The sequence below is a fragment of the Leptodactylus fuscus genome, chromosome 4 (assembly GCF_031893055.1).
Source record: "Leptodactylus fuscus isolate aLepFus1 chromosome 4, aLepFus1.hap2, whole genome shotgun sequence".
NCBI classification, from domain to species: Eukaryota; Metazoa; Chordata; class Amphibia; order Anura; family Leptodactylidae; genus Leptodactylus; species Leptodactylus fuscus.
In genome coordinates, this window is record NC_134268.1 from 178,929,441 (window position 1) to 179,067,218 (window position 137,778).

The 137,778-nt window shown below is 42.1% G+C and overlaps 3 protein-coding genes across 4 annotated transcripts; all 3 read left to right on the plus strand.

The window, feature by feature from the left end:
* The first annotated feature begins 75,110 nt into the window (after positions 1-75,110).
* On the plus strand, positions 75,111-77,385 carry NPVF (neuropeptide VF precursor). The gene is made up of 3 exons (XM_075272000.1): positions 75,111-75,248; positions 76,021-76,448; positions 77,340-77,385. The coding sequence occupies exons 1-3, from the start codon at positions 75,111-75,113 to the stop codon at positions 77,383-77,385; spliced, it is 612 nt and encodes a 203-aa protein (XP_075128101.1).
* A 12,930-nt stretch (positions 77,386-90,315) lies between these two features.
* On the plus strand, positions 90,316-115,858 carry SPMIP4 (sperm microtubule inner protein 4). Its single transcript, XM_075269833.1, has 9 exons — positions 90,316-90,449; positions 97,298-97,477; positions 100,895-100,966; positions 104,977-105,006; positions 105,088-105,263; positions 106,612-106,700; positions 113,206-113,380; positions 114,301-114,392; positions 115,127-115,858. Exons 1-9 carry the CDS (start codon positions 90,316-90,318, stop codon positions 115,856-115,858), a joined length of 1,680 nt encoding a protein of 559 aa, XP_075125934.1.
* Positions 115,859-123,959: 8,101 nt separating this feature from the next.
* CYCS (cytochrome c, somatic) lies at positions 123,960-126,425 on the plus strand. Of its 2 annotated transcripts, none has more exons than XM_075271399.1 (3): positions 123,960-124,070; positions 124,511-124,688; positions 126,030-126,425. In XM_075271399.1, exons 2-3 carry the CDS (start codon positions 124,520-124,522, stop codon positions 126,176-126,178), a joined length of 318 nt encoding a protein of 105 aa, XP_075127500.1. In that variant the 5' UTR covers positions 123,960-124,070; positions 124,511-124,519; the 3' UTR covers positions 126,179-126,425. The 2 variants fall into 2 exon arrangements, with proteins under 2 accessions (XP_075127500.1, XP_075127501.1); XM_075271400.1 differs by having other exon boundaries at positions 123,978-124,053.
* Positions 126,426-137,778: the final 11,353 nt, after the last annotated feature.

Sequence of the window (137,778 nt, forward strand, 5' to 3'; positions counted from 1 at the left end):
ACTTCTAAATTGCATTGTCTTCTTGTGGACATTTGGGACCTTGTTCTATTAGGAGCCCACCGGAGGGTTCTTTGGACCAGTCCATCCCTTCTACACTATATACTGTATGTGCATGTCTGTATCTCATGTTCTCCTTCGGTGACAGATTGTTGGAAACATGGAACTGTTCCACAGACAACAACTGCAAAATACCAGTGACAACAATAATGATAAAAAAAAAAAAAAAACTGTCGAAAGTATAAAAAGTGCTAAATCTAATTTTAAAATTTTAGCATTTTGTAAAAATAATCCAAGTTCTTGAAACATAGCAGAAAACCCAGCTCCATGCACTCGGCTATTGTGGCGCCCTGAGCCTATGCAAATGACTTGCTGCATATAATTATTTGTGTCTATTTTCTTAAGATTTATATTGTCATGCACAGTGTTGAGGCTTTTGTGATTCATCCAGTTTAATAGGCCAACAAGCACTCTTCAGGGATATACAAGTGAGGGGCGTTGGAAGAAGAACATTCTGATTAATCAGTATACAGCACATAAATGAGACGCCTGTGAGACTTCAAAGCCCACGGATCATACAATAGCTCCAGATCTATGATTAATACTCTAGGTGGTCTATTAAAAGACATTGCTTCCTAACCTAGAAAATACTTTAACCCATTTAGGTCAAGGCAATGAGAAGAAAACACTTATCTGTACCAGTTTCCCAAATTAAAGTGGTTATTTGTTATTATTTTCTTGTATTTAGAATATATTTTATATATATTTTATAGCTGTTTTCTGTCTGACAACTTTTGTACTTAAAATTAGGGAACTACCAAGGGGACTGTATGTGGACTGTCATGTGGGTGTTCCTTTTTTTGCAATAGGTTAGTAAATAAACTACTACTCTTGCTGTACAGTCTGTAGCACTACGGTTATATGTAAAATACTAATATATATATATATATATATATATATATATATGTATGTCAGTGCTGCTCGGGGTCATGTTTGACGCAGACCTTTCCTTCACCCCTCATATTGAATCACTCGCACGTTACCTCCACCTCAAGAACATCTCCAGAATACGCCCTTTCCTTACCAGAGATACACTAAAGACACTTATTGTCTCTCTGATTCATTCTCGCCTTGACTACTGTAATTCCTTACTAATCGGTCTTCCCCTTACTAAACTCTCCCCTCTACAATCTATTCTGAATGCAGCGGCCAGGCTCATCTATCAGTCTAGACGCTACAGCGATGCCTCTGGTCTGTGCCAGTCACTACACTGGCTGCCTCTTCATTATAGAATAAAATATAAAGTTATTACTCTCATCCACAAGGCTCTCCATAATGCCGCACCTCCCTACATTTCCTCCCTCATCTCTGTCTACCGCCCAACCCGTGCTCTCCGTTCACTCAATGACCTAACACTTACATCCTCTATTATCAGAACCTCCCACGCTCATATACAAGACTTCTCCCGAGCTGCACCACTCCTCTGGAATGCTCTACCCTGGACAATCAGATTAACTCCCAATTTCTACAGTTTCAAACGCAAACTAAAGACAAATCTTTTCAGTCAGGCCTATCACAATTTCTAATGTAGACCCTTCCGTACTATAATTAGAATCCCCAAAATTTAACCCTCCTCTGTCCCTGCTCCCACATTACCCCATATGATATGATGCCATTTCAGGCTAACTTTATAGGTCCAAGCTCCATCCACATGTTAAAGGACATGACTGTCGACGGCTCATAAAGTTTTATGTTTGTGCAATGACAGTCACCTCTATTACAAAATTGTCTGACCTCTGTATAAGCAATGCCGCCCCTGCTACCACTTGTGTCACCCCCTCTACCTCATAGATTGTAAGCTCTTGTGAGCAGGGCCCTCAGTCCCAGTGTGTGAAAAGACTTTCTTTGTAATGTATCTTTCTGTCTGTATTTGAACCCTACAGATTTTACAACGCTGCGGAATATGTTGGAGCTATATAGATAAAATGTATTATTATTATATTATTATTAAATAGAGCTGTCATGCATTGATGTTAATGTGAACAGAGCCTTATTCTAATGTCAATAGTAGTAACCTATCAATGAGAAAAACTCATTTTTTATAACATTTGCAGCATTTCCCTAATATATAGTAGTTACCATAATTTCTCCTGTTAAAACGGTTATGCCCTAAAAATTATTCCTCCTCTATCCATATCTTTTATCCACCGATCATGAGAATGTGGGGAGTTCTACTCCCATTGAGAAAGTGGCCGCTGTAGACCCACACACCCCTGTTCCATTCATTTGAATCAAAGTGACAGAGATAGCCAAGTGCAATACTTCAACTATTTCCAATGTTCCCATAGAAATGAATGGAGCTGGGGGAAGGGGTATCCCCTGTAACCACACTCTCAATGGGAGCAAAACACCCCTGTGGGGGCCTCAGCAATCGGACATCCACTGATCAGCAATTTATCCTTTTTCCTACGGATAGAGAACAAATACTTTTTGTGGCATTACCCTTTTAATAGGAGGAGTTATTCAGGTATTGTAAGAGCGGAAACCTCTGAATCCACTTCTCTCCTGATAGAATTAATGACACTCAGGACCTTGCAAATGGTGCAAAGAAAGCAGTCATCGGGATCATGATTTCCCCAGAATTATCCTCCCTGCTACATAAACATTGGTCCTTTGGTTAAAGAGGACCTTTCATGGAATGGGGGACAGGCAGTTCCATATACTGCTGGAAAGCCGACAGTTCGCTGAATTCAGTGCACTGTCGGCTTTCCCAATCCGTGCCCCAGGTACAGAGCTTTCGGTCCCGGTACCGTAGCTCTTTACAGTCAATCAGAAGGGCGTTCCTGACAATCTGTCAGGTACGTCCTTCTCCACAGCAGCGCCTATCGCGCTGTAAAGTGTGAGCAGGGAGGAACGCCCCCTCCCCTCCTGATAATACTCGTCTGTGGACGAGCACTGTGAGCTCTCACAGTACAGCGCAATTATTAAGACAAGTGTTTCATACTTTGATCTACACTGATATAAGATGTGCCACAAGTATTAAGAAACACAAGAGTCTTCATTATTATGGTCCAAGTCTGTGTTCAAGAAACTGAAGCAGGAGTAGGTTTCAGTTTTCTGACTTAAGTAATGTTAAATATGTCTGGCCATGCAGACTGTGCTGCTCTCCACCCCGACCAGATGACTTTTTTACAAAGTGGCATAACCAATAGAAAAAGGATAAAAAGTTACAATTTTTGAACAAAAATAGTTTTTTTTCACATCAGTTTTTAGAGCCAAAGCCAGAAGTGGATTCAAAAGAAATGGAAAAAGGAAGGACTCAGGCTATAGGCACACAAAAAACAAAAATGGCCATGTTAAAAAGTAGAACATGTCCTATATTTGTCTGTTTTCACAGGTTCCTCAATAAACTGAAGTCTATGAGAGATCAGTGACAATGGGTCCCAGGCAAAGGTAAAGCAGCAGTGAAAGAAATGGACTGTTGCGTTAGGTTTTCATGAAAATTACTCTCGACAGTCATGTGACTATAGCCTTATACTATTAAAGGATTATCTTATCTTATCTTCCTGGTATATCCTTTTCTAGTTTGTCTTTTATCTATGCCAAGTAACGTTTTTCTTTATATTGACAGCATTGTATCCAGAATCACTGGGTAGCAATGGCAGACAGAAGATGATAGAAAGATAGATAGAAATATAGATAGATAGATAGATAGATAGATAGATAGATAGATAGATAGATAGATAGGAGATAGTGAGATAGCTAGATAGATAGATAGATAGGAGATAGATAGATAGATAGATAGATAGATAGATAGATAGATAGATAGATAGTTGATATATATGAGATAGATAGATGATAGATATGAGATAGTTAGATAGATAGATGACAGATAGATAGATAGATAGATAGATAGATAGATAGATAGATAGATAGATAGGACAGACAGACAGACAGACAGACAGACAGACAGACAGACAGACAGACAGATAGATAGATAGATAGATAGATAGATGATATATATGAGATAGATGATAGATAGATAGATAGATAGATAGATAGATAGATAGATAGATAGATAGATAGCTATGAATCAATCTGAATTATATTAAATTTACCCAGAAATGGGTCCTTGCAGTATATGTCATATTTTTAATACAGATCTTACAGTAAATCGACCCCCAGAACATAAATTGGGAAAAGTCACTTTCTGAATTTTACATATAAAACAACAATATTCCCCTATCTAGTTATTGTAGGGTTATCTATGAATCCTGTGCTATTACTGTCATTTTGGCATTAGCTGTCAGTGCCCTCTCACAAAGGTCTCGGTGTACAAGCCATTCCTCTCGCTCAGAAAGCCATGGATACAAATGAATGCTCTGTTTACAGCAGCTGGATTAAAAACCCCAGCAGAATTTGCATGCAACTAATGTTATCCTATTCTCAACAGTAAGTCTATGCTTTGCAGAACATGCCATATGTTTGTCAGTTTGCCAATGAATCAAGATGTTTTGCTGCCTTCAGAGTCTAAATAATTAATGGTAATGTCTAAAAGCTAACCCAAGGTTCAGGACTGAGAAACAAAATTGGATAGTTTCTTGTGATGCTCAACATCATCAGGATGATCCAACAATTTATGTCAAACATTGGACAATTTAATGAAATCCTGTAATGAAATACTTTTTTGTTTTTTTTAGTGTATACAAATACTAGCTTTATATTATGTACCTTCTCCATTGACATCCCTTTGTCCATAATTCTACGGCAGTCGGTGGATTATTTTTGTTCACTTTTTATATGTATATTGTCCTTTTTGTTATATATTGTGATTGATTGTACTCTGATGTATTTAATGGTAAATGTATTGTATGTTTAGCTCCTAGATTACTTGTTCTTATAATATAGTTTTATAAAAAGACTGATATAATTTTATATCTTGTTATTTGTTTTAGGATTGGACTATATTAAATATTAAACATCTATACAAAATTATATTATTATTGTAACATAGTTTTAATGTATAGTATATATAATATTGTATTACATTCGCTAGAGGTACATACCGTATTTTTCGGACTATAAGACGCACTTTTTTTCCCAAAAATTTGGGGGGAAAAGAAGGGTGCGTCTTATAGTCTGAATGTGGCGCCTGGCACCCGCCGTAATAGAGAGGCGGATGCCGGCAAGGGATAGACGCCGGGGCCTGAGACATCGCTGCGCTCCTCTGCCCTGCATGAAGCCAGCAGCGGGAGGAGTGATGATATTCCGCTCCTCCGTCCCCCCGCCGCTGGCTTCATGCAGGACAGTGGAGCGCAGCGATGTCTCAGGCCCGGCACCTGTGCCAGCGTCTATCCCTCCCCGGCATCCGCCTCTCTAGTACAGCGGATGCCGGGTCAGTATCGGTGGCCCCTTCTCCCCTGTACCTGTGAAGTTGCAGGCCGGCTCCTGCGCGGTGATATCGCAGGAGCCGACCTGTTCGGGTGAGAGCCGGGAGCCTAATGAGGCTCCCAGGCCTGTCACTGCTGTATTAGTATTGCGGCTGGTCTCTATGACCAGCCGTAATACTAATAGACAGAATGTCCCATAGACGGCAATACAGTTGTATTGCTGTCTATGGGACTTGCAATCAAGTGACCGCAGGTTCAAGCCCCCTGGGGGGAATACAATAGTAAAAAAAATATATATATATAAATATATAATATATTTAAAAATATAAATAAAAGTTCTAAATCACCTCCTGTCCCTAGAAAAAAAAAAAAAAAAAAAAAAAAAAAAAAATATATATATATATATATATATATATATATATATATATATATATACACTCACCGGCCACTTTATTAGGTACACCATGCTAGTAACGGGTTGGACCCCCTTTTGCCTTCAGAACTGCCTCAATTCTTCGTGGCATAGATTCAACAAGGTGCTGGAAGCATTCCTCAGAGATTTTGGTCCATATTGACATGATGGCATCACACAGTTGCAGTCGCAGATTTGTCGGCTGCACATCCATGATGCGAATCTCCCGTTCCACCACATCCCAAAGATGCTCTATTGGATTGAGATCTGGTGACTGTGGAGGCCATTGGAGTACAGTGAACTCATTGTCATGTTCAAGAAACCAGTCTGAGATGATTCCAGCTTTATGACATGGCGCATTATCCTGCTGAAAGTAGCCATCAGATGTTGGGTACATTGTGGTCATAAAGGGATGGACATGGTCAGCAACAATACTCAGGTAGGCTTTGGCGTTGCAACGATGATCAATTAGTACCAAGGGGCCCAAAGAGTGCCTAGAAAATATTCCCCACACCATGACACCACCAACACCAGCCTGAACCGTTGATACAAGGCAGGATGGATCCATGCTTTCATGTTGTTGACGCCAAATTCTGACCCTACCATCCGAATGTCGCAGCAGAAATCGAGACTCATCAGACCAGGCAACGTTTTTCCAATCTTCAATTGTCCAATTTCGATGAGCTTGTGCAAATTGTAGCCTCAGTTTCCTGTTCTTAGCTGAAAGGAGTGCCACCCGGTGTGGTCTTCTGCTGCTGTAGCCCATCTGCCTCAAAGTTCGACATACTGTGCGTTCAGAGATGCTCTTCTGGCTACCTTGGTTGTAACGGGTGGCTATTTGAGTCACTGTTGCCTTTCTATCAGCTCGAACCAGTCTGGCCATTCTCCTCTGACCTCTGGCATCAACAACGCATTTCCGCCCACAGAACTGCCGCTCACTGGATGTTTTTTCTTTTTCGGACCATTCTCTGTAAACCCTAGAGATGGTTGTGCGTGAAAATCCCAGTAGATCAGCAGTTTCTGAAATACTCAGACCAGCCCTTCTGGCACCAACAACCATGCCACGTTCAAAGGCACTCAAATCACCTTTCTTCCCCATACTGATGCTCGGTTTGAACTGCAGGAGATTGTCTTGACCATATCTACATGCCTAAATGCACTGAGTTGCCGCCATGTGATTGGCTGATTAGAAATTAAGTGTTAACGAGCAGTTGGACAGGTGTACCTAATAAAGTGGCCGGTGAGTGTATATCATAAACCACCGGGTTTTTTTTCAATACATGGTGATCTAAGCAATAGATATTCCCCAAAATGGTATAACTAAAGAGTACATCTGGCCCCGCAAAAAAAACACTCTATGCATCCCCGTACAGCTGCAGGGTCACCTGTCAATGTGGCCTTGCAGCTGTTGCGCCCTGGAATATGAGAGAGCCCCAAAAGTCTGCCTGCCACATAAAATATGCCACTATTCTAGATGGCACATGATAGTCATGGGCCCCATACAGTATGCTCAGTTCTCCAATGAACTACACCAAAATGGCACTCAGGCATGCGCAGTACCGCTCTGAACAGAATAGAACTGCACACGCCTGAGATTTCAACTGCAGGAGCGCGATCTGGACAGAAGAACATACAGGGAGGGGGAGGGCAGATGGAGCACAAGCAATGAAGGGCGTGAACACAGGTATGACATGGGGGGTGCTTGGAGGTCCTGGGGAATACCCAGGGTGCTCCATGAGATTCATTAGCATAATTGTTTATAGGGATTTATAATAAAACAGCGGAGTGTCTTACAAATATAAAGGCAGCAGTAGAATAACCTTCTTAAAGGCTATTCATAAATGTGTGTAGTTGAAAATGAGTATTTCCAATGAGACACTCCCTTTAAAAGTATAAGTATGGTTTACAACTCAATGTCTTGGATGAGTGGCATAACTAGGAATAGCGGGGGTGAACTTTTGACATGCCCCCCCCCCCCCCTGACTAACACTACAGACCTCGACCGACCGACCTCCGCCACATTCCTGCGCGCTCTAGTATGCCCCATAGTGGCCCCTACACACTCCATTATGCCCCATAGTGGCCCCTGCACACACCATTATGCCCCATAATGAACACCCATGAACAATTATTATACTCTGGGGTCTTTTCAGGCCCCAGAGTATAATAATTGGAGACCCTGAAAGTAACCACTTTTTAATGCGTATAGGTTTCTGTTTGGGGGGTCCCAAGCAGACTCCACGAACGGAAATCTGAACGCTGATGTGAACTGGGCCTAAACATCACATTATAAAATACAATTCTAGTATGTATAATGGTAGACATGTATAGAAGCAAATATAGATAGATAGATAGATAGATAGATAGATAGATAGATGATAGATAGATAGATAGATAGATAGATAGATAGATAGATAGATAGATAGATAGGAGATAGATAGATACACAGACATTGATATGCTGATATGCTGTATATACTTACATATATACACATCTACTCACACACATACATTCATATACAACATATACACACACCTATTTACACACATACAGGAATCACACAGTATATAAGACACATAATGTAAACACATATACACATCTATACATATTTTATCCAAAAATATACTTACATGTGGCTGTGCAGCTCTGTCTAGCAGTGAAGAGAGCACATACATTGCACAGGATGTCTCCCTTCACACTCCGATACTGAGGAGGGGGAGGGGCGGCACAGGGTTACTGCTGTGTGCGGAAGCTTTTACAGGAAGCACCTGCAGCCCTGCATCTACTGCCGATCTTCTACTTATGGTAGGGAAGGTATGAGGCCATTGAGGGTGTGGGGATATTAAGGAGCCTATTAAGGAAAAAAAATTCCACAGGGATAGCGACTGTCGCCGGGCCCCTAATGTCCTGGGCCCTGTGCCAGCTGCTACCACTGCTACCACGGTAGTTACGCCACTGCCTTGGATCACAAGCAGTATACAGAGCAACTGATAAGTATAATATGTCTGCAAGGGGGTATATACAGTATTTTATTTAAAAAATATCTAGACATCAATGTTAATGAAACATGTCTGCATTCTACTTATGCAGATACTGTATATTTGCACACTTTTACAGAAGAAGCACCTTGTTAACATTAGGGGTTGCAGAATTGGTACAGGATCTTAAAAGACTATGCGAAAAACAACATAATGTTCAGTCCTGATCAGCAACATCCAGCACCAAATTGGATGACAAATTGATCATTGCTCTGGGGTTGCATCACTTTTCTGTATCAACTGCTTAGCCTCTGTCTAAGGGGGCGTTCACACTACCGTCGGTGTCCGACAGCTAGTGTCTGCTGCTAATGTCCGTTCATCTTGTGCAGACATTAGCAGCGGACACTAGCTGTGTCCGTGACATTTTGCATTCATTTAAATGGACATCTTTTACAGTCCGTGTCTGTCCTTAACTGTCCGTTCCCAAAGATGTCCGACTTTTCAAGCGGACATCAAAAACCTACATGTAGGTTTTTGTGCAGTGAGGTGTCTGGAGTCTAAGTCCAGCTTTCAGCCCACTGAGCATGCTCAGACATTTTGGAGCCGCTTAGAGGCTAAGTCCCATTTTGGCCATACTGAGCATGATCGGTGATGTCATGCCACCGCCCCTGTTGGGCGGGGACTAGCCTTTAAATAGTGTGACCCGACGCCCGCCCGGTGCTCACACTTTGCCTAGTAATACTTTGAGACAGGAGGTTAGGGCCAGGTTCCACTCAATTGCAGGAGCTGAGTAGGGATCAAGTTAGAATTCCTTGGCTCTGCCGTTTGGAATCAGTAAGCCTATTCCTTGTCTAACTGCTGTGTAGCTCCTTGCAGGTTTAGGAGTTTGTTGTGTGACTGACCAGGAGTGAAGTTAACCCCTGGCAGTCTTGTTTTTGCAGCAGAGTGAAGCATATGCTAAGGCCTGGTTCTCCTGCTGTAATTAGCAGGCGCTTCTGGCCAAGCTTCATTTGACTTCACTCAACTGCTATACATAGGCACGCTCTCCCAGTGAAGTTAACTGGAGAGAATCTGTTGCAGCCTGTTCACATTTGTGCCGCACAACATCACTGCCAGTGTAGTTTAACTGGTGGTTCATATTCAGACATACGGCTGCCCATCTGGGCTTGTGGACCTCGCTGCAGTGCTCTGCAGCTTAGTGGTTTAGGTTGTGTTCATTATTATTTTATATATACACACAGAACCGTAACAGTAACACTGTTTTTTATGTTCCCTTACCTCTGAAAAGACCTCCAAGTATAATAATAGTGTTTGTGGGGCCCGCGGCGTCACTTACCAATCCTGACTTCTGCCAGGATTATTAAGTAAATAGGGCCCGTTACCGGCTGGAGTTACTCCAGCCGATAATGGCCTATTAAAAAACAAACGCAGTGGTAAAATGCTGTCGCCAGGCTCCTAATGTCCTGGGCCCTGTGCCACCTGCTACCGCTGCTACCCCGGTAGTTAAGCCCCTGCTCATAGAGGCCCCTCCACATAGTATAATAGTGGTCCCTCAATACAATATAATGTCCTATAGTGGCCTGTGGTCTTTTTCCCCTTTATGTAACCAGTATACTATATTTGCAAAAAACAGGTTCTCAATAGGAAATGGTTCTCCTTTTCACTTCTCTTAGAAACTAATCCCACAACTTTGTATTTACTCCCATTGTCCTAGAGATGTGTGAATGTGATATCTAGCCCTCTGATAATATATTGTATTTGAGGCCCCTATAAAGGGGGTAAGTCAGTGATGGACTGGGTTTCCTTAAGCCCAGCAGAGGAAATTATTCAGAGGGTTCATCTGTCATCTATACATCATTTCATCGTTCAATGGGACACACAGCACGTCATCAGCAAGGACTAAAGGGTATTTTTAATAAAACATCAAGAAATGGATCCTAGTGGCAAGTGACTAGCTCCAAAAACAGGTTCAAGTACGTTACCATATGCTGTATTTTTGTGGCCCATTTTAAAACATGACCCCTACGAAGGATCCAATGGTACTCTGGAGGGTCAATCCAACACTGGAGCAGGTTCACTACACCTCTTTGTACACATCATAGGAATTATTAGCATTGGATTGGAAAGATGTTTATTTCATTATCATTATGTTGGAAAAATAGGGACACTTAAAGGCGTTGTCCAGGATAAAAGTGACCTCTGATACCAATCAACGACCCATGGAAAGCACATGGGATGTCATTACCTGTGATGTCCATGTCCTTTGCTGAGGCCACTGATTGACCTAAGCGGTCACATGCATTGGGGATTTCGGAAGAAGACACCGCAGCAGCAGGACCGTGCTTGGAGATCCCAGAGGGTTTCTTAAGAACACAGAGATTTTCCGGTTTTGTGTTTTCATTTTTACACCCTGCTTTTCAAAAGCCATATGGCCAACAGAGTCTTCTGGGGGATTATTTTTTGCAGAGCAAGTTGTACTACATAGCGGGGAGCAGAATGAAAGATCAGAATGGGTGAAATTGGGGAAAAAAACGCAGTTGCACTATTTTCTTACAGGAGTCATTGTTACATTGTTTACTTACAGAAAAACACAATCTGTAGATCAGCTTGATAACAGCCATACCAAAGTATTGATTTACTTATAACTTTTTTTAAACAATAAAACTTTCAAAAATAAAAAAAATTTAGTGCGATGCACATAATTTATTTTTATTTTCATGGATGGAGCTGTGCAAGATGTCTTACTTGCAGGCCAAGTTGTCAACCCTGTTAGGACTGTGTGGCAGCCGCGGCTGAGGGGTCGGGTCACTGCCCATCTCTCTGCGGTAGCATCTTGCCACTTGTCACTCCCTCCTTGTTGCCGGCAGTCTGGCTTAGCAAGGGTTAAGCCCTTTTGCAGCCAGAGGGTGTGGTCAAGCTGTGACTGACACTCGTGTCAACCAGTGACCTCCGCCTTGGGCAGCTGGCCTGACTGAATTGGACCGCCTTTCCCCTTTTTAAGGAGGGAGGTTTCTCAGCCCGCTGCCCTAGTATCATTTCACAATTGCACTGTGTGTGCTCAGGTTTAGCTCGCTTAGTTAGAATTTGGTTAGGCAGAATTCTTAGTTTAAGTTAGGAATTTATTATTGTAACTTCAGTTGATAGCTACCTGTGGTGTGCCTCTGTTGGTCTTGAGTGTTGTTGAATGCACACTATCTATTTATTTGCAGTCTAGCACAGGAGTGCTGTCTAGACTGATGTCCTTTGAGCGGCTGCTCTGAGCTACACAGGCCTCTGTGAATTAACAGAAGCTAACCCGGTTGGTATAGTGGGCTGGCAGTGACGCTAACTGCCAGACCTTATTCACACCAGGGTGTTCCTGTGGTTCAGAGCCCAGTAGGGCTCCACAGGGTTTTAATAGTTTTTTTTTTAATAAACCCAGCTGACCTTAGTAAACCCCCTTTCCAAACCCCATAACTGTTTTATTTTTCTGCTCTCAGAGCCATATGAGGTCTTAATGTTTGCGGGATAAATTTTACTTCATGATGCCGCCATTTATTATTCTGTACAATGTACTGGGAAGTTGGACAAAAAATCAGAATGGGTGGATTTTAAGAAAGTGTTTTTGTGTGACTTTGTTATGGCGTTGTTTTTATGGTATTCGCTGTGCAGCCCAAATGACATGTCACCTGTATTCTAAATTTCAGTACAATTCCAAGGATACCAAATTTATGTTGTTCCGGATGCCAGGTGATCCCCAGCAAAATGACAGCACCCACACACCACCGGTAAAATAGCGCCACAGTTAGCTTTGACCAAGGCGCCAGAGGGGTAAATTCCCACGATCAGTACGAGCACCAGTTACAGGCATTAGTACCAGGTATCTGCTGTGTAAAACAGCAGACACCCGGCAGCTATGGCGGCTGCTCGGCTCCCAAGCAGCCGGCATCTGCCATACTATTATGGAAGATGTCAGGTAAGGGTTCATGTATGATGCTTCGTAAGCAGAGGTGTAAACTGTAGCTCATGGGCCTAATGTAAAATCTGTAATGGAGCTCTTACCTACCTTGTGCCATTTAGTATAGTGGAATATCCTATGTGGCAGGAGTACCGTTGGATCAGGATACAGGGCCCAGTAGCAACTGGTCATCTACACCCCCAGAGCTACTTCCCTGTTTGTAAGGGAAGCTACAAAAAAAAAAAAAAAAAAAAATTATTATTTAAGGGCAATCTAAAAAGTGAAATCTGGGCTTTGCTTGCTGGCTATGGACAAGTAAACAATTTTTTTCTTTTAGGCACTTTTAGAATTTTTTTACTGCTTTTGTATTTTACTTTGCGTTTTTGACTTCTCCAGTTTATATCACCTTCTTTAGCTTTCATATTACAAACCCATTAAATGATTTAATTATGGCTTTAGAAAGGACAATTTACTGTTGATATATTAAATTATATTTGTCAAGCGAGAACAGATTTAAAATGGACATGGGCTAGCTTGATAACCCAGCATGAGATTTGTGAAGTATACAGCATGGGGCTGAATCTCTTCCAACACAGCATTTTCACAGATGGCTCAGTAATAATGCTTCTCACAGTATTATACTCCTGAAATACAAGCTCAGCTGAAACACTCTATAGAACTTGATGATCAGCTAACTTGCTTTTCGATAAATTATTCCTTATGCGGTAGAATAAAGAAACAAGTTACCAGAGAACCCCTGGATTAAATAACTAGATGAGAGAGCTGAGAACCGGACAAGTTCTGCAGGTACCCAAAATGCATGAAGATGATGTTTACTAGCCGTCTCAATAGCTGAGATATTCTCCAAGTACTATAGTACTGAGCGTCAGGGATACCAGGCTGCCATAGGGCTTTCTGCATGTAGTTTTATCATGTGCATGACGGGTAATGTGCAGCAAAAAACATTATGTGCTTTTACTAGTGGTGGATACATTTCTTCTTAAGGCCCCGTTCCCACAGAGTAACGTGCCGCTCATTCTGACACGTAAACACGTGTCAGAGTGAGGTGCTTCAAAACAGATCCCATTGACTTCAATGGGTGCCATCTTACGCGCGCTACACATTGAAATCAATGGGTTATAAAGCCTCCAATTGATTTCAATGTGTAGCGCGCGCAATACGGAACCAATTGAAGTCAATGGGATCTGTTTTGAAGCGCCTCACTCTGACACGTGCTTTTGAGTCAGAATGAGCGGCGTGTTACTCCGTGGGAACGGGGCCTAAAGGTGAAGTGTCACTGTGAATGTAGTGTCATCTGCAGGCTCTATGTTATAAGGCTGAGTGCAATGATTGAAGGTTTGTGGGAAAAGATTTAGACTATAAATAGATGCATAATTTGTAATTTATTCATTTAAACTCATTGATAAAAAAAAAAACCTTAATACACTCATATAAAAATGACACTGGGACGACAAGAAATGTAAAAGTCCTTCCTACACTGCCCTAGGGTACTTTTGGGTAGTGTACCTGTTGGTGAGAGATCGTTGACTACTAGGCATGTCTCTACAATGCACTTGAAGACATACTAGCCAGTTGACAGACTTTAAGAGGGGGAACATCATTAGACTGAGCAAGGCAGGATGGTCTTTTAGGCTAAGGCCCCATGTAGCAGGCCACAGGAAAAAAAATTGCTGCATGTGGCGGCAACGCCTTGTGGTTTTTACCCGCAGCGCATTTCACAGAAAGTTTCCTCTACAGACTTTCTGCTTCAGTTATACCTATAGAGAAATCGCTGACATTTCCGTTAGTATAACTGACATGATGCGATTTTCTAACCCACAACGGTTTTAGAAATTGCAGCATCTCCGCTGCTTGTATTTTTCCACAATGTGTGGATGGGATTTGTCAAATAGGGCCCCAGCCATATACAAACCTCTTAACATTTAGTCTGTTTTGACCTATTGTTTAGAACGTTGCGTGAGGGCCCTTATATGTAGTGAAAAGACTTCAGATAATCCAGGCAGAACACCAGTAGAGAAGGTTGTTCAATCCACCAACCAGCAAGAGAAGCTTCCACCGATTCCTTCTCTACTATCTAAACAGGGGTGGCATCATCTCCATGAGCTTAGCACAAGGGAATTTGGTTTCACAGTTGCTGTGGGCACAGGAGGCCTGAGACTAGCCGCCGGAGTCGGAAGATAGTCAGTAGTGATTACGGCAACCATAGAATTCAGTGGCAAGATCAGCACTCCTCGGATCCCCCACAATAAGATGGCAGGGTTTGAGGAGCTACCATGGCAGCCAGGAGGATGAGCAACAGTCTCCTAACTGCTGCTCTCTATTAAACATAAGGAAACTATGTATTGCAGTACATTGCAACGGGGATCGGGGATCTCAGATTCAAGTCCCCCTGTGGGACAGGAAAAAAGGTTAAAAAACTTTAAAACAAAAAATAAACAAATGTTAAACCCGCTTATATTTAAAAAAAAATACATAATGTAAACAAAAAATAAACAGTAATAGGGGCCACACGGTGGCTCAGTGGTTAGCACTGCAGCCTTGCAGCGCTGGGGTCCTGGTGTACAAATCCCAAGGGCAAAAAAACATCTACAAGGAGTTTGCATGTTACCCCCGTGTTTGCATGGATTTCCATCCCATATTCCAAAGACATTCTGATAGGGAAAAAAAATTTACATTGTGAGCTCTATGTGGGGCTCCCAATCTACATCTAAAAAAAAATAAACAATAATGTTAGTTATCCCCATGTATGTATAAGTCCCCACTATCCCAAAATTGCATTATTTATCCCACACTTTGAACGCCATAAAAAAAATATATATTGCAATCCCCAAAATAACACATTTTGGTCACCTCTCTTTCCCCAAAAAATAGCATCAAAAAGTGATCAAAAAGTCATGCATACCAAATATTGGAACCAATAAAAAAACAAAAATTGCCCGAATCCCATCCTCTTTGCAGGTAATGTAAAATGCAATCTTTTCCGCAACGTGGCTCTTCGGCCTTAATGAGGTTTTCCCATAAGTGCAACTTACTCCTATCTTGGATAACTGCCTGGTCAGTGGGTATCTTCAGCTCTCTTATAGAGACAAACAGGACTTTTTTCCACTTGGATGTTTTTGTTTAGCATATATATTTCTTTGGGGCATCTGAGTGTGAAAACCTCACAAAACAGTTTCAGGCGTGAATACTGACTCTGCAGTTGTCCCGATGAGTCTATGTCCTGCTGTTTTATAATACAGAAATCAACTTGTCTAACATCGCTTAAAACTGATCCATTACATCAAACATAAAAAGTGTTCTAATATATAAGATCTTATTGTGGGAAACAAACAATGAAAGCATTTTATTTCATGGAAAACTTTTCCAAGGTGACATAACTTCTTAACAGTAAAGAACAAAAAAGTTGTAAAATACAATATACAGCCTTGTATAATATTCTATTCTTTCCTGTGTGTCTATAGAAGAAATCAGTATATTCCTAGCAAGGCTTTTAGGACCATATCAACCATAAAATTAGAAAGCAATGAGAGGGTGTGGATGATTTAATTAATATTGCTTTCCGTTTTCCCTCGGGTTCATGAATATGATTAAGCTGAAAATCTGCCTAAATCATCACCTTTCACAAACTCATTATTGATTTACTTGCAGTCTTAAAAGAAGTGCAGTGTAAAATTTTGCCTTGGAGGAGAACTGCCATTTAATCAATAAAGTTAACTTTAACCACCATCATAAACCAATCCACCTGTTTTACGATGGCACGTTGGACTCCCAGTAGGTCGAAACTATTGCCCTTGTGTTCGTTCTGTTTGGTACCTAATTATGTTTGACCTGCTACAGAAGCTTATCCTAATACTGTGGTATACGATATTGCCTGAAGACTAACATAGGTGGTAGAAGTATTATTATTAGCATTATGACTGTAATAAACTATACATTGCAACCTTGGCATCATTGTTCAAAACAAGTACATAAAGTGATCTATATGTAATGAAATACAGTTGCCTAAGTCCAATGAGGAGCCATACTTGTAAGTCTCAACTGATGGGCTTATCTAATTCACAGTAATAATTCTAGATTTCTGGTACAAAGACCTTAAAGTTAAACTTGGGATAGCTTTAGCTCTTACAATGCATAGATATGTCCACATGTCATAAGATGACCAGCTTTATGAAACAACATGATTTCACATTTCTCCAGATGTCTGTTTTTATTTTATATCATCTACATGTGGCCATCCAGCAGTTACATTGTGGACTGTACCCTGTTTTGTGGTTATGCTGTGTTGAGTTGGTTTCATGAGAAGTTGGAATCCTTGAGTTTAGAAGAATCTAGCAAAATCTTAGTGTCTGCTCAGCTCCTAATAGCTGTAGTATAAAAGATCTGATAAGACTAACCCCCTCTAAATTCTCATATGTAATAATGTAAAATGGATAATCTTTTCTGTAAAACGTTGAAGGCTTAAATGTTGCACTCTGCTCTGCAAGCATATGTTAACTAGTATTAAGCTTATATTTGTACTGTTACAATCACTGTTGTTGCAAGGTTCAGGGACTAAAAGAACGCCTTAAGGAGAGTGCCATTAAGGCTACCTTTGCAGGCGTATGGAGACTTACAAGCCATTTATGCTCCACTGGGGGATTCTGGGGAATATGCAAATCTGTTTTCCAGGATGTAATTACCCTCTTTTTGCTGCCTCTAGGACAGGCCCCTTAAACACCAGGCATGGCTTTTTCAGGCATCCTAATACCATGATGTGGGATTATAGCCAAACTAGTATATCTATTCCAAAAGGAACAGACTCCCAACTGTGGACAGCCTTGTGTTTAAGGTGGCTGTCCTATAGGCAGCAAAAAGAGGCATTGTTTTCCTAATTACATCCTGAAAAACTGATTTGCATGTTGTTAAAAGTTCATTCCAATGCTTCCCAACAGAAGGAGGTCCCCATTTCTACCAAGGACGGCCGATGGTTTGTCACACTGTGGTCCACAGACCTTGACTATGTACCATACACACTCCAAGTTCTAAGTTGTGGGCAGTTTGGTTGTGGGGAGTGCCATAGTGGCAATAAGAATCCATAGACGCAGAACCCTGACTGCCGCAATACAACAAGTAGCATGCAGACCAGGCAGGCTAAGGCAGTGAGTAGTCTCCCAGAGAACGGACATTAGCTCCTTTTTGCAATTGCAGCCTTAAGATTTCCATGTCTACCAAAAAAACTTTTCTTTGGTCTCCAAAGGTGAGGTATTTAAACCTTGCTGAAGTTTAGTCCTGTGCCTGTGATTGCCTTGTGCATGTGGACTCCTTACTGTGCTAGATGAGACTTGCTTAGTACTAATCTTATTCTGATTCCTGGCTTGTTCTCCTGATTGACCTCCATCTCCATCTTGGACTCCAACACTTTTGGCAAATCCTTACATTCCTGGTACAACCTTGGCTTGTTGATTACTCCCTTAGTCCTCCTGAAGGTAACTGATTTTGATCTTTATATCTGCAAGTCCACGTGGAATCTTATGCTTGTCTTGGCTTTCTGACCTGGGTTTCAAATGGTCAAGTCTGTCCTGCCTTACAGTGGGCTCTGGTGAAAACATTGGGGTACCTTAGGCTCCGCATTCCAAGATAGTCACTTAATAGTTAACAGTTTACTTGTAGAATTGAAACAATCTGTTCCTAGGGCATTTTAGGGAATATTTATACTGGGAGGTACAGGGCCGGCATCAGCGCACGGCATAGTCGGGCAAGTGCCGGGGCCCACAGAGCCTCTGGGGGCCCCCCGGCACTTGCTCGCCCCAGCACTTGCCTGTCCTGATTTCAGCTCATCGGCGTCCGACGGACGCCGATGAGCTGAATACATAGGTGATTAAAGCAGGAGCTGTGAGCTCAGCTCCTGCTTTAAAGCTGCGGCCCAGCTTGCATGTGTAGGCACGATGACGTCATCACATCGCGCCTACACACGCAAGCCGGGCCGCAGCTTTAAAGCAGGAGCTGAGCTCACAGCTCCTGCTTTAATCACCTATGTGAATGGTGTGAGGGGAGCGATGGAAGGTGAGTGTAAGTGTTTGTTTGGTATTAAATATTAAGGTGGAACATAATGAAGGGGGCCCATGAAACAGGGGGCAAATGAAGGGGAAGAGGGAACAGCATGACACTGGGGAAAATGAAGGGGGTGGGGAGAGAACGGCATAAAACTGGGGACAGAGATGGAGGGGGCCCAATGAAACTGGGGGGCAAATGAAGGGGAGGGGGGGAACGGCATGACACTGGGGAAGATAAAGGGGGTGGGGAGAGAACGGCATGAAACTGGGGACAGAGATGGAGGGGGCCCAAAGAAACTGGGGGAACGGCATGACACTGGGGCAGATGGGGAGGGCGGAACAGCATGACACTGGGGCAGAGACAGGGGACATGAAACTGGGCAGATGAAGGGGGAGAACGTGATGAAACTGGGGACAGAGATGGAGGGGGGACATGAAACTGGGGGCAGAGGAAGGGTGTATATGAAACTGTGGGAGAGATGGAGGGGGGCATATAATTTACGGGTGACTGTAGGAGGATTATACTGTGTAGGAGCACATGATAAATGAATGAGAATGGGCGGAGTCAACATAAGTGGGTGGAGACAAATTCGCCGCACATTTTGCCCCTCTTTCTACTCTTTAAAAATTTGGAGGTATGGCGTTGGTGACGCCACACTCCTGCGTAACGTCACTCACTTCATCTGCAACGCAGAGTGTCTTGACTCCCCCCGCCTCCTTTACAAGGGGGCCCACTGAGGCTCTGTCGCCCAAGGGCCCATAAAAATCTGGAGCCGGCCCTGGGGAGGTGCATCTGTTGCAACTCAGCTCCATAACAATGGGTCACTTTGGGACAACTTAGGAACATCTAGAATACTATAAGGTTTACCATGGGTCTCTGTGTGCGCAGACCAACAATAACAGCATATCTACTCCAAAGCACTTCAGGTTTTCTCGGCTTGCACTTCACAAGTCAGAAATTAGCTAGCATTTAATGAAACTGACCATAATGTACATTTATGGGGGAAGGGATTTAGACTGTAATTGTTAAGCTACAACAATATCTATAAAAAAAAAATGTCATCTGGATCATTCAACAATTTAGCGTCTACAAATTCCATCTTTGTTCCCTACGATACTCTATTCAAGTAAGCAACAAAGAAAGCAGCTAATTAATAGAAGAATTGCATTGCCAACCCTGTAAATCTTTGCAACCATTAGTCACCATGGAAAGCATGTTGCTCAGTTGCTGAACAATACACTTTCAGAATCTTAGGAGGTCACTGACACTTGATACAATCAAATGTCCACCTGAAGTGCTGGCATGAGTGCCTCAGTCAGTAACGCTGGTGCAGATCCTTGTAAGACGTATCCTAGAGACCGAAATCTCACAAACTAATCAGTGGCTTTACTATCATTAGCCATAGCCTTTGTACTACTTAAAAAAAAATAGATAGATAGATAGATAGATATTGTGGGGAAGGTAGCTGAGTAGCAGCAATGGTGTGGACCCATCCAGTTAGAGACAGGGACACAATGTCTGATGCAAACTGGTTTACTTGGAAAAACTGCAAAAATAAATAAACCTGCACTTACGGTACAGAATAAGCAAAGTAAAATACAGCCTAAACGTCAGGCAAAAATGTCAAACAAAACCCTGCTTTTTCAAGCCCTAACTCAGCGTAAAAAACTAACTAAACGTGTGGATTACTACCAACCACATGACCAAACAAAGATAGCACAGTATGGTCTCACCAGACTCTCAGTATTTCAGGACAGACCCAGGCGCCTCCTCTCCTTCCCAGGATCTGCCCTGAGGTGTTGGCTCTGCAGCCTTTTATGGTCCAGTAAGGAGCCCAGGACCCGCACTGGACCACACATATGTCAGAAACCTGGGGGAAATATACCGTGACTCCAGCACTCTGCCTGTCACCTCCAACAACCTATATATATTGTATATCTATAACACATTGCAGAAAAACATTTTGTCCACCAGAAAACTAGAAAACCAGAAAATAACTTAGCCATAGTCTATAATTTATTGTGATTTAAAAAAAAAAAATCTACCTTTTTTGGATTTAGTTAAGCTGTATAAATGTTCTACATTACACTGAAAAGACAGATGAGATGCAAAAACTAAAAAACCAAAATGACTACTCCATGGTTTTATTTTGAGACTACTGTACTGACCAGATACAAAGCCACAATCTTCCCACTATACAACAAAAAAATATGTCTGAGGAGACTAATTCATTTAAGGCTTCTTCACATATCGTTCATTGCCATGAATGGAGGGTCAGTCACACAATCACATTGGCGATACTTCGACAAAAAAATGCCAGGGAAATTTCAGTCCTCCATTTTCCTGATCGCTGGGGAAACCGGTGGTCAGACCCCAAGTGATGTGAAACATCCAGTATCCTAGATATTGTGGATACATATATCTAAATATACAACCCTATTCACTTTCCATATTAGTAGGTACAGTGTTCACACATAAAATGGAGGCATAGGAGATTTATCATGTCTTGTACAGCAGTTTTCTGGCATACAAGGAATGAAAATGTAACAAATTTTTGTGTATTTGGGTTTTTGCACAAAAATTTGTAACTTATTCACTTTTGTGAGTAACTTTTCTCTAAAATGGTGAAATGTATGGCGGGTCCACACTGCCTGATTTATGGTTATTTACACCAGTGTACTACAAGTTGGCATACATTTCTGAGAAGATGCACAGCCCAGTGGAGGGTGCACCTGATTTATGAGGAGATGCACCCTCTGCCAGTGCAGGGAATATGAAAATTGGCATTGAAACCGTCAGTCTTCATAAATTTGCCCTAAAGTTTGTTAACAAATAATCTATTATTTCAGTGGTATAATACTGGATTCAGTAGTGACTTTCTCACTCACCCCTAGCTCTCTCTCCCTAGACTACCTTCAGGCATATGTAGGGGTTTAACTGAAATCGTACAACTTATTCAGGGTTCTCTACCTGGTCTTACTATGGGGCCAAATCTGTAGCTAGATGCTATGAGTATTTAAAAAAAAATTGGATTATAAGAGGGCCAAATTTTAGGGGATTTGATGCACATAAATCCAGTAAAGTGGAGGCCAGCCATGCAGTTTTCTGGCAGTTTTTGTGGTAGGGAAAGAAAAACACTCCTCACCTTTCATGGGTTCCATCTATAACCCTCCAGTCTTCTGGCCCTTTTCTGGGGCTGTTTTATGGGCAAAAAAAAAAATTAAAAACTTTACAAAATAGCACATCTCACTTTTCTGGGCTCTGCCATGGCATCTTTCAATGTTATAGTCCTTTCTGGGGGCAACTCCCATATTAGTGATATCATTGTCACTGCTGAGGTCTGTGATTGGGTCTTAGAGGTGATGTGTTGGGTGATACATGTCATTCACAGTGGTCGGTGGTCATGTGCCGTACTATTGACTTCACTGATGAGATGGGAGTCCTGATTCCAGTGGTACGGCACAAACACTTAGCTACAAACAATGCCCAGAACTGATAGGTGAAGAAATATGTCCACCTATAGGACTACTGAAAATGTATTTACCTTTTATATTGTTCTTTTGGTTTCCCATAGTAAGGGCATCCTATGAAGAATAATTTATTTGTTCCTGCCACTCTGCACACATGCACAAGGTCATAACTAGCTCCTGCCTATGGCTGCCCTCACTCCTCCTTCAGCCCTGTAGGGAGCCCGTGCATCAGGAAGTCAATGATGCTATCCACATGGAACCTCCTGAACGCTAAAGTGGAGGCTGACATGGACAGGAGTGGGGACTGGTAAGTAATGTGGGATGGGTAAGTAAATAGGGGCCGTTATCTGCTGGTGTAAAAAAAAAAGAAAAAAGCAGCAGACAGCCAACCAGGCCCCCAAAGGTCGCAACCATGTAACAGCTGCTATGGCTGCTATGGTGGTAGTTACACCACAGCGCCTCCACAATCGCAACACAGGGTGTCAAAATCAGAAATAAAAAAAATCACACCATGTGGCAGTGCTACACCCTTAGGCTAAGGCGCACATTGTTTTTGTTGCAGATTTTGCAGCGGTTTTTTTTAGCCAAAGCCAGGAGTGGCTTGAGCAGAAGGGATAAGTATGAGAGTTTCCTAAATGCTTCCCCTTTTTTATCCATACTTGGCCTTGGCTCAAGAAAACGCAATGAATTCTGCAACAAAAAAGCTGCATTTCCGCAATGTGGGGCTCTAGCCTTAAAGACCTTTTATCGCCTCTACCAACTCTAGTTCTTATAATTGCTAAATAGATACAACTCCACGAATTTCAGCACAGTTGTATTTTTTCTCTAGCCCCCTCCATTCAGGAGCAATCAGTGCTGTTACTTTCAGTACCCAATATACTAATTAGAAGGACCCTGTCTGTTGGCTCCACTCCAGGACCACCCACCTCACAGTACAGCACCTGATTAATATATCAGATTCTACAACTAACAGCACTGGTTGCTCCGGAATGGTTGGGGCTAGAGAGAATCAGTGGAGCGGCGCCTATTATAGAATGCAAGGAGTTGGAGTTAGTAGAGGTGGTGAATGGTCTTTTTTAATGTATCATTTGCAACTCTCAAAGCAAATTTTGATCTTCACAGGTCCAGCAGAGTAGTCTTCATCTTGGAGATAATCATGAGAAGTGTCACGTGATCATCAAGAACAAGTCATTGCACTGCCGCATCCTATTGTATATACTCAAGGGTGGTTGTTCATGTAACCATTGTGGCTTTATAATGGCGTATAACTTTAAGTGCAGCCAGTGACTCTATATGATGTACGTATACCGTAACTCACTGCAGAGTTATATGTGGACCTCCCTATACCAGTAAACAACACCAAAATGTCTCACATAACAGGGCATCTAAAACAAACATTAGACTGCTTTATTCATTTATTCTGGGCTAGAGAGAAGCTTCGTGTTAAATTATTCATAAAAACAATGACAATGAAGAGACGAGTCCCACAGAGAGACCTGCTGGATACAAAAAGCTCTCCAGAATCCCATAAATAGTCATATAAATGCGTCCTCTGGTCGGCCATTAAAAAGACTGTTAGTATAAGTTCCCCACAATGGATCTCTCTGGTAAAGGCTGGATCGTGAAACGACACATTAAATAAGTCTGTGTTTTAGCAAATAAGTTTATGAGAACGTTAAAATAAAAAGGGCATTTTGGCTTTTTAAGTAATTACGTTCTTGTTACATCCCTTCCTCTTGTTTTACTGCCCAGTTTTTCTCCATTGATAAATCAGCCCATTGTGACTATAATGATGACCGCATTAAGTGAGCCCGCTCACCAGAAATGGGCTCCAAATATTCATCGCTGGACAATAAAAACCGTTAAAAGACGCGCTCATTAATCCGCAGTGACTCAAATGATTGGATTTTTATTATACGCAGGCCAGGCGCTCTATGCAGATGCTGCTAATGAGCAGGAGGATCTTCCAGCAGGGTCTGGCTCATTGCATTTCACTTGTCAGACAGTTGGTTTGGGGTTTTTAGAATTGCCTCTGGCTTTGTTACATGGTTCAGTGGTTGACGGGCATCTAAGGTCTTTAGTACCAGAGTAAATGTTTTCATTTAAATACCACTGAAGACATAAATGGCATAATGCTCCTGCTGCTGCGTCCGTCATATCTGGCACGTGAGGCTGACATTTTGTTGTAATATAGACATACCTGAATAGATATGCTGCCATTGGGATTTGCATAGCACTTAATTGGGAAAATTCTCAGATACAGCGTTTCAGGTTATTGCAGATTATATAATTGAAAAAAAGATATAACACAAAGATATAAATAATGTATGATTCCTCTATCACTGCTTTTCACAACAGGATCTGATAGACCATACTGAATGTCATCTAGCTCTTACTGACCCAAGACTGAAAAGATTTAAAGGGCCAGCTGCACAGTCTATGGCCCTTGCAGACGACCGTGGCCTGTGTATTAGGATAGCACACTGACCCATTCATTTCTATGGACCCGTACACATGACTGTGAATTAAACGGTCACGTGTGCAGGCCAAGAGTCTGGGCCTCAAAATATAGAACAGGTCCTATTTCTGTCCCTTGCTTCCGTGGCTCCTAACTGTATCATGGGAATGCCATAACAGTTAGAAGGATGTGAAACGAAGTCTGTCCATCCATTCAAAAGCCAAGAGGTGGACGTCCAGGCAAAATATCAGAGTCAACAAGTTGGATCATCACAAGGTCTATCAGTTCTGGCACAACAAACACAGAAGTGAAGGTGGCTCATATGCTTCATGATAGACATAGACACCCATGCAAGCGACATGCATTACATAAGTGTGGAATGGTGGCCCAAAAAAGATGAAGAAGCCTCAACTTGAACAGGGTAGACAGGTGAAAAATGGAAGGAGTGTGTAAAGTGTGGGGTTGGATATAAAAGGGGAGAACAGTATATATAGTGACAGGGGGATAAGGATGGAAACTGTGGACTGGAGGGTGGGGTAGGAACAAGGAGCAACAAGATAGGAGAATTTGAAGTAGCAATGCAAAAAGAAGAATATGACATATTGGGGACATGTGGGACATGGCTGGACTGTAAGTTTACAGGGATACAGTCTATTTGGGAAGGCCTGGATATATAAGAGCTGGGGAGGGGTTTGCCTAAAGACCGTACTGTGAAATGACATCTAGGAGGAAAATGAAGATGGCTTGTTATAAGTCGCCAAGTATTGTACAGGAAGCAGAACAGTTATATAATGAAACAAAGAAAACAAGTTTTTGGCAAAAATAAAGGACAATTACATTTCCCAACTAGTGCAGGACTAGTGCAGGACCCAAATGAGAAGGGGCACTTGTAGACCCTTACAGAATATCAAAAATGAAGATGGAGAGTTATTTGGGTAATAGTGAAGAGAACATAATACATTGTCAATTATCTTTAATTAAATGGTTAGTTAAAGAGGACCTTTCATGGGTTTGGGCACAGGAGGTGTTATATACCACTGGAAAGCCGACAGTGCGCTGAATTCAGTCGGCTGTCAGCTTTCACGATCTGTGCCCCAGGTGAAGAGCTATCGGTGCCGGTACCATAGATCTTCACAGTCAGAAGGGCGTTCCTGAAAGTCTGTCAGGAACGTCCTTATCCACAGCAGCGCCTATAGCGCTGTACTTTTGACAGTGAAGAGCTATGGTATCGGTACCGATCGCTCTTCACCTGGGGCGCAGATAGTGAAAGCCGACAGTGCGCTAAATTCAGCGCCCTGTCGGCTTTCCAGCGGTATATAAAACCGCTTGTGCCCCAAGTCATGAAAGGTCCTCTTTAATGAGGTATAAAAACACTAAACCACAGGAAAGCCAATTTTCATTGGCTAAGGAATGATCTTAGGTCCATACTATCCTTAACACTAAAAGTACACATGCTTATTGTTATTAATGGACATATAGGCTAAGGGCCAGAGGTTAACCTAAACAAGTTCTGGTTATTAATATGAGAAATAGATCTCCTGACAATCATTCTTATCAGTTCTTCCAAAATATTAATTTCTGTATCTGCTGAAAAGAGTGATCCATAAGTATTGGCCTATATTACAGTAATTTGACATACAGGGTAGCTATAATATAACCTCAGGTGTTTGGAGTCATGTGCAGGCTGACCCAATGGACGGAATTTCCTGAAAATTTGTATGTGTGCTAATCAAGGTATGGGGAAACGGACGGCATGAAAAAAAAACAAAAACAAACTAAAATCATCACCAACTGCTTCCTCGTGACAATGACACCCGCATGACATTTGCATTAATGTTTCTGGCCAGAGTGGAAGTGGATACCAATTGGCCATGGAATATCTTGTGGAGCGACGAAGCGCATTTTTACCTGAATGGAATGGTCAACACACAGAACTGTCGCATATGGGCCACCGAAAACCTGCGTGCGCTCGAGGGGTTTTTGCTGCATTCGCCCAAGGTGACCGTTTGGTGTGGGTTTACCTCATCGTTCATGATCGGACCGTTCTTTTTCGAAGATTTGGGCCCAACTGGGGTTTCCACCTGTTCCGTCACAGCAGCGAGGTACCGGACAATGCTGGAAACAGTGGTCATTCCCCAACTCCAACAGCGGCAGTGTCTGCAGACGATCACCTTCCTGCAGGATGGAGCCCCTCCTCACATTGCAAATCCTGTGAAGAACGCTCTTCGCGCACATTTTCCCGATGACAGGATTTAGAGCCACTCATTCCCTACAGCATGGCCACCGCACTCTCCGGATCTCACTCCTTGTGATTTGTGGTTGTGGGGACACTTGAAAGAGCGTGTTTATTGGAGGAATGTTGAAACCCTGCCTGACGGCAAAGACCGCATCACGTTGGAAGTGCGCAGCATCTCACCAGAGACGTTACACGCAAGCATCAAGCACGTTCTGCACAGGATGACCATGCTCACCATGCATGAAGTCGGCCACATTGAACAGTCATGCTAGTCAGTGGTCGCAATGGGACATCCCCAAGCATTGACAGACAGGTTTTGCGCCGCGCGCTCACTGTACAGTGCCACATTATTCTCTGGTGAGGAGTTTTCATATTAATTTTTTTTTTTCTTTCATGCCGTCCGTTTCTCCATGCCTTGATTAGCACGCATACAAATTTTCAGGCAATTCCGTCCATTGGGTCAGCCTGCACACGACTCCAAACACCTGAGGTTATATTATGGTCACCCTGTATGTCCTCAAATTTTATGCTCCTCCTCTGTTTTCTTACTAAGGGTTGGTTCACATCTGCGTTGGTATTCCGTTTGGGGGGAGTCCGCATGGGGACCCCCCGAACTGGATACCTAACAAAATGGCAAGGGTTGTGCAGTGAAAGCACACAGACCCCACCAGATCTCCGCACAGAACACGCGGACAGGAAAGTAGTTCACAATCTGCTTTCCTCTCCACATGATTCGTGCGGGCAGCGTGCAGTAAGCACACAAACTTTTATTTCATATGCAAAGCAGCCATTCAGTGCAGAGGATGGGGCCACACCTTCAGGAGTACCTATTTTTGTTATGCTTGCCTGTTCAACCGTGATAGTAATCTGCCCATTGTATTTGTTATTATACACAATATAGCTTAATATTTTGCATCCACACATGCACACACCTACTAAATAAATTTTTATAGGTTACTTAGTAATAAGAAGAAAGCACTGGGAATGAGATCTATAAAACCCATTTCCATATTATAGATACATCTATGTTCCATCAGTTCTCTCCAGTGGTGAATGTGGACCCACCCAATTTATATTAATGGATAAGTCAAATCATTGATTTTCCTCCTTCCTCCTTCACTTGATGTAATAGACAACAATAACAGGATATGGCACCTCTGATTGCTTTCCGAAGTTGCTCACTAAGCACATAAAGTGCTAATTACTCATTAAATATCTTCTAAAGAAAAACTTTTTACATGAAAGACTGTAGGAATATTCCTCAGGGACCCTCAAGACTCTATACTGATTAACCTTATAGCATCGTGTATATCGTAAGTCACAAATCATAGACTTTGGAAAATCCTACCTTACTGGCGGGCATTATTTGACTCATAAGATAGCATTGGCGCAAATGACTGGCCAAACACGCATAAGACTAGTATAGCTTGTCAGAGTAAAATGTAAGGATGCATTCACATCTGCGTCAGACTCTTTGTTCAAACAGTCCATCGAACAAGCCCTGCAAGCCCATTTCAGTAAAAAACAAAACACCCAACAGACCCCATTATATGGAGTCCATCATATAAGTCATATGACAGTGCCTGTTTTTCTGTCCTTTCGGCAAAGTAGTAAACCTAGGGTCATGTGCACAGTAAAGGCACTATAAAGGAATTAGAAACACAGTGATGTCACTACTAAGGGAAACAATGAGCTGTGATGTCATAATACACAGAGATGCCACAGTATAGTACGTGGAAAGTGCATGCAGTGATGTCACAGCACAAGGATACTGCAATACATAGTGATATCACAGGACAGGGATACTGTAATACACATAGTGATGTCACAGCACAGGGATATTGTAATAAATACAATGCTGTTGACTGGTACTTGTATAATAAGCAGGATCTTTAATGACAATTATTACTTTAATGCAGATTTTTTTATCTTGTGATTTTTATTTTATTTATTTTTTAATAAGGCTGTGTTCGCATATGTGTTTGAGGCTCAGTTAGGAGGCTGTGCTGCAGATTCTGCCAAAAATGCCAGACAAAATAACATACTGTACAATCTTGTCCAGTAAAATGATTGACACCATGATGGAAACCTGACAAATCCCATTATAATGAATAGGGCCAGTTGGGTATCATTGGTGGCTTTCATGCTGTCATGTGATGGACCTGGCACTCCTGTCATAAAGGGTTACATTTAGATAAAAAGATTATATAATGTAGGTGGGGGAGATCAGGGCAGGGTTAGTTTGGGAAGCGTAGCTGCATAAGCAGTAGATTAGGAGATGTGATAGGCCTGCCTTAGTGTCTGATTTTCCAATGTATCACATTCCAGAGAGGTGGTGCAACTTGGTAATGGCAGTGTTTTTATTGTTATTTTTGTGTCCAATGTTTACATTTTTAAAGTATATTTAAGTGTCACTGGAAAATCCCTTTAAGGCTAAGGCGCCACGGGATGTCCACAGCAAAAAAACACTGCGGGAAAAACCACGGTGGCAATGCATCACGGTTCTTCCCACAGGGCTTTAAACAGAAAATTTGCAGAGTTTTCCTCTGTGGACTTTCTGTTACAATTACACCTATGGGGAAACTGTCGGCGTTTCCGTATGTATAATTGAAATGCTGACATTTCCAAAACCGTTTTTATTGCAACGTGGGCATGGGATTCGCTAGAATCTGATCCACTTTGCCGTACTGTAAAATACTGTGATCTTTCTGTTTCCATCCCATGGGGCTTCAGCTTTAAGTATAAAAAGATAGGGTAACAACAAATATCAATCTATTTTCACAAAAACCTATGTAAAGAGCCAATTTTTCAGTTCAAAGATCTTGAGCAGCATCATAAGACGGCCCCAATGAATGTAGTATAGATGATGATAGATAAGGTTGAATAAAAGACATCTATATAAATAATCCTAAAGAATTGAATTTGCTTTATGTAAAGCTTCTTGGCATGTCCCATCCCTCTCATAGACTTCCATAGAGAGTGTCATACATAAAAGCAGGTATCAGGAATTCTTCCAGCATTGCATTATTAATTACTATTAATGACATGTAGAAATGCACATATTGTAATGGTAAGAATTACATCTCCTTCCCGCATTCATTCTACATTATCCCTCATGTGATTGTTTGGACATATTTATGGTAGATTGTTGCCAGTAAATGACTTGCCCACAGGTATATATTGTAATATGCAGTACGCTTCCACATCAACATTAATCTTAAGATTGTATCTATCATTCTGGAGCTGGGACATGTTTCCTTATTGTGAGATTCTCCTCCATGGCAGGCAGGAGTCATTACTGACCACAGTTTCCAGTTCCATGTTACATAACACTGGCAGCGGGGAGAATAGAAGCGTTTAATCGATAGTGGGAGAAGTCATAAACCTGCCGCAGAGATAGACATGAATGTTAGATTGTATCTGTTCTAGGCATTGCCCTGTACATGATATTATCAGCTAATGCCTATTCACACTTCTATAAAAAGCCTGGAAGCAATGACTTTCTGAATCTTACCGCCTGATGGACACGAGCACATTACAGCTCTGCACATATGTTATATACAGTGATACTGTTACCCCATAGGGGGATCTTCATGTGTTTGTACAGACCTCTAACTGTATATGCCCTGTTTGCCACTATATTAAAAAAAAATTGGCATGTAACAGATGGTGAACGACTAATGAATTCTCCAATAGAAGTCAACGAAGACTAAAAAGTACCAAAAGTACCGATCTTCTCCATTAAACTACTGGCATGTATCAGAACCATCTGGTACCGATAGGAGACACCAAATGAAAGCAGACGCAGGTTACATCAGGATGCATGCTCACTTGCTTGGGTGATCCAATCCTGGGAAAGCTGAGTATCCCCGGCGACACTGCTTAGCAAGAAATCCCTGAACTAATTTAATATCCTTTTATTAAAATTAAACTGCAATAGGTTTTGGCACAAAAAAAGTTTTTTTCTCACTGCTGAAATATGTGACTATTTAACATTAATAAAAGAAATAATTTAGTCCAGGGATTTCTTGCTTCCATGTCAGGCTAACGATATCCAGCTTTCCCAGAGTTGGATACTTCGTGCAAGTGGCCATACATCCTGATTAGGGTTGAGCGATCAGGATTGGAAAAGATCGGATCCCGATCGGCGATTGAGCAAACTTCACGATCACGATTGGGATCGGCTGGAAAATGATCGGAAATTAGATTTTGAAATCTCAAGATCGGCTCAATCCTAAAAGTGACTTTTCCCATAGAGAAGCATTGACTAGGGTTGAGCGATCAAGATCGGAAAAGATCGGATTTCGATCGAGCAAATCTCACGATCGGGATTGGCTGGAAAATGATCAAAAAACGGATTTTAAAATCAATCTTGAAATCTCAAGATAGGCTCAACCCTAATCCTGATATAACTTGGATCTGATGATACTGGCCCAGACATGGATCCTGGTAAGGAGTGATGCAGCCGCTCAGTACCTACTGTATGGTACAAGTCTTTACAACAGTCATGTATTCACACATACATTTATGCAACTGAAAGTCAATTTATTCATCTGAATGGGATGGTTTTGGTGACAAGCACATGGATTTCTGACGTCATTCCAATGTTTGAAATATTTGCAGAAATTTCTGTGTTAATTCAACCTAACATGGTCAAGAAAGGAAAATTTTAAAGTAACGTGGCTGACAAATATTCTGCAGTAAATTGCCAATGCATGGTTAAAATACCTGGTGCATAGCTCCCCATAGCTCAAACTTTATTTATATAAAATTTCCTATAGTTTCTCAGACTACTGGATAAACACTGGGTTTAACCCATTAACTGCCTTTTTTTCAATAATATGGGAACAAATGTCCTGTTTCTATTCCTCAATGACAGATGGCATTGGTAGGCGGGTTAAAATACCCGATCCCCAATTGCGGATCATTGCAGTTAATGGGTTAAAGGGGTTGTGCTGTTATGGACTAGGGATAAGTCATCTCTGGCAGCAACCGTAGCCCCATAGAAGTGAATGGAGCACCATTCACGCAAGGAAAGTGGCACTCCATTCACTAAAAGGCCTAAGAGGGACCAAACACATAGGGGATGTGTCCATAATATGACAAGCCCTTTAACTAGTCCAAGACTTTCCCTCGTCTGTCATCTGATCAATTGAAGAGCAAGAGGAGTATCTCAGACTACCACAGCACAGTGAGCATGCAAAAGATGGGACTAGGAATTAGGAAAATGTGCCCAAAAGGCTACAGGGGTTCTTTTGAGAATCTACTATAGATGACTTATTCTTAGAAATGATCAATAGCTTTTGACTGTGTCATTATACACTTGTTTTTACCATGAAAGAAAGATTTGGTATAAAATGGAACAAAAACATGGTGTAAGTGGAAAAAACCCCACTAATTCCAATTAATTAACTAAAAATCCTATGTATACGTAGAGTGTTAAGCTTCAGAATGGTTTTCAAGAGTAGACATTCACTTTAAGGAGGAATTCTCCATTAACACTGCAAAAAAAAAGATCCAAGGGCATATAAGATTTTATATTAGAAAAGGGAAAATAATCTTTTACAGCTGTATATACAGTGTACATATAATGTATATGTAAATAGATTGTAAGCCCTCGCGGGCAGGGCCCTCTAACCCACTGTGCCAGCCGATCACTGTTAGTATTATATCTACCTGTATATTTTGTGCATTGTATGTAACCCCCAAATGTAAAGCACCATGGAATTAATGGGGCTATATAAATAAACAATAATAATAATAATAGTCTCTCATCTGCTGGAGAGAAATGAATTTTTCCCATGTAATGTTCACCTATTACCAGCAGAGGGCAGACAGTATTACATGCAGTTTGGATGCAGGATAGGAGACCCTCAGGGATGTGCCAAAGGAGTGAGAACACTTGGGGGAGGTTTTATTCATCCCATAAAACCCCTTCCTGCTACAGTCCTATGAAAAAGTTTGGGCACCCCTATTAATCTTAATCATTTTTAGTTCTAAATATTTTGGTGTTTGCAGCAGCCATTTCAGTTTGATATATCTAATAACTGATGGACACAGTAATATTTCAGGATTGAAATGAGGTTTATTGTACTAACAGAAAATGCGCAATATGCATTAAACCAAAATTTGACCGGTGCAAAAATATGGGCACCTCAACAGAAAAGTGACATTAATATTTAGTAGATCCTCCTTTTGCAAAGATAACAGCCTCTAGTCGCTTCCTGTAGCTTTTAATCAGTTCCTGGATCCTGGATAAAGGTATTTTGGACCATTTATTTCTACAAAACAATTCAAGTTCAGTTAAGTTAGATGGTCGCCGAACATGGACAGCCCGCTCTCAAATGATCTGAAAACAAAGATTGTTCAACATAGTTGTTCAGGGGAAGGATACAAAACGTTGTCTCAGAGATTTAACCTGTCAGTTTCCACTGTGAGGAACATAGTAAGGAAATGGAAGACCACAGGGACAGTTCTTGTTAAGCCCAGAAGTGGCAGGCCAAGAAAAATATCAGAAAGGCAGAGAAGAAGAATGGTGAGAACAGTCAAGGACAATCCACAGACCACCTCCAAAGAGCTGCAGCATCATCTTGCTGCAGATGGTGTCACTGTGCATCAGTCAGCAATACAGCGCACTTTGCACAAATAGAAGCTGTATGGGAGAGTGATGAGAAAGAAGCCGTTTCTGCACGTACGCCACAAATAGAGTTGCCTGAGGTATGCAAAAGCACATTTGGAGAAGCCAACTTCATTTTGGAAACAAAGATTGAGTTGTTTGGTTATAAAAAAAGGCGTTATGCATGGCGTCCAAAAAGAAACAGCATTCCAAGAAAAACACTTGCTACCCACTGTAAAATTTGGTGGAGGTTCCATCATGCTTTGGGGCTGTGTGGCCAATGCCGGCACCGGGAATCTTGTTAAAGTTGAGGGTCACATGGATTCCACTCAGTATCAGCAGATTCTTGAGAATAATGTTCAAGAATCAGTGACGAAGTTGAAGTTACGCAGGGGATGGATATTTCAGCAAGACAATGATCCAAAACACCGCTCCAAATCCTCAGGCATTCATGCAGAGGAACAATTACAATGTTCTGGAATGGCCATCCCAGTCCCCAGACCTGAATATCATTGAACATCTGTGGGATGATTTGAAGCGGGCTGTCCATGCTCGGCGACCATCTAACTTAACTGAACTTGAATTGTTTGTCCAAAATACCTTTATCCAGGATCCAGGAACTGATTAAAAGCTACAGGAAGCGACTAGAGGCTGTTATCTTTGCAAAAGGAGGATCTACTAAATATTAATGTCACTTTTCTGTTGAGGTGCCCATACTTTTGCACCGGTCAAATTTTGGTTTAATGCATATTGCACATTTTCTGTTAGTACAATAAACCTCATTTCAATCCTGAAATATTACTGTGTCCATCAGTTATTAGATATATCAAACTGAAATGGCTGTTGCAAATACCAAAATATTTAGAACTAAAAATGATTAAGATTAATAGGGGTGCCCAAACTTTTTCATAGGACTGTATTAAAAGAGTCAGCGATTTGTACCCAGCTACTATGCAAGCAGAAACACAGACCTCTATGATGTCTACATGTACAAACCTCTAAGATGATAGTATTTTGCCAGGTGTTGACTATCCATTTGGCGTGATGTGACAAGATGGGGCCCGCAACTCCTCAGTCAGATGGAGTGCACATAATGCTTGACTGCAAAAGATAAAGGATACCATTGAGAAAACAGGAAACACTCCGCAGCCAATCACATGTGAAGAAATATTAGGATTCCCGAATTACTCATTACAAGCGATAACGCCCATATTTTCTGCTGTTTCCCCTTCTGGCACATTGATAACATAGACCATGGCCAGGAAACCTTGTAAAACAATGAATTCTGCCATAATGCAAAAGTCCTGTTGCTCCTGCACTGCTGGTTCAGTCCCTGCCATCCAAAAGTAATGTCACCCATTTCTCTTCCACTGACGGCTGAATCCAGTCACTGGCCTAAGCATGCACATGTTGTTCATTTATGTGTAGCCATCAAGGCCAGTAATTGGTTACAGAAGTCAAAGGACATAGAATGAGACATCATTACTAGAGATGATCGAACAGTAAAATGTTCGAGGTTCGATATTCGTTTCGAGAAGCCCCTCAATATTCAACTACTCGAATCGAATATCGAACCCTATTATAGTCTATGGGGGGAAAATGCTCGTTTCAGGGGTAGGCAACATTCGATCAAATTACACTTACCAAGTCCACGAGTGAGGGTCGGGCTGGATCCTCCGAGAAGTCTTCTCCTTGCAGCGTCCCCGCGGCATCTTCCGGCTCTGAATTCACTCTGCCAGGCATCAGGCCTGGGCAGAGCTGACTGCACATGCCCGCACTACAAGCCCGATGCCTGGCAGAGTGAATTCAGAGCCGGAAGACGCCGCGGGGAAGCTGCACAGAGAAGACTTCTAAAGGTAGGAGAAGAACCAGCGTTGATTGACCGACTGTATAGTATTCGGCCAATCAATGCTGGTTCTGCATCAAACTTTTACATTCGAATAGCGAGTGGTACTCGATTGAGTACTACTCGCTCATCTCTAATCATTACTAGATGGTGTGGTCTGGAAACAGTGGCTACCAGACTAGTGGCTCAGGAACTATGAGACTTTTAATGGGATTATGTGGGGAAAAAAATCTTCCTGCAGTATTCCCTGCACCATATAAGCACATCCTGTTCACCCTGTGTGCCAATCCTTAAACTTTCACAGTGCTGTAGAGGACCAGAGAAGTCATGTCTCCTCTCTCTCCTCTGCTGATGTTTTAGCTTTGGGTCACCTGAGCTGACTCCGCTCTACGTTATATATAAGCAGCAGGAGTAGAGCAGAGAAGGTCATGTGACCCAAAGTCAGAATGTCAGGAGAGGAGGAAGGAAGATGAGTATTCCATCTCCCAGTTTAGAAAATCTAAGGATAGGAGTGATGGAGGCCCAGGATGGATAATACTGAATGTGCTTATATGGTGCAGGGAGTACACTACAGAAAGATTTTATCCCCTGTGAATATGGCATATTTCATTATTTTACTACATTTTCCATAGCCTGATTTTTAAGTAAGTCGGACGATCCTTTAATCATAATTGGCTTAATAAAATAGCGTTATTTAGAGATACAATTGTTTATATTATTATTATTGTTGTTAATATTATTATTATTATTACTTTAGTTATTAATATTATTATTGATTTTGTTATTATTACTTTTATTATTATTACAATTTTTATTATGATTGTTATTATTATTACTACTACTATTATTATTACTGTTATTAGTGCTATTATTATTATTATTACTACTATTGTTGTTGTTATTATTATTATTATTATTATTATTATTGTTATTACTGTTATTTGTATTATTTATTGGCCTATTTCTCCAGTTTTGTGCGCTATGCTGATTTTCTGTAAATAGAGAAACAAACAAACCCTGTACACAGAAAGCACGTTCCCGGAATATGCCCTAGAAATATATTACGATAGTCCCGTCTGGGATTTCATCCATAGATATCCATTAATATTCAGCTCTCAACGCGAACCTGAAACATTAAGAACATCTATTGCTGAAATGTGTAAAATAAGATTTGTACTTACACTGTGGTTACATCTTGAGTGGTTGTTAAGGTCTCATTTCATGCAATTTATCCCCACACTCAAGGTCATCCTATTGAACCAATGCAATCGATTGTTTCTCTCTACTTATTTTAGCATAAAATTATAAACAAAGGTAAAAGAATGAAGTGAAATAAAAATAATTGGAATTGATGTTTTCAACTTTATCATTTTGTTATATTGTTTGTTAAAACTTTTTTTCAGTTATTTTAGATTAGAGGTCTTATCATAAATGTATTGGCGTAACAATAATTAGAATTATATGGCAAGTATTATACAATATACAAGAAAACTAAAATTCACCTTATATACGGTATGAACTACACTATTTGCTGACATTTAAGGGTTTCATCTCGGAAACCCTCTATGTTGGGCCAATTGGTGCACCCTGTTCAGTGCTCTGGAAAAGACTAGTCGAGATAGAGAGGTTGTGGAGGATGCTTGCTTCTCTTCAATGTGGTTTACAACGTATAAGGGCCCCTTCACACGGAGGATATGCTGGCTGATTTTGAATGTGTAAACGTTCCGAATCAGCAGCGTTTAAAACAGGTCCCATTGCTTTCTATGGGAGCCGGCATACGTGCGCTCCCCATAGAAATTAATGGGAAAAGGCAGCCCATTCATTTCTATGGGGAGCGCACGTATGCCGGCTCCCATAGAAAGCAATGGGACCTGTTTTAAACGCTGCTGATTCGGAACGTTTACACATTCAAAATCAGCCAGCGTATCCTCCGTGTGAAGGGGCCCTATGTGTTGTGAATGATCGGCTGTTCCCAAGTTCTCCTGATATAACATGCATGTGTCTTTACACTTTGGGCTTCTGTGTCTTCTGGTAGGTTTTAAGGGACCCTGCCACATCTATTTAGGACAATAAAGCACCCACAAATGCTTACATGTTGGTTATTTAGTGTCCCAAACAGCCCTATCTCAATGCTGTCAAAGGCTGCAATGAAAAAAAACAAAAAAAAAACCTTTATACTTGTCTAGTGTAACAAACAGCAGTTTGTGGTCCCACTAAACCTATTTGGATTAGGATGACCTCTAAGGGTATTGTAAGTTCCCCTCAAGTCTTCACCCCTTAAGCCCCATATGGTGATTGGAGTTTTTCAATAGGTCACTACCTCTGGGAATGGTCCCAATGTTGATATGTGCTGACCAGACAGATCAGGGACTATGGTGCAATGCACCAATGGGTTGGGCAAAAGCAAAATATGAATACAGGCTGAGGTCATGGGTGGTAGCACAGATCATCAACAAGCTATGGTCAGTAACAATGGATCCGATGAGAGCAGCAATAAGCAAGGAAACAAGCCAAGGTCAAAGACAGATTATTATTATTATTATTGTTTATTTATATAGCACCATTAATTCCATGGTGCTTTACATTTGTAACAAGCAGAGCATAAGTAGTGGATAGAGACAAGGTCAAATACAAGCCTGGGTCAGTTACACAGTAACAATCAGCAGACGGTAACTTCTTAACAGGATTTGGATCCTTTGCTCAGACAGGGTGTGGCAGTTGAAGCACAATTTTTTACCTGCAGACAGATAGATGGATCAGGAAAATTTACTGACATGGTAGCTAACCCTTTAACTAGTAGGATGGGAGCATGGACCTTCCCTATAGGCTTACCCAGCAGCAGCATCAGGAAGATCACGTACTTGACAGAATGGAGATCCAGGGAATGGACAGTGTGTAGAGAAGGTAACTTGTCAGTTGTGTCTGCTGCGAGAGGTAGGACACAGCTTCTGGTACTATCTGCCCTGGGCAGTTGTTCACCAAAGCTGGAGCAAGATGTACTTCCAGTGCGCAGGAGTTGGGAGCACCAGAGATGAGTCTTATGAGAATTATTGGACTCATCTCTAGGTAAGTATAAAGTGTTAGAATACGGATGTTTAAGATGCTAAACCACCGGTCAATAACACTAGTACATGGCTAAGTGTCCCAAATACATCTGGCAGGTTCCCTTTATGTTTCCACATTCTTCATGGATTATATACTTAAAACCACCAGTCACCACAAAACCCAAGCATGGAAGAAAATGTGTCCCTGCTGTAAAGGGTAGAAAATCCATTTTACAACTATGCTCTTCTACAAACAGAAAAGGGAATTTCCTTAAGATGTCTGATTATTTGTTATATATATTCTCCCCCAGGGCATGCCATTATTGTCTACTAGCCACATTTTCTCTTATGACAATCCCCTTTCAGTAAGGAACTAGAATTACTTTAAAGCAATTTTCAAAGCCCCTTTGTAGAAGGTTAGAGATGGATAAAGTTATATTTGCTTCGGCATTAGCTAACTCGTGTATCTATAGTAATGAAAGGAATGGCGTATCAAGGGCACATTCCAAGTCTTGAAATTCAGAGCCATGAACAATAGCAAAAAATGCTTCTAACCCATTTGTTGGATGGCAGTGACCCTTGTCCATCTGATGTAAAGCATTGGCACTTTCCTGCTGCAATGTACTGCAGAAATCCCTGAGCTGGTCGCCTCTTACAGGACAGTTTATTGATTTTATTTGTCATTTTCTGCATTTTATCTTAAAAACTCCTTCGAGTCAGCAATACTTTACCAAGGAAGATGAAAACTTTCACAAATACAGAGATGGACTTTCCTTATCGTGTAGAAAATAATTACTACCAAACAGGAACCAACAGCCCAATGGCTTTATATTTTAGAGGACTTACTCAGTCACATCAGCTATAAGAAGAAATCTAACTTTGTGGTCTGGCATGGGACCGACTTGGTCTTGTGCCTTGCCCTTGTCATCGGGAATCCTGAACGTGCTTACCGCTACACTTACATTGATATTTGAAACAATACTAAGATCATAGCTCACCTGTCCTTAATACCATAAACACCTTGGTGTTCACATTTAGGACCTTTTGAGAAGAGGCACAGGTTTCATGGTCAGTAGCCATCTCTATGGCTGGCGGTAGGGCAATATAGCTTAAATCATGGACAGCACAGAGGCCCCTCAAAGTCACTCCAGAACTGAACTGGTCTCTAAGAATGTCAGTTTTGCAAATTTTTGAAAATTTTAAACATTTTGTCAAATGGTGTGTTAGAAGACAACAGAACAATTGGAGCTGCAGCAACAATTACTGGGTGGCCAACATGGGAAAGGAGGGGTAAGTTGCAAACTTTTTTTATTATTATTATGTCCAACACATTGCTGCATAAAAATAGAATTTTGGATGACTCAGACTACCCCTTTATGGACATTGTCAGTTCTTTTGTGGCCGCAAAATAGCGCCGTGTATATGATCCACGTTCCCATTGAAATCAATGGGAGCGTGAACGGCTCGCAAAAGCTCACGAAGCATCTACGTGCCACATCACGCGGCACATTACTCCGTGTGAACTCACCCTAAGAAAGGAGCTACATGGTCAATGGAATCTTGATAGTAAAGGTGGAAAAGGCGCTAAAATAATCTGTCTTCAATACAATGAATACCTTAATGTACACAGATAGGACCTTTTCCGGTGCAGTTCTGATCCTTGGCACCAGATTTCCTTGTAATACAGTAGAACAAGCTGAGACTTCAAGGTCAAAGGCCCTCTCCATGGCTCTCCATGGCTGGATGTAGAGCAGTTTAGCTTAAATCATGGGTATCAGATGGGTAGCAAAAAGTTTCAACCATATAGGTTACTTTGCTCGAAACATGATGAGCTAATCGAGAACTTTGCAGACAAGAACTATCTACACAGAGGACTGAGAGGAAGAGGAAGGCCATCTACAGGAACCTCTAGGGGAACCTCTGAGGCAACTGAAGCTTCTATAGCAGTGGTTCTCAACCTTTCTAATGCCGTGACCCCGCAATACAGTTCCTCATGTTGCGGTGAGCCCATTCAGTTTGGAACACGTGTCCATAACGGCGTGCGTTCCAGCTGAATAGTGCTGCTGCAGACAGTAGCGTGGCTTCTCAGTGGCTAAATCCATCGGAAATATGTATTTTCTGATGGCTTTAGACATACCTCCCAACTTTTGAAGATTAGAAAGAGGGACAAAATATGCGCCACGGCGAATTTAGCTCTACCAACTTTTATGTTGACTCCACCCATTCTCATTCATTTTTCATGTGCTCCCACACAGTATAATCCTCCTACAGTCACCCGGACATTATATGTCCCCTCACCATCTCTCCCCCAGTTTCATATAACCCCTTCATCTGCCCCCAGTTTCATGTCCCCCCCTCCATCTCTGCCCCCAGTTTCATGTCCCCCCTCCATCTCTGCCCCCAGTTTCATGTCCCCCATCTCTTCCCCCAGTGTCATGCCGTACCCCCCTTCATCTGCCCACACTTTCATGTCCCTCCATCTCTTCCCCAAGTTTCATGTCCCCATCTGTTTCCCAGTTTCATGTTCCCCCATCTCTGCCCAGAGCTTCATGTCCCTCCATCTCTGCCCCAGTGTCATGCAGTCCCCCCTTTATCTGCCCAGAGTTTTATGTCCCTCCATCTCTGCCCCTAGTGTCATGCCGTCCCCGCTTCATCTGCCCACAGTTTAATGTCCCTCCATCTCTGTCCCCAGTGTCATGCTGTCCCCCCCCCTTCATCTGCCCCTTCATTATATTCCACCTTAATGTTTAAAACAAAAAAAAAACACTTATACTCACCTTCCAACGCTCTCCTGCCACTCTCTATGAAGTCTCGCTTACTCATATAGTTGTAGGCGCGATGTGACGTCATCACATCGCGGCTACAAATGCAGAAGCCGCAGCGTTAAAGCAGGAACTGGCTGTGACAGCTCTTGCTTTAATCGCCTGTGTGTTCAACTCATCGGCGTCCTCCGGGCACCGATAAGTTGAAACCGGGACATACCTCCCAACGACCAGGACGGTTGGGAGGTATGCTTTAGGCGACCCCTGTGTTTTGGTCATCCGACCCCCGCCGGGGTCGCGACCCACAGGTTGAGATCCGCTGTTATATAGGAAGCAGGCAAGACTTCTTGTTTCCCAAAGTTTAGATTTAGTTTATTACCCATGAACCACAAACAATAAAATAAGCACCCAATTGTGATGTATCTTTTTATTGGTTGACTCAAAGTTTAATCCTTTGTATCACCTTTCTGAGCACATGGAAGCCGGAGGATAAATCCCAATATGTGCTGCTGTTTGAGCTACAGGAAAGAAGAATATAGTAAGTAATTCAGGCTATTTTTGATAAATCTGCAGTAAATACTATACGGGCTTTAGTAACAACGCTTAGCGTTCTAAGTATTTAATGGTGAACTATTCGTTCATGTGCGACTTGCTATCAATATCCTATATCAGTACTGGGAATGGAAGCTTTATCAATGCCAACATATACTCAAGCCATAATGATACAAGAAAAAAAAAGTTTATTAACTTTATTTCTTAATTGCAGTTTCTGATGTACCACAGCTCATATCAAGCAGTGATTTAGCCTGAGACTAAATTCTAGGTTTATAGGATATCCCATATGTCAGTTCTATAATATATTTCTACTGGGGATATTATCATAAAACCACAATTTTACACTATAAAAATAACCATTAAAGTCCAGGCATGCACAAACAAGGTAATATGCAATAAATTGTGAAATGGTAAGACACTTCAAATGTAAATGTATTCAACTCCCATTGCGATGCATGTAATTTCCATTGCTTTATTAGAAATCTTGCAGTTGTCGTGCTTCGGCAATGACTTATAAATATAGCAGCAATGAGTCAGCATGCAAATCCCTTCTGTGAAAAACAATTTGAGAGGTTTTATAGCCCAAAGCTGTTCATTATTTTATTTTTGAGATCAGTAATACAAGTTCATGTGCAAAACATGCTGAGAAAAGAATTTAAAAAAAATATCTGGATAAAGTAAAAAAAAATAAAAATAATAATAATAATAATAATAATAATAGAAGGGAAAGACAGCAGGAGCGAGTATGGAAATGAACTATAATGTACTTAATTGTGACTCTATAGAGTAATAATAAATAATAATCCTCTATATAACACCAACATATTCCATATTGATTAACGATTATTCTAATATTCTATTATTAAGTTATGTGTTTGAATAATTATCGGGGGGGGGGGTAATATCAGTTTATGGCAATGAACTTTACATCTTAGGATTTGCACATACCATAGACTACATGATAAAATATTTCTATAAAAACAATATATGGAGTTAAAGCCTGTATCATAATACATATGTGGTGACACAATTGGTGTTTTGGCCATTGACCTCTTGGTCTTGGTCTTTGTTCAGTGTCCTCTTAGTCAAATCATGTTTGTCAATACATAGAACTTTGTCATTTGGTTATGTATGTAAGTGAGCGTGCAAATGCTTTATCCCGCAGAATAGTGTCTTTATATCACTGGTAAACAAAGGATATACTGTATAAGTGGTGGATGATTTATTCAAAGTAGTATATTATTTTACATCTATAAAACCTCTATTTTGCAATAATGATTATGGGATAGAAATACAGTACTGTGCAAAAGATTTAGGCAGATTTGGGGAGGAAAGCTGCAAAGTAAAAATGATTTCAAAAATAGTTTATTTTTGTCAATGAACAAAATTAAGTGAAGCTACATCTCATCGATATTGGTGTGACCACCTTTTGGAAAAGGATTCCAGAAAGTGATGATAAGGTCCCCAAAGAGTCCTGATCTCCCATCATGCAGTCTGTCTGGGATTACCTGAAGAGACAGAAGGATTGGAGCAAACCTACATCCGCAGAAAATCTAGGCTTAGTTCTCCAAGATGTTTTCAACAACCCCCATGACGAGTTCCTTTAAAAACTGTCTGCAAATGTACTAGGTAAAAAATATGCAAATCTATTTTCCAGGATGTAATTAGGAGAACAGTGCACTCTGTACGCCGCCCTCTAGAGGGCAGCATCCTTAACATCATGCATGACTCAGTTAAAAAGTCTAATTAATCATGATGCAGATTTAATTGCCAAATTAGTATTTCTATTCCAAAAGGAACATTCTGGAGAATTGATTTGCATATTTTTTACCCAGAATCCCTAGCGGATTAGGAATGACTTGTAAGTCTCCGTACTGCCTATGTAGGCACACACTCTCCCTGATGTGTACAATTATCCCCTGACCCTGCAAATGTACTAAGAAGAATTGGATGGAAATAGCAAATCTCATCCCCAAACCGTGATAAAATGTGTAGCAAACTGTCTGCTGAAAAGCGCTGTGGGAAAAACGCATTGTGTTACCGCCACAGATTTTCCGCAATGCTTTTTTACTGCGGGCGCTACGTGGGGCCTTAGACTAAAACAAAATAAATGAGGTGAAAGCCTTGAAAACCATATTTTGTGGCACATTAAGCCAAAATTCGGGAGTATTTCGATTAGTAATTCACCCCTATGTTCACTCCTTTTCAGTTTTGTCTCTATTCTTTATTTAAAACTAGAGGGAGGACCCGGCTTCGCACGGGTATATTACATTTTATGTGTGTGTAGTGGTCCCATAAGAATTGTCCAATTTTGCACTGGTGTATTTTGTATGTGGTTTGTGTGTATGTCCATAAGCGTCATGTGATTATGTGTATCTCATTTTGGATATCAGTGAAAAACCTGTGATCAGTTCTTATGGATACCTGGAGTAAAGCTGTATCTAATCTTTCCCCATGTAGTACTGTGTTTAGACGCAAGTATCTAATCCTTGTTGGTGTGGTACTGTGTGCAGATGCACATATCTAATCTTACGGCATGTGGTACTATGTGAAGACGCGTGTATCTAATCCTCTGGCATGTGGTACTGTGTGCAGACAGGTGTATCTAATCCTCTGGCGTGAGGTACTGTGTGCAGATGCGCGTATCTAATCCTCCCCCGTGTGCTATTGTGTGAAGAGGCGCGTATCTAATCCTCCAGTAAGTGAAACTGTGTGCAGATGCGCGTATCTAATGACTCTGGCGTGTGGTACTGTCTGCAGATGCGTGTATCTAATCCTCCCCCATGTGGAACTGTGTGCTGAGACGTGTATCTAATTCTCTGGGATGTGGTACTGTGTGCAGAGGCCTGTATCTAATCCTCCAAAGTGTGGTACTGTGTTCAGATGCACGTATCTAATCCTCCCCTGTGTGGTATTATGTGAAGAGGCGCGTATCTAATCCTACAGCGTGTGGAACTGTGTGTAGACGCGTGTATCTAATCCTAAAGCATGTGGTACTGTATGCAGACATGTGTATCTAATCCTATGGCGTGTACAACTGTGTGAAGATGCATGTATTTATTCCTCTGGCGTGTGGATCTGTAAGCAGACACACGTATCTAATCCTACGGCATGTGGTACTGTGTGCAGACCTGCTTATCTAATCCTCTGGTGTGTGGAACTGTGTGTAGATGCACGTATCCAATCCTCTGGCATGTGGTATTGTGTGCAGACGCATGTATCCAATCCCTCAGCGTATGGTACTGTGTGCAGACGCGTGTATCTAATCCTCCGGCTTGTGAAACTGTGTGCAGACGCACGTATCTAATATTACGGCATGTGGTACAGTGTGCAGACGTGCGTTTCTAATCCTCCGGCGTATGGAACTGTGTGCAGATGTGCATATCCAATCCTTCCCCGTGTGATACTGTGTGTAGAAACGCGTATCTAATCCTCTGGCGGTGGTACTATGTGAAGACATGCGTATCTAATCCTCCAGCATGTTGAACTGTGTGCAGATGTGCGTATCTAATCCTCCCCCGTGGGGTACTTAGAGCAGACACACGTATCTAATCCTTCAGCGTGTGTAACTGTGTGAAGACGCGCACATCTAACCCTCGGTCGTGTGGTACTGTGTGCAGATGCACGTATCTAATCCTCCCCTGTGTGGTATTGTGTGAAGAGGTGCGTATCTAATCCTACGGCATGTGGAACTGTGTGTAGACATGGGTATCTAATCCTATGGCATGTGGTACTGTGTGCAGACACACGTATCTAATCCTATGGCATGTGGTACTGTGTGTAGACGTGCGTATCTAATCCTACGGCATGTGGTACTGTGTGCAGACGCGTGTATCTAATCCTATGGCGTGTACAACTGTGTGAAGACACGAGTATCTAATCCTCCCCTGTGTGGTATTGTGTGAAGAGGCGCGTATCTAATCCTACGGTGTGTGGAACTGTGTGCAGACACGCGTATCCAATCCCCCGGCATGTGGTACTGTGTGCAGACGCGCGTATCTAATACTACGGTATGTGGTACTGTGTGTAGACGCGCGTATCTAATCCTCCCCCGTGTGGTACTGTGTGCAGACGCGCGTATCTAATCCTCCCCCGTGTGATACTGTGTGCTGAGACGCGTATCTTATTCTCTGGCATGTGGTACTGTGTGCAGAGGCATGTATCTAATCCTCCAAAGTGTGATACTGTGTGCACACACATGTATCTAATCCTCCCCTGTGTGGTATTGTGTGAAGAGGCACGTATCTAATCCTTCGGCGTGTGGAACTATGTGTAGACGCGTGTATCTAATCCTACGGCATTTGTTACTCTGCAGACGTGTGTATCTAATCCTATGGCGTGTACAAATGTCTGCAGACGCGTGTATCTAATCCTCTGGAGTGTGGAACTGTGTGTAGACGCGCGTATCCAATCCCCCGGCGTGTGGTACTGTGTGCAGATGCGCGTATCTAATCCTACGGCATGTGGTACTGTGTGTAGACGCATGTATCTAATCCTACGGCATGTGGTACTGTGTGCAGACGTGTGTATCTAATCCTATGGCGTGTACAACTGTGTGAAGACACATGTATCTAATCCTCCCCTGTGTGGTATTGAGTGAAGAGGCGCGTATCTAATCCTACGGTGTGTGGAACTGTGTGTAGACGTGCGTATCTAATCCTCCCCCATGTGGTACTGTGTGCGGAGACGCGTATCTAATTCTCTGGCTTGTGGTACTGTGTGCAGAGGCATGTATCTAATCCTCCAAAGTGTGATACTGTGTGCAGACACACGTATCTAATCCTCCCCTGTGTGGTATTGTGTGAAGAGGCGTGTATCTAATCCTACGGCATGTGGAACTGTGTGTAGATGCACGTATCTAATCCTACGGCATGTGGTACTGTGTGCAGATGTGCATATCTTATGCTCTGGTGTGTGGAACTGTGTGCAGATGCGTGTATCCAATCCTTTGGCATGTGGTACTGTGTGCAGATGCATGTATCCAATCCCCCGGCGTGTGATACTTTGTGCAGACGCGTGTGTCTAATCCTTCAGCATGTGGAACTGTGTGCAGAAGCGCGTATTTAATCCTCTGGTTTGTGGGACTGTGTGCAGATGCGTGTATCTAATCCTCTGGTGTGTGATACTGTGTGCTGATCTGTGTATCTAATCCTCTGATGCGTGTATCTCAGTTTGGATATCAGTGTTGGGTTGTGTATGTGGAGTGACCGTGTGTATTGCAGTTGGAATATGAGTGAAAGACTTGCAGGTTTGTATTGGCTAAGGGGGGGGGGCACTATGTTTGGAATGCTGTATCTCAGCAACGGTACGTGCGAGCGAGTTGGAGTCTCATCTTAAACCTTCCCGGATATCTGAAGTATCTCTGTACCAAATTTGGTGAAGATCGGTCCAGTCGTTTGGTTCGCATTAGAGAACAGACAGACAGATAGACAGAAAGACAGACAGACAGAAATTCATTTTTATAATATAGGGAGATAATGCAATAATGCAAAGTTGATAGATTTGCTTCAGTAAATCTCCTGCAACATATCCATGAATGCTACAACAGAGGCTTCATTTTTATGCATGATATACAGAATTCTTCTATGCAGATCCAGGGATCAATGACACCAATGCCTACCCCATATATCCAATGGCTATGGCTGTGGAGGAGATGCAGCGCTGTAACCACGCACACTATCCTACTATAGGAGATCCTCATCACTCCTCTCTGCTGTATACGGCCCCATTTGGCTCCCTTAGTAAACTATGATTGAGTGATCCCAAGAGACAGTCATAACCATTAGATATCTTCCAGCAGTCTGAAATATTGGAGACATCTGGCAATTATGACCCTTCTTACCACCGGCTCCACTTAAAGTAATGTTAGTAGAGAAAGAGGTACTGGCCTGTGCTAGGCTATGCAACATTACTATTCCAACAACCAACGCCATGAAAATGGATTTGTAGTAATACTGAGCAAAGAGATCCTTCAGCCTGTACGTGAATATTGTAAGCCTGAATATAGGTGAGAAGAAAGAAGATGAAGCACACATCAGAGATAGCGGTATATATACACACGATACACTCAGAGTAAGGCTCAGGGCTATAAAAATGCAAAAAATGTAGAAAATATTACCACTAGAGGGAAGATGCTGCAGAGTGTTCATACTGTAAAATAAATAAATATATATATATATATATATATATATATATATATATATATATATATAGTTATTATTATCATTACTATTATTATTTCATAGGCTCCCTCTAGTGGCAGCTTCAGGGGCTGGACATTTATCAAATAACAAACAACGGGGTTGGGTAACTAGTTAATCTTTTTGAAAACAAGCTCAGAATGGGGTAAAATACTGAAATAAGTAACACTCAGCTTACCAATGCCCTGCCACTCCCATTCCATTGATTCTAGAGCCCCTGTTGGCCTCTGTTTCCTTCTCCCTCTTGACACACAGGAAGTAACTGCTCAGTCAATCACTGACCGCAGAAGTGGGGATCAGAATCAGACTGGTGGGTGATAGGTGAGGAGTGTACTAGATTTTATTTCACAGAATTTGAAGATTTTTCTAAACTTTTAATTGCATTGCACTGTACAAAGCAGGTAGAGATGGTGCTGTCCCTAGCTGCCCATGTAATGATGTACTTAGGCATTATGGTATCGATAGCATGGTGCAGATTAAGTTGTATTTACCACTCATGTCGTTTGATCTCAAGCAGAGGGACCGGTGAATTGTGGGGATACAAGTGCAATGTACAGAGAAGAAGTGCAGAGTGTGAAAGTAATAAGGTGAGGGGTGCAGTGATAAATAAAAAGTTTTTCACTGGGGTGCTGTTTTGAAAACCTGTCATGTTATAATTGTAATGTAATCTGCAGACGGCATGTTATTAAGGGCTCGTTCACAACTGCGCCCAGTCTCCGTTTATACAGGTTTCCCTTTCCTGCCCGAAACTGGGCAGGAGATGGAAACCTGCTGACATTTTTCAAACCCATTCAAATGAATGGGTTTGAAAAGTGTCCAGCCGTGAGCGCCGGTGAGCGTTTTATGCTCTCCGTGGCTAAACCGTTTTTTTTTTAACTGGACACAGAGTCGGACATGCAGGACTTTGTGCCCGGTTTTGAAAAAAAACGGTTTCGCCGCGGAGAGCTCAAAACGCTCACCGGCACTCACAGCCGGACTTGGCATGACAGGTTTCCATCTTACGCATGCAGAAGACGGAAACCTCAGAACGGTGACCGGATGCTGGTGTGAACCCAGCGTCAGCAGGATTTGTTGACCAGATTGGTATATAGTTTTGTTATAAAACATCTAGTATAGCTTATCGATAGAGGAGGGCAAATCGTTTTGGAACAAACCGAATTCAATCCGAATATATTCCAAATTGTTAATTTTGTAACAAAATCAAACAAATGACGATTCGCTTCAGTCAAAGAAAAATGACTGTTGCATCATACTCTGGATAAACCCCCAGGGGAAATGACAAAAATTAAAAAAAAAAACATTCATCCTCATTTTCCGTTACCTCTTTTGGGCCTCGTTGTGGCATCATGCCAAGTGTCATGATGTCATGACACTTGGCATGCCCATGTCACAGCTGAGGTCCAATCATAGGACACAGGGGTGACCCTGGGTACATGGCATCACAGGAAAGAGCCAGACGTCACCGGGGAGGTGGGAGAGCGATGGGCACCACAGTGAGACCCAAGTACTTGCTCATGTGGTTGGCTTTCTAGCAAGTTGAGGGCATATCTGGCTTGTGGGTTTGGATGTATGCATGTATGCAATGTAAATTCCTCTCTAGAGCTTTCATTTTATGATCTGGATGTGAGAACTAGGAGGTGACATCTGGATTCACATCCTCACCAGGCATTTAGATTTTCTATTCCATCATTATAGGATAGACACTAACTGTATCTGATGGACCCCGTTGATGGGTTTCCATCAGGATTTCTTGCATTTTTTCTGGCATTTTTGATGGGGTCTACGAAGAAGACTCCTAACAAAGATGTGATCACAGATGTGAATATTCAATTAACGAAAATGCATTTTTCTGTAAAAAGAGTTTAATTACTGTTCCTTCGGCAGCACCTGCTTGTTCTGTTATATAAGAGGTGCATGTGGTGCTATTCGCCCATTCTTACAATATCAACCTGAGCGAAAAAGCCATATGCTCCTGAAAAACACAAATCTTATATTTTTTAAAATCGTATCAAAAATTTAAATGCAGTTGTTTAAATATTTAAATACATGTTTTTTTCTTTACTTTTTGTCTTCAATGAGTTACTAGTAAGTCTAGAAGGCCTACGTATTCCATTATACAGAGTAGATCATGGGAAAGAGGCCACAGTCTTTACAGCCAGGGTGAGATAAAAATTTATACAATCAGAGATGGTGTCCTTATTGAACCTCCATGCTGGGAACACTTAGGGCTAGTTCACACGGGGGGCGGTATGGCGCATTTTGGTCCCGAATAGGACCAAAATGCGCCTGCCACGACTGTCGCAGCTACTGACAGTCGCGGATTCCCCCTCTGGAGTAGGCTCAAATGAATGGGCCTAGTGCGGAGAGTGCTGCCGCGAGGCGGACGCCATGGCTGAATCAGCTGCGGAGTCCGTCTGAAGAAAGGGAAGCACATTTCTTTTTTCTGTGAGCCGGAACATACCGTTCACGGAAAAAATAAATCTAGCGGTCCACGTATATTTCCATTGTGAGGGGGCGGATTCTGAGATGGATTCGGCGTCAGAATCCGCCCCCTCTTGCCCTGTGTGAACGAGCCCTTATAGGAAAAAAACCTTACACACAGGTAATGTGTAGAATCTTGTACAAGCTCAGAGTTGTCTATGGGGCCATACATTGCACTAATGAATGGCCCCATAATGAATAGAAATGTAACGTGGACATACACCTCCAATTCCCCTTCATTTTCTAGACCCAGCTACCCACGGCGAAATACCAGTGCTGAGCAGAGGCATTTCGTTGTGGTTTTGAGACCCAGATAGATGGGCGTAACCAGTGGGGAGTGTCACGCTGGAGACTCCATGGCAAGATCGAGCAGGACGCTTATTTTTTTCGGCATCCTGCTGTGATTTCTGCCTCTCATTGAAAAAAATCTAAATCAGGCCAGAATCAGCCGCTGATTTTGAGATGGAATCCACTGCAAAATAAGTAGCCAAATCCACCATGTAAACAGGGCCTTACACTAGGTTAACACCTGCGTTCAGGTTTCCATTCTTCTGTCTGCTTGGGGACCCATAAAACGGGAACCCAATGCACTTAAAAAGTGGTTACCTGTGGAAACCAGTGGACCCCATACACTATAATGGGATCCATTGGGTTTCCGCCCGAAAAATGTGGAGAGAACAGTCTTGCTTGAACATTTTTTAAGCAGCATGGGGAGCAAAATCCTCTAATGGAAACTGGGTACAGGTGTGAGTGTAGTCATATTGTATTTCTTGCCACATTTCTAACTACATGACCACAAACTCTGAACGCACCTTATTTCACCTAAGGGCTTCATTCATCCACATGTGTGCAGAATCTAATATGAAAGGAACAGGAACGATGGGTTAATACTGTTAATTACTTTTCTTACCCATATATAATATACTATTGTGAAATACGTTCTTCCAAATTAATATAACACTTTCTATTACCCAGTTCAGCACAGAAGGGTGCATTGAAATGTTCTCCATTATTGGATTAAGCAACCACAACCATGTAAAGGTTTAGCATAATTTGAGCCTATGTAGCTGCATATTAAGTATTCAGTATTCACTTACATATTACGCATTTTGCTAATTTTGGTTCAGTAAATATATTAATATACTTTATATTCAGCCAATTACTTCTAATAATATTTTCTTCCTTAAGAATAGAGTAAGCATTTCTGGCAATTATGCCTTATTTACTGATTTTTCCTTACATTTCAAGAAATTGTAAAAGAAATACCTCTATACACAGGTTTAAGAGTCTGACTATAGGATCTATAATATGCCAGCCATGGAATATTATCATGCCTTACCTATACAAATATGGTGGAAATATTATGTGGTACAGTATTGGGCCGCATTCACATGGCATTATATCGGTCCAGTACTGGCTCCAAATCACGGAAAAGGTTCAGGTTTTGGGGGGAATTCTTAAGGTCTATTTTTCTAGAGATTGCATTGCCGTGATATGTACTAAATTTATCAGGGCCTATCCCTCACTTTCTAACATCAGGACTGTAGCATGTGGGGCTTGTTAAATTCCCTCCGTTGAGCAAAAATATTATGTCTGATTACACGAATTTTGGACTCTCAATTCCAATGATTTTGTCATATAGAAGAGGGTTTGAATGGAGCAGTGGCTCACTAACATACTCACCAACTAATGGAGTAGAATCCACCCAAAAACAGAGTGGGAGCACCATAAACCTTTTCAGAACAAGACATTTCCAAATTTAATGGGACTGTTTCTGAAAATTAAGGACTTGTCAACAAATTTGGAACAGATGACTCCCTTGCACATGTTCGACACCTACACTATTCAAGCAGGGGTCCCTGTTCTCACAGAATATGTGATAAGTGTCTCATTGTGGGATTCTGAATGTAGCTAACGTCTTGTGGGCCCCGATGCAATCTTTTGTCTGGGGCCCCTACCTCATCTCTACAGAGAATTCTTGATAGTGTTGGTTATGGGTGCTAAGGAGTTTAATCCACCTTAGGCTGAAGCCCCACGTTGCGGAAACACAGCTTTTTTTGTTGCAGATTTTGTTGCGGTTTTCTGATCCAAAACCAGGAGTGGCTTGAGCAGAAGGGATAAGCATAAGAATATCCTGTATATCTCCCATTCGTTTTGTAGCCACTCCTGACTTTGGCTCAAAAAACCGCAACAAAATCAGCAACAAAAAAAGCTGCGTTTCCGCAATATGGGGCCCCAGCCTTAGTGTGGTTAGAGTAATCTGTGAATCTCCTTGGCTTATGGGCCAGATGGAAGATGCAATCTCAATACTACTGATGCCAGTGCTTATGGGCCCCTAAGGCTCCTGGGACCTGGTGCGATTGCACCCCCTGCACCTCCTCCAGTTTCACTTGTGCCTTAACCTAAGAAGTCTCCAAACACCACACAAACTTCCCTCTTTAGCTGGTATATATATATTTTACCCCAACATATAACTGGCAGTAAAAACACCAACCGTACTACTTATAGCAATTTTTTTTGTGCCCTAAATTACAGATTAGGATAAGAAGACGTCTGTCCTTCATTAACATAAATGTCTGAATATTTATAACACCTCTACGCACAATTCCCGGACCTGTCAGTAAAAAACTTACACTGTCAAATGTGCATTAAGAAAATGCCAAGCTCCCAAAGAGAATGTCACACACTGATTGTGAAATAAGAACGATTCCAACAAGATTCATTTCTTTGCCCATATTACTCTAATTGTTCATTATTCCGAGGGATATTACCAAGCCTTCTTGCTTTACTGATTCCACTGGGAGTAACACCATTTAAGAAATTTAATACAAGAATTATAATTGCTTTTATACAGTTTTATGGCACTTTATGAAATAGTGGATCCCAGATGTGCTGTTTTATGTAAATAATGTGTTTTTCTTACAATTCACAACTTTGGTGCTTTACCTAGGTGTCAGTGCGAAATCCCCGATCTCCTAATGACTACTACAACCCTTAAAATAATGCGTATTAGTGACAAGGGACTATATACCAACAAGTAAGTTTACAATTCAGATGCCACTAAAACATATAAACAAGTGAAAAGAGTATAAAGATACTACTTTGCTCTTTCTTTTATATCTTTTTACCAATTTGCTGCATATATATTTTACCTATCTGGGTTGCGCTCTGCTGACAACATGTGTCTGTGCTGTATAGATGCCAAGAAAGGTAAAGTATTAGCAATAAATCGGCTTTAGGAAGTGGACTAGTTTAGTAGGAGCACAAAGCTTATTCCAGCAAGACAGACCAAATGTTGGGAAAAGGTACAATGTTGTAATGGTTTCCAAAACACTGACTTATATACATATTCTAGGATCACAACTGGTGGGAAGTAAATGGGACGTAACCTGTGCGCAGTTGCAAAGGGAAGTTTTGGTAGACACAGTATAAGAAGATAGTGAAAGCCATATAGCTAGAAGTGGAGGACTGTACTCACTGGTCTGGAGACAGAAAACTGACTCGCTGGATCTACTCAAATCCTTTAATAATGGGTTATCCTCACAACGCGTTTCGAGCTTTAAAGAGTTCTTCTTCAAAGAAAGAGGAGCTCTTTGCAGCTCGAAATGCATTGTGAAGTTCATCCTATTATTAAAGGATTTGAGTACATCCATCGAGTCGGTTTTCAGTCTATGGACCAGTGAGCGCAGTCCTGCTCTTTTAGATGTGTGGTCTTCTCTTTCTTGGTACTGTCCGAACCTTCGGGGTCTGCTGCCACCATCACCTTTGTTTTTATTGGTTGGTGTTGTGACCACATCCCAACACTCGAAGGTGAGGGACACACTGGTCGATTCAAACTAACGCTATATTTCTATACATACCTTACATGTTATCAGATCTACACTATAGCATGCTCAGTGTTTTCTCCACATTTTTTGTCTCCAGCAATATAAGAAGATAGGAAGTCCTGCTTTCTCCTCTCTCTATTGCTTTAAGTTACAACAGCCGAAGCATCTTACCAGCTGTTATAACTTGATCCAGGCTGAAGCTATCAGGACTGACCGAAGAGGGAAGCTAGGCAAGCGGAGAGAACAGCTAAGGCATTGTCATATCTCTTCCCCACTCCTAGGATGGTACTAGATACATGGATCCAGTGGGCAGCGCCGCCTCCTGTGTTTGTTAGTATGAGATACCACCTGTTGTATCCACGTCAAACCAGTCAGATTAGGTTTGCACATAATAGAGATATAGTTAACCTCTATTTCAAAATGCAACGCCTAAAAATGCCAAGACCACATAGCTAACACACCCAGAGCCGAGACAGCGCCACCTACTGGATCCACAATACATTTAATTTAAACCACTCCATTCTAGACTTAACCCTGGTGGAATATGACAGCTCTGCAGGATATGTAAATATGTATAATGTGTGTAATTATATGTGTGTATGGAATATGTATATCTGTCTCCATGCTCTGACATTTTACACTTCATAGAAACTCATGCTAGACTCCTTAATGGAAACCAGAACCATTATAGTCATAGGGGTCTGTCAGGCGTCATTCATATCCATCATGAAACAAATCTGGGACTTCCCAGCAGAAAGAATAAATCGACAGGGCACTCACCATACACATCATAATCATTCCAACAACTATGGAACATCGGTGGGGCATCGGCCGGGCCTCCTCTCCATAACCGGAAAGATGTGACGCATCAACTGCATTTGAGACTTGCATTAATTTCATCATCCTGTTCTGATATTGCAGCAGAACAACAGAAGTCCTAGCACAGATGTAAGCATTGCATATTCATCTTTGGATGATGTTTTACAGTTATTTGTAGTCATATAGAAATCCACTGAAAAAGTTGTGTTTTGGCATTTTGTACTCCAGTGCAATTTAGTATAAGAGTGGTTTCTGAAACGCCAGTCTTAATAGATTTCTGCTATTCCTTTTTCATACATTTTCCTACAGAGCTCTGTGCAGATCCCCTGGATATTGCTGGAATCACTTGACAGGTGGTCGACAGATATATACGTCTAATAGCTCAGATGAGATGTCATGTAAGGCTTCATTTTACCACAGCACTCTGATATTGTTAGTTCTTCTTATATTACACTATTGTACCTTGACTGCGGTAAAAATCACAAGATTAAACTCCGTACAGTAGTGAAGCAAGGAATACTGGGGGAATGCAGAAAAAAATGTTCACAAATGTTAATGCAACTCTGGATAATGGTATATTATAAGGTAAACAAGGCATTGGGGCAGATGTACTAATCCTGTCACGTGTCATTTGTGAAGAGGTCACTGCTGAAGCCTGTGATTGGCTGTAGCAGTATTTGACACAATCAGGATGCCACTGATGACATCACCCAGGTACCTGTACACAACAACTGCAGCTGGAAATGGAGGAATAAGGAGAGGTGAGAATTCATTTTTTTTTTTTTTTTTTTTTTTTTTTTTCAGCCCCATTTGCAGCATTTTATAGAAGTTAAAAAAAGTCTCAAACAATCCCTTTAAGTCCCGCCCTCTTTTGAATGTGGTACAAAAATGTCCTTAAGCCTAAGGCCCCACATAGTGAGACACAGCTAAAAAAAAAAAAAAAAAATGGAGTGAAAAACAAAGTGAAATCACAATTTTTTTCTAGATTTTTCTTCCCCTATTAAATCTATAGGGAAAGCGCTCACTATTCCACAGCTAAGATTAACATCCCGTGTTTTTCAAAAATACATGTTTTTTTTGTTTTGTTTTTTTAAATAGACACTTTTCCGTAGCTCTTTTTTCGGCTACATTTACATTACATGCGGCTTTAGCCTAAAGGACATAATACATTTGTAAAGCATCTACACCATTTACTACGCAGCTTAAGGATAAGGCCCCATAGCGAAACAATGCTGAGCCTAACGTCATCGTTGGACGGCAAGGAACTTCCCCTCGGCTATGTTAGAGTAACGATGGGTGGGGGGCAATCCTCACAGCCCAGCAATGATGCTAAGCTGTTATGACCACCCTTCTGACAGTGGGGAGACATCAGTGCCAAAATAAATGCCACCAATATCTCCAGCATTGGAGCACATACCAAGAAATCTGAATTCAGTGCACTATCAACTGTCTAGCGGTATATAATACCGCATATCAATGAGGACAGGAAAGGTCCTCTTTAAATTGATGAAATGAAGGAATCTGTAATGAGAATTAGAATGATAATGAGACTGAGCACGGGGTACTGTACATGTACAAAACTTCCCAACTCTATATACTCTGGAATATTGAAAACCCAATCCCAACCATACACAATTGACTAGTTCCAAAAACAATAAAAGACGTATACTGGAACCTGGAACTTTGACTACGTTCCAATCCTGTGCTCTTAATATGAACTAAAGCCATTTATAGAGAAATATTTGGCAGCCACTGAAATATATTAATCCCCCTATAACCAGCCATAAGAGTGGTAATGGTAGTAAAAGGTGACTTGTAGTTGAATGAACAGTCTCTTCCCTGGATATTAGTCTTGGCCAGTTTTACATCTGATAAAAAGTTAAAAGGAAATCTGGATTTTCAATTATTTTGATCTTTTATAGCCATTCAGCACTTGGGTATGTGCAGACCAAAGGTATTATAATATACACAGGGATTTGTGCTCCTACTACTACAATTTCGCTACACCTCCTGCTTTGAAACGGTTTTGAAAGCAAATGTTTTGCCACTTTCCATTCAGAAATAACCTGGTCAATACAATTTTCCTGCTGAAATCCGAATCCTCTCTTAAGCCACAGTGTAGAAAATGATGGAAAAATCTGTTTTTCGTAATAATGCACACTGCAGTGGTGGAGCTTCGAGCCAAGAGAAAAAATGCCTATAATATTACATGACAGACGTCAGTGTCTATTACGCTGTGAGCTACACAAGGGTTGATGACAATCCCTGGAAGGGAGGAATTAAGGACACACAAAAACATTTTTATCTACTGCCAGGTACATTGCTGACTTTTCAAACAGCTTCCCTGCAGAGCGCCGATCGATGAGCGGCATTGACCAATAGTAAATGATGTGTGGAGACGTTCACTTTACGAGCTGAGCTTCTCTTTTAACACCTACTAATGTTGTCCGTTTTCACATTGCAGTCAAGATCATTATCAAAACAGCGCTCTGAAGAAAACGCAATGTATATGGCTCTGTGGGATCTCGGGAATGGGTCTAAATTAATACGTTATGCTGCGGTATAGGCAACGAAAGTAACTTGGCGATTTCTGAAAATCGCTTGCCATGGTGTAATATGTGTGGAACCAGCTCTCAATCCACACAACAGAAATGCAAATCCAGCTCTGGGATCCTGAGTCCGGAGCCAACCTTGGACAAGATCTGCATGTATGTTCTCATATTTACTGCATTTTTGCCTAACATAAAAACATACTGAGAGTCAACTTGTACTTCCTACTGTTTTTGAGATACATTAATTAGATTCTGAGACTATATGGTGACTCAGTGGTTATCAGTGCAACATTGAAGTTCTAAGTTCTAATCCAACCAAGGACAACATCTGTATGGAGCTTGTATGTTGTTCCCCATGTTTGTGTGGGTTTCCCTTTGAGTACCGTGATATATAGATTGTGAGCCCTATATGGGACAGTGATTGACAACTTTGGTGCTATACAAATAAGCAAAATAATATGTAAATAATAGAAGGACCAATAGGGGAGAAGTCATTCTGTGCACCAATGTTCACAATTGCAGCATTCCAGTAGATACCACTTAAGGCGGGTTCACATCTGCACCCCGGCCTCCGTTATACAGGTTTCCGTTTCCTGCCCGAAACTGGGCAGGAGACAAAAACCGACAGGCATTTTTCAAACCCATTCATTTCAATGGGTTTGGAAAGTGTACGGCTGTGAGCGTTTCATGCTCTCCGCGGTAAAAACGTTTTGTTTTTTTTAACCAGACACAAAGTCGGACATGCAAGACTTTGTGTCTGGTTAAAAAAAAAACAGTTTTGCCGTGGAGAGCACAAACTCACGGCCAGACACTGAATGCCCGGTTTCCATCTTCTGTCTGCAGAAGATGGAAACCTGAAAGCAGAGATCGGGCACTGGTGTGAACCCGCCTATATATGTTTTTATTTCGTTTTGTTATGTTTTGTGTGGTTGTATATATGTATTTCCTATAATTTTATATATGTTTTTCCCTGTATTGTGGTGTTTTTCAGCTTCCCATATGTTTATGTTCCCATATGCATATTCTTATAGGACCTTCTACTGTGCTCTGGGTATCCCTCTCATTTAGTTCTTTCTGATTTACCTATGCTATAAAGTGGTTTTCTGGGCAAATTTCTTTTTTTTTTTCTTGTTTTTTTTTTAAAGTTCTATTAGTGATATTAATGAGTTAATAAGTGCATCCCAATACCTTTAAAAGTGTTTTGAGTGATTTCTGGGAGCTCCTGGCCTCCTCTGCATTTGTTTACCTGGTGTAGCTTCCTGTTCATTTATCCTACAACTACCAGAATGCATTGCTGTTCACTCACACTACCTCCCCTATCACTCCCTCTCTCACTCCTAACACCCCATCTCTGTTTCCCTCGCTAGCCCTTCCTAGGTAACTAACTCAGCCCATCACCCCAACTTTATCATACTTAACTGTCTTCTTGTCTTCTCGGCACGGGGTATCACATCTTTCTCTTCCTCTTGCCGTTTGCCCAGAAGGAAGTGATGATCCATGCCCAAGAGATCCGGACAGGAAGACAGGTAAGTATGTTGTAGTGGGAGGGATAATTTTGATAGCATTCTGATTCTGGAAATTTGGAAACAGAACGTCACTGGAAAATCTAAAAATGTGCCGGGGCAGTCAAATGACCACCTCAGTGATATGGGTAAATATACATTTGTAGTAACATGAGTAAGTTAGAAAGTAGGCGGGAGGAGGGTGTTTAGTTTAGTTTAGTTTAGTTTAGAAATCTGACTATCCTGGACAACTCCTTTATGAACTAGTTCCTAGGCCAATGGAGACCTATATGACTTTCACATGTCTTGAATGGACATATGTCCCATATACACATTCCTTTTAATACATGTTTATTGGCTGAATTGCTTCTAATTCAACCAAGGGTGAGTTACAAAGAGGAGCTGCAGGAGAAAATAAATAGACAACTATATTATTCCTGGAAGTCAATATTCTATATAGTTTTCCTCTGAATTTCAGATACTGAACATACATTATACATTTATAAATATAAAATAAGATATATATATATAATTACATTATATATACATGTATTATATATATATATATACATGTATTGCAATTACCATCAGGAAATGAGAATTGCCTTTGGCTTCATTACCCATCACCTAATATGACCCGCGGATCTTACCATACACCTAGGCAAATGACAGTTCAGTTGCATAAGATAATAATGAAATTAAAGAAACCTTTCCATGATAAATTGTTGGATGTGCTGTTTTCTAAGTAGGTTAATACAAAACGAAACATTCTTGACCTTCTGGACACCAGTGCCTTTTAAAGGTCAATCTCATCCATTTCACATCAGTATTAGACCTTTATTATACTTTGATCAATAATGGCTACAGGATAATTACAAGAAGCCTTATGTTTAGTGTTACTTGCTCAGTATATACGTTGCCAGTATCCTTTGCAATTATCGAACAAAGCAGAAAAAAAATCAATGTAATGTCACAATGTTGACCTTGCCAAGCATGAATTAATAGACAGAGCATAATTGTGGCAGTGATTACTATAATAACAATATTTCCTGCCTAACTCATGGAAATGATGGCCATCAGCAGAATGGTGGCATCTCGATAATAATAGCACAATGGGCTGGTGAATGGTATGAGAGTTTCTGTCCCAGGCTGAGATGACAGGGCGCAGAGGCAGATTTATTAGGAGCTTATTTGTGTGCAGAGAAGAACAGTCCTGTCCTAACCCTCTTAACCTCTCTGAATATTTAAATCTGTTATTGGTATGTGAAATATTTGTTGTATATGTAGCAGTAAAGCCCCAGCAATCCTCAAGGGAAAAGACTACCACATGTTTTTCTAACCTCTCCAATTATACTGTAATATATAGCCATATGTTAGCTGCTTCACTTTAAGCAAAAGTAGGCGATGTATCTGACAGCGCTGTAACTGCTTGCATTATAAATTATAAATGTTGCACAATGTCTCTGGTATAGAGTATGGAGTAAGTAGAATATATACACACATATATATAGAATAGAGGTGCAGGTATTTTAGAAACCACAGGGTAAGCTCTCATAATGGACGCTTCCAACAAAACATCTTAAGAAACGTTTGTGTCCAGCAAGAAGGGGCCCTATAGTGGTAATGTAGAATGGGGCTTATTTATTAGAATGGACTAAACCAAAACCAATCACAGCACAGCTTATAGTTTCTATTCTATGCCAAAAATGATGAATTTTGATTGGTTACTATGTGTTTTGAACCCATTTTAATAAATTAGCCCCATTGGTCCCATTCCCCCATAGATTGTAAGCCCTCGCGGGCAGGGCCCTCTACCCCACTGTGCCAGTTGGTCACTGTTAGTATTATATCTACCTGTATATTTTGTGTATTGTATGTAACCCTCAAATGTGAAGCACCATGGAATTAATGGTGCTATATAAACAACAACAATAATAATAATATAATAATAATAATAATAATAATAATAATAAATAATCCATAAGTTTGTCTGAACTCGCAGATGAAAAAGTACTGCAAGCTCAATTTTCTTGCCCATCGATGCCACGGGAACAAATAACAGATACCTATCAGATCCAATTATAGGCAATGGGGAATCTTGGGATCTCTTCTTGTCCGTCATTTGACAGATTTGTAACATTGTTCAATACAATGTTCTGGTCTTATGACCGTCCAGAAGAATGGTTGGAACGGCACAGATGCGAATATACCCAAACTGAACTGCAACAGTCTGTCCAAATGCCCAAACTCCAGCACTTAGCTCTTCACTGACACTACTTTGTTATTCTCTTTTTCCAACTGTTTTTCTTTTGCACTGAGGCCCAAGAGCTTCAAGTTACGCCTCTGACCATTCACACGTGTATGTATATAATATGGATAGAAATGTAACGGGAAATATACTGAGGGGCTACTAGTGCTGGCTGCTATGAAGTGGCCATTAGGCCATCTGTATTTAATACTAAAGCAGAATGTTTTGGACCCAAGTTCAAAGGGGCCACTTATTGAGGAGTCAATACCACTATAGCGGTGCCGGGTCTTCAATGATTGGACTAATTTAGCACCAAAACACTCTGCTTTAGGAATATATTCATAAGGCCAAAAAGCCACATTATAGAGGCAGCGCCACTTATATTTCTTATTGTATATCACTGCACTGTGATGTACCTTGTAGGGGCCTTTAGAAACCAGGGCTTTGGAGCTGCAGTCATGGTATCAGAGTTGGAGTTGGGGCCAGTTTTGGCTGCAGAGTATTAAATAAACTCCAGCTATAGCATCACCAGGATAGGCCATCAGTATATGATCTTTGGGGGATCCACAGCTGTACCCCACACAGATTAGCTGCAGCCTCCAGGTACCAGAAGTTACAGCAGTGACTGAGCAGCCTTCTTGTATACAAGTGATTGATAATGTATGTAATGTGCTGTGGAATATGATGGCACTATACAAGTAAGCAAAATAAATAAATAAGTAATAGGAGGGCACTGCAATTCCCTAAACTACCGCTGTATGGTGAACAGTGCTGTAACTCTTCTCTTGTTACATGAATAGGAAAAGCTGCACATGTCCCTGTCTACTGCTGTAACTTTGGAGGCTATTAGATCAGCTTGTCTGCATGGGGTCTGGGCCCGGACCCCTACAGATCACATACTGATGACCTATTTTGTGGATAGGTGATAAGCATGAAAAATCCTTTTGGGGCCTAAAAACCCTTTTAGGCAAAAGCGACTTGTAACGGACTGCAGCAAAAAAGCACTGCAGGAAAAACTGTGACAGCAAAGCACAGAGATTTCCTCTATGGACTTTCTGCTTACATTATACCTATAGGAAAACCGCTGGCGTTTCCGTCGGTGTAATTGACACACTGCGATTTCCAAAATCCCAAAGTTCTTGGAAATCGCTGCGGGAAATAGTGTTTTTTATGAAACAGCATTGAAAGGATATATCATAAAATACTGCTATAGAATATATTACGGTGAGTGGCAAGGTTTTTATTTCCAGTTTAAAGCCCTATGTAGAACATATCTGTTCACATGGCGTATCCGGAACAGAAGGCAGAGTCAACAGATAATCCTGTGGAGAAAGACAGTATTACAGGGGTAATAGTGCATGAAATATGATGTTATTCTTTCACACACAGTGATCTTATGTCTTCTTTCACAAAGCGTGTTATCTTTACTGGATATTTTACATTGTTTTATGCTTAGGACAAAAATATCTTGATAAGATTTCAGGGTGATAACCTTCTGAACAGATCACATAATAAATGAGCTTGTGTATTCTCCTTATTACATAATTAATTTAGTAATATTTGCCATTTTAATTAGAGATGAGCGAACACTAAAATGTTCGAGGTTCGAAATTCGATTCGAACAGCCGCTCACTGTTCGAGTGTTCGAATGGGTTTCGAACCCCATTATAGTCTATGGGGAACATAAACTCGTTAAGGGGGAAACCCAAATTCGTGTCTGGAGGGTCACCAAGTCCACTATGACACCCCAGGAAATGATACCAACACCCTGGAATGACACTGGGACAGCAGGGGAAGCATGTCTGGGGGCATAAAAGTCACTTTATTTCATGGAAATCCCTGTCAGTTTGCGATTTTCGCAAGCTAACTTTTCCCCATAGAAATGCATTGGCCAGTGCTGATTGGCCAGAGTACGGAACTCGACCAATCAGCGCTGGCTCTGCTGGAGGAGGCGGAGTCTAAGATAGCTCCACACCAGTCTCCATTCAGGTCCGACCTTAGACTCCGCCTCCTCCGGCAGAGCCAGCGCTGATTGGCCGAAGGCTGGCCAATGCATTCCTATGCGAATGCAGACTTAGCAGTGCTGAGTCAGTTTTGCTCAACTACACATCTGATGCACACTCGGCACTGCTACATCAGATGTAGCAATCTGATGTAGCAGAGCCGAGGGTGCACTAGAACCCCTGTGCAAACTCAGTTCACGCTAATAGAATGCATTGGCCAGCGCTGATTGGCCAATGCATTCTATTAGCCCGATGAAGTAGAGCTGAATGTGTGTGCTAAGCACACACATTCAGCACTGCTTCATCAAGCCAATACAATGCATTAGCCAGTGCTGATTGGCCAGAGTACGGAATTCGGCCAATCAGCGCTGGCCAATGCATTCTATTAGCCCGATGAAGTAGAGCTGAATGTGTGTGCTAAGCACACACATTCAGCACTGCTTCATCAAGCCAATACAATGCATTAGCCAGTGCTGATTGGCCAGAGTACGGAATTCGGCCAATCAGCGCTGGCTCTGCTGGAGGAGGCGGAGTCTAAGGTCGCTCCACACCAGTCTCCATTCAGGTCCGACCTTAGACTCCGCCTCCTCCGGCAGAGCCAGCGCTGATTGGCCGAAGGCTGGCCAATGCATTCCTATGCGAATGCAGACTTAGCAGTGCTGAGTCAGTTTTGCTCAACTACACATCTGATGCACACTCGGCACTGCTACATCAGATGTAGCAATCTGATGTAGCAGAGCCGAGGGTGCACTAGAACCCCTGTGCAAACTCAGTTCACGCTAATAGAATGCATTGGCCAGCGCTGATTGGCCAATGCATTCTATTAGCCCGATGAAGTAGAGCTGAATGTGTGTGCTAAGCACACACATTCAGCACTGCTTCATCAAGCCAATACAATGCATTAGCCAGTGCTGATTGGCCAGAGTACGGAATTCGGCCAATCAGCGCTGGCCAATGCATTCTATTAGCCCGATGAAGTAGAGCTGAATGTGTGTGCTAAGCACACACATTCAGCACTGCTTCATCAAGCCAATACAATGCATTAGCCAGTGCTGATTGGCCAGAGTACGGAATTCGGCCAATCAGCGCTGGCTCTGCTGGAGGAGGCGGAGTCTAAGGTCGCTCCACACCAGTCTCCATTCAGGTCCGACCTTAGACTCCGCCTCCTCCGGCAGAGCCAGCGCTGATTGGCCGAAGGCTGGCCAATGCATTCCTATGCGAATGCAGACTTAGCAGTGCTGAGTCAGTTTTGCTCAACTACACATCTGATGCACACTCGGCACTGCTACATCAGATGTAGCAATCTGATGTAGCAGAGCCGAGGGTGCACTAGAACCCCTGTGCAAACTCAGTTCACGCTAATAGAATGCATTGGCCAGCGCTGATTGGCCAATGCATTCTATTAGCCCGATGAAGTAGAGCTGAATGTGTGTGCTAAGCACACACATTCAGCACTGCTTCATCAAGCCAATACAATGCATTAGCCAGTGCTGATTGGCCAGAGTACGGAATTCGGCCAATCAGCGCTGGCTCTGCTGGAGGAGGCGGAGTCTAAGGTCGCTCCACACCAGTCTCCATTCAGGTCCGACCTTAGACTCCGCCTCCTCCGGCAGAGCCAGCGCTGATTGGCCGAAGGCTGGCCAATGCATTCCTATGCGAATGCAGACTTAGCAGTGCTGAGTCAGTTTTGCTCAACTACACATCTGATGCACACTCGGCACTGCTACATCAGATGTAGCAATCTGATGTAGCAGAGCCGAGGGTGCACTAGAACCCCTGTGCAAACTCAGTTCACGCTAATAGAATGCATTGGCCAGCGCTGATTGGCCAATGCATTCTATTAGCCCGATGAAGTAGAGCTGAATGTGTGTGCTAAGCACACACATTCAGCACTGCTTCATCAAGCCAATACAATGCATTAGCCAGTGCTGATTGGCCAGAGTACGGAATTCGGCCAATCAGCGCTGGCCAATGCATTCTATTAGCCCGATGAAGTAGAGCTGAATGTGTGTGCTAAGCACACACATTCAGCTCTACTTCATCGGGCTAATAGAATGCATTGGCCAGCGCTGATTGGCCAGAGTACGGAACTCGACCAATCAGCGCTGGCTCTGCTGGAGGAGGCGGAGTCTAAGGTCGGACCTGAATGGAGACTGGTGTGGAGCGATCTTAGACTCCGCCTCCTCCAGCAGAGCCAGCGCTGATTGGCCGAATTCCGTACTCTGGCCAATCAGCACTGGCTAATGCATTGTATTGGCGTGATGAAGCAGTGCTGAATGTGTGTGCTTAGCACACACATTCAGCTCTACTTCATCGGGCTAATAGAATGCATTGGCCAGCGCTGATTGGCCGAATTCCGTACTCTGGCCAATCAGTGCTGGCCAATGCATTCTATTAGCTTGATGAAGCAGAGTGTGCACAAGGGTTCAAGCGCACCCTCGGCTCTGATGTAGGAGAGCCGAGGGTGCACTTGAACCCTTGTGCACCCTCAGCTCTGCTACATCAGAGCCGAGGGTGCGCTTGAACCCTTGTGCACACTCTGCTTCATCAAGCTAATAGAATGCATTGGCCAGCGCTGATTGGCCAATGTATTCTATTAGCCTGATGAAGTAGAGCTGAATGTGTGTGCTAAGCACACACATTCAGCTCTACTTCATCGGGCTAATAGAATGCATTGGCCAGCGCTGATTGGCCAGAGTACGGAACTCGACCAATCAGCGCTGGCTCTGCTGGAGGAGGCGGAGTCTAAGATCGCTCCACACCAGTCTCCATTCAGGTCCGACCTTAGACTCCGCCTCCTCCAGCAGAGCCAGCGCTGATTGGCCGAATTCCGTACTCTGGCCAATCAGCACTGGCTAATGCATTGTATTGGCTTGATGAAGCAGTGCTGAATGTGTGTGCTTAGCACACACATTCAGCTCTACTTCATCGGGCTAATAGAATGCATTGGCCAATCAGCGCTGGCCAATGCATTCTATTAGCGTGAACTGAGTTTGCACAGGGGTTCTAGTGCACCCTCGGCTCTGCTACATCAGATTGCTACATCTGATGTAGCAGTGCCGAGTGTGCATCAGATGTGTAGTTGAGCAAAACTGACTCAGCACTGCTAAGTCTCTGCATTCGCATAGGAATGCATTGGCCAGCCTTCGGCCAATCAGCGCTGGCTCTGCCGGAGGAGGCGGAGTCTAAGGTCGGACCTGAATGGAGACTGGTGTGGAGCGATCTTAGACTCCGCCTCCTCCAGCAGAGCCAGCGCTGATTGGTCGAGTTCCGTACTCTGGCCAATCAGCGCTGGCCAATGCATTCTATTAGCCCGATGAAGTAGAGCTGAATGTGTGTGCTTAGCACACACATTCAGCTCTACTTCATCAGGCTAATAGAATACATTGGCCAATCAGCGCTGGCCAATGCATTCTATTAGCTTGATGAAGCAGAGTGTGCACAAGGGTTCAAGCGCACCCTCGGCTCTGATGTAGCAGAGCTGAGGGTGCACAAGGGTTCAAGTGCACCCTCGGCTCTCCTACATCAGAGCCGAGGGTGCGCTTGAACCCTTGTGCAGCCTCGGCTCTGCTACATCAGAGCCGAGGGTGCGCTTGAACCCTTGTGCACACTCTGCTTCATCAAGCTAATAGAATGCATTGGCCAGCACTGATTGGCCAGAGTACGGAATTCGGCCAATCAGCGCTGGCCAATGCATCCCTATGGGAAAAAGTTTATCTCACAAAAATCACAATTACACACCCGATAGAGCCCCAAAAAGTTATTTTTAATAACATTCCCCCCTAAATAAAGGTTATCCCTAGCTATCCCTGCCTGTACAGCTATCCCTGTCTCATAGTCACAAAGTTCACATTCTCATATGACCCGGATTTGAAATCCACTATTCGTCTAAAATGGAGGTCACCTGATTTCGGCAGCCAATGACTTTTTCCAATTTTTTTCAATGCCCCCAGTGTCGTAGTTCCTGTCCCACCTCCCCTGCGCTGTTATTGGTGCAAAAAAGGCGCCAGGGAAGGTGGGAGGGGAATCGAATTTTGGCGCACTTTACCACGTGGTGTTCGATTCGATTCGAACATGGCGAACACCCTGATATCCGATCGAACATGTGTTCGATAGAACACTGTTCGCTCATCTCTAATTTTAATAGAAGCCATTGAGTTTTTGCTAAGAATCTTGCTCCCCCTTGTGGACATTCTGTATACTGCAGTCTAGAATTTTGGAAAATATATGAAAGTTATTTTGTAAGTACAAGAGGCGCGAATTTAAAATATCCCAGCGGAACAAAAACTACAGGGGGGAATTCCTCACTTCAGGCTGTCAGCAAAACCAGAATAATACAGTGAAGTCATAAAGATCTAGAGGATTTATGGGGGCACCCCACTAGTGTTCACCAAAGGAAGAAAAGCCATAAATCCTCTGAATAACCTCAAATCATTCACACCATTTTGTGAGGTGCTTTGACAAAACGAATGATCTATTTCTGAAAAAGTTGCCCAAGCCCTGTATACCGTCTGGTCATTTACATTGCTAATTTACATGTATTAAGATAGTTGGTTGAAATAATACATTATAGACTGAATACGCAGGCAAAGATGTATGGGACAGTCTACCCTTTACAGTTAATATCTGTGATCCTATTACTAGAGGCAGTTCTTGTTCACAGGGATTGTAGAGACTTACCAATGAAAAATCCCATATATAGTAATGAAGGAAAGTGTATTGATATCATGATTCTAAGATGGGGCAGTTGTTTCTCCATTATAAAGGGTGAGGGGCTTCTAGATGATCATTGTAAGAAGAATATTAGATATTCAGATATATACAAATCTACTATCTAAATATAAAACCCTGTATATACAAATACACACAACCCGTATACATGTTCTCTTTAAGGGTCATGTAAAGACAGCAGTACGGTAACACATGGTCAATGGTGCCCACACTTATTATTGACGGTTCACATATTGATAGATCGACATTGTGGTTTCCAGTCATCCATTATGGCATTCTGCTATTCTTAGAAGGAAAGTAAAGCCTGGCACAGCGGGGAGTACGCGGTGCCATAAAGTCTTACCTATTCATCTGGATAAAACCAAGGAACATATGTCAGCTGTCTCCTCTGTTGTGTCTTCCTTCTTCTGCCGACATCATCTAAAACCAAACCCCTCATCTTTCCTTTATCCTACCTGATATTTTTAGTTCTTTCTACAAGTCTATACTTGGTCACAAGCCAGTTCTTTAATTCTATATTCACACAACCTTTGTAAAATGTGACCGTGGAAAATGGATGGAACCGTTCATTTTGTCACTGTTGTTTTGCCTCCGTGGCGCAGTCATTTTCAAGGATACCTCAAGGACTTGAGACAATTGAAGGATTCATGAAAACAGTCAAAAATAGGACTTGTCATGTCTTTGGATGGTCCCCTAAATTGTTAGTCAAAAAATAGACGTGTATAATACCATTAGAGTTAATATGTCCTGTAAACTGACGTCACACAGCCATTTTTTATGAATAAGTGTGAATAAGACCTTACAATTTACTTACATCTTTCCTTCATTGTGCACTGACAGACAAGGTGCCATATTTGCCTTAAAGATGTACATAGTTACATAATAGATAAGTTTGGATAAAGACATCAGTCCATCAAGTCCAACCTATAACCCTACAATCCCCTACAGTGTTGATCCAGGGGAAGGCAAAAAAAACCCATGAGGCTCATGCCAATTGCCCCATTTCAGGGGGAAAAAAATTCCTTCCCGACTCCAATCTGGCAGTCAGTATAAAACCTGGATCAGCGTGTCCTTAAAATCTAGACTCCATAACCCGTAATATTGTTCTCTTGGAGAAAGGCATCCAGGCCCTCTTTGAACTTTTGTAATGAATCCGCCATCACCACTTCCTGGGGCAGAGACTTCCAGAGCCTCAATGTTCTTACTAAGAATCCCCGTTTATGTTACTGACTTTTTCTCCTCCAGACATAGAGGATGTCCCCTTGTCACTGTCACTGGCCTAGGGGTAAAATGATCATTAGAAAGTTCTTTGTGTTGTTCCTTCATGTATTTGTACATTGTTATTATTTCTCTAAACTGAATAACCCCAAGTTTGTTAATCTATCGTTGTACTCCAATCCTCCCATTCCCCTAATAATTTTGGTTGCCCTTCTTTGCACTTTTTCCAGTTCAATTATGTCTTTCTTGTATACTGGGGCCCAAAATTGCGCACAATAGTCTAAGTATGGCCACACCAGTGATTTGTATAGGGGTATAACTATATTGTCATGAGAATCTAGACCTTTTTTAATGCATCCCATAATTGTATTTGCCTTGGCAGCAGCTGCCTGACACTAAAGGTCACTAAAGGTAAGCTTGCTGTCCACCAAAATCCCTAAGTTTTTTTCATTGGCAGTCTTACCCAGTAATTTCCTATTAAGTACATAGTCATACATTTTATATACTCTTATGTCAGACATTAATGGTATATCTGCAGATGCCGATTCTACTTCTGGGATCCACAACTTTCTCCAGGTGTCCCCAAACTGCCACAGAACGGAATAAAGAAAACCACACGATGGGATAGGATAAAATAAGATAATCCTTTAATAGTCCCACCATGGGGAAATTCAGTGTGTTACAGCAGCATGGATAATACAGTAATAATACAAAATACAAATACAAAAGCACCACAGTAGAGACATTACAGAGACAGTAAGAGATAAAAAGATAAAGGTAAAGAAAATTGTAGAAGGGGATATCACAACTTAAGGATCTTTCAGTTCTCTGTATGGAGTGATCTACACTGAGTCCAGAGTTGATTGTACAGGCTAACCACAGGGGGGAGGAATGGCTTCCGATAGCGCCCCTTCTCATGCTTAGGGTGAAGCAGCCGGTCATTGTAATGTATGCGAGTCCCAGAGAAAGAAATTGCAGTTATTAGAGATGAGCGAACAGTGTTCTATCGAACACATGTTCGATCGGATATCAGGGTGTTCGCCATGTTCGAATCGAATCGAACACCACGTGGTAAAGTGCGCCAAAATTCGATTCCCCTCCCACCTTCCCTGGCGCCTTTTTTGCACCAATAACAGCGCAGGGGAGGTGGGACAGGAACTACGACACTGGGGGCATTGAAAAAAATTGGAAAAAGTCATTGGCTGCCGAAATCAGGTGACCTCCATTTTAGACGAATAGTGGATTTCAAATCCGGGTCATATGAGAATGTGAACTTTGTGACTATGAGACAGGGATAGCTGTACAGGCAGGGATAGCTAGGGATAACCTTTATTTAGGGGGGAATGTTATTAAAAATAACTTTTTGGGGCTCTATCGGGTGTGTAATTGTGATTTTTGTGAGATAAACTTTTTCCCATAGGGATGCATTGGCCAGCGCTGATTGGCCGAATTCCGTACTCTGGCCAATCAGTGCTGGCCAATGCATTCTATTAGCTTGATGAAGCAGAGTGTGCACAAGGGTTCAAGCGCACCCTCGGCTCTGATGTAGCAGAGCCGAGGCTGCACAAGGGTTCAAGCGCACCCTCGGCTCTGATGTAGGAGAGCCGAGGGTGCACTTGAACCCTTGTGCACCCTCAGCTCTGCTACATCAGAGCCGAGGGTGCGCTTGAACCCTTGTGCACACTCTGCTTCATCAAGCTAATAGAATGCATTGGCCAGCGCTGATTGGCCAATGTATTCTATTAGCCTGATGAAGTAGAGCTGAATGTGTGTGCTAAGCACACACATTCAGCTCTACTTCATCGGGCTAATAGAATGCATTGGCCAGCGCTGATTGGCCAGAGTACGGAACTCGACCAATCAGCGCTGGCTCTGCTGGAGGAGGCGGAGTCTAAGATCGCTCCACACCAGTCTCCATTCAGGTCCGACCTTAGACTCCGCCTCCTCCGGCAGAGCCAGCGCTGATTGGCCGAAGGCTGGCCAATGCATTCCTATGCGAATGCAGAGACTTAGCAGTGCTGAGTCAGTTTTGCTCAACTACACATCTGATGCACACTCGGCACTGCTACATCAGATGTAGCAATCTGATGTAGCAGAGCCGAGGGTGCACTAGAACCCCTGTGCAAACTCAGTTCACGCTAATAGAATGCATTGGCCAGCGCTGATTGGCCAATGCATTCTATTAGCCCGATGAAGTAGAGCTGAATGTGTGTGCTAAGCACACACATTCAGCACTGCTTCATCACGCCAATACAATGCATTAGCCAGTGCTGATTGGCCAGAGTACGGAATTCGGCCAATCAGCGCTGGCTCTGCTGGAGGAGGCGGAGTCTAAGATCGCTCCACACCAGTCTCCATTCAGGTCCGACCTTAGACTCCGCCTCCTCCAGCAGAGCCAGCGCTGATTGGCCGAATTCCGTACTCTGGCCAATCAGCACTGGCTAATGCATTGTATTGGCTTGATGAAGCAGTGCTGAATGTGTGTGCTTAGCACACACATTCAGCTCTACTTCATCGGGCTAATAGAATGCATTGGCCAGCGCTGATTGGCCGAATTCCGTACTCTGGCCAATCAGCACTGGCTAATGCATTGTATTGGCTTGATGAAGCAGTGCTGAATGTGTGTGCTTAGCACACACATTCAGCTCTACTTCATCGGGCTAATAGAATGCATTGGCCAATCAGCGCTGGCCAATGCATTCTATTAGCGTGAACTGAGTTTGCACAGGGGTTCTAGTGCACCCTCGGCTCTGCTACATCAGATTGCTACATCTGATGTAGCAGTGCCGAGTGTGCATCAGATGTGTAGTTGAGCAAAACTGACTCAGCACTGCTAAGTCTGCATTCGCATAGGAATGCATTGGCCAGCCTTCGGCCAATCAGCGCTGGCTCTGCCGGAGGAGGCGGAGTCTAAGGTCGGACCTGAATGGAGACTGGTGTGGAGCGATCTTAGACTCCGCCTCCTCCAGCAGAGCCAGCGCTGATTGGCCGAATTCCGTACTCTGGCCAATCAGCACTGGCTAATGCATTGTATTGGCTTGATGAAGCAGTGCTGAATGTGTGTGCTTAGCACACACATTCAGCTCTACTTCATCGGGCTAATAGAATGCATTGGCCAATCAGCGCTGGCCAATGCATTCTATTAGCGTGAACTGAGTTTGCACAGGGGTTCTAGTGCACCCTCGGCTCTGCTACATCAGATTGCTACATCTGATGTAGCAGTGCCGAGTGTGCATCAGATGTGTAGTTGAGCAAAACTGACTCAGCACTGCTAAGTCTCTGCATTCGCATAGGAATGCATTGGCCAGCCTTCGGCCAATCAGCGCTGGCTCTGCCGGAGGAGGCGGAGTCTAAGGTCGGACCTGAATGGAGACTGGTGTGGAGCGATCTTAGACTCCGCCTCCTCCAGCAGAGCCAGCGCTGATTGGTCGAGTTCCGTACTCTGGCCAATCAGCACTGGCCAATGCATTTCTATGGGGAAAAGTTAGCTTGCGAAAATCGCAAACTGACAGGGATTTCCATGAAATAAAGTGACTTTTATGCCCCCAGACATGCTTCCCCTGCTGTCCCAGTGTCATTCCAGGGTGTTGGTATCATTTCCTGGGGTGTCATAGTGGACTTGGTGACCCTCCAGACACGAATTTGGGTTTCCCCCTTAACGAGTTTATGTTCCCCATAGACTATAATGGGGTTCGAAACCCATTCGAACACTCGAACAGTGAGCGGCTGTTCGAATCGAATTTCGAACCTCGAACATTTTAGTGTTCGCTCATCTCTAGCAGTTATCACACATTTGTAGTATATTATATGCCATGGATATGCTATAATTATCTAAGATAAGAGATGAACAACCCCTTTTAAAGCTAGGTATATACCTTTGACACCATTATATATATAGAGAAAGTGACAGGCAGAGTGTTAGAGTCCAGATATATCAGCCCAAGGTTTCTGACATATGTGTGGTCCAGGGCGGATCTGGAGTAGGCCTTAGCACAGGTGTAGATCCTTGGCTCATTACCGGGCCAAAAAAAGCGTCCAGTGCAAATCCATGAGGTGAAAGGAGGTGTATGGATCTGTCCTGTAACCCTGAGTCCAGTGAGACAATATTACGTCTGTTTTGTTTGTGTGGCTGGAAGTAAGCCACATGTATAGTTAGGCTAACCTACTGTTTAGTTAGTTGCTCAGACGAGCAGTTTTTTTGTTTGTTTGTTTGTTTGTTTGGTATTCTTCAGTTACTCCTGGCAGAATTACATGTAAAATCAGTATCAGCAGCAGAACTAATGAATAAGAGGGGCAGGCTGCTCATTATTGTGCATGCTCATAGCCTCAGGGAGAAATGTAAAATGTGCTGCAGCTATAATGTGGTTATTAGTCGCAGTAAAATTAACATGACATCATGTATTAAGGCTTATACAGTCATAAAAAGACTGGCACAACTCCATAAATACTTCAATTTTTCATGAAAACTCAGGTACCTTTTAAATGAAGAATTCAGTTCTAGTCAGTAAAAATATTCTTGAATAATCCTGTTCTCCAGTTTCCCACACTATAGACAGACATTGTTCTTTTTATCCTTTAAAGGAAAAATATCTTCAAATTTTTGGTACTAAAGTGGCAGCTCAAGCAGAGGAGTAACAGAACTAAGTAGTAATTTGAGATTATGACAGTCCGAGTAGAGAGCGTTAAACCAGTAAGACATCTAGTAAGCAATTTGGCTATAAGCCACTGAATCGTTTGGTGGAGACATGTCCCTATGGCATCAAAAAGCTGTTGAGTGATCCAAAGGGTTTCTGAAGAGTCAAGAGAGAAATCTGAAGGTTGTAGAAAAAGAAATATTTGATAAAATTTGCAGCTACACCTCAATCAAGGAAGGGTGCAGGCACCAGAAGGAAAGATGTACCTAAATTTTCAAGCGAGGCGTAATGGTTGATATTCCTTTAAATGGGCCACCAGGGCCAATATATCTTAGCATGCAAACACCACTCTGCTAGAGATACTTAGGAAGAGAATCATGGCGAGAACCAGCAGGGCCATGGCTGAAGAGAGGGACAGAAGTGAGGGCGCTTGGTTCCTTCGAAGAGTATATTACAGGAATATATACATAAGACAACTGTGAGCAAACGAGCCATTTGTATTTTGCCTTCTGTTGACCCCCGGCTGCCTCTCAACAACAGTGTACAATATATGAGAACTATATGGTACTATCATTATCAATCCAGGTAGTATTTCAGAAAGGCCATAGCTCTGAGTAAAAGGAGTCAAATACAGCCATAGGCTGATCCAAAAACTTGTGTGAACGGCAGTGTTACCTAGGTGCATAGATATAACATACCTCTGCAAATGTTTCGCTCATTTTGATGATATCATCCCCGTGGCCTCTATTCTCTCATATATTCTTCTCATCCATAAAAACAAATATGTTTGTAGAACAGATTAATTAACATCATATTTATGCTAATTAGATATGTACAAACAAAAAAAATTAAAATGTAGACTATTTGCTAATTGATCCCGGCCATGTCAAGCCTAATTGTTACGACCTCCACAGATCTAATTATTTCAGATACAATCCTCATACCTATATTGTTGAGGTCTATGTGTTGGTAAATAAATTCTTGTAATTCTTTACGCCCCATTCGAGGCTGGTGTATTAATTAGGGTGGAGGAGATGCTGGCTATGTCCTTGGCTGAGGTGGCTTTTTGTTCAAATACTATATATAATGAAGCCCGTCCAACAACAAGGACTCTCTAAATGAGCTTCACAACCAAGGAAAATGGGCAGGTTGTCATCCAGTAACATTATGCTCTTCTCTCTCTGTAGTTTTTCCATTCTCTTTGCCTTTTCTGTCTGTTCGGAAGAGACAACGGCGACAAATCTGGAAAGCCAAGAGAAATATAGCGACTTGTTTGAGGTAAGGGTCTTCATTTACCAGTATGGTTGTCACTTTAGGCTTACTGGCCTTATGATGGTTGAATAGCTAAGTCTGTAAAGTAATATTTTAACTTATATTTTTGTATGATTTTTTTACTGATTGTTAAATGTAGAGAGGTTGGGATGGTGCTGGTTTATGGACGCTTAATAAATTTACATTTTTTACATATAGACCTAAAGGAATTTATAAAATTAGGTCTTCTTCCATAAATAACATATGCGTGGACAATGGGGCAATTGGCATAAGCCTCATGGGTTTTTTTTGCTTTCCTCTGGATCAACACTGTAGGGGGTTGTAGGGTTATAGGTTGGACTTGATGGGCTGATGTCTTCATCCAACCTCATCTACTATGTAACGTCTGGTATTTCAGTGGAGTTATCACACATACATGGTAGTATGGGAGTGATACTGTTTCACTAGACTTGACAAAGAACCTTTCGCTCAAGAGGACCTGTCTTGTTCACCATTACTCAGATAGTCCACCTGTTGCCAAAATGGACACTTTTTAGTGCTTAACCCCTTTCTACCACAGGCATTTTTCAATTTTGACACTCCGACTTCCAAAAGCGGTAACATTTTTATGTTTCCATTCAAAAGCCATACACGGGTAAACAGTACGTCATAGTGTTACCATTTAATATCCTGTACGATATGCTGAGATATACGTCCATTCTTTGCCCCACATGTTATCAAAGTGTCCTTTCGGAGCAGAACTTTTGTAAACTTTCCAATCTTATTTTTCTCTGCACAGTCCCGAGAAGATCTCCAAAATCAGAGAAATATAAATTCTAATGAATATCGGTATTTTGGACCAAAAATCTTAAGTGACATGATCCCGGCAATCATGAGCAAATATAGCAGCTTTCCAATACTTGAGGAGAGAGACCTGAAGCCTGCTGCAAACCTTCCACTCAGATTTGGAAGAGCATCTGATGACAAAGTGGGAAAGAGCATCCCGAACTTACCTCTTAGGTTTGGGCGATACATACCTGGAAAGAATATCCAGTCAGCAGCTAACTTGCCCCAGAGGTTTGGAAGATCACAATATGGCGGCCATTATGTGCAGTCATTCGCTACATTACCTCTTCGTTTTGGAAGAACAACTAATTTTCAGAGATTACAGTATGACAAGACCTCCCATCTTCCAGAAGTAAAAAACCTTGATGAAAACAATGAACGGTATGATGTTTGAATGTACAACACTAGTATCATGGCGCTAAGCATGTGCATATATAGTGTAGCTGTAATAGTAACATCCTATGCAAGACATGGCTGTTTTCCTTTTAGTATATTACTTGTTAATAGAGATGAGCGAGTACTGTTTGGATCAGCCGATCCGAACAGCACTCACGCATTGAAATGAATGGATACACCTGGTACTTCCGCTTTGACGCCGGCCGGCCACTTAACCCCCGCGTGGCGGCTACGTCCATTCATTTCAATGCGTGCGTGCTGTTCGGATCGGCTGATCCGAACAGTACTCGCTCATCTCTACTTGTTAACCAGTAACAGCGCTACTCTTGTCCATGGGCTACGCCTGGTATTGCAGCTCAGATTATTTTACTTAGAGCTGCAGTACCAGATACAACCTATGGACACAAGCTATCCTATTTCTAGAAAAAGTATACATTAACATCTAACATTAGTTAAAAAAGTTTATTGCCATATATCTGTTTAAAGGAATATGTATAAATTAATTTGCTTGGATGCAATGTGGATCTTATAAAGCAAATTTCATCTAAAGAGGTTGGCCACTTAAGCCCGGGGGCCCCATGTTGTGAATACGCCGCATTTTACAGTAGAGTACCGCAATGTGTTCCGTCGGAGTCTTTTCTGCATCGTTTTTCAGCTGTGACTCTCTACGTGGGGCTTTAGCCTAAAGGGGTTTTCTAGGACATGGTACCCATGACCTGATAGGCCACCAGTATCGGTTGTTCGTCAGGTCAGGGACATTATATATAAATATATATGCACACCATTTATGGGAATTTTAGTTTTACCGCACCTGGAGGCTGGAAACATAATAATAATAAAGCCTTTTTTTTTTTTTTTTTTTTTTTTAACTTTCAGGAGCCAGACAATGACGTATGACTATGAGCAGAACCCTCATATGTAGCATCCGAAACCTGCGATTGAATCAGATAAACCTGGGGCAGTTGCAGTTTTTACGTCATACCTGCATTGAGTATGGAAGATCGCTATAGGATTGTATTTTCTGAAGAACCCCACTCTTTGTACACAGTTGTGAAATCAGGAATCTTTTGATGAGAACTATCAAACCTGAATAACAGCAATGACTGTACAAAGTGGCAATGACAATAGCTAAGCATATTTAATTTAGCAAAGTATAAAGTCAGATTGTAATATTGCCTTATTGTATCTCAAATAAATTACCAACAGAAGAGAAAATGCCATTGTCTGTCCTTTCTTCTTAGTTTTAGTCCTGAGCAATAAAGTGCATAAATTGCCTACAAAAGCTCAGAAAGTAAAATGTATTTATAAGAAATGTTTCCGCTTAAATGAATTCTTAGAAAAATCCAATTCTGGTTCTTGGGACAAAAAAAAATGAAAAAAGAAAAACATAAGCAGCATTCCCAGAGCTCGAACCCCCATGGATGTACGCCATCATATTGTAACATGAAAGTGCCCTTTCAACCCTTTCACAGGCCTCAGGGGTCATGGGGAAAACACCCACATCATGATAATGGGTGAAAGCATCATGACATTGGTGCACAATGTATGCCTAAGTGGTCTCAGTGGTCACATGGTGCACCTCAGTGGTCAATGTGTGGCCTCAGTGGTCACTGGTGTGCACCAATGTCATGACACTTTGACCCCAGAAGAGGATGCTGAGGATGCTGCAAAGATGCTTAGGGCAGGTTTGGGAAGGTTAGTATAATTGTTATTTTTACCGATATCCCCTGGGCCTCCACTTATTATACTTTGGGTCTGAGGAGAACCCAGAGTATTGGGTAAAAAAAAGAGTTCATCCCTTAACAGTCATTCGGTCATCAAATACCGACAGACAGACACCAAACAGATGAAAATGGCTGCTAAAATATTTTTCCGTTTTTCATAGCCAAGATTTGTGAATATAGCTTGAACATAGGGCTGGAAGGAGAATAGTCACAAAAGACGTCTAGTGATACCCACAGTTGCCAATACTCCTGGAAAATGGCCAAGAAGGAGCGTGTCCAACCACAAAAGACATGGGAATTAGTTAAAATTAACCCCCAAAATGGGTGGTTTTTAGGTCTTCCAGGGTGTAAAAGGGGTATTCCTGTGTGGGTTGTAGGCAGGGCTGAACATAGCCTCTCTTCCACCTAATACAAGCTTTAGAAAGCCGCCCCCCCCAAAAAAAAAAAAAAAAATGCTGTTCCTTTAGTTCTTCTGAAGTTTTTGACAAGGAATTGATTTCTTCTAGTGCCAACATGTGCACAGTTTCTTAAATTGTGTAGACAGTGCTACTCATAAGGCCACTTTCACATGGATAGCATTTGGTTAGTATTTCACTTCAGTATTTGTAAACCAAAACCAGGAGTGGATTCAATAGAGATTAAAACATTCTAGAATGGAAAGATCTCAAATTGTTCTGTGTGTCACCAAATGTGGTTTACAAATGCTGTTGCAAACATTGACCTTGTGAGAGTGGCCTAAGTCTCTATGTATCTAAGACCCCTTACAAACTACTGTGGCGGAGATCCATGTGCTATCATTGTTTTTCGCGGATAGCACACTGACCCATTCATTTCTATGAGTACATGCACATGATCGTGTGTTTCACTGATTAGTGTGCGAGCGGTGAGTCGGCACCACATCAGATAGAACATGTCCTACTCTGTTCAGTTTTTACAGAACGGACTCACCCATTGAAGCCCATGGGAGAGTAAAAACCTAGGACGGCACACAGATGTATTCATTGTGTCATCAGTGTGCCGTCTGTTTTCACGGACAAGCTAGGGATATAATTAGAGGTAACCTGTGTTTTTCATGGTGGATCTGCAAACTAGGATCACACATTGATGGCACACTCGGGACTCTGTCAGTTTTTGCGGCTATACTTCACTGATGCTGAAGAAACTCTGAACACAGACTGAAGACACTGTCCGCAAAAACTGAAGACTAATTAATATTTTGCTGACCATAAAATACACACAGTCGTCTGCCACTAGTCTCAGGCTGTGCCTTCATCAGGCTATTAGCCACAAGTTTCAATTTGGGATGTTTGGGCTTTTTTTTTTTTTTTGTACAAAATTGGTACACTGGAAGTTCTGGCTGAATGAATCAGATGCATAAATAAGAAAATATATGGAGATCTATTTATGTCTATTAGAGATGAAACGGCAGTTTCAAATAGCACACTCCCATAGGAATGAATGGACGCAGCCGGCACGCAGCCAACGTCCAGCTGCTTAATCTTTTGCGCGCCAGCCACTCCTCATCTCTTGTGTCTATCAACAAAATTGTCTTAGTATCAAAAGTGTTAAAGCATCTACTACTGGAATACTGGTATTTCCTAAAATATAATTTAACATAAAAAACAAATGGAGTCTCCTAATGGTACTAAAACATGACATAAAAACAGGAATTAAAATAAAAAGTTGCAATAAAAATTCAACAAACATAGAACAATAAAATAACATATACACGTTTGTATACCATTATTAGACCTTCTTAGTCCTCCGCAGGATAATCTGTAAAATATTAGTGATCACTGTAATAGATAATATACATGAGGTCCACTAGAGGGCAGGCTACTCACTACAGCAACTGCACAGCGAGCTCATTAAAGTTCATTGAGCAACATTTGATACTAGTTCTGCTGCATCTCATGAGTTCCTATGTGCAAGAATTGAAACCTACAACAGTCAAAGACCAGCTTAGATTAGAGTTAGAATTTATGAGCGTTTTCTGGCATGAGTTATAGAAAATTTGATGGACTGAGGTATCCTCACCCCAGCCTGCCTTGATCTCTTTCCTACACCACACACTTTTATTGACCCTTTCCCAACTTCCACCACTGACGACTGAGGACACCAGAGCACCGGGAACAGGTATTATTTATTTTATTTTCTTTTAAATTTCACCTCCCCGGCCTATTTTAATTTTTTTTTTCTTTGCTTAGACAACCTCAATAAAATCTGCAGTATAAATTGTCATGCTTATGTTAAAGCAGCAGATTTTCTGTATGGATTTTCTAAGCATGTAAGCAAGCTTTAATTCATTTTACTCATACTTCAATTAGAGATGAGCGAATCAAAGGAGATCCGAATTTCAGGAAATAATTGATTCGCATCGAATCCAGATTTCCACACACTTTGTGGTAACAAATCGCACAGCTCAGATCGGGGGTTTTAACCCCCTTGAAAGCCATGGTGAAACATGATCGCGGCAATCAAGGAGTTCCGCCATGCTACATCGGCACCCCCTTTGGCAAGATTGGAGGTTGCCGTCATGATTAAAAATAAAAAAAAATACTGATACTCACCTGTCCTGGGCTCAGCATCCACTCCTGAGCTCTTCCAGCTGGTGCTTAAGGTCCTGCTCCCCATGCCTCACTGCTGGGGTCACGTGGAACGCTCTAGTGTACAGTAGTGACGTCAGCACATGAGGGTAATGACGTCATTGCGCCCCATGTGACCCAATCCCAGGCCCCAGCAATGATGTCTGGGAAGCAGGACCTCAGTCACAAGAAGAGGAGCGAGGTGGACGATGCAGACTGCCGTATAACCCAGAAGAGGTGAGGTAAGTTGAGTATAAGTGTCTGTTATTTTTAATCAACTCCCCTGGGCCTCTGATTATTATACTCTGGGTCTGAGGAGACCCTAGGGTATAATAATAGCATCAGCTCTAGGGGGAGGGGGGTCTTGGAAGCATTTTAATAATGTGTAGGGGTCACTAATTTTTTTTACATTTTTTTTTTGTCCCCCATAGGGGATATGCTGATCACTGCTTCAATAGGTATACACTGCAATACACATGTATTGCAGCATATAGGAGGATGTCACCCTATGCAGATGAAGTCTCCATTCAAGGCAGAATCAACTAGGTATGCGGAGGGACAGCGATGGGCAGTTCCGGGTCATTGGTCAGAATAGGAGCAGTGGCCAATCAGGACCTCAATATATAATAAAATTCCTGAGATGCCGCGGTCATGTTTGTCCATGGCATCCCAGGAGTTAGCACCCATGATCGGAGCTCAGTTCCGACTGGGGATGTTAGAGGGCAGTGTCAACCATTACATACAGCTGACACATGCAAAACAGGGTGCGCACACATTTTCTGTGCACGCACCATGCTTCCCCGTGGTTTGCGGAAAGTCCTCCCCAGCAGTGCCATACTATTAGGGCAGATGTCAGGACGGGTTTAACATGATTCATCGCAAATTAATTTGGATCGAATTGACCCAGAAAATTCATCAAAGCTGCCGAATTGAATTTATGAAAAATTTGCTCATCTCTAACTGTAGTATAGTCTGAAGATGCCCAAACAATAAAATTGCCTTCGCTGCACAGTAATCAATCAGAACTCAGCTAAAAAGAATATGTTCTCCACAGTCACCTATCAGAGCTCACAGTGCACCTGCCACAGGTCACACCCTCGTACACTGTGAGCTCATGAAGTGATGTCACAATCCCACAACTTGTATTCCGCACACACAGTGCACCTGCCACAGTCTTGTCCTGTCTGCACAGAGATGTGCACCCTGCAGCTCCTATCAACCATCCAATTATACCCCCTAGTGGAGCCAAAATACCTCTAGGAAAGCAGGACAAGTAACTAGTGAATATTAAATAGGTCAAGGGGTGTAGCTAAGTGGGCTGGTTGTTCATGTATACCAAGATAGTACGTGCAAGGTAGATAGATGGTGGGTACCTGCTTCAATTATACCTATAGGGAAAACCACCGCTGTTTCTGTAGCTATAACTGACATGCTGCGATTTCTAAAACATCATATTAAAAAAAGGATTATCTTGGAAAACCCCATTATATGTTTGTGAAAGCCAACTTGGACAGTCACTATATAGACATTTGTGAAGACAGTTTTGACAGTGACTTCATATTCTTGGAAAGGCTTTCTTGGACAGTCACTATATAAACATTGGTGAAAACCAAGGAAAAGGAGCAGTAGCACTCAGAGTATATGGAATAAAATACAAATAATATTGAAAAATAATAAAACAAAGTGGTAACAAGAAATAAACACTACAAACATGTCAGAGTAGAAATACAGAGACCAGAACAATAATAGTCCACATAAATGGGACAAAACTATGCCTCTAATAACACGGTAATCTCAATGTTCAAATAAGGGGCATACAAGAATAGAAGCCAGACAAGAGATACGTCAGTAACGTGCAAGTGCTTGTGTCAGAGGAAAGTGGCAGAGTAAAGACCAATCAATCCAGATAAGCCAAGAAATATCCTAGAACACAGCATATGAAATAAATAAAGATATAACCCCCATAGTGATGGTAACGCCTGGCCTCCGTCCTCTGGCATGTCCCCAAACATTGGTAAAAGTCGTTTTGGGCAGTCATTATGCAGACAAGGGAAGGCTATCTTGGATAGTCACTACTTAACGGGCTCTATCACTGGGAAAAGTCATTTTCAACTAAGCATTTAGTTAGCATTTTTCAATTATCACAATAGTCAGTTTAAACAACAAATATGAAATGATCGCACCATTTGTTGAAAGTGAGGCAGGAACACATCAAATAAGGACAGGCATATCACAGGAGGATCCGTTTAACAATCCCTGTTCTCAACCTGACGCTAGCCCTTAACCCCAATATGACTCCCGCACTTACAAGGGCAGTCCCAAGCTGTCCCTAATGGTATGCCCTAATAATCCCTAGTTGGGGATATTGGGGTTAAGGGCTATCGGCAGGTTGAGAACAGGGATTGTTAAACGGATCCTCCTGTGATATGCCTGTCCTTATTTGATGTGTTCCTGCCTCACTTTCAACAACTGGTGAGATCATTTCATATTTGTTGTTTAAACTGACTATTGTGATACACATTGTCATTCTAGAACGTGTCACTTTATGTCACTTCCTACTTGTACTTCCCATAAGAATTGTGGGAAATAATTGAAACAGCACTTTCTATTTTATATATTTTAAACGTTATTTATTAAATGTTAAGTTTTAATATGCAACAGTGTGTGGATTTGCTGAATTAATATCTGTTGTAATCTATGCACATGGGGATTACTCCCTAAGTGTATTTGGCTCATTGTCATTGGCTGTCAATTTGTTTCAATTCACTGGAACCAGTAAAAATGTGGCTGCAGCTATCGACTTTTAGTCCTAAAAACTGAAAGTTCCTTCCACCAACTTTCAGTCTTTCTAGATAGAAGAAAACATCTAGTCTTAAATAAAGAACATCATCCAGCAGTCCATGTGACTACACTGAAATCTACACCAGCTTGTACATGTGTTCAACATAGACTTAATGGCTATCCTGAACAGTCACTACTTGGACGTTTATGAAGCCTGTTTTGGACAGTCACTATATAGAACTTGGTGAAGGATGTCTTGGACAGTCATCACATAAACATTTGTGAAGACTGTTTTGATCAGTAATCCCATAGACCTTCGCGAAAGCTGTCTTGGATAGTCAATACATCTTGGACAATCATTAAATTAATTCCAATCAGCAAGCAAACAAACTTTTACTCTTTTGTCAAATGATTGGTGCCCTGTTTACACATGCCAATAATTGGGAACAAGCATTGATATAAACGCTTATTTGCCTGATCTCTGGCCCCTGTAAAAGGGTCTTATGTACTGAGCTCATGCAAGTTCATCCTCAATTATCTCTAGCAAAGGCAACATTGCCTGCAATAAGACAGTTAGGGTAAGTTCACACAGGGTTTTTTGGTCAGGGTTTTGAGGCCGTAATCGCCTCAAAACCCTGACCAAAAAGACAGCTCCCATTGAAATCAATGAGAGCCCACTCAGGTTTTTTTTCCAGGAGCCGTTTCTTCCGGCTCCCGGAAAAAAAGAAGCAACATGTTAATTCTTCAGGCCAGGTCACCTCGCAATTCGGCCCGAAGAAACTCCTTCTTCCGGACTAGGCCAATTCATTGGGCCTAATCTGGAGCAAATTGTGCAACTGTATGGCGGTGCAGTGCACTGGCTTTCAGTCATGGCTATGCGGTTTTTGGATCGGAACCTGAGTCAGCCTCACTAAAAATTACGAAAATGACATCAATGCAAGAGTATTATATAACAGAGTAGTGATGTTACCAGGAATTCAACATCCCTGCAGCTTCTCTGCTTATCAGGAGACTTAAAGGGATAGTCCCATGGATAAAACCATATTTCCATTTATAGACAATTAAAAAGTTAAAAATGTTTGCAAAGTCTTAAAGGTTTTTCCAATCATCTTAGTCGTGTCTTTTGTCTTGATAAGTTATCATTGAATATGACCATGAATGCAGGAACTTACTATGGTCTGATAAGCCGGCCACGACAAGGAAATCAGGGCTGGGTTTCATACAGAAAGTTTCTGCATTCATGGTTGTATCCACTAGTGACTATCAGATGAGAAAACTTAAAAAAAAATACTCAGCAAAATGTTTAATTATATTTGCAATTTTTAATTATATTTGTTTCATTATTTTTTTTCAAATATAAATATGGTTATGTCCATGGGAATACCTCTTAAAGCTACAACAGCAGTTGCTCTAAGGGTATATTCACATGGTGAAATGCCACAGTTTGCCACAGTTTTCTGCAGTCCTGCTCTAATATTATTAATGCTGATATTTGTTCAATGTGCCAACATTAATAGGTTTATGGTGGCAACTTGTGTTTGTACATTTCCCTAATACATAAGTATAGGTTTACCAAAAGGGTTTTCATTCTTTTATATCAATGCAACTATAATACATAAACTACTGGAAAGGAGCAAATCTGTCTCTATAGCAAACATGGTGAACAGCAAGTAATACTCTCCTAGACAAGAAACAATTCACTCATTGAAAAAAGAAACATATAAAAGCAATGTGTTAATCCAGCTATAGAAGTATATTGACTTGTGGTGTCTTTAATCATAAGACACAATACAGACTGCTCCTGGAGATCGCTGAGCAGACACCTTGGACATGTAATGTTAGGTCTGAATAGGGTTTACTACTACACGCCTTTAGTTATCTATGTCCTGGGAAACAGTATCCATGCCTATGTGTATTAGGCTACAGAGCCCTAAGGAAACTGTTTCCTAGACTACACTCTCATCTTATCAGAATAAGACTGTCTGAGGGCGAGTGTCTCCTTCACTAGATGTTAGAGTGCAGATCATTACTAGGTTTCCACCAAGCAATGAAGCTTTACAGATGGATATACTGTAACTTATGCATGAATCTTATCCATGAACAACATGTAGGGTGATAACAAGTCTGGGAAAAACCCGTACAGCACACGGTCATGGGCAAGGTGCTTTAATGTGCAACTTTAGAATCATTTTAAGACAGTACAGAAATAAAGACGTCATTTTTTGAGCAAACAGATGTAACAAACTCAATAAACCACTTGCAGCACCTTCAGAAATTTGGCACAAATTGCATACCTCCCAACTTTTGAACAACAGAAAGAGGGACAAAATGAGCGGCGCGCATAGTGCGTCGAGCCAAATTTAGCTCTGCCCACTTTATGTTGACTCCGCCCATTCTCATTCATTTTTCATGTCCCTTGACACAGTATAATCCTCCTACAGTCACCCGTACATTATATGTCTCCGCATTGTAATGTCCCCCTCCAACTGCCCCACAGTAGTAAGTCTCTCTCCTGATGCCCCAGTTTAAACATGAAACTGGATCAGCTGGAGGGGGACATTAGCAATGGGGGTAGTTGGAGGGGGCAATAAATAAATGGCAGATGAAGTGGGACATTAAACGGGGGGCAACTAGAGGCAGATAGGTCCCCCTCCAGCCACTCCTACAGTTTAATGCTCCCCTCCAGTTGTCCCCAGTTTAATGCCCCCAGTTTAAGTGCCCCTTCATCTGCTCCATTTCATGTCCCCTCCTCCATCTCTGCCCCCAGTTTCATCTCCCCCCCTCTATTTCTCCCTCAGTTTCATATCCCCTTTCATCTGACCCCAGTTTCATGTTCCCCCTCCATCTCTGCCCCCAGTATAATGACAAACACACACAGACACACAGACAGACACACACACACTCTCTCTCTCTCTCCATCCTGCATCTCACAGCCCCCCTTCCCCCTCCCTTCTCAGTACCTTACACGGATCTCTTCACTGCACGGGACACTGACACGCCCAGCTAGTCACGTGACCGTGTGATGTCACACAAGGTCTTTTAAACATAGTGAAGCGTTCCTCTGATCAACGCAGCCTATTATCTGTTATAAGAGCATGTGGTGATCGGAGGAATGATTGATCAGTAAATCATTAAAGGGACATAGCGGGACATGTAGGGAGCTGCACGGGACGGCGGGACAGGGGTAGGAAAGCGTGAGTGTCCCGCGGAAATGGGGACGGTTGGGAGGTATGCAAATTGGGCTAGACATAAAATGACAAAAAGAGGTATAAGAAATTATTCTCATGAGAAATTTTCACCTTAGACTAGACAGTCACAAAATGCACCCAATTTATTATAGTAGTTGATCCAGTATAAAAAATTTGGTAGAGGGGCCACACGGTGGCTCAGTGGTTAGCACTGCAGCCTTGCAGCACTGGGTCCTGGTGTTCAAATCCTGCCAAGGGCAAAAAAAACCATCTGCAAGGAGTTTACATGTTCTCCCTGTGTTTGCATGGATTTCCATCCCATATTCCAAAAAGACATACTGATAGGGAAAAATGTACATTGTGAGCTGTATGTGGGGCTCACAATCTACATTAAAAAAAAAAATTGGTAGAGCTTAAAGAGGACCTTTCACCATTTTGCCCACAGGCAGTTCTATATACTGCCGGAAAGCTGACAGTGCGCTGAGTTCAGCGCACTGTCGGCTTTCCCGATCTGTGCCCGGTGTGAAGAGATTACGGTCCCGGTACCGTAGCTCTTCTATGGTCAGAAGGGCGTTTCTGACAGTTAGCCAGCGACGTCCTTCTTTACAGCACAGCCAATCGCGCTGTGCTGTGAGAGCCGGGAGGAACGCCCCCTTCCCTCTGCTCACAGTGCTCGTGAGCCAGACGAGTATTATCAGGGAGGGAGGGGGAGTTCCTCCCGGCTGTCACAGCACAGCGCGATTGGCTGTGCTGTGAAGAAGGACGTCTCTGGCTAACTGTCAGGAACACCCTTCTGACCATAGAAGAGCTACGGTACCAGGACCGTAAGCTCTTCACACCGGGCCCACATCGGGAAAGCCGACAGTGTGCTGAACTCAGCGCACTGTCAGCTTTCCGGCAGTATATAACACTGCATGTGCCCGGATATGGTGAAAGGTCCTCTTTAAGGCAGAAAGACAGAGGCCAAATCTCTATGTGGCCACCCATCAGGGTTTTAAGGCTAAGGCCAATATACAGTGACAGATGGGTCCAAAACGTGACAGGCTCTGTATACACAGCAATTTTTAGGGTTCTGAATTTCTTTCGAACTCCTAGCATGGGATAAGAACGAAATAATGTATGATCTTTATTACAGTATAGAGTAGACAGAGCGTAACTTGTTCCATGTTGAATCTTCTGCTCCTGTTGTAATGATACCGGATGTTGTGAATGATAATTTAGGACATATCTTTGCAGCAAAACCAGATGAGACATTAAGGTCGGAGTCGCACGTAGTGTAAACACCACAATTTGAATGCAACAGAAACACCGTGGATAACACTGCAGTACTTTACGGTACCTGCTAAGTGGATGGGATTCTGGCTAATCCCATGCACACATTACAGAAGAAAGTCCGCAGCAGAAGCACTGTGATTTCAAAAACGCTTGCAGCCTGTCAATTATACCTACTGAAATGCTGTTTTCCGTATACAGGTATAACAGAAGCAGAAAGTCCTCAGAGGAAAACTTTGTGGACTTTCTGTGAAAATGCAATTTCCACCACGTTTTGTTTCTGTTGCGCATTTTTTTAGCATTTCTTCCATAATCACCAGGCTTGGAATGGCCCAGAGGTGAACGGGTGAATCCCTTGGTGGGCCCCTAAGTCAGGAGGGCCTCCAACTCAGTCCGATATGGGACAGTAAATCCATTATATTTCGAACAGATACTCATCATACAGCAAGTCAACCAGGCTATGTGTCAGTATAATATACTGTGTAAATTAATTATGAAACCATCTAGTTTATCTTTATAGTAGACATATTGGGCAGCTGGTGCACCATCCCAGTGGGTACTGCTAAACACTTAGCATACTGAATTAACTGCACTGTGTGATGTGCACATGTACATAGTTTATATGCTGTTATTATGTAAGTTTCTCTTGGGTTTTGGACTGTCTTCATTGAGGTTGGAGGAACAATCCCATGTTTGGGAGAAACATTTTCCAGGCTAACCCATGGTTGGCTGGGTAAGGGGATGAGACTCGGAGCATCTTTAGTTAGCTGCCTATCCATACAAAGATGAGTTCTGCTGAGGAAAAGGAGAGAGACAGCCTTAGCCCATGTATATTTCTGCAGCCCTGAGACAAGTAAGATATTGTGGTCAGCCTAAGAGAGAGGATTGGAGTATTACAAGTCAAATTTTGGAGGAGAATATTCCAACTACCAACACCAGGCTCAGTGACCTGAAGACCACCATAAGAAGTGCTGATATGACCACCGCAATCAGTGGCCCCGTCAGGCCCAGTTCACATCTGCATTCGGGATTCCATTTGGGACCCCCCAAACGGAAACCATTCCACATAAAAAAAAAACGGTTACCTAAGGAAACCCGCAGATCCCATAGATTATAATGGGGTCTGTGTGGTTTCCACATGAAAAAATGCGGAGAGAAAAGGGCTTCTTGCAGTACTTTTCTCTCCACATATTTCATGCATGCGGATAGGGGAATGGAATGGCCTGAATGCGGATGTGAGTCAGACCTCAGCGCTGCACCAACTGAGGAGGTGAGCTGAATTAGATGGCTGAGAAATTTGCCTACCGTGACAAGAGTGGCTGACTTTGGATCCATTCACATGGAGGAAAATGGTGAGGAATTTGGTGTGGAGTTTCAGCGCTGAAAAAAAGCCTCATATTGACTTCAATGGGGTCCTTAGCAGAAAAAGGAACCCAGTGAAGTCAATGGGAGGCTTTTTTTTCAGTGCTGAAATTCCACACCAAATTCCTCAGCATTTTCCTCCATATGAATGGATCCATTGGATTGCCTCTAATGGGTTGCTGAGCTGAGCTCCTTGGGCTCCATGTTCTCAATCATACTGCAGGGGCTCCATTACTAATCATCTTGGTACTGGCTGAGGTCTAAGGGCCCCTTCACACGGCGTAAGCGCGCCGCTCATTTAGACACGTATACATATGTCCAAGTGCGGCGCTTCAAAACAGAGCCCATTGCTTTAAATGGGGAGCGAGCGTATATTGGCAAATACGCGCGCTTCCCATTTAAATCAATGGGCTCTGTTTTGAAGCACCGCGCTCGGACATGTGTATGCGTGTCTAAATGAGCGGCGCACTTACGCCGTGTGAAGGGGCCCTAAGGCAGGCAGCAGACTACTAACAGGACCCCAGGACAGAACCAGGCATAGGCTAGGCAGGAATCTTTTATTGAAAAAAAAAAATGTTTTAGGAATTAGCAAATGATTGTCAAGTAATATTTGCAGATAGCTGTATAGCAGGTCCGCAGAATAATGTACTGGTGGGCTCCCCAATACGACACTGACTATGATGCATTCTCTTATCTTCCTACTGATTGTACTTGCAGTTCCCTTACAGCTTTCCAGGCTAGTGACTGAATGACATGTAATGCTATCTTGCAATTATTAAAGTTTCAGCAAGTGACAAATCAGAATAGTGTAGGCGGACTGCGCTGTAACCTGGATGCCTGTGCTGTTCTGTTGGTGTATGTTTTAGTAGGTGTTACCAGCCTGGAAACATATCTTATTACAATGTCCTTCTGATCTAAGGATTCAGCTGAATCATGAAGGATGGAAGTGCAGCACGACCTGTCTTATTACTACAGGCAGAATGAGGGTGCACAGGAGCTTTCCCCGACCCTACAGTCTACTGAACTACTGACCCCACAACAGGTTCCGCAGAGGCCCACCACATCCCCAGAAAGGTAAAAAATACAATATACTGTACTTCAAAACTTTTTACTGCTTTTATGCATCTTGTTTTATACTGGCGTAGTCCAGGTCCAGTAATTGGTGAACAGACATCAAGGAAGACAGTAGAGGGTCTTCCAGAGGGGCCAGTCGGGGTAGGCTAGCGTGGTGAGCCCTACAAGAGCCAGAGAATATTGGACTACTTCATTCTGCATTGATTTATGGTTGCTTGTTTATTCATTTGTTCCTGTCCTTCAATTAAAGGGGTTTTCTAGGCTACATAATTGATGGCTCATCCTTAGTATACATCTAAAATTTAAGATTGGCAGGGTCTGACCACTTGGACCCCAGCAAAGCGGTGCAGCCTCTTCAGTACTTATCAAAAACAGCACTATACATTTGTACAGCGGTTGCACTTGGTATCGCAGCGCAGTACATTCACTTGAATGGGACTGAGCTGCATCAGGTCATGTGACCGATGAACGTGACGTCACATAACCTAAGAAGCAGGAGTGGTGAGCCATATGGGTTCCGGGTATCAAACTCCAATAGATGTTCAATTGATGAACTACCCTAATGATCGGTTTAAAATCCCCGAAACACTCCTTTAGGTTAAGGGTCCAGCAAAAAAAGCTCAACGCATCGCAGTTTTTTCCCATAGCGCTATTCAGAGAAAGTCAGCAGAAGTTTCCTTTGCAGACTATCTCCTTCCATTATACCTATAGGGAAAACGTCAGTGTTTCCGTAGGTATAATTGACATGTCATGACGGTTTTGGAAATCGCAGCATGTCCACTGCATGTATTTTTCTGAATCATGTGAATGGGATTCGCTTTGCAGTGACTGTAAAAGATCTATGCCGCAGCGAGACGCAGTATATATGCCACATGTGGCCCCGGGCTCCAGCACTGCTGGTTGTCTATGGCCATCTGTTCCTGTACGTAACACGATCACTGACTGAGATTACTGTACAGTGACTGCTGCAAAGATTTCTGAAATCAATTTTCTGAAATAAAACTGATGTGAACAGGAAAGGAGCGTTCCAGGGTTATGAATACATCTCTGGGTGAAATTAAACAAATCAGGGGTGTAGCTATAAGGGGTGCAGCAGTAGCCTGGTGCATTGTCAGTATGCTAGTTGTGTTTTTTATGGCTAGCACACAGACCCATTCATTTCTATGACTGCACACACACCCATGAATGATCACAGTCCTGTGTATGGGGCTGCGAGCCTGCAGCAAAACCCAAGACAGGTCCTATTCCTGTCCATTTTACACCTGCACACATTTCTTCCCTCTAACAATGAGGGAGTTTACTTTATTCTACGCCTATCCCTGAGTTTAGACAATACAGTCTATGCCGCACATGGCGGTATCTAATCCAAGGATTACCATGTTTAGATATTTGAGCAAATGAGAAATGATGTAACCAAATCAGTTATTGTACCGTAATATTATAATCTACGGTTAGAATGGCGGAGGTGTGGGGGGGATTAATAGTCTTTGAACCTAAGAGTTTTGAAACACTCGCTCTTAGCTGAAGGATTACTCAGTATTTTAGAACAATGCAGATGCCTGTCAATGTGAATGATTTATAAGTAAAGCCTGGAGGCTCAGTTGTCACCCAACAAACCTGTGATTTGATACTATTGGAAAGTGCATTAGTATTAGATGAAGCCTAAAAGCCAGTAGTAACACCAGTGTCCACCATAGACTTACATTCTGTGGTTTTCTGCAGTGTAGTGAATGGTAGCTCAGGAATCCTATTTTATGCATTGCACATTGGCTCTACGTTGTATTTTTGCTTTGTGGTTTCATTTAATATGTTCATTTAATTTAACTAATTAGTGACCAGTGTATAGACTTTGTATGTTGGTCACTAAAGGGCCTTATTCCACTTCAGCTTACTTTCTACGTCAGTTATGGTGGAATGACTTGCACTCTCACGGGGTGAGTACATAGCCGGGCATATTCTCCCAAACGTTTAGCCCCTTAGATGCCACGGTCAATGTGACCACAGCATCTAAGAGATTTTGAAGGGTGGAGGGATCCCTCCTGGAGGTGTCGGCAGCCCTGCGAATGAGATTTCAGGGGTCAGGTGCCTTTATATAGCGATCAGGGGCCCCTCCCAGTCTGCCACACTATAATATGTTATAATACGTAGTATAACTATAATATGTATAATATAGGATGTTCACCAAAATGGCATCAATAAAAATATCAGCTCTTCCCGGCGGTGAACCTAGTCTTTGTGCCGCCTGAGGCGGACGTCAGAAAGCCCAACTCCACCCCCACCCCCCCGGGAGGAGGGGGTGGAGCCGATCGGAGGGGGGCGGAGCGGAGGGGGCGGAGTGGGCGGCGTTAGCAGGCAGGGAGAGGACCTGCTCTCTGCTAAGCGTGAGGGGCGGCCGCTGGAGCAGCGCCGCGTCCACAGGGCCGCCCCAATCCACCGTTCGGTGACGGTGATGCTAAGCCAGTCCAGGACCGCAAAAATGCCGCCCCCCCGGAGCCCCGGCATAGCGCTGCCTGAAGTGGTTGCTTCAGAGGTGCGGCGCTGCTTCCCCCACTAAAAAATAAGCTCTCCACAATTCCAATGAAAAAATAATTAAATTATAGGTCTTGGAAAGCCCCATTATTGGGTCTTGTAGCCTAAGGCTTTCTGTACATGACTGGTATCCGTATGTCACCTGTGCTTTTCACTAACACATATATTGAATTGAATGGACAGAGCCACAAATACGGACAGGTATAGGACCTGCTCTTTCTTTTGCGGCTCTTCACTACAGCCTGGACACACAGCTGCAAAAACTGTATGCATAGTCCCATAGAAATGAATGTGGCCATACTTTGATCCGTCATGTGAAGGAGGCATTAGGTTCGCCAAACACTTTACATAAAGCCATATATTTGCATGCTTGCCATGTCTTCTGCATGGGGAGAGGGGATAAAGCTGCTGTCGGACACCTCTGGTGTTGTTTATCTCCATAGAGAACAAAACTATCAGCACCTTAAAATCCAGCAATCGATTTGAACAATTGTACATGAGAGTGAATGGTTGATATCTAAGAACATCTGTCTTGTATAAACTGGATAAATGAAATGGATGGAGTGTAGATCAGGGGCTCAGCATTGTAATTACACGGTAGACGCTAAGTACATAGAGTTCCTAAGGAAAATAAAATTCTTCTTCAATCCTGTCTGCAAATTACATTTGAATTTCTAATGTGTTTAGCGACATCCCGAAGGAAATGCGAGGAATATTTACTTCTACAGCGACTGTCATCAGCCCAATAATCCAAGTGTATCAAAGAACGGAGGATTCTCATACTGACTGACAGCAATCATTCTACATGTCATGTAGTCATCTTTGTAAATGAATAACATACACATGACATACAGTATATACAGAGCTTTTTTTATTAAGAACATGCTTATAATTGCAGTAATGAGGAGCATATTTTACTATGTATTTTTACTACAGTCCTATGAAAAAGTTTGGGCACCCCTATTAATCTTAATCATTTTTAGTTCTAAATATTTTGGTGTTTATAACAGCCATTTCAGTTTGATATATCTAATAACTGATGGACACAGTAATATTTCAGGATTGAAATGAGGTTTATTGTACTAACAGAAAATGTGCAATATGCATTAAACCAAAATTTGACCGGTGCAAAAGTATGGGCACCTCAACAGAAAAGTGACATTAATATTTAGTAGATCCTCCTTTTGCAAAGATAACAGCCTCTAGTCGCTTCCTGTAGCTTTTAATCAGTTCCTGGATCCTGGATAAAGGTATTTTGGACAAACAATTCAAGTTCAGTTAAGTTAGATGGTCGCCGAGCATGGACAGCCCGCTTCAAATCATCCCACAGATGTTCAATGATATTCAGGTCTGGGGACTGGGATGGCCATTCCAGAACATTGTAATTGTTCCTCTGCATGAATGCCTGAGGATTTGGAGCGGTGTTTTGGATCATTGTCTTGCTGAAATATCCATCCCCGGCGTAACTTCAACTTCGTCACTGATTCTTGAACATTATTCTCAAGAATCTGCTGATACTGAGTGGAATCCATGCGACTCTCAACTTTAACAAGATTCCCGATGCCGGCATTGGCCACACAGCCCCAAAGCATGATGGAACCTCCACCAAATTTTACAGTGGGTAGCATGTGTTTTTCTTGGAATGCTGTTTCTTTTTGGACGCCATGCATAACGCCTTTTTTTTATAACCAAACAACTCAATTTTTGTTTCCAAAATGAAGCTGCCTTGTCCAAATGTGCTTTTTCATACCTCAGGCAACTCTATTTGTGGCGTACGTGCAGAAACGGCTTCTTTCTCATCACTCTCCCATACAGCTTCTATTTGTGCAAAGTGCGCTGTATAGTTGACCGATGCACAGTGACACCATCTGCAGCAAGATGATGCTGCAGCTCTTTGGAGGTGGTCTGTGGATTGTCCTTGACTGTTCTCACCATTCTTCTTCTCTGTCTTTCTGATATTTTTCTTGGCCTGCCACTTCTGGGCTTAACAAGAACTGTCCCTGTGGTCTGCCATTTCCTTACTATGTTCCTCACAGCGGAAACTGACAGGTTAAATCTCTGAGACAACTTTTTGTATCCTTCCCCTGAACAACTATGTTGAACAATCTTTATTTTCAGATCATTTGAGAGTTGTTTTGAGTAGCCCATGATGCCACTCTTCAGAGGAGATTCAAATAGTAGAACAACTTGCAATTGGCCACCTTAAATACCTTTTCTTATGATTGGATACATCTGGCTATGAAGTTCAAAGCTCACTGAGGTTACAAAACCAATTTTGTGCTTCAGTAAGTCAGTAAAAAGTAGTTAGGGGAATTCAAATCAATAAAATGATAAGGGTGCCCATACTTTTGCACCGGTCAAATTTTGGTTTAATGCATATTGCACATTTTCTGTTAGTACAATAAACCTCATTTCAATCCTGAAATATTACTGTGTCCATCAGTTATTAGATATATCAAACTGAAATGGCTGCTGCAAACACCAAAATATTTAGAACAAAAAATGATTAAGATTAATAGGGGTGCCCAAACTTTTTCATAGGACTGTATTTAATTCTAAAGCAAGCTTTTTACAATGTGCAATGTGTCCTTTTCACTTTTGAATCAGCTACATTGTTTTATTTTCCGTGACTAGACTACAAAGTTACACAACTTTCTAGTACCGTATTTTGCGGACTATAAGGCGCACCGAACTATAAGGCGCAGCTGTCCGGTGCGTCTTATATGTGATTGAAAGCAGCGGCCGGCAGACTTTGCCGGCGGCCGCTTAACCCCCCGCGTGCCAGCCGCTTCTATTCATTTCAATGGCACGCTTCCATTGAAATGAATGGAAGCGCTCGGCACGCGAGGAGTTAAAGGGATTCTACCATTAAAAGAACTTCTTCCTTCTTGATCACGTCGGAATAGTCTCCTACCTTTTTACCATAGCCAGCGCCGCCTTCTTCCACAGCTCCGTCTCTGTCTTCTTTGGGCCTCATGGATGACGTATGCGCAGTCGGCTCTAACAGGCTCTCGCAGCCAGAGCCAACTGCGCATGCGTCATCCATGAGGCCCAAAGAAGACAACACAGACGGGGACACGGAAGGCGCGAACACAGCTCAGGGAGAAGGCGGCGCTGGCTATGGAAAAGGTAAGAGACGAATAGCCTTTTTAAGGCTATTCCGACGTGGTCAGGGGGAAGAAGTTCTTTTAATGGTAGAATCTAGAGTTGAGCGAGTACTGTTCGGATCGGCTGATCCGAACAGTACTCGCTCATCTCTAGTAGAATCCCTTTAAGCAGCGGCCGCCGGCAAAGTCTCCATGCCGCTTCCATACATTACAATGAGAGCGCGCTATTCAAATAGTTAGAGATGAACGAATACTATTTGAATAGCGCGCTCCCATTGCAATGTATGGAAGCGGCATGGAGACTTTGCCGGTGGCCGCCGCTTAACTCCTCGCGTGCCGCCGCTTCAAGCCTTATATAAGGCGCACCGGACTATAAGGCGCACTTTCGATTTCTGAGGAAATCGAAGTATTTTATGTGCGCCTTATAGTCCGGAAAATACGGTATACCATAAAGAAATAGCCAACAGCTAAGATAAAAACTGTATACTGAACTATTTTATATTGAAATTTCCTAGCGCCCCCCCCCCCCCCCCTCCCCATTGGTACATTCCTTCATGCCTCTCTGAATTCTGGAATGCCGTTCCCTTTATGTCGAAGATCTATGTTTGCATATCTGTTGCTAGAACATTAATGATTCCTAGAAGCAGGTAGTATATTGATCATCGTGGCTGCTCAAGTCTAGAAATGGAAGAAAACTAGATGTAATGATATAAGGCACTTAAGAGGACAGCTATAACCCGAAAATAAGCCAATATTTACATGTTAAATAATGGAATATTACTGTGACGTGACTACACCCTAAATATATTGTTTGGTATATTTTGAGATAGAAATGTTGGTTTTACTATTTATACTTAGTTACTTGCATTTATCATATTGATATTATGGGTTGTAGCACACAGACAGCTGCTAGGAGAACTCTACACTATAAGTTACTTATTATGACTCCTGCATTATACAAATCACCAGGTCTCCGGTCTGTCTGATATTTTTGGATTATATACGACCGTATATCTTCTGTAATAATATGGGAAATGGTTAACAAACAATATTCTACATTATTCCATGCAAATTAATATAGCTGCTAGAAAAAACAGCAAAACCATTTCCAGGTAACACCTTATACACTCATTTATCCCTGTTTTCAACAGAAAATTTTACCAAATTTTAAGTCTCTAAATTCCTAAAATAATGATTTTTCATATCATGCAGATATCATGAGTATCGTTCATCTACACCTGTTACACCAAGGCTTCCTTGGGGCAGGGAAAGAGAATATGGAGGAATAGGGCCCGTGTCTCTTCCTGCAAACCACAGACCAAAGACAGAACCTCCTCCACAAGAGGCAAAGGGGCATAGGCACTATGGGTATGGCGGAGACCCTTGGCCCAGGTAAGTTGCTGAGGCTTACTTTGTATTTCCTTTGGTCATTACCTATATTATTATGTGATAAAAATATGCATAGAACATATTTGGGGGGTGCACCCCATGTTTCCAAAAAATGTGTTGCCCGTTGCCAGGTTAAGACATTTTGCAACTAAACAATGCCAGCCTTCATTTGCATTTTTAATTCAGCCAGTAGAGAAGGCCTCACATAACTACATTTCTTAAAGGGTTGTCTGGGCTTATTTTGTTATTTTGCCATAAATGTCTGATCGATAGGGGCCAACATCTGGCCCCCAGGCTGATTATCTATATGGAGCCACATCCTGTATACAATATGGGACTAGAAGCTGTATATCGGCTTCATTAGGAGATGAGCTGCAGTCAATGTGTCCAGCCGATAGACAATGGACAGAGCTTTCTGTTTACGGCCCTATATTGCGTATAAGACAGGCGCCAAAAGCAGCTCCGTACAGATGATCAGTTAATAGGGGAGGCTGCCGGCCCACTACCGATAATATATTTATGGCCTAAGCTGAGGATTGACTACAAAAATGATTAAGCCTGGACAAGCTCTTTAAGTCTGTAGATGAGAATTTATGTATAACCACTAGAGGTCAGAATTTCTCATTTAAAGTCAGGGTTGGGGGGATATCGTCACTCCATAGGGAGAGACCACCATTTAGGTGTGTGGAGTCTTATTAAGCCATGAGCGCTCCACTGTGCAAGGGAACATGGGAAGAATATGCAAATATGACTTCCATGATGTAATAATGGAGAGACTACCTGGTAAAATCCCAACATCATTGCAAACAAAGGCCTCTGAGAAGGTCGGCATGATGTTAAAGGGAGCGCCCTCTATTGGGTTGCTTGACTGAGGCTCTGTCTTCCTAATTACATCATGGAAGATAGACTTGCACATCCTCAGTGAGCGCCCTCTATTGGTGTGCATGTCTGAGGCACTGGCTTCCTAATTACATCATGGAAGTCAGATTTGCATATTCTTCCCATGTTCATTTAAAGTCAGTCCGTTTATTTTAACCATGATTGCTATTTCAGAAGTCTACCACTAGATGTCACCAGTATGCATTTATTAGTAAGACAGAGCTGATCAAGATCCTCTTTAGCAGCTACACAAAGCTGTTGGTGTACCAAATACAACAAACTTTCAGTTTTGTAGGCATTTTCCACCATTGCAGAGATATTGGTGCTGTTATTTTCAGGTAACAATGAAACTGTAAAGTGGGAAACCTTCACAGCTAAGCTTCATCACTGGGTGCTGAGGTAGACCCTTTCATAAGATAAGAGATAAGATAATCCTTTAATAGTCCCACAGTGGGGAACTTTCAGTATGTTACAGCAGCATAGTAATACAGGTACAGGATAATACAGAGTAATATAATACAGACGTAGGCACGCATATGCTGAGAAGAGAAGATATACTAGGAGGCCATAGCAGCTAAGGAAGAGAAGAAGAAAGAAGGAAGACTTCATAGTCATAATCATTAGTTCTCTGTGCGGAGTGATCTTCGCTTGGTCTGATGTAGATTATACAGCCTGGTCGCGGTTGGGAGGAAGGACTTGCGATAGCGCTCCTTCTAACAGTTGGGGTGAAGCAGACGGTCACTTACAGTGCTGCCAAGTCCCATCAAGGTCCCATACATGGGGTGGGATTTGTTCTCCCGCATGGAGGTCACTACTGACAGTATCCTTCTGTCACCCACCACCTGTACTGGGTCCAAGGGGCTCCCCAGGACAGAGCTGGCCCTCCTGATCAGCCTGTCAAGTCTATTTATGTCCCTGGTTGATATACTGCTCCCCCAGCAGGCCACACCGAAAAAGATGGATATTGCAAGGCAATAGAAGTGTACCATCAGGGGTACGTTCCCCACTGCCCAGTGATGATAAAGTCACCCCCTGGCAGTAAAGTGAAATTACTAGCAACAATATCTCTGCAATAGAGTGAGATACCAACAAAACTAAAAGTGCAACAGCTTTTAAAATGGTATATAATATGCCTAGTCTGATAGGACTTAAACCGAACATTTCATGTCTTCAGGCAGATGCGGTTTTATATACCACTAAGTGCACTGAATTCAGCGCACTGTCAGCTCTCCTGTTATGTGTCCCAGGGCAAGAGCTATCGGTGCCGGTACAGAAGCTTCACTGTCACTTAATCTCAATAAGCTTAAACACCCAAAACTTTGGCTTCTTTGGCACATAATTCTCAGCATAAGTAAAAGAAGACTAAGCAAAAGTATACAAAGACAAGAAGGGGTTGTACCACATCTGTCCATAGGTGGAAAGCGTCTACCCACTGGTGACCCTGCTGCTGGTTGTCCTGTTCCCCTGTTCCCCTGTTACTCCTCACTGAGCTACAGCAATGGGGGGAATTCATCGTTATGGTAATGCCACTTTTGTATCGTCAATTAGTTGCCTTTTATGCCACTCACAGATCAAAAGTAATGTAAATGAAGAATAATCTATGCCAAGGTAATGGCGAGATGGACCCCTGGAGAAAATACCTAATTCCTGATACGATGATACAATCAGGATTGATATATGGCTATAGCTCATATACTACTATAGACTCATCAGTAGCTTTCACAATGAACTATATGATGCTGGGAACTACAATTATAATAATTCCACAAACGGCTTCACAGAAATCAGACACATCCATTTTACTTTTTAATTTTTGGCATATGGTGGAAAAATTGCTCCATTTTTACGGCAACACTCCCCTGCCAGACATTGCCCTTCTGAAATTACAGAGCTTAAATACCACATCAGGCACCAAAACTAACTGATTTGTTGCTCAGGAATGGTGGAGGCTAGAGAAAAAATTCCAACCGCACTGAAATCACTGGAGCAGCGTCTATTAACAGATACTAAGAACTTGAATTGGTGGAGGTGGTGAAAGGTCCTCTTTAAGGAGACACTGTCTTGAAGAGGTCGCTTCACAGCATGGAGGGAATTATTACACCATGCATACCCTACTAGATTTGAGGAAAACTATGCATTGATGTATAGGGAGCTGACCTCCAAAAGGTGGCGCTAGAGTAATTTCCCCTTTTCCACCATGGAGGGCTTATTTGCATAGTCCTTTCCCAGAATTCTTAGCAGGAAATGCCTGGTCTAACAAGTCCCTGTATGCTGCAAAGTGGCCTATTCTGACCTACAAGTATTGTATAGCATAACATGGTCCTCACTTCTTGTTGGTTGCTGTCTAGCCGTGACAACCTCATGACCTTACAGTAAAGTGTTCATTATTACCAGCACAACCCAATAACTGTCAAATATTGGAAGGAGACATCTCTGCACAGGAAACAAAATGACAGTAGTATATATGAGGTTACAATTACATGAGTGCATTGGTTTGCTTAAAATACTACCATATTGTCCTAACCAGTTTTTGTTCTCTAGGGGGTTACCAATAGAGCAATACTATGACCTAACTACGCTGAAGAAAAGTGCTGTCCGGGCGAGCGATGACCTGTGAGTATCTTGGGCTTAAGTTATTTTATCCATTGATGAAGCGAAGCAGGTGACAATACATTGTAAGGGTGCATTCACACTACGGAACGCCAGCGTGTATCACAGCCGTACACCCCGGCGTTACAGCAAGGCTGCCGGACACTTCCCAATTATTTCTATGGGAGCCGGCATGCGAGCGCTCCCCATAGAAATGAATGGACTGCTTTTTTCCATTCATTTCTATGGGAAGCGCTCGCATGCCGGCTCCCATAGAAATGAATGGGAAGTGTCCGGCAGCCCTGCTGTAACGCCAGCGTGTACGGCTGTGATACACGCTGGCATTCCGTAGTGTGAATGCACCCTCAATGTAATTCATTTACTTTATCTTTAAGACACTGGCCAAGATTTACTAATAGTTCATGTAAACTTAGACAGGCAGTCTGTAAATGTGGCAGATTTATCACAGTGACTGATGCTGGATGAGAAATTCACTACTGTCATTTCTGAAGTCTCAGTCTGTTTTATCAGTAGTTTGTCCGTCCATTGGTAGGGATGGAGAACCACAACAATTGTATAGCAAGCATCTAGTATACACATCAGGATTAAAGCTACCCTGTGTTCTCCAGATCAAAGCCAGAAGCCAAGTCTTTTGAAAGTTCAAGGTACAGAAATTCCTCAAGAGAGGTGACAGAACTTATCTTCTTGCATAGTGATGGATGCAACCAGTTTCTTAGCTCTTTGATGAACACTGAGGTAGCAGCCCTGATCGCATCTGAGAGAATAACATGGCTCTCTTAGCTTTGGCAAGGAAAGATCATCAATACTGGACCTTTTTGGTTCTTTCTGTCTTGAAGTCTTGGGGGTCTTTCAGAGAGGGCTTGTGACAGATCACATCTTTATGCACTTGGGTGCGAGAGCATAATCGTGCAGCTTTGTTGTATATCATGTGTTTATGGTTTGACAACTGGTTATAAATACAACTATTTTCAATATAAAAATGGAGGTGACTGGCCAGAATGGAGAGATCAGAGGGATCATGGGACCACAACAAGCACACTTCAAGGTCAAGTGCTAAATGTACATGGACAATGTGGCCAACTTCTGTACTGATCAGCATTCAGTGGCTGCACTTGTCCAAACCTGCAAGAAGATGGGACAGGCTTTACAAGCAAAGGTCAACTGCAGGAAGTCAGAACTACGCTGTTCGCAGACTGGCACTTACCTTCCCCTTCTTATGAAACCTTAAGCATGAAAAATCAATATCAGATTGTCTGGGCCATTCAATTACATGGGACTGAGCTGTAAAACCAGGCACAACCACTGCCTAATGTTCACACCTGTTCCTGGTAAACAATGCAGAAGATATGGAGTAACAGCACCCAGTGCAACTGATGTGTGACTCACTGCACCAGCCTACCTAAATGGATGGAGAGTAGCCAGCGCCTCACTTCTCTGGCCAAACAAAGCAAACATACAATTTGCAGGATCTTGGTCACCAGTCCTTAACCGAGCAGTAGCTCCAGCACAGCAGTAGTTAACAACAGTTCCTCAGCAGCGTCTTGGAATGCTTGCAACCTTTTATATCATTAGAATAGTAGTACTGAAAAGTGGCTACAGTAGTCACAACAGAAATCCTGCACACAAGACCCAAAAAGTACAGGAAAACACCTTTTATGCGGAGACTTTCCTACTCTGCATGACTACAAGGCATAATACCATACAATGCAGAGGACCAGAACAACTGATAGGTGAACTGCTACAACAATGGTCACATACAAAGCCAGGCATACGCCATTAACTATAACGAGATCCACCAAGTGTCGATCCTTTTATGCAGGCCTAACCTGAGTGAGGACCTAACTGAAACAGCCCACTTAGGCCTTATTCACAAGAATGTCAAAGACAACAGAGGGATCTTTGAAAATGGATGATTTGCCAATGCTAAACAGCTGTTAAAAAAACAGACTGATTGTCTGTTTTTCACAACCATTTTTTACGGTCATCTGAATCTAGCCATAAGTCTTTGGATAGCTTCTACCTCCTTACAAGAGTACTCCGTGACCCCTTCAATCAGCTGAAGTCCCGAGAGACAGACTTCCACTGATTTGATATTGATGGCCTATCCTAAGGCATCAGTTCATAGTCTCTGAGAATCCCTTTAAAGGGGTATTCCCACGTCGCATACTCACCAGTCTTCACTCCTGTAAAATCTTCTTTCTTCCTGGTTTCTTGCATCATTTGGTGGGCGGGGTTTCACATGCCCCAAATTAGCGTGTAGCTCCGCCCACCCATATTGGACTATGAAGTACAGGCAGCAGCAACTCCATTCTGTGTTACATACAGAGACTCCCTGTCTCTGCCATAATGAACACAATTGAATTAGCTAGCCTGATAACTGGGAGAACAGAAGAAATGCAAGCAGCTCCTCTCCCCTATCTGAGAGCAGGAAGCTAGGTCACATGGTGTAGACACAGGAATAGCTAGATACACAGGCTCGCTCCCTGCACTTAGCCCCTCCTCCCTCCCCCCTGAGAGCAGGCAGATACATCACTTGACTTTTTAGCAGATAAGCCCAAGGGCCATGTCGACAATGAATTGAATAAATTAAGATAGTGGACAAACAAAGCAGTTTTGCTGAAGCAGTGTATTTAGGAAAAGTCTTACATCCACATTAACAAGCAGTATAGATAGGATCCTTGTGATGGGACAACACCTTTAAGCATGTAATGCCACAAATGAGCAAAAGTAGCTGACTTGAGAAAGGAGCCTAGAGTTCTGAAACGTTGTAATCTGTCATCATTATTAGTTAGCCATTAAAAAGGTATCAACTACTGAAGACTATCAAGTTTTTTGTTTTTTTCAAGTATAAATGAGAATACCCACTGTATTCATTATGTAGTTATTGCATAACTTCTGATAGTGAAAAGCTACGTCACCGATAGTTCTTCACCGAGGGCATAAAACGGGAAAGCCGACAGTGCGCTAAATACAGTGCACTGTCGGCTTTCTAGCGGTATATTAAACCGCATGTGCCCCAAATGGTGAAAGGTCCTCTTTAACCTGTGTTGTGCCAATTAACATCTACTTCAGTACACACAAGTAATAACTTTCCTGTGTGAGTACAGTGTATATCTTGGCTGCAACTTTACTACACTCTAGCAGCAAGAAGTCCTGCTGCCTTGTCCTTGGATGGGTCAAAGTGGGAATGCCCTGTCTAGAGGGAAATTTAATTGCCATAATCAGAGAAGGACACGCCCATTGTCCTTATATCTTGTAGTGGTGTAGTCAGCAGGATCCCTAATCACCGGCACCAACACTAAGTGACATTCAGAATAGTGAGAATGGATCTCTACCAATTCCCAATGCCAGAACTAGAAGCAATAGAAACTAAAATCTACATCTAATGCCAATTCTATCTTATTAAAGGAATATGTTTTCTTCTCCACTAAATTCTCCTTCTATTCCTTATTCAGATTGATAGTCTGCATAGAATCCATCCCAATACTCTGTCCACATACAAAATTCTATGGAATACATAGGTGTAAAAAGGGGGTAGCTAACTGATTTGTTGCCTCATTCTGTGCAGTAGTAGAATATTATCTTGAAGACACAACAATATTAAAGCAATTCTCTCACGTACAGTTTAGCAGCTGCAGTTATTTGTATTTTTCTGCAGTCTCCTCCTCCCCCTCCCCTCACCATAGACTTCTATAGAAAACATAACTCAACCTGATAGGTGCTGAGGGAAATATATTTCTTAATAACTTATAATACAGAGTTTCTTATATTCATTGAGAAAAAGCTGTGTTCTAATTGAAGGCTCACTTTAATGCTATTACACCCACTCCCTGTCTTGCTCCACCCAGTTTTAAAGTGGTATGAGCAGCGGAATAAAGGTAATTGTCGGTGAACACAGGGTTTTCCCCAAATATTGCAACTTTTCACCTTGTTTGTCTACTACTTATGTAATATTAATGTATAACTGGCAAAGATAGACAATCACATAATATAAACCTCTTTAACTTTTCTAGGTATCCAAAACCACCATCTGCTTCTATTGGGTAAGCCAAAATATAGTTAGAAACAGATCTATGATAGGGCTGTAAAATTAGTGTAAGAACTGAGCTTATGTCTTATCACAGTGACAAACAAATCTATGAGGACTTCCCAGCCGAACATCCATATCATTCCCACATATCCAAGTATGCCATATTCCCCAGCTTCTCGCCATCTGAAGAACCTTCACGTTGTCCTACTCCACTACATCCCCAAAAACCTGCAAGTGGTTACCCCACCGCTGTCCTACGCAAAACTAAAGGTATGTTTAACTGATTCTGGATACATTGACCTCATGTTTGAGAAGTAGTGCAAGAACTGGAGGGGTTGTCTATAAAGCTAGTCTGACCAGGTTTAATTTTCAGATCCGCTTTCTAGAAAACAATACCCGAATTCTGGAAATCCTATAGTCACTTTGTGCCTGCACTAGTCTTTATACACATAAGAACTATTGTGCCATTTGTCTTTAAGAAGTCAAATAAAATGAGTAAAAATCCAAGACATTAAATGGATTATGTAATGGTGTAGCTTATTGTGGTACGTTGTTTTCATAGCTCCTATTTATTTCTATGGGAGTAAAGGAAACAGCATAGAAGAGCTGTGTTCATCTGTTTCCATAATCCAGACCACCATGATAGATGAGAATACACCTTTAAAGGCAATGGACACCTTCTAAACCATTCCTTGTATTATTACTTTACAGGAGTCTGAAAAATGTTTTTGTAATAGCTTTTTATGTAATACTTGTGTTATTTGGTTTCTATGTTTTATATTACATAGAAAGCTACAGAATCCTGTTCTGGAATAAATACATAAGACTAGTTGTCTAATGGTTTGGTCTTCAGGCAGCCTCTCTCTTCTCCCATGCCGCTTTAAGCATGGGCCAAATGGTGCATCGGCACCAAGCCATTTGATAGTGAAGGCCCCTCAGCCAACCCAGATCGAACAGGACAGTCCCCCATTTTGGGTGCTGTCCCACAATCAACTCTGTGCTCTGCCATTCAGGCTTTGACTGATGATGTCTGCAATATGGAGACGTGATGAGGGCTGAGCTGCAGACATCACTACCAGTGGAGCCTGCAGGCAACTCCATGGGAACAGGAAAAGGTACTTCTGAAGGGAAGCACATAACTTTACAATAGCAGTCAGTAGGTTCAGTGTCAGACTAATGTTCCTTAGGCCCACCATATAAAATTATTCTGTGGGCCTACCCTCCGGCAACCCCTAGGAAATACACCATAATACTCTTATCAATTTGGATGCCATAAGCTGGACCATTACTGTGCACGTACTCTTCCTGTCTTTCACCCCAGTAACACCCTGGGCATGTTACGACGGTATATCTGAGGCCAAGGACAGCATAAGTTCACAAACAGAGGATAACCTTTATGAGGTCCTAATAAGGCACACAGCCAATGTTACGGTCATTCATAGTCTGATGCCCAATAACTGAGTTTCTGAATAGAGGTTTTCAAATGTTTCTGCTGACAGGTCTGTTCTTGACTACTACTATTATCTAGTTTGATGTGTGGAGTATTTTGAATACCATGACATGACTAAGCTAAATTCTGATGAACAAAGTGTGGACTGTCTCCTATTTATATTATTAGGTAATCCATATAGGCATGAGATAGTTTCCATTACTTCTGATGCTCAAAAGTTGCCACTGACATGGCCAGGCCAGCAGGGATACTATCACGTAAGTAGTAATGCACATCATATGTGAATCTATTATACTAGAATACAAGTGCATACAAAAAATGTCAAGTCATTTTATGGGGACAGAGTATGTAGTCACAGTTGAACAATAGATATTCAATTTAAAGAGGACATTTCGTGTCCTCGGGCACATGCGGTCTTATATACCACTAGAAAGCCGACAGTGCACTGAATTCAGCGCACCCTTGATTTTCATATTCTGTGCCCCGGGGCAGTAGATATCGGTGCCATTAGTTTCGGCACTGATCTCTGCCCACTGTCAGAAGGCATTCCTGACAGTCTAGCTGGGCTGTGAGGAACACCCCTCCTAACAGTACCCGTCCATAGCCCTGTACTGGCAAAGAGGGCGTTCCTCACAGCCTAGATAAACTGTCAGAAACGCCCTTCTGACAGTGGGCAGAGATCATTGCCGTTATATCAGCACCGATATCTCCAGCCCCGTTACACAGAACAAGAAAGTTGACAGTGCACTGTTGGCTTTGTAGTGGTATATAATGTGAACCTAGTGTAAGTGAGAGTTCATAGACGTGGGTGAGGAGGACTACTATGTCTTCTATGTCTTCTTAGGGAGACGTCACCTTTGCAGGCCACCTTACACCTCTCACAGACCATGCTCTACTAGGGATTCTGAGTTCTCCGCAAGTTGGCCTGCAATGTTGGCATCTCTTGAACCCCTTATATAACATACTCACAAACTAGTATACTGCACCATGCTGATGAGGGACAAAACACTGAAGTAGCTGTTTGTGCTTGGATCTTTCCTCCTTTTAAAAGTGATATATGGTTGGGCTTTAACTTCAGGTAGAGCTCGGTTGGATATTGCTTTCCCAGAATTCTTAGTAGAGCATGTATGGTATGTGATACTCTATACCCTTCAAGGTGACCTGCAAAGGTGATGTCTTCCCAAGGAAGTATAGAACCCCTTCTGATACAATGCAAATATAGGGTAGTTTTTGTCAAGGCACGTTTTGAACCTTTATGACAGACTAGCTGTTACCCGCGACTTCGTCTGCGGTGATTGTAGGAGTGGGTATATACAGGCGTGGGTAAGGTTTTTGTACTGTGTATAAGGGATGGGATATGAAATGTAAGTTTGTATCTTGTTTTTGCTTAATTCAGAGAATACGTGAGACTTTTGTGTTGAAGTTAATTTGTATTTGAGCTGCTATACGGTGTTGTGAGAAACTTTACATAGTGACTTTGGGACAGAAGTATTTGAAGTTAACCCTTTCCCGCCGATGGCATTTTTTGATTTTCGTTTTTGACTCCCCTCCGTCTAAACCCCATAACTTTTTTATTTCTCCGCTCCCAGAGCCATATGAGGTCTTAATTTTTCCTAGGACAAATTTTTCTTCATGATGCCGCCATTATTTATTCTATATAATGTACTGGGAAGCAGGGAAAAAATTCAGAATGGGGTGGATTTGAAGAAAAAATGCATTTCTGCGACTTTCTTATGGGCTTTGGTTTTACGGCGTTCACTGTGCAACCAAAATGACATGTCCCCTGTATTCTGTGTTTCGTTACGACTCCGGGGATACCAAATTTATATGGTTTTATTTACATTTTGACCCCTTAAAAAAATCCCAAACTGTGTTAAAAAATTATTTGTAGAAAAGTCGCCATAATCTGACAGCCGTAACTTTTTTATACGTGCGTGTACGGGGATGTATAGGGCGTCTTTTTTTGCGGGACCGGGTGTACTTTGTAGTTCTACCATTTTCGGGAAATGTTATTGCTTTGATCACTTTTTATTCAATTTTTTATCAGAATAAAAACAGTGAAAAAATGGCGGTTTGGCACTTTTGACCATTTTTCCCGCCACGGCGTTTACCGAACAGGAAAAATATTTGTATATCTTTGTAGAGCGGGCGATTTCGGACGTGGGGATACCTAACGTGTATGTGTTTCACAGTATATAACTACTTTTATATGTGTTCTAGGGAAAGGGGGGTGATTTGAATTTTGAATCCTTTTTATTTATTTTTTTTATATTTTTTTTACTTTTTGTAAACTTTTTTTTTTGCATTTATTAGACCTCCTAGGGGTATTGACATGGGTGGGCGGTGTCGCGGATTGTCAGAGCGGTGGGGGCCAGCAAACATGGCTGCTCCGGAGCGTTATAGAGCGCCTCCTGGAGTATCGTTAAGGTGAGGGGCAAAGTGGTAAAGTATATGTATATGTGATTGTGTGGGGTTAGGGGCGAGGCTGAAGAGGGCAATATGAATTTTGTGGCTTGCTATGGTCCAAAGTGTGTGAGATTGCAGAGATGGTGGTGTGAATTTGGGTTTTGTGGGGGTCCTGGCACAAACGTATGTTTGCTATTGTGACGAAAAGTAGCCTATTGCGCAATCGGGTGTATTAACTATGTTTGTGGAAAATTTCAGCCAAATCGGTTGAGCGGTTTTTCCATGATTGAGGAACAAACATCCGAACATCCAAACTCACAAACCCACAAACTTTCACATTTATAATATTAATAGGATATTCAGAAGCATATTTGCTGAGTATATGTCCTCTGCTTCTTCTGCTTTCCATTTCAAAAACAACATAAAAAAATAACCTGATCAGTCTGTCCATACAGTATATAGTAAATCTGCCCAAAGTGTTATATACAGAAACAAATGCAGCAATTGCTCTTAGCTTCTCACTCCACTATTTATCCCATGGTGGGACTATTAAAGGATTATCTTATCTTATCTTATCTGACTAGTTGCAGTGGACAGTTTTAATACATGAGACCTAATGATCACCATTAACCAGAAGCCATTTGATCTTTCCAACCTATTTCAGTATATAGAGCAGAAGGAGTCAGGCCCTGTCATGTAGGATTGTCTTTGGCTACAAAGTACATGCAGCTGATAATAAGGCCCGGGAGCAATATAATTCGAAGTGCGCTCAGTCTACCTCTTCCTTCCTCATTTCTGTTACTATAGAGATCACACGTTAGCTGGAGATTTTATGGTACTGGTGTCATGTTTCTTCATTGCCTAAACCAGTATTGTGGATTTTACAGCAACATTCTTTAGTTCCCTCGATTCCTTGCACCACACATTAAAAATATCATTGAGCGTTGCAAATGATATGCTGTAGTATATGTCCAATATTAAGAAAGAACTGACCCTGACTGACAATGCTGGACCTCCAAACATAAACACAATCCTATAAAGTGGCTGTAAATAAAAAAAACTCCCTGTATTGAACATCCTATTAATATTATAAATGTGAAAGTTTGTGGATTTGTGAGTTTGGATGTTCGGATGTTTGTTCCTCAATCATGGAAAAACCGCTCAACCGATTTGGCTGAAATTTTCCACAAACATAGTTAATACACCCGATTGCGCAATAGGCTACTTTTCGTCACAATAGCAAACATACGTTTGTGCCAGGACCCCCACAAAACCCAAATTCACACCACCATCTCTGCAATCTCACACACTTTGGACCATAGCAAGCCACAAAATTCATATTGCCCTCTTCAGCCTCGCCCCTAACCCCACACAATCACATATACATATACTTTACCACTTTGCCCCTCACCTTAACGATACTCCAGGAGGCGCTCTATAACGCTCCGGAGCAGCCATGTTTGCCGGCCCCCACCGCTCTGACAATCCGCGACACCGCCCACCCATGTCAATACCCCTAGGAGGTCTAATAAATGCAAAAAAAAAAAGTTTACAAAAAGTAAAAAAAAATATAAAAAAAATAAATAAAAAGGATTCAAAATTCAAATCACCCCCCTTTCCCTAGAACACATATAAAAGTAGTTAAATACTGTGAAACACATACATGTTAGGTATCCCCACGTCCGAAATCGCCCGCTCTACCAAGATATACAAATATTTTTCCTGTTCGGTAAATGCCGTAGCGGGAAAAATGGTCAAAAGTGCCAAACCGCCATTTTTTCACTGTTTTTATTCTGATAAAAAATTGAATAAAAAGTGATCAAAGCAATAACATTTCCCGAAAATGGTAGAACTACAAAGTACACCCGGTCCCGCAAAAAAAGACGCCCTATACATCCCCGTACACGCACGTATAAAAAAGTTACGGCTGTCAGAATATGGCGATTTTTCTACAAATAATTTTTTAACACAGTTTGGGATTTTTTTAAGGGGTCAAAATGTAAATAAAACCATATAAATTTGGTATCCCCGGAGTCGTAACGAAACACAGAATACAGGGGACATGTCATTTTGGTTGCACAGTGAACGCCGTAAAACCAAAGCCCGTAAGAAAGTCGCAGAAATGCATTTTTTCTTCAAATCCACCCCATTCTGAATTTTTTCCCTGCTTCCCAGTACATTATATAGAATAAATAATGGTGGCATCAGGAAGAAAAATTTGTCCTAGGAAAAATTAAGACCTCATATGGCTCTGGGAGCGGAGAAATAAAAAAGTTATGGGGTTTAGACGGAGGGGAGTCAAAAACGAAAATCAAAAAATGCCATCGGCGGGAAAGGGTTAACTTCAAATACTTCTGTCCCAAAGTCACTATGTAAAGTTTCTCACAACACCGTATAGCAGCTCAAATACTAATTAACTTCAACACAAAAGTCTCACGTATTCTCTGAATTAAGCAAAAACAAGATACAAACTTACATTTCATATCCCATCCCTTATACACAGTACGAAAACCTTACCCACGCCTGTATATACCCACTCCTACAATCACCGCAGACGAAGTCGCGGGTAACAGCTAGTAGACTATATATGATAGGGATACACAAGAACATTATCATTGCGACATCAACCACGTCACACATAAGTGATAGTGAATCCGATCTCTACTGAATTTCTGAGCAAACACTTCTAAAATGAGGTGTCTAAAGGATTCATTATTTTTCTCTATATAAATTTAAAAGATATGGGTTTAGGTAACTTATAAAAACGTACCTTATACTGAAAAACATAAAGTACCAAAAAGAGTATGTTCACACAAAAAAATGATGTCTTGAAAAAAAATTGCTGTTGGCACTTATGTATCAAAGGGTATGGTGAATAAGAGGTTAAATGTTTCCTCCTGAGTCAGTATATACCATTAGCTCATCCACATCACCCATTTACAGGTTCCTGTTACACATTCCACAGGTTTTCAAGAGGCCTCTACATACCGCCATATACCTGACTTCATAGCAGTCCAACAAGATTGTAACCCATCAAGGCATGTTCTATTAGACTCCACATGTATGGAGTTACGTAACCCAATGCTTTTAGGTGAGAGTATCTCTGTGTATATGGAGTCTGTCTGGAGATGCCTTGGAGAGAAATCTGCTGCCTACAACATCCTTCAGCATGACCGATTCGGCAGTGGGTCAGAAATGGTGTGGGTGGCATTTCTTTGGAGGGCCACACAGCCCTCCATGGGCTCGCCAGAGGTAGCCTGACTGCCATTACGTACCGAGATGAGATCTTCAGACCCCTTGTGAGACCATATGCTGGTGCGGTTGGCCCTGGGTTCCTTCTAATGTAGGACAGTGCCAGACCTCATGTGGCTGGAGTGTGTCAGCAGTTCCTGCAAGATGAAGGCATTGAAGCTATGGACTGGCCCGCCCATTCCCAAGACCTGAATCCGACTGAGCACATCTAGGACATCATGTCTCGCTCCATCCACCAATGTCACGTTGCACCACAGACTGTCCAGGAGTTGGCAGATGATTTAGTCCAGGTCTGGGAGGAGATCCCTCAGGAGACCATCTGCAGCCTCATCAGGAGCATGCCCAGGCATTGTAGGGAGGTCATACAGGCCCGTGGAGACCACACACACACTACTCAGCCTCATTTTGACATGTTTTAAGGACATTGCATCAAAGTTGAATCAGCCTGTAGTGTGTTTTTCCACTTTAATTTTCGAGGGAGACTCCAAATCCAGGCCTCCATTGGCTAATAAATTTGATTTCCATTGATGATTTTTTGTGTAATTTTGTTGTCATCACATTCAGCTTTGTACCGAACAAAGTATTCAATGTGAATATTTCATTCCTTCAGAACTAGGATGTGTTATTTCAGTGTCCCTTTTATTTTTTTGAGCAGTATAAGGGTGAATTCACACTGAGTATACGCCAGCTTATTCTGAACGTAAAACACGTTCAGAATCAGTGGCGTATAAAGCAGTTCCCATTCATTTCTATGGGACCGGCATACGAGCGCTCCCCATAGAAATGAATGGGCTGCTTTTTTCACTACGAGCGCTCCCATTGAAGTGAATGGGATGTGCTCGCGTGTACGGCTTGGCATGAGCAGACCTAGCCGTACACGCGATCACATCCCATTCACTTCAATGGGAGCGCTCGTAGTGAAAAAAGCAGCCCATTCATTTCTATGGGGAGCGCTCGTATTCCGGCTCCCATAGAAATGAATGGAGCTGCTTTATACGCCACTGATTCTGAACGTGTTTTACGTTCAGAATAAGCTGGCGTATATTCAGTGTGAACTCACCCTAACATCTACAGCCAATAACCCCTTTTCTAATCTGTTTTTAGATTCCTAAATTCCATAATGAAAATATCCAGATCTACTATCCTATTCCTCCTAAGACTGTGGCTCCCAATGCACTGGAGAAGACCTATGAAGAAACACCCTCTGAGAGGACACTAAATGTACAAAGAAATCTGATTAAATCTCAGTGGTTGACCTCATATAATCGTAGCTTCACAGGTAGGTAAACTCTTATACAATTGTATTATATTTTATTATACTTTACTATATACTGTATTATATTTTATTTATTATTATTTTTATATTTAATATTTAATTTATATTATAATATTTTATATTTATTATGTACTTTATTATTTATTCGTATACTATATACTTTATACATTATATCTATATAAATACATTATATCACACAGAGTTCTACCGCTGGTATTCAAAGTGATAATATATATTCTGTGGAGAAACCTTTCTATAATTTTTGATACACACCAATGAGAATTTTTTTTTCTTTTTAGACATTTTAAGATCAGACATGCTAAGTACCACTTTCCAAAATTATCCTGTGATGTTGAAAATCCCATCCAGTCAGAAGGTGGCATGTTAGGGGAAACACGGTGGCTCAGTGGTTAGCACTGCAGACTTGCAGCGCTGGAGTCCTGGGTTTGAATCCCATCAGGAACAACATCTGCAAGGAGTTTGTATGTTCTCACCGTGTTTGCATGGATTTCCTTCCATTTTACAAAGACATACTGATAGGGAAAAAAAAAAGTATATTGTGATCCTATATGGGGCTCACAATCTACATAAAAAAAAGAAGGCAGCATGTTATAGAGCAGGTGGAGGTAAGTAGATTGATAGGCAGTCTCTTAATGATTGACAGTTATCTCTACATGCAAATTTATCCAAAGAGTCTTTGAGTAGGACCGCCCACTGGACTCCTAAATTTAGAACAAGAAGAGGTTTGGAATATATTGAAATTTATCTAACAAAACTATATTGCCTGAATACCCTTAGTCCCCTTCAACCTTAGTGATATGACATTACAGAAGAAAAAAAATGCAATTTCACCTTTTTATCGTTTGTCATTGTCAATTACTGTATACAGAAATATCTATATAAAGCATCTGATCATTCACCAGGTAATGGGGAAATGAACCCTGTGAAATTGGACGATTATCATGATAAGGTCATTGGCAGCATAACCGGCAGAACAGATGAAAATACAGAACTGGTAAGCCATATTCACAAAGCAGCACACTTTGCATTCTCAGAGCAGAGGACTTTTCTCATAAAATTGTATTTGACCTTCACAAGTGTGCACAGTCCTATCGACACTGAAACCACCGAGAGCCAATAAAATCCAAGGCAACCATAGAAGTACTTGTGGTGGTTTTTTAGTATTTATGTATTTATGGCAGTATACCCAGATTACAAACAAATCCCCTGCTAATCCCATGCATACATTGCAGGACTGGGTTTATATGCTGATTTCTGGTCATTGGCGTAATAATTGCACAGGGGGTTATGGGCCTACAGCACCATGATAGCAGTCATGGAAAGCCTGGTTCTCCGACCACTATACATCTCAGGCAGCAGAGATCTTCTCTCGTCTCTTCTACCTGTGGAAATGCACCCAGTGTTATGTGATGGTTGTACATGCCACTACGCCCCTTTCCAATAGAAGCCTGCCCAGGATTCTGGTGGTCCCAATGTGTCCTTTTCTGGGTTCCTGAGACAATTCTGCAATACCCATAACCGTAACTGTACAGTGGGTGTGGGCTACAAAATGAATGGTACTGGCAGACCCTAGGAACCCCAGTCCGATGCTGAGCTACTGTACTTGGTTGAAATTAGTAATTAGTTTATTCTTATTATAGCTACACACTGTCATGCACCTTTTTGTCTGAAGGTAAGCTTGAAGAGACCCAAAATGTTGCAATATTCTGTTTCTTTTTTTTGTTTCAGAAGCCAACATTTTTATCTTCTGTTCTCCATGCACGACCACTAGAAGGACGCATTGCACGTTTACTAGATGGCAGACGTCCCCTTGTGAAGGCGGATGGATGTAGTGATCTGGAAAGTGAAATTGCAGACTGTGCAGTAGAGTCAGATAAAGAAAGTGTTACAGGCTCACAGCCACCAAACATCCATAATGTATATTCTAACAATGTGGATACCTGCAATGCTACAAACAGGGAGTATTCACAACAGTATGTAAAGTGGCAGCGTAAGGAACCAGACATGCATAAGATTACTGATACCGAGCAGTCAGAGGCTTTATACAGAAGGACACCAGTCCCCTGGGTTCTACATCCAAATCCAGTCTACAATGACAGATGTCAATCAATACCACAAGACCAATCCCTAGGCTTTGACAGTCCACATCGTCTCAGTAAACAAATACAACAAAACAATTTTACTAGTAAAACAACTGGTTGTGGGAAAACACAAAGTCCCGTAAGCTTAAGGCATTGTAACAAGCTAAACACATTGCAAACACAAGGTATACTAAGTAACTATGGCAGGACATTATCACGGCCATCTCTCCAGGATCTTCAGGACACATTCTCTAGGTCTCAAGCACATAAAGCTTTCCACAAGCAGTTTTCAGAAAAAGCAAAAGATCTGAGAGATAATAACAATTCTGGGAAAAGAAACAGGTTTTATGGCTTCCATTCTTTCTATTTCCACAATTAAAGCCAGACATTAAGCGGTTTTCCAGGGCTTAAAGGGAGTGTCCCCCAAGCAAATTTCACTGTTACGCCATGTTATAGAGCACAGTATACACTGATGAAAATGCATCAGAATTCTGGAGTCATTTCTTCCAAAATGATACTGGCATATAAGCCTTCACCATACTTATTATGTGTTTTATACACTTTCTGAGCCTGATCTAATATAGGGTGTAGCTTGGTGGAAAGAGGCATAGCTTAATGGGAAAGCGGTATGGCTTAAGATGCAACATCATGTGCCACAAACTCACCATTTTTTGGAGAACACTAAGTAAATAGGTGGTGTAAAGTTAGATTAGTGGCGCATGTTAAAACATGTTTAGTCTAAGTTTGTACTGTCTAAATACCAGAAAGCATTAAGAAATCTGTCCCAATATCAGAACAAAGTTTCGGCTAAGTTTTGTATCCTGGGAGGTGTAGTCTTAACATTATATACTATACTATATTACATTATAGGAGCTTCAGAAGGGGTAATGTGTTTCATTAGGGAAAGACTGGTACATGGAATTATTAGACCATCCATGCCCTGCTAAGAATTCTGAGTAATAAATATGCGAATAAAACCTCATTGATGAAAAAGAAGAACTTGCTCTTATCTTTCCCACCAATGAGATCTTATTTGCATATTTATTACCCAGAATTATTAAAGGGGTTGTCCCATCTCAAGGATCCTATCTATACTGCTAGCTTATGTGGATATAAGACTTTTCCTAAATACATTGCTTAAGCAAAACTGCTTTGTTTGGCCTCTGAGATTATTCACTTCATAGTTTACACTTGTTTCCATAACCACGGACCTGGGGATGATCTTATCTCTCCGCCCAGGACAAGTGATGTAACTCACTGTTCTCTGGAGGAGAGGGGGAGCTGAGTGCTCGGAGCAGCTTGTATTTCTAAGCTCTTTATCTCCTGCACTTCCAGTTAACAGTGGGTTAATTGAATTTTGCTGATAAGGGCTGAAACAGGGAGTCCAATATACACAGACCTAAAAGTGAGTATATTGCAAGCTGACTCTTGGTCCTGTAGCATGTAAGTTTGGGATTCTCATCAGCTATCAAATCCAGCTCTGTTACATCATATTGTGCATCTTCCAGTGATACTGTGCTAATTTAGTTATAACCATCCCTCATTACTGACTGCAAACATGTACTGCTATGAAGAGAGATAGCAGAGCAAGTGAACCCCTGCCCACCAATGTACTGAGAAAACCAGTAAGTGAAGAGAGCACACAGCCTGCATGGTGGTGAACAGGTGAGTTGGGAATAGGCGTTTAACAATCCATATATGGTCTAATAAGTCCCTATATCGTATATTCCTACTGCGTGACATCACCCCTTCTGACCTACATTAAGACCTCTCACACAGCCAGTACACTACTCTGCACTATAGAAAGATACCAACTTTAAAACAGCTGGGACTCTTGTAGTTTTATAGGGGTTGTCCTTGCTTGGCTGTTATTTCCAGATTATGCTTTAAAACCATGTATTAATCCATCGGGAGATATCTTCTGAGAAGATGGTGCCAGGAACAAGCTTCTCTTTTCCATCAGTGAAGTTTTATTCCCGTATTCCTTTCCTATTATAGGAGCTTGACAACAAGGGTGCTATCTACAGTCCTATGAAAAAGTTTGGGCACCCCTATTAATCTTAATCATTTTTAGTTCTAAATATTTTGGTATTTGCAACATCCATTTCAGTTTGATATATCTAATAACTGATGGACACAGTAATATTTCAGGATTGAAATTAGGTTTATTGTACTAACAGAAAATGTGCAATATGCATTAAACCAAAATTTGACCGATGCAAAAGTATGGGCACCTCAACAGAAAAGTGACATTAATATTTAGTAGATCCTCCTTTTGCAAAGATAACAGCCTCTAGTCGCTTCCTGTAGCTTTTAATCAGTTCCTGGATCCTGGATAAAGGTATTTTGGACAAACAATTCAAGTTCAGTTAAGTTAGATGGTCGCCGAGCATGGACAGCCCGCTTCAAATCATCCCACAGATGTTCAATGATATTCAGGTCTGGGGACTGGGATAGCCATTCCAGAACATTGTAATTGTTCCTCTGCATGAATGCCTGAGTTGATTTGGAGCAGTGTTTTGGATCATTGTCTTGCTGAAATATCCATCCCCGGCGTAACTTCAACTTCATCACTGATTCTTGAACATTATTCTCAAGAATCTGCTGATACTGAGTGGAATCCATGCGACCCTCAACTTTAACAAGATTCCCGGTGCCGGCATTGGCCACACAGCCCCAAAGCATGATGGAACCTCCACCAAATTTTACAGTGGGTAGCAAGTGTTTTTTTTGGAATGCTGTTTCTTTTTGGACGCCATGCATAACGCCTTTTTTTATAACCAAACAACTCAATCTTTGTTTCCAAAATGAAGTTGGCTTCTCCAAATGTGCTTTTGCATACCTCAGGCAACTCTATTTGTGGCGTACGTGCAGAAACGGCTTCCTTCTCATCACTCTCCCATACAGCTTCTCCTTGTGCAAAGTGCGCTGTATTGTTACCGATGCACAGTGACACCATCTGCAGCAAGATGATGCTGCAGCTCTTTGGAGGTGGTCTGTGGATTGTCCTTGACTGTTCTCACCATTCTTCTTCTCTGCCTTTCTGATATTTTTCTTGGCCTGCCACTTCTGGGCTTAACAAGAACTGTCCCTGTGGTCTTCCATTTCCTTACTATGTTCCTCACAGTGGAAACTGACAGGTTAAATCTCTGAGACAACGTTTTGTATCCTTCCCCTGAACAACTATGTTGAACAATCTTTGTTTTCAGATCATTTGAGAGCGGGCTGTCCATGTTCGGCGACCATCAAACATAACTGAACTTGAATTGTTTTGTAGAAAGAAATGGTCCAAAATACCTTCATCCAGGATCCAGGAACTGATTAAAAGCTACAGGAAGCGACTAGAGGCTGTTATCTTTGCAAAAGGAGGATCTACTAAATATTAATGTCACTTTTCTGTTGAGGTGCCCATATTTTTGCACCAGTCAAATTTTGGTTTAATGCATATTGCGCATTTTCTGTTAGTACAATAAACCTCATTTCAATCCTGAAATATTACTGTGTCCATCAGTTATTAGATATATCAAACTGAAATGGCTGTTGCAAACACCAAAATATTTAGAACTAAAAATGATTAAGATTAATAGGGGTGCCCAAACTTTTTCATAGGACTGTATTTCCAATAACAACCTAGAGAGCTGTCAGTACATTGCTACCCTATTATATATGCTGTAAGTCAGGATGAATGGAAGATATAAGTATGAAAAATAAACCTAATATCTATCTAATATCTGTCTGAATTACAGGTTAGCTACCTATACTTGGCATTAGAGACTCTTCTTTCTGCTAGATAAGTAATTTGCACAGCTTTTCCTGGGTTACGCTAGGTTCACACTAGCATTTGCTTCTCCATTCACAGCACTTTTCTCTCTACATTTTTCGTGCAGAAACCACACGGACCTCATTATAGTCTATGGGGTCCATGGGTTTCCTTAGGTATCTGCTTTTTTATGCGGATTAGGTTGACACCCCTCCCCCCCATCCCGATGGAAACCTGATCACAGATGAACAAAATTAGAAAAAATACAGTATCAAAAACATTTGCAAAATGTTTCAATCTGAAGTGTTTTCTTTGCAAACAAAATAAAAAGAAACTAAAGATAAAGTGTGTGTAACGTCTTATACAGCTGATTTATTATATACATGTGCCAAAGTGATCTTACCAATACTGGACATATGGATTGAAATACTCTTGTGTCTGTCCAGCATTAGTCACCGTGCCCGCGTCTCCAGCCACAAGAGCCACGCAATGTAAGAATTGGCAGTAAATATTAATAGAGAAGAATCAAACTTCTTTATTTAGCCTTTAACCTTTTAATCTCCTTAGCTACGAGTAAAGGTAAAACTAACAAGGAAATATCATTTTGTCAAGAAGACGTGTTATGGCTGAAAGTAGACATTAAAATGGCAATAGGCCTTATCACTAAGTACTGCAAAGTGGAAGTGGAAAGCAGACAAATATCCGACCTTTATACTACATACACATTCTCTTTGCACTTTTTTTTTCAGCTGACGGTACAGATTAGAGTAATGTTGAAAGTGCATATGTATTTAGGGTGGGGGTCAATAGGGTTAGCTGTCATGTTAGCATGTTAGCTGTGATTGCATGAGAGGTGTCTATGAAAACAAATCCCATTTACACGTTGCATTGCCGCATGTACTTCACAATGTTGCATAGACGCCCTATTCTTCGCAGTTTTGTGAACATGCATCCTGCCTGAAAACGATTGCCCAGTCAAGACAACAGAAAACATGGTACCTAACTAGTCAAAGAGAACATTATACTAAACTGAGAATTCAACAAAGAGTGCCATGGCTGTTGGGTTTGAAGAAGTTGCCAAATAAAGTATAGAGTGGAAGAGACTCAAATCTGGAAATAAAGCCCTTGTAGACTCTGGCATGCCCATATTGTACTTGTGCCTTATTACCATATTTCTAAAAATGACTTTTTCAAGGAAATGGAGCATTCCAGTTAAAAAAAAAAAAAGTCCCCTCGGTGTGAAAGTCAGCCTATGTTACAGAAAAACTTACTGATATCATTATTGCAAAGTTATGTGCTCTCCTCCTGAGCATTGACTTCCTCTCAGTTTCTTGCATTTTGAGTGCTCAAGAGGGGAGCAATAAAAAGCTATTGAGTAGCATTACACTACAGACAGGCTTCTTTACGACCTTATTGAAGCCAAAATCAGGGCTGGATGCAAAGAGAAAGGCATAAAAACTATCACATTAGTGAAATAATCTGTAACTAGTTGCCTCCTGGGAAAATATACAGAACATAACACATGTGAAAAGCAATCTGACAAGTCAGAACACCTTTACCTCAAATTAGACGTGCCAATTTGCATCAAGATGGAACACAATTATGCCAGTGTCTAGTCGTAGCAATAATAGTAAACCCGTGCTGGTATTTCAGAAGAGGTCTTGCCAGGGTTCTAAACAGAAAGATCACAATGTTTTCCTGCTGGTTTTACCTCTACCTATACAGCCCAGATCCTACTCGCTTTCCCTGCTGCCTGGCTGTACTGGTCACTCATTGTGAGGCTGTCTGATATCAGGACCCCTAGATCCTTCTCTTCTGCATTTCTGACTAGCACAATACACAGATAAAGGGTTCCTTCTCGCCTACTGCAATATTTTCCATTTGGACCATGTTACCTGAGTGTTATGATGGGGTCCCGCAGGCTTCCATTCTGGTGCACAGCGCCACCTGCAGGTCAATCCGACTCTCACCCTAGGCCTCATGCAGTGAGGCCTCTAGAGACTAAGTCCCATTTCTCCTCTACTGAGCATGCTCGGACTTTTCGGAGCCGCTCAGAAGTTAAGTCCCATTTTGGCCATACTGAGCATGACCGATGAGGTCATGGCCACCACCCTACTGGGCGGGGACTTCCCTTTATATGCGTCGAGTGTGCCGCCGCCCACACTTTGACTGGAAATTTTTTATGACAGAAGTTCAGGGCTAGGTTCCTCTGTTAGGCAGGTTGCCAGTCTAGGCCTCTGTGTTTTATACTTTGGCCCCAATCTGGGCACTGTTAGTAGGACCTGTAATTCTCCTGATCTTTCAGCTCTACACTAGGGCTTGGAGCAGTGGTCTCGGTTCCAGCCCAGTGGCGCTGTCAGCAGGTTTGGTCTCTGGGTTAGCCTGTGCCCTGGCCCTCTATCCCTGTCAGTTTTGAATACTAGGGGTCTGTGAGCCACTGACCTCTGTCTTGTGTTGCTGACCAGGAGTGACATTTAACCCCTGGCAGCCTGCACCTGTGACACCTACTCACAGGTGGGTTTATTCAGTGCAGTTTAACTGGTGAATGTTTATTACCTTGTTGCAGTCTGTTCACACTGAATCACAGACTCAGCTGCCCAGTGCAATTAACTGGTGAATGTTTCGTGGCTGTTCACACTGACTCGTACCAATCCCGACTGTCCAGTGCAGCTAACTGGCAGTCGTGACTAAGGCCTTGTTCAGACAAACGGCTGCCCTCTGGGCCTATGGACCTCGCTTGCAGCTATTAGCTCAGTCTAAAGGGTTCTGCCGTCATTCGCATTATAACTTAAAAATATATATAGGCAGAACCATAACACTGAGTCACACAAAGTATATGTTCCCGGTGTACACCATTATGGAGATCCAGGAAGGCTTCTGCGTCATCATGAGCTTTGCCACCTCTATGGACTTTTTCCAATAGTCCCTGGTAAGTAGGATCTATGCTGCTTGTATGATTACTAGGCATGGCTGTGGAGTCAGAAAAAAAGCTACTAACACCGACCGTGGCTTAAAAATAAATAATAATTTTTAATTATACTATTACATTTTTGGTACTTTCATGGGAGTTCAATCACTATCCTAAGTATTCATTCCCTAGTTTTGGATGTATTGTTAAATGAATAACGCTAGGTTCAGTTTTATTTCAGGTCCGCTTGGGGACCCGAAAAATGGAAACCCTATCCAATTAAAAACTGGTTACCCACAGATCCATAGATTAAAATGGGATCCGCTGGGTTTCTGATGATTTTATACTGAAAGTGGTGAAGAGAAAAGACTTACTTGCAAGACTTTTCTCTCCGTCTATTTTATGCAGAATGGGGGACTGAGTCCCCAAAAGTTACTGTGGACCTAGCATTAGAGGATCTTTCCTGCTTGTGACTGTCTATGGTTGTCAGTTATTTATGAAGGAGTTAGAGCAGGCATTGAACTGTGGATAAATATAAGGCTTAAAGGGATTCTATCATTAGAATCCCGTTTTTAACTAAGCCCACATTGGCATAACCTTAAGAAAGGCTATTCTTCCCCTAACTTTAGAATTCTTCTCTGTGCCGCTGTTCGGTAGATATCCTTGTTCTCGTCGTTATGCTAATGAATCTCCAGATAGAACAGGAGACGTCCCCCGTGCTGCTTGAAAACTCTCCAGCACCACCCTCCATCTTCTTCTCGAGATCACCTCTTCTCCCATGTCACAGTCACATCTTCATTCAAAAACACCGACTACACATGTCCGTTGGCCATTTTCCTGTGTTCTCTCACGTTCAGCTACAGGAAAATGGCCGACTGCTCATGTCCATCAGCTGTTGTCCTGTAGCCGAACATGAGACCACAGGAAAATGGCGGACGGACATGCGTAGTCGGCCTTTTGGATGAAGACATGACGGTGACACGGGAGAAGAGGCGGTCTCAAGAAGAAGAAAGAGGGTGGCGCTGGAGAGTTTTCAAGCATATGTATAGTTATATATAGTGTATGGATAGATAGATAGATAGATATTAGTGTTAGCCTTATTCTGTATTAGTTAGAGCTCAGACGAGCAGGAGTTTTTGTTTTTTTGCCTGAAGTTCAGGCTGTATTTTAGTTTGCTTATTTTTGTACCTGACGTGTTGGTGCATTTTGCTAGTTTTCATATGAACCTCTTTGCACCATTGTGTCCCTGCCTCTGATGGATTGGGTCCGCACCACTGCTGCTACTGAGCTATCTACACATAGAACACAAGATATAATTATTGGGACACATCCTATTACTGCCCCTCCATAGAGGGCACACTATACAAATGCTCATCTATGTAATTTCCACCTAAACCAGCAGCACCCCGTTTATAGTGCTGTATACTACACCTCTCCAGTCCCGGGAACCTCCAGCTCTTATTACATTGCCAAACTGCTCTCCTGAAACTTTATATATCAGAATAAGATAAGACAATGGAATTCCTTATTCCGCGCACGCGCAAACAGACACTCGCTTTCCATTCGCCCAATTTCCTAAGAAAAGCCCACGTGAGCCGCCTCCCTGCCCTTGCTGACGTCACTACAAGCCGGCTTCGCTTTCGTAACTCTGCTCAAGTGGGTTGGGCTCTGTGACTCTCCTTCAGACACGTCCTGCTCAACCTACCCTGCTACACAGACGCTAGCGCCAGAGCTGCCAAACTCTTTACTCGGATTGGATGAACTAAGCACGTTATGGGAGGAGCTTTTCTCTGCGTCACACGTAAAACGTAAGCTGCGTTGCGCGACACCGGTTACTTAGGCTTGGTACAGCGTGTCCTTGGGTGTAGGGTGTTCTGTGCGCGGACCAGAGCGGAACTTGTGAGAGGTCAGTGGCGGCTGTAGGTAAGATGTGGCCGCTTGGAGGCGCCTCTTCTTCACTGCTGGACTTAGTTATTGATTCTTCTAATGGCTAGTTTAGGATTTTAGCCCTGACCTTGGGCTCTGCAGGAGATGCTCCTTCTAATGTCCTCCTGTGTGTGTTATATAGGTCATGTGTGGCCTGTACATTATCAGCCAAGTCTGTGATGTTCTCACTCTCTGTATTAGTTCTGTCTTGTACACGTGATCTGTCTTCCATATGATGCTCTTAGTTATCTGATACTTGAAGATGTTACTAGGGATCCAGTAATCTCTGCTAATCTATATGTGGATTTTCTTAGTGTTGACCTGTGGCTCTTGGAAAGGTCAAATAGGACACCTGGTATGGAGGGATTTCTTCAGGTGTGGGGGATGGGAAGCTGTGCCTGGGGTCTTGGCTAACACTTTGCCTTTGTCCCTTTCAGGATCTAACAATGGGAGACGTTGAAAAAGGAAAGAAGATCTTTGTCCAGAAATGTGCTCAGTGCCACGTCTGCGAGAAGGGAGGCAAGCACAAGACTGGCCCCAACCTCTATGGCCTGTTTGGTCGCAAGACTGGTCAAGCTGAAGGCTTTAGTTACACTGATGCAAACAAAAATAAGGGTAAGTGGCCCTAAGGTTGTAAGACCTCTTTTAGTGGCCAATCCCTCAGTTCACAAAATATCATATTAATCTAAGGCCTCGTTCACACTGTTTAGACTAACTTAGTGTATGTTCCTAGAAAGCTCAAAGTGTGTGTATGGGGGAAGTGTCATTTTTGGGATCTGTGGGATTCTGTGCTTTGTATATTAAAGAGCACTGGCGGCTTTTCATAATGATGAGCTATCTAAACTATAGCTTGTCAATTGGTGGGGATCTGTCATTTGGTCCATGCACACATCAGCTAAACTGGCTTCCTCCTGGCCCAGAAATAAGTGCACAGAGTGAGGCCAAAAGAATCTCTGCTCATTTTCACGTAATGGGTACAAAGCTGTAGTAAACCTCTATGCAGTGGATGGGGCTGCAACTCTGTACCTGTAACTTAAATAGGAGCACGGCTGCTTCTGCTGCCCAGGTCAGCTGATCTGCGTGGGGACTGGGTAACGAACCCCTCCAAATGAATACTGATGAATAGGTCACCAGTAAAAATAAGTGTCCTTTAAATGGGTTGTTCAGTGGTGGAAGAGCTCTTAGTAGATTAAAAAATGTTAAACACTCTATTGGGTATAAATCTTGAAAACTATAGTATTTGGCATAGGTATTGAATTAAACCTTCAAACCTTTATTGGAAAAAAAAAAAAAATATATATATATATATATATATATATATATATATATATATATCTGGTCTGTCAGCAACTTGTATGGATGGAAAATGTCCTTTTATTGGAAAAAGCAGTACCCCACGTATCGGTCCACACTGGGTCCTTTCCCTAGATAGATAGATAGATAGATAGATATGTATATAAAAAAAAAAAAAAATTTATTTTTTTTTCAATAAAGGTTTTAACTCACTATCTATGCCACATGCGATAGATTAAAAAATGTAAATGAACTCTCCAATATCTCCTGAACCTCCCTACCATGTCCTGATGCCTCTTGGTTTGACCTTTGCTCTCTCCTTCCTGGTCCCCCTTTGACACGCTGGAAATTCTGTTCAGCCAAGCACTGCTTGAGGTTGGTCACTGCTGAAGCTAGTGATCAGCTTTTTGGTTATTTCCCTCTGTTGACAGGAGTTGCCTATGGTCTCGCTGAATCTCTAGTTCTGTCTTAAACCATATGCATCAAAAGGATTACCAAGATTAGTAAAAACTTGAATTCCTTCTTTCAAAGAGGTACCACACCTGTACAAAGGTTGTGTGGTATTGCAGCTCAGTGTATATTTTGACCCATGGAAAGGTGACTTCCTAATACTAGACCACCCCTTCAAGTTATGAAACCTATTAATGCTTTTCTTGCCCACAGGCATTACCTGGAATGAGGACACCCTTATGGTATACCTGGAAAACCCCAAAAAGTACATCCCTGGCACAAAGATGATCTTTGCTGGTATCAAGAAGAAGGGAGAGAGAGAAGATCTGATAGCATATCTGAAGCATGCATCCTGCTCTTAACTGCTATATCTGCTGCCTTATTTATTTCAGGGAAGGGTTGCTTGGGATGAGATGCTTTTTAAATTTTATATATATTTTTTTTATTTGTATTGTCCAAGCATATTTTAGATTGTGTCTCATCAGCCAGCGAATGTAAATGTTGGAAAATCGGTGAAATGAATTTGGCTCTCTAGTGTCTTTTCGATCAAAGGCTAACCAGACACACAAACATACTAAAATTGACAATAAAACAATTGTTCTCCCCAAACTCTTGTAGTATTAATGGTCTTTCCTCTCCGTTTAAGAAAAATATATAGGAATAACTTTGCATAAATGGCACTACAGTATCGGACAGCATAAAGAGTGATGTTGGTCCTGTAATCTACATTTATGCAAAAGTGGCAATTTTTGACAAATTTTTGTAAATGATTTTTGTCGGTCCAAAAAAATACAAAAGAACCTAGTTATTAAAATTCCTTTTTGATGATCAATAAAAGATCAGTGGGGTCTGACATCCAGTGATCAGATGCTCAAATTTTCCACAGTCCTTGTGCAGGTGCTGTGACCCCTTCACAATGTTAACATTTCTCAACATCTGATTCATAGCAGCTGTATAATGTAACTACAGCCTCTCCCATTCTCTGGGATGAGACTGTACTTGCATAGCACAGCCTCTGTATTGGACCGTATACGATGTAAACACAAGGGCAGAAGTTAACTTCAGTCTCTTGGGGGGCTTAGTTAGAGGAACCTTTGGTGTTCAGGGAATTGTAGTTACTGCTTATACCCCTGATGATGGGGGGGGGGGGGTCACATTCTCCTGGGCTGCCCCCCCTGAATACAGGGCTCTCCGCCTGGCCTGCAGGACTCTTTAAATGTTCCTGGTGTCCTGCTCGCACTCAGTGATGCAATATGGATGTGGTGCCAGGACCAGGATGCAAAGCAAATTCTTCCACATGGGTAATTGCAGCAGAGGATGTGGCATTCCTGGAGTCCATATATAATGAGTTATTCCATGTACGTTTGGCTTTGGCTTACAAGGTAGTTAACTGTTACTGTTTGTGTTCCACCATATCCCTGGCTATAGAGTCTTTAAAAAAACAAAAACACAAATCTCTCTCTCCCTGGTTCACACTAGTGTATGTATTCCGTCCGGTTAGAGTCCGCAAGGAGACACCCCCCCCCCCCCCCCGGGTGGAATACAATTGCAAGCGCAGTGCTGTCAAAGCGTATGGACCCCATAGACTGTAATGGGGACCGTGTGCTTGCTGCGCACGAATGATTCGTGCAGGCAATGCGCAGCAGGCACACAAACCCCATTATAGTCTATGGGGTCCATACGCTTTGACAGCACAGTGCTTGTAATTGTATTCCGTCCGAGGGGATCTCCATGCAGACTCTCACTGGACGGAATACATACGCTAGTGTGAACCAATCCGGAGTCTGTCAGAAATATCTGGAGGACGTGAGTAAAATGTGGAGTTAATGCCTTATGGGTGTAGACTTTCCTACTTTGTGTATGAATGAGTGTCTGTCTGGAGTGCTAAAAAAAGGTCCATATGGACCTGGAGGGGTCTCAAGAAGTCATGCAAGTTCACTAGCTTCAGATTCTTAGCAGTAATGTTATGTCAGAAGGCGAATTGGATGACAGTGAGAATATCTATCCTAGTGTCTATAGTCTATGGGGTCCCTGTGCTTGAACTGCACATCTCCTGTGATAGTGTCATGAATGACTCCTGGAAAACCATTACTGGTAGGTTTAATTCCTTCTTTCTGTAATGTGTAGCCTCAGTGTTAAGGTGCCCTCTCATTCATCTGACTTTGGCTTGTTTTTTGTTTTTTTTCTTTAACAACAAACACACTTTATAAGCTTGATGCTAGGTTCAAACTAGCGTCCGGGCATCTGTTCTTCGGGTCCGTCAGCAGGACTTTTCTCTCTGCATTTTTTAAGTGGAATGGGGAATGGATTCTCAGAATGGAGACCAATCATTAGTGTGAACCTAACCTTAGTCAAATGAATGGATGATTCAGTTTTTTGCAACACATTCTAGTTGCATGTGAAGGCTTTCTTACCGTTAGCTGCTGTGTGATGTCTGTTACCTTGTTCCATCTTTCCCCATAGACTTCTATGGACACTGCTCTGTCATTAGAGACTGGCAGAAAACTTTAACTCCATGTTCAATGACTTATTTAGCTGCCACATTGCATCGGTGTCACGTTAATCTGTGATAAATTGCTTGCGCAAAAATTATGACGTTAATAATCTCACCCCAATGTTCCTGGGATGCTGTTTATTCAGGTTGTGAAACAAACAACTGAACTGCAAGCATTGTAGTGGAAGTCGACCTCTGAGCACCATATGTAACCTTACAATGTCATTAGGCCTCACCCCCATACATATACAAATACCTGCCTAGTTTTATTGCATCATAAATGTTGTTAATGGAACATAACAATAAGGTCAAATGTTATTTGTGATGATCCGAAACCCCAGTCTGTTACTATGGGCCCCAAACCTGGTCTGAGAGTTGGCGATAAATGTGAACACATTCTGCAGTTTCTGCCATTTCCAGTCCTTGGACTTTTAGCCTGTGACATAAGAGAAGTCCTATAACTATTAGTGTAGTCTCTTGTTCTCACATCTAGAGGACAACTTAATAACTGACATATTCTTATAATATAGATATAGTTTTCATTTGGTAGTTATGCCCAAATAAAAACACTTGTTTCAGATTAATTTATCATAAAAACATTGTTACAAAATATGAAACTTTCTGCTAGCGTTGCTTTATATGGCTCTGTTCACACTGGCTTTGTGCCAGACTATCCAGTTTTCTGGTGTTTTTTCTAGAAGAATAGAACTGTATGTAGCAGTACTCATGTGGAAAGTACCTGAACGGAAATAAGACAGACCACATTATAAGTCAGTGGGGTATAGTGGGGCTCTTCTTGCAGCGCTTTAAACCTAAAGTTTACAGAGTTTTCCTCTGCAGACTTCCTGTGACAATTATACCTATGGGGAAACCGCTGGCGTTTCCGTAGGTATAATTGACATGCTGTGATTTCCAAAAATGCGCCAGTTTTGGAAATAGTGTTGTGTCCGCACCGTGGTTTTTACTGCAATGTGGGCATGGAATTCAATAGAATCCCATCTACTTTGCTCTTACTGTAAAACATCGTGATTTTTGCCACAGCATTTCCGTCACAGGGAAATCACGGCGTTTACGTCTCGTGGGGCCCCGGCCTTATTGAGATTTTAAGTGATAGACCAACACAAAGTAGAAAATCATTGTGAAGTGGAACAACAATGATATATGGTTTTCAGAATTTTAATCAAATAAAAATGTGAAAAGTGTGGAGTGCAAAAGTATTCAGCCCATATTCAGCAGGGTTAGGTTATAAAAACATATCCCAAGTTTTGAGCACTGCTCAATCCATCATCCAAAAATGGAAAAAGCATTCTACAACTGCAAACCTACTAAGACATGGCCGCCCACCTAAACTGACAGATCGAGCAAGGAGAGCACTGGTCAGAGAAGCAGCCAAGAGGCTCCTGGTCGCCTTGGAGGGGATGCAGAAATCAACAGCTCAGGTGGGAGAATCTGTCCACAGGGCAACTATAAGTCGTGTACTCCACCATTCTGGCCTTTATGGAAGAGCGGCAAGAAGAAAACCATTGTTGAAAGAAAGACATAAGAAGTGTCATTTGCATTTTGCCACAAGTCATATAGGGGTCACAGCAACATGTGGAAGAAGGTGATCTGGTCAGATGAAACTGAAGTTCAATCTGTTATGTTTGGCGGAAAAGTAACACTGCTCATCCCTCTGAACACGCCATCCCCAACATTACAAGCTTTCTACATGCACCCAACCATCCACCTGATCACTAGTCCATTATATTTGAAGAGGATTATAAAAATACCAGAAGTCTTGGTAATGTGCTGAAGGAGGTAATGATGGGCTGATAAGAAGAAGTATGGTCAGAGCCTTGGTTATTCACTCTTCTACCCACCCATAGACCAGACAGGAGAGGGAGATATGAAAAGTGGAAGTCCGTACAGCTGGGTGTTGGGCCTCCTGCACATGACTGTAATGGTTTTTACTGTCTGCAAGTACTGAAACATGTCCACGTGCCATCTACAATTACAAATCTGCAAAATCTTGTATGATTCCCCTGCAGACGCGAGTAAAAATAGGACATGCTTCATAATTTTCATTCCTTGTATATGGCGTAGACACATGACCACAAAAACCTTGGGTGCAAAGTGGTTGTGAGAAAAGTACATGGTGAAACCACCAGCATTCTGCTGACTCCGCAGAATTCTAAACCTGTAGCATTAACAACTATGTCATGACATCGGTTTCCAGAGTCAAGCAGCTGTATGCAATCCTTATACTAATGAATTTATAGGTACCTTGCACCAGAGCCTACTAAATGCATACTAAAATATATTTATTTCTTGCTGTTAATATATTGCTAACATATTACACAACACAGATATTTTCACCATTAATATTCCCCAATGGGGTTTTCAGTTTAAATTTGCTATTGCAAAGAATATTGGACGAATTGGGTAACTCCCAACAAGGAAAACACTATTAAGATGTAGCTTTTATTGGATCATGAATAAAATCAGGACATGTCCCTATAATACATAAAAAAGTGGAAAGAGGACCTATAATAATTGATATCCTGGTCTCAATCCTAAAGTAAAACTCTACACTCCTCTGCGATTGCAAAGAAACAAGAATTCTACAACTTCTTGGCTTCTGAAATGCCACTTTTAGACTTGGAAAATGCAATCCTTTTAACAAATCAAAAGACCACCTTTCATATGTTATACTAGCCAGTATAATATTTAGGTTGCATTCTTATTTTCGTCCACTAGAGGTCACTGTGTGTAATGTTTGCACAGCTTTCCAGTAGGCACTGCTGGAGACTATTACAATTTTCATGGGCTCGGATCAGTCTTTTCTCTGCCAAATCCTTTACCTTGTAAACAGTAACAAATCAGTGACCTGAAAGGAAGAAGAATCTGTCTAAATATGAGGATGCTGAATGTAATGGGTTTGTCATGTGCTGTACTGTAGAAAAGCATGTGATATCTGCATTATTTATATGTGGGACAGTAATGGAACAGAAAGCAAACAGTAGTCACTTCTCCAGTCCTCTGCCGATATACAGATCATGCTTCAGTGGCTCCATATTGGTCTTCATCTACAGATTTTGAGCAATGTGTCCTACTGACACATGAGCATTGCAGGTAAACGGAAGGTTTTGTGGGGTTTTTGCTTTGTTTTTAAACATTACAGATTTACCAACAATCCTATTAATATTATAAAAAGTTTCTGAGTTTGTGGGTTTGTGTGTTTGGATGTTTGGATGTTTGTTACTCAATCACGCAAAACCCGCTCCACCGATTTGGCTGAAAGTTTCCACAAACATAGTTAATACACCCCATTGCGCAATAGGCTACTTTTCGTCACAATAGCACACATACGTTTGTGCCAGGACCCCCACAAAACCCAAACTCACACCATCATCTCTGCAATCTCACACACTTTGGACCATAGCAAGCCACAAAATTCATATTGCCCTCTACAGCCTCGCCCCTAACCCCACACAATCACATATACATATACTTTACCACTTTGCCCCTCACTTTAACGATACTCCAGGAGGTTCTCTTTAATGCTCCGGAGCAGCCATGTTTGCCGACCCCCACCGCTCTGACAATCCGCGATACCGCCCACCCATGTCAATACCCCTAGGCGGTCTAATAAATGCAAAAAAAAGTTTAAAAAAAGTAAAAAAAAAATATAAAAAAAATATAAAAAAATATTACAAATTCAAATCACCCCCCTTTTCCCTAGAACACATATAAAAGTAGTTAAAAACTGTGAAAAACATACATGTTAGGTATCCCCGCATCCGAAATCGCCTGCTCTACAAAGCTATACAAATATTTTTCCTGTTCGGTAAACGCCGTAGCGGGAAAAATGGTCAAAAGTGCCAAACCGCCGTTTTTTCACTGTTTTGCTTCTGATAAAAATTTGAATAAAAAGTGATCAAAGCAATAACATTTCCTGATAATGGTAGAACTACAAAGTACACCCGGTCCCGCACAAAAAGACGCCCTATACATCCCCCTACACGCACGTATAAAAAAGTTACGGCTGTCAGAATATGGCGACTTTTCAAAAAAAAAATTTTTTAACACAGTTTTGGATTTTTTTTAAGGGGTCAAAATGTAAATAAAACCATATAAATTTGGTATCCCCAGAATCGTAACAAAACACAGAATACAGGGGACATGTCATTTTGATTTCACAGTGAACGCCATAAAACCAAAGCCCGTAAGAAAGTCGCAGAAATGCATTTTTTCTTCAAATCCACCCCAATCAGAATTTTTTCCCTGCTTCCCAGTACATTGTAGAGAATAAATAATGGTGGCATCATGAAGAAAAATTTGTCCCAGGAAAAATTAAGCCCTCATATGGCTCTGGGAGCGGAGAAATAAAAAAGTTATGGGGTTTAGAGGGAGGGGAGTCAAAAACGAAAAACGAAAATCAAAAAATGCCATCGACGGGAAAGGGTTAACTTCAAATACCTCTGTCCCAAAGTCACTATGTAAAGTTTCTCACAACACCGTATATATAGCAGCTCAAATACAAATTAACTTCAACAAAAAAGTCTCACGTATTCTCTGAATTACAGCAACAACAAGATACAAAGTTACATTTCATATCCCATACCTTATACACAGTACGAAAACCTTACCCGCGCCTGTATTTACCCACTTCTACAATCACCGCAGACGAAGTCACGGGTAACAGCTAGTGTAATATAAGAAATGTATTTATTGGTCAACAAAAAATGGCACAAATTGCACCGGGTTTATTAAAATGGCGCATGTGAAGTAAATAGTGCAATTTGCAAGGTCTGGTAGACCCATTCCTCTCCTTCCGGTACCTCATGACCAGTCTTTCTATGCTCCCATAATTTATGCACGTGTTTAGCAAATTTGGTATATTTTATGACTCATCTAGGGTTGGGTTCACACCAGAACTTGAACTCTGCATTATTTGCCCTTTTCGAGTGGAAACCCGGCAGACTCCATTATAGACTATAGGGACCATGAGTTTCTGCAGGTAACTACTTTTTTTTTTAAGTATATTAGGTTTCCATTTGGGGGGGCCAGAAGCAGAAACTTTTGATATAGGCATAACTTTCAGGCTATAGTCACACCTTTGTTGTTTATTTAAACGCCAGAGCAGGCAGATCATTATATGGTGTGAGGAACAAGTTCAGCAGCAGGACAGCTTAAAGGGATTCTACCATTAAACAACTTTTTTCTGTGGCTAACACGTCGGAATAGCCTTTAGAAAAGCTATTTGTCTCCTACCTTTAGATGGGATCTCCGTCGCGCCGTTCCTTAGTAATACCGTTTTTTTACCGGTATGTAAATTAGTTCTCTGGCAGCGATGGGGGCATCCCCACCGCTGTCCGAGAACAGGATCCTGCGCCGCCTCTGTCTTCTGCTGGATCCTCCCCTTCTTTCTTCAGCAGCGTCCCTCTGTCGGCTCTTACACTAGTAGAGCCGACTGCGCATGCGCGGCCTAGTTCCGAGGCTGCAATTGCGAGCATGCGCAGTTGGCTCTACTAGTGTAAGAGCCGACAGAGGTGTCGCTGCTGAAGAAAGAAGGGGAGGATCCAGCAGAAGACAGAGGCGGCGCAGGATCCTGTTCTAGGGCAGCGGTGGGGACGCCCTCATCACATTTTCAGCGCTGGGGCCCGACCCCATCGCTGCCAGAGAACTAAGTTACATACTGTTAAAAAAACGGTATTACTAAGGAACGGCGCAGCGGAGATCCCATCTAAACGTAGGAGACAAATAGCCATTCTAAAGGCTATTCTGACGTGTTAGCCACAGAAAAAAGGTTTTTAATGGTAGAATCCCTTTAAGAGCTGCCAAAATGTTGGAACAGGCAAACCATCAACGGCAGCAATTTGTTGAATATAGGTGGATCACCGACTTCAACGCCACACAGACGAAGTCGCGAGCAGAGGCTAGCATATTATCAGGGGCGGATCCAGGGCCGGGCGAGCCGGGCAACCGCCTGGGGCCCCGCGCCTAGCGGGGCCCCGCGGCAGGGCCCATACCTAACAAAACTCGGGTCAGTCGGCAGGGCAGTTGTCACTTGCAGGGGCCCCCTGTCGGTCCTCTATCAGTAGCTGCAGCTCCCTGCACACAGTGTGCTTCACACACATACTTTCCCTATTAGGAAGCACACTGTGTACCTGCAGCATCGGCTGATAGACAGCAGCCAGCCAGGGAGCTGCAGCTACTGATAGAGGACGCTCCCTCGTCACCCCTTCTCTGGCTGCTCTCTGTCAACCAATGAGAGGGTGAGGAGAGCCGAGGAGGCGGAGCTTATCGCTCTATAGAAGATCCCTGCCGGCTGCCGTCCTGCATCTTACACACGAGAGGGAGAAGTTCAGCAAAGTGAAAGAAAGCACACACAGGTACAGGCTGGAGGGGGAGGGGGGTTACTATTCCTATTAATGTCAGGCACTTGGAGTTATTCATTTAGTTTTGGTAACTCCATGTGCCTCATATTAATAGCAGTTAACCCCATCATGTCCCTCACATTAACCCCTGTGTACTTCACCATAAGGGTTACTGATGTGTGAGATATATGGGGTACTAATCATGGAGATACTTCATTATTACCTCCATGTCTCTAACATATCAGTAACTCTTATGTGAGGCACACAGGGGGTTAATGTGAGGGACATGATGGGGTTAATTGCTATTAATATGAGGCACATGGAGTATCTTAGGGGGCGTTCACACTACCATCAGTGTCCGCTGCTAATGTCTTGCACGGACATTAGCAGCGGACACTAGCTGTGTCCGTGACATTCTCCATTCATTTAAAGGGGCTCTATCAGCAAAATCATGCTAATAGACCCCACATATGCGTGAATAGCCTTTAAAAAGACCATTCAGGCCCCGTAAGATAATCCTTTAATAGTCCCACATTGGGGAAATTTCAGCGTGTTACAGCAGCATAGTAATACAGATACAGGATAATACAGAGTAATATATTACAGACGTAGACACAGATAAGCTGAGAAGAGAAGATATACTAGGAGTCCATGGCAGCTAAGGAAAAACAGAAGAGAAAGAGGAAGACCTCATGGTCATCGTCATAATCATTTAGTTCTCTGTGCGGAGTGATCTTCGTTTGGTCTGATGTAGATTATACAGCCTGGTCGCGGTTGGAAGGAAGGACCTGCGATAGCGCTCCTTCTCACACTTGGGGTGAAGCAGACGGTCGCTTACAGTGCTGCCAAGTCCCATCAGGGTCCCATATATGGGGTGGGATTTGTTCTCCCGCATGGAGGTCACCACAGACAGTATCCTTCTGTCACCCACCACCTGTACTGGGTCCAAGGGGCTCCCCAGGACAGAGCTGGCCCTCCTGATCAGCCTGTCAAGTCTATTTCTGTCCCTGGTTGATATACTGCTTCCCCAGCAGGCCATACCGAAAAAGATGGCTGAGGCAACCACAGAGTTGAAGAAGGCCCTAAGAAGTGTCCCCCGGACTCCGAAGGCCCTCAGCCTCCTGAGCAGGTAGAGTCTGCTGTGGCCCTTTTTGTGCAGCGCCTCCAGGTGATCAGCCCAGTCTAGTTTATTGTTGAGGAGCACACCCAGATACTTATAGGTCCTGACTATCTCAATACATGTGCCTTGGATCTCCACCGGGGTCAGAGCACCTCTCCGTTTACTAAAGTCCACCACCATCTCCTTGGTCTTCCCAGTATTAATCCTGAGCTGGTTCTGCTGGCACCATTATTTCTGTTTTGATGACCAATTTTTTCTACAAACTTGCGGAGCCCCGATGGGGGCCCGCTTTTCCCCATCATTGGCAAACATTTATATGTCATGGTGGGAGGAGTTGTTTATATACACGGAGGCAAACATGTTTTCATCTAACATATGCTGGTACGGCCGTTATATAGATGATCTTCTCCTAGTTTGGTCGGGAGATGTGACGGCCGTACCAGCATTCATGCAGTATATAAATGACAATCATCTGAATTTGAAATTCACATACAGTATACATGAAAGGATGGTAAATTATTTGGATATTAGCCTAAAGGGGGGTGGTGGGAGTAACAGGGTAGAGAGTAGCCTGTATAGAAAACCAAATGATGGCAACACGGTCCTGCATGCCACTAGTAACCATCCCTCACATACGAAAAAGGCAATTCCAAAAGGAGAAATGATTAGAGTTAGACGGTCATGCTCAAATGATGTAAAATGTGAGGAAGAAATGAACAACACAATTGATAGACTGAAAAAACGGGGATACCCAACATGGTCCCTAAGCAGGGCAAAAAATCAAATGGTAAAGAAGGAAAGATCTTTACTACTTAGGGACAATGACAAAAAGAAAAACAGAACCAAAGAGCATCATAAAGGAATGTATTTCTGTACAAACTATAGTAACAACTATAAAGAAATAACGAGCATAGTACGAAAGTACTTACCCATACTCTATCAGGATACCATTCTTACAGAAATTTTAAATGAAGGGTGCAAATTTGTTTCTAGGAAGGGAAGGTCTTTATCAGACATGCTCTCCCCAAGTAATCTTCCAAAAATAACAACAGACAATAAGGATACATGGCTAACTTATCGGGGCTTCCACAAATGCGGAGCACCACGATGTCAGTCATGTAAATATGCCAAAAAAGGTAGTTCTTTTGTCAATAAGGTTTCTCAAAAAAATTACACAATACGAAGTTTTTTGAATTGCAAGTCGGACCATGTAGTATATGTTATTTGGTGCAATGCATGTGACATGTATTATGTTGGATGCACCACTCGTATGCTAAAGGTTAGAATAGCTGAGCACATAGCAGATGCAACCAAAATAACTACAGGTAGTATTTCAGGTGCATCCAAACACTTTCACCAGCAGCATCAGGGATCCCTGCAAACGTTCCAATTTTGGGCGATAGAACGCGTAGAAAAACCACTGAGAGGAGGGGACTGGAAGAGAAAATTATTAAAAAGAGAATTCTTCTGGATTCTTGAATTAGGAACAAGATTTCCAGCTGGTCTGAATTATAAAACTGACCTGTCATTTTTCTATTAATAAAAGTAATACATGGTAATATTTTGTAACATAAAAACAAAATAGAATAAAATTACAAACAATAAAATGTACATTTCCAACAACAGAGTCAGTACTTGCTTCTAGATGGAAAAACAGTTAGATATAAAAAAAAGGGATCAAGCTGTCCTGCAGGTCTCGCGGAGACATCAGAGTCGGTGATTGGCATCAGGATATGAGATATCACATGACTCATGTTTCACATGTTCCCATAATGACCATAGTTACGTACAAACCAGGGGGTAGGATACCACGTGATAGACGCAAAACGTGCTACTATAGCAACATAATAAACGACGTGGTAATATATAGTGATTGTTTAGCCCAAAGTGAAAGCGTTACTCCCAACAGAGATTCCACCACAGTAAGTAAATATTGTAGTGTAATAATGGAAGGTGTAGTTTTTGTAGGTAGATATTTCTTATTTTACA

Excerpts from the sequence above, each read along its gene's own strand:
- NPVF (XM_075272000.1), top strand. The coding sequence starts at position 75,111 with ATGGGCAGGTTGTCATCCAGTAACATTATGCTCTTCTCTCTCTGTAGT. Across the intron at positions 75,249-76,020 it reads AATATAGCGACTTGTTTGAG|TCCCGAGAAGATCTCCAAAA; the intron begins GTAAGGGTCTTC and ends TTCTCTGCACAG. Across the intron at positions 76,449-77,339 it reads CTTGATGAAAACAATGAACG|GAGCCAGACAATGACGTATG; the intron begins GTATGATGTTTG and ends TTTAACTTTCAG.
- SPMIP4 (XM_075269833.1), top strand. The coding sequence starts at position 90,316 with ATGGAAGTGCAGCACGACCTGTCTTATTACTACAGGCAGAATGAGGGT. Across the intron at positions 97,478-100,894 it reads GGCGGAGACCCTTGGCCCAG|GGGGTTACCAATAGAGCAAT; the intron begins GTAAGTTGCTGA and ends TTTGTTCTCTAG. Across the intron at positions 106,701-113,205 it reads GCCAGCAGGGATACTATCAC|ATTCCTAAATTCCATAATGA; the intron begins GTAAGTAGTAAT and ends ATCTGTTTTTAG.
- CYCS (XM_075271399.1), top strand. The coding sequence starts at position 124,520 with ATGGGAGACGTTGAAAAAGGAAAGAAGATCTTTGTCCAGAAATGTGCT. Across the intron at positions 124,689-126,029 it reads TGATGCAAACAAAAATAAGG|GCATTACCTGGAATGAGGAC; the intron begins GTAAGTGGCCCT and ends TCTTGCCCACAG.